This window comes from Boleophthalmus pectinirostris, unplaced genomic scaffold, assembly GCF_026225935.1.
Source record: "Boleophthalmus pectinirostris isolate CB_2022bp ecotype Guang Dong unplaced genomic scaffold, ASM2622593v1 HiC_scaffold_16, whole genome shotgun sequence".
NCBI classification, from domain to species: domain Eukaryota; kingdom Metazoa; phylum Chordata; class Actinopteri; order Gobiiformes; family Gobiidae; genus Boleophthalmus; species Boleophthalmus pectinirostris.
The window spans coordinates 15,056,766-15,200,944 of record NW_026571095.1 but is presented as its reverse complement, the minus strand read 5'-3'; the positions used below and the strand labels follow the sequence as shown (position 1 = coordinate 15,200,944).

General features: G+C 38.8%; 9 protein-coding genes across 10 annotated transcripts; 6 read left to right on the top strand and 3 right to left on the bottom strand.

Annotated features, from left to right (window-relative positions):
- Positions 1 to 44,536: 44,536 nt before the first annotated feature.
- On the top strand, positions 44,537 to 64,365 carry LOC110159134 (neurocan core protein-like). The gene is made up of 19 exons (XM_055151747.1): positions 44,537 to 44,567; positions 46,532 to 46,729; positions 46,806 to 46,988; positions 47,216 to 47,390; positions 47,673 to 47,800; positions 48,072 to 48,356; positions 48,729 to 48,863; positions 48,938 to 49,027; positions 49,103 to 49,260; positions 49,328 to 49,475; positions 50,751 to 51,731; positions 56,468 to 56,590; positions 58,798 to 58,911; positions 59,729 to 59,780; positions 61,493 to 61,599; positions 61,959 to 62,041; positions 62,119 to 62,263; positions 62,725 to 62,907; positions 63,418 to 64,365. The coding sequence occupies exons 2-19, from the start codon at positions 46,549 to 46,551 to the stop codon at positions 63,531 to 63,533; spliced, it is 3,387 nt and encodes a 1,128-aa protein (XP_055007722.1). The 5' UTR covers positions 44,537 to 44,567; positions 46,532 to 46,548; the 3' UTR covers positions 63,534 to 64,365.
- Positions 64,366 to 64,773: 408 nt separating this feature from the next.
- Positions 64,774 to 67,827, bottom strand: tm6sf2a (transmembrane 6 superfamily member 2a). The gene is made up of 10 exons (XM_020923096.2): positions 67,633 to 67,827; positions 67,321 to 67,424; positions 67,149 to 67,246; positions 66,925 to 67,028; positions 66,769 to 66,851; positions 66,563 to 66,687; positions 66,354 to 66,455; positions 65,932 to 66,024; positions 65,335 to 65,454; positions 64,774 to 65,256 (listed from the first exon to the last, which is right to left on the bottom strand). The coding sequence occupies exons 1-10, from the start codon at positions 67,722 to 67,724 to the stop codon at positions 65,047 to 65,049; spliced, it is 1,131 nt and encodes a 376-aa protein (XP_020778755.1). The 5' UTR covers positions 67,725 to 67,827; the 3' UTR covers positions 64,774 to 65,046.
- Positions 67,828 to 70,425: 2,598 nt separating this feature from the next.
- On the top strand, positions 70,426 to 71,165 carry LOC129408385 (small integral membrane protein 44). Its single transcript, XM_055151926.1, has 2 exons — positions 70,426 to 70,654; positions 70,873 to 71,165. The coding sequence occupies exons 1-2, from the start codon at positions 70,426 to 70,428 to the stop codon at positions 71,163 to 71,165; spliced, it is 522 nt and encodes a 173-aa protein (XP_055007901.1).
- Positions 71,166 to 73,626: 2,461 nt separating this feature from the next.
- LOC110159156 (myomegalin-like) lies at positions 73,627 to 104,762 on the top strand. The gene is given in 49 exon segments (XM_055151816.1): positions 73,627 to 73,759; positions 75,058 to 75,101; positions 75,188 to 75,255; positions 79,046 to 79,156; positions 82,884 to 82,960; positions 85,553 to 85,676; positions 85,743 to 85,900; positions 85,990 to 86,146; positions 86,284 to 86,337; positions 90,204 to 90,341; positions 90,467 to 90,586; positions 90,682 to 90,774; positions 90,857 to 91,081; positions 91,155 to 91,313; positions 91,395 to 91,496; positions 91,590 to 91,727; positions 91,806 to 91,985; positions 92,121 to 92,315; positions 92,393 to 92,569; positions 92,639 to 92,755; positions 92,831 to 92,917; positions 93,003 to 93,109; positions 93,209 to 93,351; positions 94,993 to 95,293; positions 95,424 to 95,640; positions 95,717 to 95,918; positions 95,987 to 96,103; positions 96,194 to 96,456; positions 96,529 to 96,743; positions 97,050 to 97,131; positions 97,133 to 97,168; positions 97,241 to 97,358; positions 97,444 to 97,495; positions 98,278 to 98,525; positions 98,591 to 98,674; positions 98,765 to 98,905; positions 98,972 to 99,193; positions 99,275 to 99,406; positions 99,484 to 99,600; positions 99,712 to 99,895; positions 99,983 to 100,104; positions 100,194 to 100,418; positions 100,515 to 100,616; positions 100,739 to 100,956; positions 101,038 to 101,181; positions 101,250 to 101,388; positions 101,460 to 101,506; positions 101,628 to 101,679; positions 102,517 to 104,762. Coding segments are annotated over 49 exon segments (6,723 nt in total). The 5' UTR covers positions 73,627 to 73,709; the 3' UTR covers positions 102,636 to 104,762.
- On the top strand, positions 87,848 to 90,043 carry LOC129408361 (uncharacterized). Its single transcript, XM_055151817.1, has one exon. It carries the CDS (start codon positions 88,445 to 88,447, stop codon positions 89,723 to 89,725), a length of 1,281 nt encoding a protein of 426 aa, XP_055007792.1. The 5' UTR covers positions 87,848 to 88,444; the 3' UTR covers positions 89,726 to 90,043.
- A 106-nt stretch (positions 104,763 to 104,868) lies between the features above and the next one.
- Positions 104,869 to 108,078, bottom strand: prkab2 (protein kinase, AMP-activated, beta 2 non-catalytic subunit). Its single transcript, XM_055151897.1, has 8 exons — positions 107,934 to 108,078; positions 107,160 to 107,339; positions 106,930 to 107,087; positions 106,767 to 106,860; positions 106,558 to 106,672; positions 106,293 to 106,426; positions 106,139 to 106,207; positions 104,869 to 106,066 (listed from the first exon to the last, which is right to left on the bottom strand). Exons 2-8 carry the CDS (start codon positions 107,313 to 107,315, stop codon positions 105,989 to 105,991), a joined length of 804 nt encoding a protein of 267 aa, XP_055007872.1. The 5' UTR covers positions 107,316 to 107,339; positions 107,934 to 108,078; the 3' UTR covers positions 104,869 to 105,988.
- Positions 108,079 to 108,230: 152 nt separating this feature from the next.
- On the bottom strand, positions 108,231 to 113,014 carry LOC110158225 (calcium-binding mitochondrial carrier protein SCaMC-1-like). 2 transcript variants are annotated; one of them, XM_020922673.2, is made up of 10 exons: positions 112,502 to 113,014; positions 112,247 to 112,373; positions 112,070 to 112,157; positions 111,878 to 111,989; positions 110,337 to 110,495; positions 110,117 to 110,269; positions 109,920 to 110,027; positions 109,647 to 109,814; positions 109,423 to 109,570; positions 108,231 to 109,081 (listed from the first exon to the last, which is right to left on the bottom strand). In XM_020922673.2, the coding sequence occupies exons 1-10, from the start codon at positions 112,670 to 112,672 to the stop codon at positions 108,900 to 108,902; spliced, it is 1,416 nt and encodes a 471-aa protein (XP_020778332.1). In that variant the 5' UTR covers positions 112,673 to 113,014; the 3' UTR covers positions 108,231 to 108,899. The 2 variants fall into 2 exon arrangements, with proteins under 2 accessions (XP_020778332.1, XP_055007871.1); XM_055151896.1 differs by lacking the exon at positions 112,502 to 113,014 and having other exon boundaries at positions 111,874 to 111,989; positions 112,247 to 112,298.
- Positions 113,015 to 113,210: 196 nt separating this feature from the next.
- LOC110158576 (EEIG family member 2-like) lies at positions 113,211 to 117,332 on the top strand. The gene is made up of 11 exons (XM_020923086.2): positions 113,211 to 113,651; positions 114,242 to 114,362; positions 114,486 to 114,515; positions 114,794 to 114,910; positions 115,695 to 115,741; positions 116,047 to 116,150; positions 116,215 to 116,310; positions 116,394 to 116,598; positions 116,667 to 116,803; positions 116,926 to 116,989; positions 117,068 to 117,332. Exons 1-11 carry the CDS (start codon positions 113,506 to 113,508, stop codon positions 117,108 to 117,110), a joined length of 1,110 nt encoding a protein of 369 aa, XP_020778745.1. The 5' UTR covers positions 113,211 to 113,505; the 3' UTR covers positions 117,111 to 117,332.
- A 171-nt stretch (positions 117,333 to 117,503) lies between these two features.
- Positions 117,504 to 121,758, top strand: prpf38b (pre-mRNA processing factor 38B). Its single transcript, XM_020922225.2, has 6 exons — positions 117,504 to 117,906; positions 118,546 to 118,614; positions 118,730 to 118,881; positions 118,954 to 119,014; positions 119,975 to 120,210; positions 120,517 to 121,758. The coding sequence occupies exons 1-6, from the start codon at positions 117,718 to 117,720 to the stop codon at positions 121,169 to 121,171; spliced, it is 1,362 nt and encodes a 453-aa protein (XP_020777884.1). The 5' UTR covers positions 117,504 to 117,717; the 3' UTR covers positions 121,172 to 121,758.
- Positions 121,759 to 144,179: the final 22,421 nt, after the last annotated feature.

Below are 144,179 nucleotides of genomic sequence, written 5' to 3'. Positions count from 1 at the left end.
TCTCTTCTTTCTATTTCTGAGTCAAAGCTGGTGTTTCAACCTGCTACAGCAGAATTTTTCCCATTCACCTGTTATTCTGGCAGTAATATCTCTATACGACTACTGTGGTATCATCATACACTGCCTCAGTATTTCCATTTTGTAGTAGCCATGCCCCCTTATTGTGCTCATACTTGTTGAACTGAAACTACGTAAAAACATATAACTTAGGAAACTGTCCAGTGAACACATTATCTAAAAATATACAGTTAATACTCTTGCTTTTGCAATTTCACAACTGAAACAACATTTTATGCAAACACTCAATACCCCTCTTTTAGATAAAACATAGTTGTTTTAATGCCATGAAGCTTAACACATAAAGCATGCCTAAATTGTACTCTGGAGCGGTGAGACAAGTTTTGGAACACCCATTTGCAGAAGACTGTCATCCATTCACATACATCCTTCCTTGACTCATGATGAGGTAATGTTCTTACAGGAACATCAAAACTACCTCATACTTTTGGGCCTGACAATTTACAGGCAAAACAAACTACTACACTAGAAGATCTGTGTTTAATCATTTTCCATATTATTACTGTCCTTACTATTTGATTTGGCTCATGGCTATCTCCCCTTTAGTCAAACAATAATAATCTTGACTCCACAGGACAACTACATTTCAGATAGGAGTGCACACAAACTGCACTCAGTGACTTGAGACTTGACAGTGAAAGAGTCACGACCATACAACACTGTGGCACACTTATGTTTCCTCACAGATTAGGGCATGTAAAAAGTACAATTAACAAAAAACACAAGCAAGAATTACACAGTAATAGAATATAGGTACACCAGATTGTTCTCCAAAATAAGTCATGCTGTCATTGTCAGTAAAATGTGGTACATCAGTTTGAAGAGAAACAAAGACAGCAAGAGTCTGAGCCCAATGTGTCAGTCAGAGGAGAAATGTCACAGAAAGCAGAGATGAGGAGGAAAGGCTCCTGACAACACAATCACACTTTCAGCAGGGGGGTCTGACTTTAGGCTGCCTGTCTGTCTGCTACTGTGAGCCAACTGCACATGATGGAGGAGTCACCAGCCTACAGACTAGTCCCTTTTTGAGTATCCCAGACTGAGCCAACAAAAGGTAGCAGTGCTCCTCAAACAGCCTAAACTTCATTAGCATCCGACTAGTCCCAGACGACCAGACCAAGAGACTGCTCAGTCACCCACACACACACATGTGCCAGACAATCCCTCCAGTGGCCTTGACCCATGAACTCTAGGTTCCTCTTTCACCTGCTACAACTGCATTCATGCTAGCAGTGCCGTCTCCCCAGCAGCCGACTGTTCTACATATGTTCTCTACACATTCCCACGCTCCAGGCTCAGACCTCCAGACTGGGAAATGATGACTCTATAAACACGACACTATTCATGTGGGACATTATGCATAAGAGCACTGTGACTCTGTCTGGATGTCTGAGTCTTCAGAGCACTTCAGTTTCAGGACACTATCAGAAGCAGTGGAGAGTTGTAAACCATGCATATTGAAATCTTCTGTTTATCACTAGTGATGGTACACAAAAAAATTAAAACAGATTTTAATGATTACCAGTTACAAACATGTAAACGATGTGCTAATACCAAGTCTAGATGATACATAAAAGGATGTAAAATCATGGATGTAAAGTTAAATGAACATGGAAATCACTGCACACATGAACAATTCAAGACCAACAATTAAAAAAGCTAGAATTTGTTAATCCTATCCCAAATATTTAATTTTTAACTTAACTGTAACTTTTAACTAAAATATTCAACTGTGCTATTCCACTATAATTTATCTCCATGCAAAGGTTTCTAGCCGGCACATGAAGGGTAAACTTGCAATCGTCACCTCTTTCCTCTTCCTGATTCTTGGACCTATTGCCATTGGCTCAGCTGCATATTCTCTTTTTCATTGGCTGATCTAATGTGGAGAAACAGTGATGTTGCAAACATGGCTTGAGTGTAGTTTAAGTGTAATGTTATTGTGAGAAATGAGCCAGAGCCTGTTTTTGGTGTGCTGCAGATTACATGGACCGTACTAGACAGTGCCAGAGCCAGGGCCCTGGTCTATGGAGCTGCACTTTACTGTCACACAGCATATGGCCACCCTAATCACTGTATGCAAATGTCCCAATGCACAGACACATGTTCACAAATGCAGACAAACTACCCCCCCCCCCCCCGGTCCCTCATTAATGGTTCCTTCTAAACCAGACACACTCCCCCCTTTTCAAATAATAACCTCTCCACCCCCCTCCCTCCAAAAAACAACCCCACAGTCTAGACCCCACAGCCCACTCAGCCCCCCCCCATACTTTCTATCTATCCCCATCCTTTTCACCCCAGCTCTCACGACCAGTACTCGGACCTATGATTTGCGTGACCGCCATTTTGCTGCTCACTGTAGAGCCAACTGTATGTCACAACAGCCTTATTGGAAAGTGAATGTATTTGGCAGTCATAACTCAACACCTCTAAATGCATTCATTAGGAGACCAAATCAACGCTGTTTAAAAACAAATAATAATAATAATAATAATCTGCTGAGTGGAAAAAAACACATAAATGTAACAATAATAACTCTTTATCTGCAAATATTTGTTCTCATTCTCAGCTTTAATTGTTTGATAATTATTTCCGAAGAATTCTTTCCAAAGAAACTAAATATGCCACTTGACAATTTGAATTGCATGGTTAATGTCTAGTACACAGATAACATTGTGCATAAAAATGGGACTATTAGAGTAGATCTGTCTGGACTTGGTGGGGCCTGTGTATCCCTTTTTAATTAAGCAAGTCACCGCTTTCGTTTGCTTAAAGCCTCATCTGCGTGTCAAGCATGCTGGTGAAACCATGCATGTGAAAGAAAGTACAATCTGATTTAGAGGTGTCACCATGTAATTTTCTGTACAGGACTACATTTGTACATACATCCAAACTAGTGGACCTTATGGTACAATATAGGGGGACTGCAATATGATCCCTGTAAACACCAATCAAGCCTGTTTACATGTACCTGATATCAAATGACACATATTAACAGAAACCAGCTCACTTTCGATCATGGTTTCGCCACGTGACAGTGCCACCTTTAAAGATGTAATTATCATCACAAACCTGTGACACTTGGAGGTTATGCTAATGTAATTAGTATCAAATTGCATACGACGGCTAACGGACGCACACATGGCAACACATGGCAATGACACCCGACATGTTTGGCACAAAGACAGACTGGCGGCCATTTTGTATAAATCGGTGCCCATCTGTAAAAGAAAACTGCATTCCCGTGACGACAGCAGCAGTTCCAGAGTGGGGCTCCATAGTGCATTTTCATGTAACTCAATGGAAAACAGCATTCAAGGCCAAGTTTGTCCTCAACCCATTCAAATTCACACAAACACTTGTTTCAATAATAGTACCACTGTCCATACTCCCTCCTCTAAACGTAGCAGTATTTAAATAGAAGTGATGGGGTTGTTTTGAATGCACATGAGTATAATACCTAAGGGTGCTAAAACTCAAAAAAGATACTTGCCATTATATCTCTTGAGTTGCACTGATGATTTTGTGTCCACATCTGCTGGTTCACTACTAACACTTAAAGAGTCATCAAATGAACAATGATTTCTGCTTACACAGACAGATACAGTCACCACAGCAAGACAGCAGAGAAGAAAATAAAGATAGTGATGTCTCTTTGTCAAATGTTAAAACTGGATTGGGAATAAACAATAGTTGAGCTTTGTATGAAGTGGGAGTCTAAAGCCAAACTTCCAGTGCAGTACTTAAACAGCCAGAGGCAGAAGGTGGGGGATATGTCAATCTTATGAAGAAAAAATCAACAGAAGAGAGCAGTTTCCCTCATGGCACTCTCAGTATTCGAGGATTATTTAGGGAGAAAACCACACACAGCTGTTGGGGTCTGGGAGGTCCAGAGCGATCTGGGGCAGCAGCTCAGAGGGGCCAGTCCTTCGGAGGTCCAGGCCCCAAGGCCACAGACAAACACTCGAGACTCCAGCCAGAGCCATGCCTGCTCCTGCTCATATTGATTTCTCCTGAAAGCTGGTAGCTCTAGAGGTATCTCATGCCTTCAGGGACCTTCTTCGTGCTTCCCAGCCCACTCACTAGCTGCCTGCTCGGGCTTCACTGGCTCTGGTAGACCCTTGGATGGAGGTATGGGCCACAGAGGAGAGGCAGAGCATGAGAGCCCATGGCGATGATGATGATGAGCCGCACCAGGTCTCCGAGTTCAGTCATCCACCAGCCTTTATCCACCATTCAAACCACCCACCCTCGTTTCCATCTGAAAAAAACAAAAAAAAAACAATGTTTTTCAAAATCTCACCTTTGGCATTCAGCCTCCCTCTGCTCCATGCAAATGCAAATGTAAACACTAACACTTTGATTAAAAATATGTGGGAAGAAAACACCAACTTGCTCTTTTGTAACCTGCCCCAAGGCGCACACGGCTACACAAAAACAAATGAAAATGCTCAGCCTATGGTTGGTAGAGTAAACATATTTATCAGGGGCATACATTAACATTTTGTCAAACAGTAGCACAGACCATGTATTGAACTGTGATCATATACATTAAAAGAATTAGGAACCCATTAGAACAACAGTAATTTTTGTACTATTATACAGTTGCTCAGCTGTTTGAATTACAAAAACAACTTAGGAGGTGTCTTTGAGCACCTTTAAACCCACTAGTGCAAATCCTCTAAGATTGTGCATTCACTTGAGTGTGCTGTTGTGAAAAATGAATAAATCAGAGTAAGGAGTCAGAAAGTGCCGGGTCAGTGGGAGCAGAGCTTGTTTGTGAGTGTATTCGCTGTTATGTGCATGTTCTGCACTGATAATGGGAGCATCTCGAGGAGCCCATGGCGTGGCCTGTGCCAAAGCCGGTACTGGGTGAGTGGGCGAGCTGGAGGAAGATTCTCACACAATGCCCCTTTGAGAGGGTTCAGACATGGGTGTTAACTCCCCATTCCTCCACACACAATGGGGCCCCCCACTAGAGCCAGTGCGGGGGACAATGTTAGTTCAGGGCAGCCCTCCATCCAGCAAAAGAATAGAGCTGCATTATCAAGATGGGAGGAGAGGCATGGCTGGGGGTGCACATGGGGAGACGAATAGGAGATAAAGAAATATGTTATAAGGACAGAGCAGGCAAGGGAGGGGCTGTGACCCATGGCTTTGGACTTGAGGAACAAAACAGACACAAACACAGCACACACAGGAACAGACAGCCAATAGGCCTAAACTATGAGCTCAGTGCTGAGGAATGCCCACCACACTCATTTATTATTATTCAAATGACAAGAAGCACATCAGTAACTGCACATTTTTAAAAGGTGTCAATGTGAGATAAAATGTTTTTCAGGCTCATCTCAAGTTCCAAATTTCACAAAGTTTAGTCTATTTTAATATTCCTGGGTGTATTATTTTTAGGGGACATTTATATTAGTCATTAGTTTTATTTTCTTTAAATGTGCAATCCATATAGTGCCAAAGTTGCCCTTTATAGGGTTGCCACAATACCAGCAACAATGAAAATGACTTTGGAATATAATTTTTTTTAAAACATAGTCATATTTTTATTTCTTTAGTTGATACTTTGCAGTTACATCATGCTGGGGGTGTTCTGGCTGTATGCCTATGGTAGAATGTTCAGAAGTTACCATGGTGACACAATGCACACATAACCCTAGCAATCACTGCCAAAAAACTTACAGAATGGATGTAAATAAACTGTTGGTTAATGCTAGCTAGTTTGTGACTGTTATGTTATTAGAGAAATACTTGTTTAACAGCACAAATCAGCTCAGCTGTTGTAGTGATTGTGTAAAAAAATAAAAAAATAAATAAATAAATAAAAGATCAAGTAGCAGAGCTTAAGACAGAGCAGTGCCCCGAATTAGCTTCAACTCCCAGGGAATGCTGATGACATCAACTGCAAAGTGTCAATATGTTATAATAGTTCTGATATAGATCGGGGTATACATTTTTTACAGTGCTATGTAGGACCTGTCAAAGTACTAGTTTTTCTTTTCCATATACAAACACTTATTTGTTGCATTCAATTTATTATTAAAACAATTAATCCAGTGGGCCAGTGTTTATAGTAATACAGGGGTAAAAGCCTTCACTTTAGTGAAACAAATATTTCTTTCCAGGCAAACAGTGGATAGTGATTTGAAATGTATAAAGGTGGTATGGCTGAGCATGCGGAGATGAGGCAGCACAGCAGTATGGAGGCAACGGAACATGGAGGAGGGAAGTGTTTATGGAGATCCAGTGTCTCTGGGAGCCTAATAGAATCCTGTGGTTGGACTGAGGGCTCATTGTGCCAGTGTAAAGGATTACACTGGTAAACTGGTAAAATGGGGAATGAGCCCAAACACTCGCACCTCCTGTGGAGAGCCAACCACACATCTTACAATGTGCACCCAGAGTCTTCTAGCTGCCCCATTTCATCAAAGATAAATACAGAGGTAGAAGGACAAAAGAAGTATAGCAAATATGGGAAGGGAGTTCATACATGCAAGTGCACGGCCATAAATGTGCCAGACCTGAGTAAAAGACGGAAACTAGGGAGGAGGTGGGGGCACGAGGCTTACACTCAATACCTGAGCATAATACGGACAAATGATGCCTGTCTTGCCTGTCTGTCTGCATCCTGAGTGACAGTTTACAATTGCAAAGGCAGCAGGTAGACTCGGCAGGATGCCATTTTGGCTTTACCTTTCACAATTTCCTAACCTATTTTAGTCTTTCAGCCAGCATTTCCGGCTCTCACCTGGCTCTAGCTATTTTTTTCTAATCTCCTCTTTTCTCATTGTTCATTCTTTTTATTCTTTTACCAGCTAATAAAATGTATACAACAGTAAACCCAGCTAGCACATTTTCTATGACGACAAATTCATCCCAATAATTGTTTTTTCTTTGGCTCTGTTAATTAAACTACTAGCCCTTTTGTTTTATAGGATTTGACCTCTTTAATGCCGTTGTTACATTTTCTTGATGTGTGATCACAAATGCTACAACGTTTTATTCTTTTTTAAGAACAACAAGCGACTAAAGCTTCCCTCTCGTTTGCTGGTGAAATCCAACCACAATGAGCACAATACATCATCTGCATTCTGTAACCTGCCATGGCTCTCTTCATCTCTGTTCCTTCAAAGGAGGCCGAGGCCGCATTCAAACAGCAGGATACACACTCGGCTAACAAACCTCATTACCGGCCAATAGACATCTTCTCAATGCTTACACTAGTTGTCACACATCCCCTCTCAATGCACACACTGGTGGCCACACTGACCACAACAAAGCATCTTTACAGAACTAATTAGAAGGGTCCCCTCTCTATTTAAAACTCATTTGAATAGGAAGGCGCCAATAATGAAGAGGGAGTGAGACTGAGACGGGACTGCCACATGAAGCAAGAGAATTAGCAGAAGGAGAGGAACAGCAATGGAGTCAGCTCAGGAGAAAGAGAAGAAAGGATGCTGCTAATAAACTTAAAGAGAGACAGCAGCGCAGTCTTTCAGGGTGGAATTAGAGAGAGCTGACTACGTAGGAAGGGGGACCTGAATAAGTGTGACACCGCTCTGTGGCTCACATGAGACAAGAGCTGCATCGATGTGATTGGTGTACTGGTAAGATGGTCGGGCAACAGCAATGTGCAAATCAACACTGAGATCAACATGCACAATTAATATTACATTTAAGTAGCAGCATGATAGTAGGCTTAATGATGTACCTGGTTATGAGACTTTAAGGTAAAATATCCTAAATAATCATCACATTCATCTTCTTATTTTTATTTGACTCTGCTGCAAGCTTAATCGAATCAAATTAAATTAGCAAATCAAAGGCTATTTTTAAGTACCACAATTTTCTCCATAAACAACTAAATATCCTGTCTTATTTTGCTTATCTGTACAAACATGTTCTGAAATGTAATTCTTTATCATTTTGTCAGTTCATATGTCAGTCTTTATGTCAATTCTTTGACATGTTGTCTGTAAATTTTGAACAGAATTTAATTATTAAAACATAAATTTTAAATCTAATCACAATCACAGTTTATTGGGAGGAAAACATTCAAATAGATATTTGTTTCCTTCAATCATTCAGCTGAAATTGTATTTTATTTAAATAGTTTGAAGCTGACCAGGAACAGGCAATAGCTAAACGGGATGGCTAGGGTTCAAGCTCAAGGCCAAGTTTGTCTACAGTTCTTTTAATAAACACATTATACTGTTATATGTTGTTTTATTGTTACCATCATCTCAAAAATATTAACTTATTTAAAAACCTCCATCTTTTCAGCACACAATAAATGTTGAGTTCAAGTTGAAGTTATGACCTAATTGTTGTCTCATCAAACTCAGTGGTCCTTGATGAGTGAGCATTCTGGGGGAGTAGCAGGTGTCCCCCCATGTCACAGAGCTTCCCAGACAGCTTGTTAATTTGCACTTTCTTACACGCACGTAATGTGTGCGTGCGTGCATGCATGCGTGTCTATATGTGTGTGTGTATATATTAGCGACAGGACTTGACCCTCGCGGGCTGCAGCAGTGTTTCGCGTCTTGCTGGGCGTGGGAAAAAGATGGGAGCCCTTTTCACAGCTGCCTTGGCTGAGGCCTGGTCTGCTGGGGGCCCCCTGAGCACACACCCGTCTCACCCCCCTCATCCTGCCCCCCCGCACACCCTCCCTCCTTATTCTTTCCCATTCAGACTCAAAACTACTGGCTTTCAATAGCGGGACCCCCTTCCCAGTCCTTCATAAATACATCTCATTATTCAAGCCCTGGTTTGCATTGGGATTCCAAAGAGATCTCCACTCGGCTCCTGAAGCTTGATGCCCCTCAGCCCTTTTTGGAACGCACAAGAGCAAATTCGACTCTGTAATCTCCCTATGTTAATATTTGTTTTAAAAAGATGTGAGCACGCTTACTTAACATAGATGGTTTCAATTATTTAACCAAGTTTTTAACTCCTATTTTCTGCAAAACCCAAACCTGTGTTGACAGAATTTCCTGATGAGTAAACTATGCTAACTCTGCATTACATCTGCTACCACCTATAGTATAGTGTACACACATACCTTCTTCAACCCTCAACCAGACCCCCCTCAAAACCCCAGCACCTAAGCCCATTCACCGCAATACATTACTGCCCAGATTTATCTCCCATCAGTCCATATAATACATGAGGTTATAATTTACATCCACTTTAGAAAACAGCAGCACAGACAGCTCCTTGCATATGCTAATATAAAGCTTGGGAAAATCTGGATGATTCAAAGAAGTCCATAGTGAATTTGAATAACTGAGCTCCAAGGTTGTGGAACCTTGAGGATGTGACCTTGCTAACACTGTGTACTTACAATGACAATGTGTAATTAAGGTACTATTTTAGAGTCAGTTGAAAAGATATTTACTTTGATTTTGCACTGGATTTAAATTGAGGAACATTTTATAATAGTTAATTTAAGTGGAAATTTAACACAAATAAATACTGAGCAACAGTTGATACTGAGGTACCATTAATGCACTAATAGAAATCTGATTTGCATGAACTGGCTGAGCAACAAAGATAAGAGAGTACATCTATAGTATTTCTGAAGTGATAAGTCATAAATATATTAAACGTACGGTAAAAGCTGCAAGACATAACCAGTGTTTCCCACAGGTTGATGTTAAAATTATGGTGGCATAAGAGATCCATATTTAAAGAATTTTATTTAATACAATATTTTGGTGCTTAAATGTCACTTATTGTCACTACTGATCAAAAAAGAACAGATTACACATTAAATACAACTAACATGTATATGTTAATGATAACACTACAAGCATAAAGCACCATTTGTTTTTATTTGCTCAGCGTATACCATTTCTGAAGTCATTAAAAAATAACAACTAATTTCTGAGTTAAATTAACCTGTAATCTGTACAAATACAGTGTACAATATTTACAACTGAATGGCATAGCTCTATATGTGTTCCTAAAACTGTTTAAGTGACTCATTCCCCTGACAGCTATGTCATAGATGCTATTTGCAAACACAACATTTAGAAACAATGTGTGACTGTTGGTGAAGGCATTAGGGGCTGAGAGGACAGAGCCACCCAAACGCTCTTTCCACATGAGCAGGTCCCAGCCTTAGGTGAGCCCTGAGTGCCTGCGTGGTGCTAACGGGATAAAGCAAGCGCGCCCAAGATTACATGGCTACCTCCCCTGCACCTAGCACACGTTCTACCTGACAAATAGGATCACAGTGTTTAAAGGGATAAAACGCTCAATGTATGAGAATGAAAGAGAGAGGTCTGTGTGAAGAGGAGGGGATTGGTTTGGGGGTTGTGGGGGGCTACTATGTAAAACAGATTAATACTTCAAAGGAGGAATGACGGAATTGAACATGGAGGTCCCACTTTGCTCTTGAATGTGTTGCTGTGGGCTAGTCTACATATTCAAGCTGCTGCGTGATATAAAACATGCTGGCATTTGCTATACGCTGTGTGCAAATAAAATGTCTATAAATGCCCTTTGAAAGCAACAATATGTGAATAAGACATTAAGCTGCTTCTCTTTATACCTTTTCTTGAAGATTTTACATAAACAATCTTTACGCCCACAGTCATGCATTGACACATTCTGGTAGATGGAGTATAATGTATATAGTGTACAAAACAATGCTTTAATACCTGTGGGTGGGCTCTTGTTTGGAGGAGGCTTGACTCTCCTGTACTTCAGCGTTGGTGAGGTCCACATGATCCCTTAAAAAAAAGAACAACAAATATATTAATGCAAAAACATATCTACATTTGAATAAATCACCAAAGCTTAATTTAAATAATTTTCAAGGTAGTCAAATAAAAAGAGAAAGGAAAGTGCATCAGGCTGACCTTGTAGCTACAGTTATTTGCCAAAATAGTTTTAAGTTATTATTTTAGGGACCACTCCTTATTTTTGTTCTTCAGTCCAAGGCTTAAACTGTTTGTGTACTGTAACTCTTAAATACAAATGCATAACAAATGCACTCGGGGTATTTCGAGTCAGACTACCAAATAATACTGCAGAAACACTCAGAGTTATTAGCATAAATATTATTGTTAAGTGTTTAGGGGAGAAACAGGACATAAATTCAAGATGGAGGACAGGCAGGTGAGCTGTATGATACTCTAGTAGTGAGCACACAGTCACACACCATTCAAGATGCTGTTTAACGGTTCACATCAAATATTGTCAGTCATGGTCTAAATAGAGCATGGGACTTCAGGGATATTCAATCATTTCTAAGGCTTGCTGATTCGGCTCCTGGAATAGATCAAAGTCAAAACTGGTGTCCTATTTTAGTTTTATCTATAGTTCCAATCTCAAAATAATTCACCTCAACATACAAATGTGAACACATGTACCATATCCAATTCGTATCTGGCAGCTCTGACAAATGTATGTTCACTGTAGTACATAAACTACAGCTATTCTTAAATATTTGTTTGGAACACTTTATGATTAAAATGAGGAAAATTCTTTAAATAAATGAATTAAATAAAGTAGCCTTTTCTTACTGTAACAGGCCAATGTGCATCCAGCTATACAACTACTGAAATAGCCTGTGTGCTAGATAAACATTTGGGTGAACAGGTTTTACATTTATCAGTTAATTTACATGGTGTTTGAGGCCACAATCATGCCGTTTTACTCAATACATCTCTCACTATGTCAACATAATTATTATTATTTTTAAAAGTTAATGGTCTAAAATCTTAAAAATATACAATCAGGAGTTTAGAGGTTTAAACACACAAAGACTATAACAATAATAATAACAGGCTTCGAAAATAATATAGTCTATTTAAGATTATTGTGTAATGGCACCATCTGTGCACATAAAAAGCGCGCTAGTACTGAAAAATATACTCCACAGAAAGCAACTGCCTATGTTGATGCCAACGCCGTCACGTGAGCCTTCAATTGGCCAATCAGAGAAGAGCTTTAACTATTTCTGGTCTACCCTCCAGATATGACAGTCAAACACCCACACAGTTGTGGCAAGTAGCCTACAGTCAAATCACTTTCTATAATAGCTCCTGTATTTCTTAAAGTTGTGCGGACTGAACATTTACTGGTCCTTCACAGGCCCCAGGATCACCATGATGCCAAAATCACAAATCCAAAACGCATCAACATTCACGCCCTCACGGCCACGCAGGGCTGATCTGAACCCGTCCACTGTCTACACAAACCCGGGACAGATGAAAGATGTTGGAGAACTACGTTCACATCGCTGTTGTTCAGGGCTAAAGCGGTGTTCTCCGTGCTCCTGCTCGGCATTTCTTCTGAGGTGGCATCTCTCAGCATCCATCCTTTCTGCTCCGCACAATCCCGGCATAGTCCTCTTCCGCCACGCCGAAAAGACCCCCTGTTCCCGAAGTGCTCGGCTACAGTTCGTACTTTCGGTTCTCTAGCTTTATGAAATTAAAACTCATACAGCTAGATAACCAAAGACACAAACTAAGCCATGGTCTCTTAAAGGGGCCGCCTCTCGGTTCGCGCTTACTCGAGAGGTTGAAGACAGGGAAGCAGCGAGGGAGAGCGCCTGCTGCCTGGTCACATTGCGCTTAGAGCTCCTTACGCACACGCACATACGCATACAGATGGAGAGATGGGGAGTGAACGAGGCTAAAAAAAACACACGCTACTTTAAAATTATTATTTTATATATTTCAGTGTTACCTTTTATTATAACCTATCCCCACATTCATCCATTATCAGATCAGATGATGCACATTTGCACATACAAGATCAAAATTCTATTTTACACCTGCACTTCAGAAAGAATAAATGGAAATGTCGCGTATAATAAAGATACTTGCATGTTTTCAATGCAGTCAACTAGACAAGTTTTATTATAAGGGTGTAAGACATCCTGAGATCGGTCACACTCCTTTCTTTTTTGTTTAACCACAGGGCACAGTGTTAAACTAGCATAAAAGTTTATCCAACAATGTGTTTACATAACACATACACAAGTATTTTAATACTGTAATAGTAAATGTAAATCTAAACAGAAAAGTTGGAGAAAGGCCAGATTGACAGATGCGTTTTTACGTAGTCAGAGTGGCCTTCATATGACATGAGATCATAATACGAGCCAAAAAAAAGAAAAGGGAACACCACAGAATGCTGCACAAGGGCAGCACAACAGCAATTTAGACTGTTCATTTACAAAGGGCCAACGTCTCACTTACTTGGACACCAGGGTCAACTCCACTTCACTAAAATCAAAGTCCACTAGAATCCTTCAAGTCCACATTCTTGGTTTTCACGAGTTTTGCCATTTATGAAAGTAATCAGCAAATTTATATAATAAGCCACGAAAGCCACAAAAAGTATATTCAAATTACACAGTCCTTTCCCTCACACACGCGAACTGCAACTGACAAGTGCAGTGCGTCCACGCGCTGAACCGACGGATGGGGAGAGATGGGAGGGGTGGGGGGAATAACTCCGCCTTAAAAGGAGAAAGAGCGCAAGAAGCGGGAATCTGGTGTCATATAGAAAGTTCATTGATAGCCTGCTTTGTGTTGGAAGTATGCCAATCGTTTGTCCTGTTGTGCATAAATTGTGCGTAAAAGCGACAGACCCAACCGCACCAAAACAATTTAATATAGACTAGCAGAAGTGATATGGCACAGTTACAAGAAATGTGTGCCTACATGCATGTGTATTTTGCTCAAGTGTATGCAATCTAATTAATTTTTCATATATCCGTGAAACTTACATAACAATTAAAACAATCAATACAAACACAATAATGTAGGGTGCTAGGAGATCCACGCAGCTGCGCAGGGTGCAGAATAGGCCTCACCACCACATCCTAATACTTACAATTTCCCCAATATGTAGCTTTATCCGAATGATGCTGTGATATGAGTGGTATCTGGGCCCACACGATGAGATAGAGAGTGTGATAACTACAGATAAAAAGCCGGTTGCAGAGACAAGCAACGAATAGAAACTTGTAATATCTCTGAAAGTTAGAAAGGATATTTAAAAGCTTGGTGTATCTGAGCGTGTGCAGGTAAACCAATAAAAGAGAAGGGGACCTGATGTGGATTTTCAAACGAAGCTTGCATCAGATAGGCCTTACATATCTGATTATTGCGCATGGGCAATCTGTTAGTATCAAGGAGGTGCAGGCTCCCTGTCAAGCTGCAACACAGGTCTGACTCTAGGCAGGATTCCCATTCTTCTCAGCATCATTTATAAACAGATGTAATCTGCGCTGGCCTCTACTGCTATCTGCCTGTAATTGAACTCACACCAAAGTGTTCTGTGCCATATTATAACATCTAAAACGGGTGGGAAAAAGTCCAAAAATATAATGACATCCAGCTCCTTTGTATTTGCTGATAAACTTATTTAGTGTTCCAAGAATGTTTCCTCATTATTAATGATGATTTACTCAGCATCCTAGTTAAACCCAAGAGGGACTATCATGTACCCTACGCAAAAAAAAAGAAAAAAAGAAAAGAAATAGTGTAGTGTATGCTTTATTTTAAACTAAACTTGATTCCTCCAAAGAGCTGTAAGCCCATGGGTAAATAAATAGAAACACTTTTCTGTGTGCAGCTAGTGCCCATGGTGGTGTGTGTTCACTTGGATTTTCCCACAAACAAGTGACAGAAAAATCTTACCCCCTCACAGCCGCTCCCACCCCTGGAAATAAAAGAAAGGGGGAAAAAAGAAGTCAACATCAAGTTCAACAACGTGCCAGAGTGAGATTTACATGACAATCGGGTCTGGGATCCTCCACGTCCCCCCAAGCCCGCTCAACGGAGTCTGGCGTCATCCCCGCTACACTTTCCCAGGCTCACAACAATATCTCCTGCTGAACTCTGCACTGCAGCGCTGCCTGGGGCCTCTGTCCTCCGCCTCCTCCTACCACCACTACACTGTTAAATGAATACTTCTTCGATGAGCACAACACTCATTAAATATTCCTCGAGCTGCATTAATTCACCGATGTCCAAATTTAGCTTGTCTGAATACATGACACACGTGGTCAGTGTACAACCTTGGCCCAGTAAGGCACACAAAAATTATCTGACACTACAGCTAGCGTAGTCGACATCAGCCAAGTCATTTTTTTCAACTGTATGCCATTATTGGCCATCAAGGAGTGGAGTTCACAATGATAGGCCCATGTAATAGGTTAGATAAATATTGTGGAATGCTATAAATCATGCAGTGTTTAAAGCCATGATTTAATTCAGATTTGGCTCTTAAATTAAATAAGTAGTTGGCCTAAGATGTTAAATAGGCTAGGCTAGATGTTGTTACTTCTACACTTCAGCGTCAGCGGGTTAGTGACCACGTGACTGAAGAGAATCGGCTACAGTGTGAATATTTGTGTCTTACCGGATGAAACCGAAACTACAGAACGCAGAGGAGACCGGGGAGGAAGAGGGGCATTCCGCCAAAAGCCTACCACATGTTAGATAGGCTAAGCTTCCTTATATTTGGTCAAATAGCAAATAGCATGAATGTAACCAAAGAAAACATATTTTGAAATAGGCCTAAATAAATGAAGAATGTAGTGGATAAAACTGACCCAGTGTACGACTAAAATGAATCATTGGCCTACTTTAACGGAAGATCCAGATCTGACCCCTGGTAAACTGAACATTAAAAAAACACGTCTTCTGATTAGATGAGGGCAAATCTCACACAGGCCTACCCTGACAGTATGCCTGTGTGGCCTATTTTCATAACTAAGATCAAAAGGAAGATATAGGCTAAGCATTTTCATTAAAGAAAAAAAGGAAAAATAAAATATATATTACCTTTACAAAAATTGTTCAATTTGAATAAAAATAGGTCCCATATCCACAGTGTGAGTTATCCTGGCGCTGGTGTTTAGTGGCACTGACACTGACTTTAACTATTTACAGGGCACTCATGCCCACACAGCAGTAGAGGAACGTGGGCATAGCCTACATTTCAACGATATACTACAGCTCGGCTGCTTTTAAAATGCAGTGTTTGAGAGATTTATAGGACCATTCACAGGATAAACAGCGACACTCTATGGCGAGACTGAGTCACACTGTACTGAGGAAATAACGCGATGTAAACTACACTGGCCTGAACACAAATTGCTTTTAGGTTTAATTTAAAAAACTATATCAGATCTGGAAAATAAAGGTGATCTAGCAGCATGTAGCCTAGCCTATTGACAGAGCTGCTGGCACACTACTGGACTATGTGTTTAGGCTGCACTAACTGACCAGGCCCAATATCTGTAAGTGAAAGAGACCTCTTGTAAAGGAGGTTAAAACATACTCTGTATTATTATTATTATTATTATTATTATTATTATTATTATTATTATTATTATTATTATTATTATCTCTATTGATTATACTTTTTTTGTTTGTTTGTTTTTTGTTTAATAATTACCATTGTATATTATAGCAGAGCTTAACTGAAATATACCTCATTTGTTTATATTCTTATGACAAAAGGGTTCCCCCCGGGTGGGAGTTTGTAACTAATGGTCAAAAGTATGCTAAATAAAGGTCTGGATAAAAAAAAAAAATGCCATTCTTAAAATGAAAGGTTTCAAAGCTGACTTATTGTTATAGCCTATATCTTACCATCAGCCTTATTCCTCATTCAATAATTATATTTCATATTTATTAGTCTTCTTTTAGCCTTTAGCTATTTTTAAAACAAGCTTACAGAATCAGTGAAACATCAATTCTAATAATAACCTTAATTATGGCCTTAAATACCATTGGCCTAGTAATAGCCTATATGTGACACCTTCAGATGTACTGCATGAATCATGACAAAGCATGTGTATTACCAGAACTAGGATCCAGTCTTTGGCAAAAGTGGCATAACCAGGGATGGGTGATATTATAGATACATTGTGGAGATCATCTCAACAGATGATGCTTTCCAATACACAAGAAATGTTCTAAAACCTGCATGTAGACTAATATGTTATGCACAAAAAGTGAATTAACTTTATGCCTAATTAACATGTGCAGAAAAATCACCTTACACCCTTGTTTGAAATCTCAAATGCACTTTCTTTTGATTATGAATTTACTTTATGATTGATTAGTTAGAATTTATTTGAATACAACTTACAATTTTCAAATTTCTATTTCTATTTATATCTCCCTAGTGATAATGAATATGTCAAATGGGTTTTGTTTGTGTAAAAATACTGCGGGCCTGTCAAGAATGTTAAAAGTTACAAAAAAACAAACAAAACAAAAAAAAAAAGATACAGCTGCACAGGGCCAATAAAATCGGATCAGCAAAATTGTAAGCAAAAGTAGCAAGCCTATAATGATTTGCGTTTGCTATAGATAATTTGCGATAAAATTAATGTCAGTGAAATCAGTCGGGTATTATTTATTTTCTACAAAGTGGTGCCTAAATTAATAGCACAAACCTCAAGTTGCTCTTCCAAAATATTTATTTTTAGAGCAAATACATAATTTACATTTTACTTTATCTACAGACATTTAAAAATTAGACAGATGATAAAATCACACATTCCAAAGTACTTGGATATCAGTATGACAAAGTTTTAGGTGAGCTAACTTTTTGGGAATTTGCTGCGCTTTGATCCTTTAATGCCAGCACGATATTAGGCCTAAACCTTTGTGTTCGTCATAGGACTTATGTTATCCAAAGTTTTTAAGAGTAAAAGCAAAATGAGGCAGGTTCTTACCAGCAGCAGCTGCACAGACTTCCTCTGCTGATCATGAAGCTCAAGAGTGAGCGATGCTGCTCCTCGTGCCTTCATTTGAGGCGGGTGGGTTTTATGCAAATGAGCGCTGACACCGACCACCGACCTGTGCGCCATGAATGAGTCTGGACAGCCACAGCCTGCGTTCCCACGAGCCGCATTCCTCCGGTCAAGTTCAAGCTCAATGCCTTTACGCATTAATATGCAAGGCGTGCCGCGTGGTTAATCCCAAAAAGGCAAGTGCTCCGCACCATGGGAGAGGCTATTTTATGTCCTAACAGAGCGGCCAAGAATTACATGGAAATACATAGATTTTCTGAGAAAAAGGCCTAATGTTTGCAGGACACTAGGAACCAACAACTGTGTGGCTGCTGGGAGTTGTTTGCGGTCCAAGGCTCCCATCTGCTACCAAGTGTAACATGGAAGACTTCTCAAGGCCAATTCCATTTCATTTGACATTACCAAAGCAGTTAGACTGAAGGTGGTTTTCAAATAGTTCTTTTAGACCTTCTATTACAGCACTTAATACTTAAGTAAAAGTTGTGTTACTCTTATCAAGGTATGAACGTGACAAAAACCTTTATGATGATAATATTAAAGTATTTGAAAAATAGCTCTTTCAGATTTGATTTAGTTTTTCTCATTTTGTGCTTTATTTATTGCTTTCTCCACACAGTTTAAAATTGCAAATAATTTTTGCTTTAATTTCTTGAACCATTATAATATGTGCTTCTTCTTGAGTAGTATAATAGTATAATGGTTTTCTTATTTGTGTGATTTGATTTGAGCTATACCGTGCTCTGCAGAACATGTTGATATGAAAAAGCCCTTCAAAGCAGCCTGTGTGCACCAAACTTGAGTTTATTTCCTGACTGAGTTGAGGGAAGTGCAAACAATATGGCCCAGCCATGGCAGACATTAACAAACATTTTCTTTATATATTTACATGTTTTAGAAACTATAGCATAACTAGCAATAACAGCATATGTCAATGGATTGTAGTATTTTAATAGACATGCATAATGTAAAAAAATAATCTAAAGGGCAGTCTTGAGCCTTGAGCATAAAACAGTGTTAAACTTAAGTGCATTTTAGCTGCTCTTCACACATAAGCCATGTGCATGTTTACTACAGATGAGTGTGCTTTGTGTCTGTCTGTGTTGGCCCTAGTGCCTGTGCATATGCTCAGCAGCTCAGAGGATTCCCACATGCGTGTGCCTTGTGCCTGTTTCGTGTGTCTAGCCATAGTATAATTGGCCGCCTCAGACTAAGACACCCCCCCTCCCAAAAATCCCACCTCCCCATGTTCCTGAGTTTCATGTCCCATAAAACACTGTCTGGTTCCGTGATCTCATGACCCCTGTGGGAATCAGACCCTCGCTTCAAATTTGGATGGATTTATATTTGTGTGATGACTGAAGAGAGAACTTAAACAGACACATATCAGTAGTATTTGATATCTACAAATAAACAAACAGCTCCTAACACTGTTATTGCAAACCAATTCATAGACATTCAGAATGTTTAAAAAAAATCAAGATCAAACAAACAAACAAAAATCAAATAACAGCACATAAAATATTCAGTTAGTGCTTAAAAATTTTACAAGAGAATACCCTTTTTTACTCCATTGTGGGTTGGGAAGCTGAATGACCCAATAAAAGCCCTATACTCTCAAGTGCAAAGCTAATAGATCAATAGGAGAGGAAATGTCCTGCCCACTTAGCTGGTTGTCCGGGTCAAAGGTCAGAGGTGGGTCGCGGAGCGTGCAGATGACCACAGGCTGCTGCTGACAAATTCATGGACTCATGGCCAGTGCATCAGATGACCTCTGGAGCCACAGGCCGGGCACCCCAGAAATTTCTATAGATTCCTCTGTATTGATCACTTGACCTGAGGAGACCAAAGGACAGATATTACACATGCACATACAGCTTCAGGTTATCAATGGTGGAAAGTAACTAAGTACAAAAGTTAGTACTGTTAATTTTTTTAAGTATCTGTAATGCAAAGTACATTTAACAGTGGATACTTTTTATTGCATTTGAGAGCAAGTATTTGTACATTCTACTTTACTGCATTTTTTTAACTGGACTGAAAGGTTTTTGCTTATAATTTGAGACTTGCTGAAATGGCTGAGTGGTCTATTTTTTTGTCATATGAGCAAACCAAAATATAGAAATAAAAACAGCTATACCATTTGTTTTAACAAACAAACTTTAACAACTTTACTTTACTTTTTTTTTGCTGCCCTGTATCTGTACTTATGCTTAAGTAACAAAATTTATTTCTTCCACCACTGTACGTGATTTTACTAAATCTGCAATTGTAAATCCTGTAGGATCCCACAGACCCTGTCTAGACTGGATATTTGATAATGCCACTTATGTGAAGGTTGAATGTATGTGATGATGAGGTGCGATGTAGGCTTCAGTCAGCCATGTAAGCCAGACATGCACTCAGTGTCTGTCTGTGCTGCACACAGTCACCCCCATGGAAACAGAGAAAATAATGCAGATGCAACAAGATAAATTAAACTATCAAATGATTGCATAGTTCTGATACGAGAGAGAGAGAGAGAGAGAGAGAGAGAGAGAGAGAGAGAGAGAAATACTAGATATAGACTGATGGGAAGAATACTTTGAAAATGTATTTAGTTACAGAATACTGAATATCCAAATTCAAATGTATTTTGTAACATATTCTGATACATGCTCCAATCAGAGCACTGTAATCTGAATACTAAGAACACTTTCATGCAAGTTACAATTAAATAATAAGGTAAAAACGCAACATGGGATTAAAAACTGCTTTATTTCAGAGAAGGAACAATCACATTTTCTTATATTACAAGAGCAATATTTTATGTTTTTTCACGAATTCTGTGCAGTTTGAAGTTTAAACTGAATGATCAAGTACCATGATATATTACTTTGAATTTAGAAAAGTAACTGTATTCTGAATACTATTTAATGTAACTGTACATTGTAAAGTAACTGTAGTGGAATACAGTTACTCAAAATTTGTATTCAGAATACATATTCTCAGTACATGTATTCAGTTACTTCCCAACACTGACTATAGACATAGATAAAAAAAGGAGTTGCCTTATGATTTCTTCCCACTTTGAGTTGTTTAATTGTAACCTTAACCTTGGTTACAATTTGTCATTACCTCCATATTTTTCCACCAATCATATGAATATTTTCACAGACAACAGCGAGCAAACATGAGCAATAGACACCCCCCACCACAGGAACATGGGACCACCGCAGGGCCATCATTTTTCAGCCTCTTATGGACCGCTGACAGTTCTGGAGAGGCCAGACTGGCAGGGCTGACTCCTCCGTACAGCCATGTTAATTATGGGCATCTGCTCGGACACCCCAGTCTAGGCCCACAGCCTCCTCCACTGTTGCCATAGGGACAGAGGAGGACCGTTGGGTTAGGGGCAGACACAGAGCCCCTTATTCTCAGGAGAGGTGACCAGACATGACCCCCCACAAGTAGGCCTTTTTGATTTGGGTGGGAAACATGGAGCAGACAGCTAGTAGAGACACAGCATTTGAGGTGACTGTAGATGCAGATGCTTAGAGTGTAAGATGGCAGAATCTGAAATGTATTTTGGGGCCACTGTCTTTGTTTTAATCCTCAAAAATTCATAATTTGTGGTAATGGACATTTATGGCTTTCTCTGTGCACACTGAGCTTTATATGTCTTTTGCATATATTATACAGTGTCTGTCTTCACAAACGCATTGTAATGTTTTCTCACACCGCCCATTTGATGTCTCTTTTGTCATTGGAATAATGGGAGATTGATGAATGAGGGAGACTGCTGCTCCATCTGAAGGAGACTCACTGTGTGCATAGGCGACCCCTTCTGGACAAGATCTGAATTCCCCCGAAATTTAGAATGGAACGCTTCAATATTAAACCAGATAAAGTAAAACAATGCAAGGTGTTCTCTGTGTTTTCTACCTAAATGCCAATCAGTGTTTTTGTCTGTTAAAAAGTAAAAAGAAAAATTATAATAATTTAAATGTGACTTATTTTGCTTTCTCAAATATTACTACGTCTACCAACGCTGTAAAAGCATTTAGGCTTTACATTTCTCGGTAGGACTTGGTTCTTCATTTTCTTGGTAGGTAGGACTATGTCTTTACTGGTTTCACCTGGAGAGTTCTTGCTCTACATGCTAGAGGGAGATATTTTCAAACAATTGACCAGTCACTAAAGTAGAAAGGGGAACATGCGTTACAATGCTATAGCAAAAAATAAATAAATAAATAAAATAAAATTCTCCAAACGGCAGCAGTCATGATATTTGGGAATGCTACGCATTCTAAGACAACACATGCTAAATGTGATGGCAGCAGCCCCTCTGGATCTCGCCCCAAAATTGCCTTGTATGTGACACTGCGTTTCACCACCAGATGGCGTTACAACAATGCTGTAATACCCAATTACTGACCGCACTGTTAATATTTCCACAAAAAAGGCCTATTTCTAATATCCGCATTTCTGACGGAAAGAATCTAGATACGAAATTGAGTTGCTTTTATTTATTTATGTTCTCTAAATATAGCAGTGATGGAGTTTAAGAGGCGGCTTACTTGGACTGAAACCATTAAAAGTCAAAGCGCTGCAGAGGGAAGACGCAGAGGGCAGAATGGCACGCCCTGATACAAGGGTGACAGTTCACCACAATCTCAGGGCTGCCCGGGTTTCAATTAGACCGAGACCTTTATCCAGTTCAGACAGCAGATGCTCTTAACGGTGTGCCCGCGTGCCGAGGTCAAACTAACTGAAGACAATAAATGTTGACGCTTTGCTTAATACTGTTATATCTCTCGCATTTCTTTAACGTATGTTCTCAATGGAAGTCAAAATGAAGCTGCTTGTATATTCTAAGGCTGACCACGCAAACGGATTTCAAAAGTAAATTTCAAAGCACTAATTAACAGTCTGTGTGATTGGCTCTTTCACATGATACACAACTGCCCAGGAGCACAATGTTGATGGTAAATGCACAAATACAACAACAGATAATGCTCTCTGTGGATTTTGACGGGATACGCGCCTACGCTCGTTTAGAGCGCAAAAAATAGGATGGATCCTATTTTCTGAAATCTTCACGCACAGGATGCTTCCGCGCGCGTATTTTTACTTGGTAATATGTAGTAACGCGCGTCACAAGCTTTTTAACCTGGATTGAAATGGTGGGTTTTTGTTTTTCTTCATACAAATTTGTTAAAATCACCGCGATTCAGAGCGGTGAAACGCCGAGGTGCGCCCGCGCTTAGACCGGATCCTGAGCGAAAGGACGACCAAAGTCCGCGCTCCACCGAGTAAACGCAGCTGAAACTCGGGTTCCAGGGGCGGTCCTAGATTCCAAGTTCTAGTCCAGGAGTCTGGTTTGGACCTGGTTTAGTCTAGCATCCTGGTTCAGCTGGGTTCAGTCCTGGAGACCTGGTTCAACTGGCAGCAGGGCTTGGTTTCCTGGTTAGATGGCACTGGTTTAGACCCACTGTTCAGTTCTGGTTTACACCTGGTTTAGTCCTGGTGGACCTTGCAGTTCACCTTCCACTGGTTTAGAAGTCCTGGTGACCGTTCAGGCTTCAGTCCTAGACCTGTTCAGTTCTGGTTTAGTCTGGTTTAACCTGGTTTAGTCCTGGTTTAGTCCTGGTTTAGTCTGGTTCAGTCCTGGTTCAGTCCATATACGGTGCAAAAGTTCAGCATCTTAACAGTTCTTTTGGTGAGAGTAAATTAAAAGTGCTGCAATAGTCGTGTAATGTTTTACATTTTATACAGTAATATTGTAATGTAACTAATGACTTTGAAATGACAGTGTCATAAATAACACATTACAGTTTTAAAGTGTCCAACAGTGCTTGTAAAGTTGTGCTAGAAGTCTTGAAAAATAAAAGCAGTACATGAACTGTGAAGACAATGAATGAACTTTGAACTAGCATGAAAAGTGTGACTTGCACACACTGTTTGCCTCCAAGACGTCAAGGACAGTGCAGTGAAGACTACTGTGTCTGAAAGAAAATATTCTGTGGCTACTCAACTTTTATACAAAAGATACAAGCCTGAAGGATTAAAAAAAAAAAAAAAAAAAAAATCACTCTTCTATTGATGAGAAGGAGTAGAGGATAGTGGACAACTTTGTTACCTGAGATGGTGAGAGGAACCACATCCATCTTCATCGTCTTATATTACGCGAGATGGACTAATACCTTTAGTTGTGTTTTGTTTTATTCACATGTTTGTATAACCATTAATTGGTAATCTGTCTACATCTCCAAAGCTCAAAATGCTCTGTTCCATCTCTTGAAGTCATGTGGTATTTTTCATGTTAATAGCTATACTTTTTACGTTTAGTTCGGAGATTGGCAATTCCAGGGCTGAAACTGTACAAATGATTCTAGAGAAGGTGTGTGGGGTGGAGCACTTACTGTATTATCACATGACCTCACATGTTGGAAGAGAGTGTTTTTGATTTGAGAGAAGAACTCTGTCTAAATATGCAGGATTAGTGTGTTAAAATGTGTGAATTAAACAAAACACTATGGCATGCTTTGTTCAGGAAACAACATTGTGACATACATCAGAAAATAGTATAAGATGGGCCCTTTAACAAAACTTAAACCATACTGACCTAAGATGTCATAAGACCTAAGGAGGACCAAAGCTGTTGTGACCCCCACCTCCATCAGGGGTCAGTGTGGACGTGGTGGAGAGGTACAGTTCTCATGTCTGGATGTGGACTTGAACAATAAACCATACTGGAACAAGAATGTTGACATTATGCATTTTAATTGCAGGTAACAGGTAAACAGGTATAGGCTATAGGTTGGACTTGGACCAAGGTTAACATTTCATTGGAAAATCTTTCTGAATAGAATCTATTTCAAGTCAGTGCCGTATTCTGCTGTTAAGATGGTTACTTTGTCTCATCCAATCTAAGCCTATATTGGAGAGAAATGTCCATGTCACAGTAACTAAGAATGCATGTTTTTGTTTTGTTTTGTGTATGCAATTAACACATTTTGCACAGATAATGTAATGCAATAATACAGTGGGATATTTCAGGCAAAGCTCTTAGTATATCCACTGAGGCAAACAAGAAATTAAAAGTTACATAGTGTACATTTAATAGTCTGCTAAGCCATTCTATGTACTTCTAGATATGCTCAAAATGTCAAAACTTAGAATAACCTAATACCTGAACTAAAATGAGCACAACAAAAGCTCCTTACAGTCCATTCTCTTATCATTATTGTAACTCATTTTCAGATAGATCTGGTGCTGGTTCACTTTTGAAATTTTAATGTAGATTGTGTCTTCATGTTGTTCAAATTGTTCTGCAGTTGCTTTGTTGAATTTGTTTTAACGTTTTCCTTTCTCGGTTGGGTTCATTTGTCAACTGGTCTCCCTGGTTATATAACATTGTCAAAGAGTGTGGAAAAACCAGTGGGATTCAGTGCAATGACATCTTGGACCTGTTTAAAACAAGGTCTGTAAACTACAAAAAGCAATTTCCAGACGAGTTAAAATTACTTTAATTGAGAACAGTTTACTTTATTTGTCAACTTAACAAGTAAAAATATCTACCAATGAAGTAAGTGTGTTTTCCTTTATTCATGCAACATTAGATTCTGTTCCTTATTTTAATTGCAAAATGTTGTTTTTTTTCTTCTGTCAGGTGCTTTTCTCCATGGAGATGTTGTTGCTTTGTCTGGAATGTTTCACAGTATTTTGAACCTTTCTATCTTCATGGAGACCAAACCAGACCAAGTTACAGGCCAGATCTGTGGAAAGGCAACCCACTCACAGTCAGAATTTTTTTCTTGGTATTTTGAGCTACCATCTTTAATTTAATAAATGTAAGGTAGAGCTGTTTAATGTCACACTATGGAACATTCTAGGCAGAGCAAAGACATATCCATTGAAACAAGGAGACGGATCCCAACCGAAAAGTTACAAGGTGCACCGTTAAGTGTAGAAAGATGTACTTTCATATTTTAAGTATAAAAAGTCCAGTTCCATTGGTAGCTAATTTCACTTGTCAAGTGAAATGTAATCAAATCATTTTTGCAGTGTACCAAAGCCTAAATTGTACCCAAATATAGAACCAACTCTTTCATCCCTAAAGTCATTGGCCTCCTTAACAGTGCCTAGAGGACTTGCTACTGCCACACCTTACCTTTACCTGCACTTTAACAGTAAATAGTTGTTCTTGTATTTTTATGTACTTCTGATTCTTGCTTGTTATTCTTATGTGAATGTTTTTAAGACGCTGGCTGCACCAGAATTTCCCTACGGAGATCAAATAAAGAAATCTAATCTAGTCTAATCTAATCTAATCATCCAGAAAGCTCAGGTCCTCTTTGTGGAACTGGTGGTGGAAACGAAACAAAGAAAAACAATTCAAAGTGCATCAAACTATTCCTCGGGGTACCTCTCAGTGTAGTGAAGTTTAGTGACACATTCACTTATGAGGCAAAGTGAGAGTGAAAGCAGAAGACAGCTGCAGTTTGCTGTGGTCACTGGAGCAGAGTCACAGGTTCAATTTAAAATGAAGGGGGAAAATGCCTCAGTCACAAAGTCATGTTGGTGATTTTTATTTTTCATAACAGTGGCAAAAAGGTGCAAACATGTTAACAGTCCAGGAAAAAAGATGAAAACATATTTACTACTTCTAATTCCAACTACCCCACTACTCAAGTTGCCATTACAGGTGAGACCCAATGTAATTCTTTTTTCTATTTGCACTGACCTGTAAAGAAATTCTTTGAAACCAGCTTTCATGACACAATAACAGCACTACTAACACTGATACTTAAAAGTCCCATTATGCAACATTGACTCTTGTGAGCTTTAAGCCATGTTATAAAGTTGTTCCCTTATCGAACATATAGCTGGAGGTGGGTTTTGTTTCATTTACAAATGCTTAATTAATCTTGCATTATTAGTCTGTCTACATCTATAAAGCTCAAAATGCTCTGTTTCACCTTGCGATGTCATGAAGTGGTACTTTTCAATTTAAAAGCTACCTTTTTACCTTTAGTTTAGTCGAGGCAATTCCTGGGCTGAAATCATACAAATGATTCTAATGAAGGTGTATGGAGTCTATAAACATAGTGGAGCAAGTCCTGTATCACCACATGACATCACAAGGTGGAACAGAATGTGAATGAAAATATGTAGCATTTTGTGTGTTAAACAGGTGTGAATGAAGCAAAACACAACTCCAGAAATGTTTGTGATGCGGAAATAAGATTATAACAGGAAATAGTGTAATATGTGCCCTTTAAACCTCAACCTACAATTGTGAACCATTACTTTACAATATTTAAAATATGAGTCAACAAAACAGAAACAAAGAAAAAAATATATAAAACTAAGAAAAACTTGGAATACATTTTACCTACAACAATGAAGAAACACACCACATATTCCATTTGATGTAAGTATTATTATCATTTCAGACTGAGTGATTTAACATTGGTTAGCCCATTTGTCCATTGCTGTGTTTCTTTGTAATGTCAGCAGATATGTCAGTGCTTTCTTTTAAATCTCCATGTAGTTAGAAGCGTGTGGTTTTCTGTGCCACCCACGTTGGATAAAAGAGAAGGACTGGAGCGGGCTGTGACACTAAGAGCTCATTAAAGGCTCTCTCCTCTCATGTCTCCTCTGAATGCATTTAGGATACAGCTTTTCACTTTGATGCCCCACACATAAACACAACCAAATGACTCTCCTGTTTCTGAAAATATATCAGAAATCGACCTATTGATGGTTCACAATTATCCACCACAGCGCACACACAGCTGCTCCTTCACACATGACCTGAATTTTAAATACCTGCTTAACTGAGCATGTAAAGGACATTTTCATACACTACCGGTCAAAAGTTTAGACACAGTGTTTTTCAGTGTTTTAATTTTATGTTTTGTACTTTCTGCATTGTTAGTACATAGTAAAGATATGAATTATGGAGCAAGATGTATTGTGTAGCAAAGAAAAAAAAAGAAGTTTGTAAGATCTGTGCCCCCAGATACAAGGTAAACATGTTCAAATCAATTATATCTTACTGATAACAACTGTAAGACATGGCCATTCCATAGGCTAGTACTGAGAAAACTAGTATGTGTACTCTATCAGCAGGTTTAGGCACTGGCAACCCATGTTCAGTTCTGATTGTAGCACTACATACAGTTGATTTAATAGTTTGATTTAATTAATATGTTTTATATTTTATGTTCAGATCTCAAGGTGCTTTGCTTTGGTTGCAGCACTGCAAACCTATGGAATTCTCTCAATGAGCTTCATGATGTACTCAGCTAAAATGGTTTTCACTTCACCGGTGTGCCATGTCAGGGTTCATTAGTGGAATGCCAAATGCACAAAGCAGTGATCAAAACAAAGGGTGTCTATTTCACTTTTTTGTTTACTACATGTTCATTCATAATTTTGATGCCTTCACTGAGAATTTCTAATGTAAATAGTCATAAAATAAAGAACATGATGTGAAAAAGTGTTCAAACCTTTAACTGGCAGTGTACATGTGGTTTTAGGTGGCAAGAGCAATCAATCAGTACATAGTGTTTATGTACGTTTGTGTGACATCTGATCACCCTTTTCTCCCACAACACTGCACTTAATCAGCATTTTTCCTTCTTCATGGAAGAAAAGTCAGCGTTTCCATCCAGCCCTTTTTAGCCTCAGACCAAAAGACAGTGAACACACTGTGCCTTTAATAATCTACACTAAGTGAAGTGGAGACTCCTGTGAAAAGACCCCATGAATTTCAGACACCCTAAATGGAAAAAAGGAGGCCAAAACATACATAAATGAGTAGGCCTGTGGTTAGACGTGGAGAGGTGTCCCGGTCTGTGTGGTTTTGCCCTGGTGCCCACTGCGTCTCCTGTACTTCCTCCTCCATCACTGCCCTGCTGCAGCCCAGATGGGCCCCTCTGGCTGGGAAGAAGTCAGACACAGCATGGCGGCTCAATAACTGCCTCATCAGCACGAGCAGTAGACTTTGTAAAGTTTAGTTCAGGCTATAACGTCTACAGGGAAATATTGTGTTTCCTCTCGTGCGGTGATGGTAAAGAACTGTTTGATCTACGAAAGCAGCAATAAATAAATTACAGCTATAAACTTATCTCAAGCAAACATGGAAGCACCAAATCTAGAGTATGTCTGAAGTAGGAAAACTGGTAGTTTTACAATGGCTTGTGCAATGTGATGCCTTAAAGATGCACTAAGTAACTTTTTGAGTTTAGGGTCCGCCACCTGCTTGTCTAAATCATGCTATTGCTTAATTTAGAGGAGGTTTTATCTGGACTCTGTTTTTGCTATCAAGACTTTTCGGCTCCCATCCAGAAGCCATTTTCAGTTGATGACCACTTCTGGACGAGTGAAGGATTATATCATGTCATTGCTTAATGTTTTTAAAAAAAGAGAGAGTGAGTGGTTTGGATAGAGACTTATCAGCTTAATGCTATTCCAGGAAACATTCAGGCAAAGCAATAATATCTCCATTGAGACAAGCAGGTGACAGACCCTCCACCAAAAAGTTATAGAGCACCTGTAATGGACAATATATAGTTTTTAAGTTTCTCTGACTGTGACTCTGTACTGTCTCAGGCAGTAGTGTATTATTGATCAAAGAAATAGTGATAATAACGTCAAACACTGCAGCATGGAAGAACTGCAGAACCACCAAAGCCCTGGCTCATTTGTCTCCTTTTGGATGTCCTAATGGCTTTGTAGAAGTCATTTTTCTGCCATGATGCTGGTCCCACTCCCCTGTGTAGTTTGCGTTCTCCATTGTGCGGAAATAGCTGTGTCCTGGTTGCAGAGTGATTGACAGTGTTTGTGTGTTTGGTGAGGCGTCTGACATTTGGAAAAAGTCACAGCTCACATTAGCTCAGGCTTCACAAATGTTTATGTCTTTGTGTATGTGCCATAGCCCCTCCTCTGAACACAAGGCACATAACTTCTTACTCCATATGCCCCTATCCACACATATTTACTTTTATCAGTGATGCATCTGAAACAAACAGCTCATTGATCAATTATTATTTACAAACAAAATCAAATTTCTCTCACCTCAAGTTAACAAAGTTGTGCTTCTCTCACTGATTTAGGAGAAATACATGTTTTTCAACATGCCATGATATTTTTTTCAATTATTTTTTCATCATGACCAGACATATGTCTTTGATACAGATATATATGTGTCACCTGTGAATCACGCCCATCTGAACACAGGAAAAATTCAAAGCTTATCCCAGCCAACTGCTGTGAGACAGTGTACAGTTGAGATATTTCTGGATTTGGAGCCTGTACACTACTGATGGTGAAGAGAAGATGGAGGATGAGAGGAGGTTGCCAGTTTTGCTGTTACAGTGGAGACCACAGGAAGATCATGTAGGTGAATTCAAAGGATTAAAGAGGGGAGAGAGAGTACATTCATATGAAAGGCCTAAGAGATGATCAGGTGGTGCCAAAGTAACTGGGCTGGAGGAATTTACACTTCATATTTATTGCTCACTGTGAGGAACCCAACAATGTTAATATAGAGATAATAATAGAATAAAAATACTGCTTAAGTCATTTACTGCCTAACAGACAGCCTGATTTAAACCATCGTCTCATATTTATTTCATGGTGCATCTGATCTCCTGGTGTCTATTTTCCATTGATATTAGAGCCATAATACAGCTCCCTATGGTTCTTTAGCTTTACGGTAAAACATCTCTTTACTCCTCATTGAGTTCAGTTCTGAAGGAATCACAGATGCCATAGAAATGAGTCCAATCCCCCACTGCTCTGTTTCTCTCATCACTCTGAAGGCCCCATCCCCACACGCCACTGAAAATGCATCTGTGAGTAAAGTAAGCATGCTATCTGAATAAACAGCATTACTACTATATTTCTGATTTTAAGTCTGTTCCCTTTTGTGCACCACCACTACGCAGCAATTTGCATATATTTTCTTCCTGTGTCTTAGCATTCCAAATGTGTGCAGTCAAGAAAAGCAACTCTCGATGGGATTAGATTGTAAATGCAACACTGTGCTCTGAAAAAGGCAGATTCAACTGTCTCTGTATACTAAACTGCCTATTTAAAGGTACAAAATTGACTATTGAGTTTTAAGCCATGTTATAATGCTGTTATCTCCACAAAACCATACTTGGAGTTATGTTTTGTTTTATTCACATATGTTTAAGTAACCCTTTTTAATAGTCTGTCTATAGTGGTAGTAGTAATAGTTTTCAAGTTAACTGCTCCTTTAGTTCAGTAGAGATTGGCAATTCCAGGGATGAAGTCATCGAAATAATTCTAGTGAAGATGTGTGGAGTTTAAAAATACAGTAGAGCTCTTCCTGTATTACCACATGACATCACAAGGCGGAACAAAACTTTCCCATACATTGTGAATGTATGGGAAGAAAAATGTGTGTGTCAAGGTGATTGCCCACGGACAATGAGTCATTCAAGTTTTATTTGTAGGCTATAACTTATTATACACTGTTATTTTTATTGGTGCACATTATTGACACAAGGCACTTAATGACTTGGTTAAATAGGTGTGCTGTAATCAGGGGCAAATGTCTTGCTGTGGTGAAGAGGTATGAAGCTCCACTGTTGTCTGAAAACTCAAATGAACTGTACTGTTCACTGTAAAATTATAAAATTATAAAATATTAGGTCATGATTTTTAAAAACACATAATATCAACAATAAAATATATCTGAGATTGATATGTCTTGGTAGAGGTCTTCAGGTTTCTCTTTGATGATTATTTTTGTATTTTTGTCAATACACTATTTTTTTTTTTCTTCTTCTTCTTTTTTTTTTATGCAAATTTTCTTGACAAGAACTTGACCAGATACTTTTGTTCCAGTCTCGATTTAATGAGTTATAGGTTGTTCATTTCGTGTTATGACCAGCATGTGCCTATAATACTGTGGGGGGGTAGCCTCAGACTGTCATTAATTCTAATTCACTTTGGATCAACAATGTAGGTTTATAGACGAATCGGATTATGGAGATATAAAGGACACCCCTCTCTGGCGCACCCCCACCTCACATCACTGGCCCTCGTCCCCCTCTATTGTAAACGGCGTAGCTGGAACCGTCTGCCTGTCATCGCTCGCCTCTTTGTTCGCTCTGCTCCTCATCTCTCAAAGCACAGGGAGGAAAGGGGGCGAGTCGAGCACCTTGCGCCCTGCGTCTCCGTGCGTCTCTTCCGATTCGCCACATAACTGTATCGAAGGATGAACGCCGCCGCTGCGTGAGGAGGAGAGAGGAGGAGAAGCAAGGAAGCAGCGTAAAGTGCGCTCAAACCCGGCCACTCGCCTCGTGTCTTTGCTCAAAGTATTTCACGCCTGTTTTTCTGGTGCGTTTGTGGCTCTGGCGTCCCTCTCCTCTGCACCCCTGCACCTTCTTACCGCCTATTTGGCTCACTCACATTCCTAAGGACAGGATCGTTAAACGGGCTGCACCTCGTGGCATCAAACAAGGTAGGCAAAGGTTCAAATAAATAAAATATGAACCGTTCTGTAATTTTGGTTTCTTCTGAGAATTATCCTGCACGAAATATGTGATTTAATGGTAGTTTCTTTTTCGTGTCCAGTGGTCAGTTTTCAGTCAACGCCGGTACAGTACAGCCATAAAAGCCAAACAGCTGAGACGCACACAAATCGCACTCGTTCGGGTTAGCGTGAATTATTTACAGGTCGAAGCTTTTAATATTGGTCTATTTTTACGAGCCGTGCCAACAGCATACATAAATCATCAGCTCACAAAGTAACCTTGTTAGTGTGTCCAGTGTCCACACATCTTTACATGTTGCCATATGCCATAAGTTTCATGCACAAATTCCCCTGGGGTTCTCTGTCATCCAGGTCAAGACTGTATTATAAAATCGTCATGAGGAAAACATCTGGACACATGGGATTTGCTTCTGAAAAATGTCCTGGTGCCTCATGTATTATTGTTTTCTATACTCCAAGGGAACGCACATAGTAGGGTTTTTGTCTGGGGATATTTTGACAGATGTTGAGAAAGCTGCGAAAAAAAATCATATGGAGAACATGTGCAGCCGAGTTAAATCAAAATGGGATTTGGGCATGAAATGAGAGGTATGCACTGTTGCGCTTGTCTCTTTCGAGAAACTGAAAAGAAATCATAGTTAGGAATGATTAATTACACTACGCAGGTGAATAACTCTTGGTGCATTGATGAGAGGTAAACAGACTGGCATTTACAAATCACACAGAACACTTTGGGTCACCTTGACAAATGAACCATATTGTCTGAGGAGATGGGAGCCTCTGCTGCTGTGAAAAAGAGACCCGCTTCTGTCGCTATTTAGTGCTGGGCTTTTCAGAAGTTTAAGTCCTTTTTTCTTTTCTGGCCTTGTTAGCGAGTCCACCCCCAACTGTGTGTCAGCTCCATAAAACAGGCTAAGGTTAACTAGGCAACACCTCGCACACATGAGAAACTGTGGAATGAATATAGTGGAAAAATTAGGTTAGGGGACCAGCAGAAAGTTTGCACCATGCATTTTTCATGCCACTCTGATGTTTGTCCAAGCTTCTGCAAGTCTGAGAAACGCACGTTGGTGTCCTCGTGCATGTAAATAGTGGTACGGGGATAGAGATGCTAAAATAGAGTAGGAGAGTTGGCTTGCTAGTGCTCTCAATCTGTCTCACTGTTGTCTATCATGGCTTTGAGCTGTCTGCAATCCTAGCAGTCAGTTTGTGTGTCAGGGGAAAGACTGGCCAAGAGTAATGCGAGACGTTTCAGACAGATGAAGCACTGCGGGGCTGGATTTAGTTGGGTAGTTTTCATTGTCTAGTGATGTTGTTATTTGGCCTTGAAAAAAAGTGAAACCACTGGGCAACACTAGACTCTGGAGTTATGGTCAATACATTATTTGATCACGTTAGTGTAAAGTAAAGGAGTAAACCATATCACATAATATTTAATAAACTTTCATAATGCCTTTACTGTGCTTATCTACTGTTGTTGTTTTTTTGTTTTTTTTTGGCTTGCTTTGGCTGAATCTTGTGGAGGGAAGTTTTTGCACTGGATAAATTGTCAATATATATGGCCTATGTTAAGGTTAGAAGAGATACTTCATTGAACTTGTAATTAAATTTCACTTGACCCATCCTTCAATGCCACTGGGGCAATCATTCAGGAGCAGTGGGCAGCCGCAGTGCAGCGCTCGGCCAAACCCAGAGCTGGAGCACCTCCAAAGAAAGGTCAGACTTGGAATCAAACCCAGGACCTCCCTGCTGTGAGACTACACAGTGCTTCTGCCTTGTTTGGATGGATGGAACTTACAAACAAAAAAATAGAAATGTTACCTTATAAGCTTGTTTAGAGATGCACAGGTGTTTCTTTTACATTTTCTATCCTCTCATGATAATTACTATATCAAATTATCGCTCAATAGTTTTAGGGGTTGATATTTATTGTAGGGGACTTTTTGTTAATTTTTTCTGGAGCTGTGGAGTATTGACAGTACTTACAAAGATTTTTCTCAATATGGGTTTGACTATGTTCTGCTCTCTGTGAAAGAGTCTTGTGATATATGTCACGTAGATGATTATAGAGCATATTCATTCTAATGCACTGTTAATAGCTAGCAGAATGGCACTATATAAATGCAAATCAGTCCCAGTTCTTACCTATAGTTCTTGGGTTTGCATTGAAAAGCTTCACCTAAAACACTGCCACCAGCATAGTGTTTTACCCTTAATGTTTTTCTGGAATAAATGTGTAGGGAATAACTGACTGCTGCAAACCTATAAGGGAGTTTTATTATTGTGGTTCAAAGACTGAGAAAAAGTTAGACGACTGTAGCTATACTTTAAACTTTAGGGTGTGTTTATATTCACAAAAGGGCAAAAGAAAAAATAACTCTGTCAACTGGAGAACTGGAAAGAATAATTTTTTTTTTTTCCTGGATGACTGAGAGATTACACAGACCTTCACAAAAGGGATAACAATAGAGTTGCAACTGTCCAAATTTTTCAGCACCGGACAGCTCCCAAATCTCCTATAATCTGGCCACTAACTTATATACGTCAAGTAAAGAGCACTTGTGGTAGTATTTGTGAATCTAGAAGTTGAGTTAAAACCAGAGCAGTCTCTCTCTCGTTCTCTCATTGCCTAAGTCACCAGCCAAACTCGGATTGGACAAATACAGCTATCCATCAAGTTCAGTGTTTAGATTGGGAGGGACTAAGGCGGATTTCTAAACCAATCAAAATGAGCGTACATGAGACCACGGCAAAACGGCGCTGCCACACAAAGAGGAAGGTCCCCCTCTTTGTCTTTGACCGGGGGACTCTTTAAGGTTGGTGACTGATTTGACACCAACCCTTGTTCCTGTTAAGTAGACGCCATTTTAGATGAAGGGTTCTTTTTACTCATTTCACTCATTTGTGCTGCATAATATATTGCAATCAAATCAGAATTGTGATTTGAGTTGGTGTAATTGTCAAAAGACTTAAGTAATGAAATAGCCAATGTAAACTTTAAAAAAAAAGTGTTGGTACTGGTAATTTAGGTCTCTATAGCATGTTCTGAAATTCATAAGATATGTTATTAGTTTTGATTTATAATTTGTATTAGTTTATCATTTCATATCTCAGTTGGGAGTTGTTTACAATATGCACTCTGAACATTTTTAATATATAGTCTATGGCAAGTCGCAATACTTATATAAATGTGCAGTTCAGTTTTCTTTCCAAAATCCTGCAGCCTTAGAATCTATATGCCTGTATCTAAGGTTGTGTTAATCTGAAGGACAAGTTACCTAGTTGATATTCAGCTTACTCAGCACATCATTAAAGATGAGGAATTCTAGGATAAAGTCCCGCCAGCACAGTTTTGTTTGCATCCATAATCCTATTTCATTTACAGATGCAAATTTTTCAGTGTCTATTTAGGGAGAATCGGTCACTCTGCGGCCGGCGTCATTGAGGAATGATTCAATGTTATGTCTTTAATATAGTTAAAGCTGTGGCTCCCAATGCACCTGAGCCATTATTGGCTTTGTTACTCAGAATAACCCCTCAACTCTCACCTCTGACCCCTGTTTTTTCACAGCTGATGTAGGGATCATTTAGACAATCCAGCAGCCTCAGTGTGCCATTTATATTTGACCTTTTGCCCTTGAATCAATACATCTTTCTCTAGCTGTATACTTAAACAAACAAATACAAGTGACCCTCAGCACTAAGCACAAAGGGGAGATTGAGTTTGCAAGCACATTTGAAAATAATGATGCTTATTAAAATTATCTAAACAATAAATCCCTATTTCCTGCAATAACAAAGAACATGTTAATAATCTTGAAATTGTGATGGTAAAATTGTTACCTTTTTGGCTATCTGGTGTCTTTTCTGTCTGTATTAAATTACCATGGACTGTATATATGAAAGGACATAGCTAACCCACTAACAGCCAAGTGAACATGGGGGTGCTTCCGGCTAACATTGAAATTAACATTGAAAAATGGTTGCCCCTTCCTCTGTAACTGCTGCAGTGAGGCTTGGCATTTTGGTCTTAAAATGGTCTTAATGGTCTTTGGTCTTAAAATGTTCATATTAACCTAGTCTACACGATCCAGGTGTTTATTTTGCTATTTTGTCCTTAAATAAATTCCTATTCCTAATATGCAACTTCAAATTCGCCCCTAAAGCTGCCAGCAGACTGCTGAACTGCAGCTGAACACTATGGGTGACGTCACACTCCCTTAGTCCACTTCTTTATACAGTCTATGATTTAAGTTCATGTAAAAAACAGAGGGAAAACATATAATTAACTGACCAATTAACTGAACCACTGACATAATATTAGGCTATGACTCTGCCGTAGCAGTATCTCAAATACAGCGATACAATAGGCCACAATTGTTAGCCAGCTATCCTCTCTCCCTGCAGCTTCTGTTTTTAGACATAAGAAGAAAATAATTTACAAAAATAGAATACAGAAAAGGATTTGTTTTCTTTCATTCTTTGCAAGTCACACAAACTCAGCCGCATGTGTTATTTGATCCTTTTGTGATGCCTTACAGAACTGAATAATGCCTGATTCTTAAGCTGCTTTGTGCTGCACAGCCCGGCTACTATTTCCTTCAAGATATCTGTTACAATCCTTTGCTCTTACCTGCACATTGTCACACTATCATATGGTAACAATAACAAATATCTTTTTTCTTAACATTGGCTTTTCATCATGTGAAAGGTTCACTCTTAGGAGCTAGTTTTTTTTTTGTTTTGTTTTTTTTTGCTTTCTTTTGGCTTACCTTTACTTTGCTCCTGGACTTTTCTGGTTTTGAAAATCACATCTATGTTTCATTTACCTGACCAGCCACAACCACATGCTTTAAAGATGCCTGGATTTGGAGCTGTATCCTGTCTCCCTGATTTCATAGGGCGTTATTGACAGTTGTAGTTGACAATCACAGAAATGCTCCTTTCACATCAAAAACACATACAAAATTTGAACAATCTAAATAAAGGAATTCAAAACAGAATCAACAATTGAAGCACCAAATTATTACTTATTTCAGGTAAAAGAAGTTATATATTTTGTTTTAAATGTTACGAGAATTTGAGAGGAGATGTCTTTCGCATGTCAGGGACACGTGATACAAATTAGTGGCTGTGGTTGGATCATTTCAAGTTTAGATGGAGGTTTTTCACTGTTTATGGTCCAATCCCAGTCTCTTCAGAATTTGAACAGAATGTAGAAGAGAGTGGCCGGTCAGGCAAGTGTTTTATATGCAACCTTCTTTTTACTTTAACATGTCTATCAAACGTCTAGACTGATTGATGACCTTGTATTCACAGGCTGCACACAAACCGTTTCGTATCACACTTAGCGAGGTTATGTAGCCGGTCTGAATAACCCCTGTTGTCCTGGTGCCCAGTGGAATCAATAGTGTCAGTGTGAGAAGAGAAAAGTGCAGTGTTTCTTGTGAGAGGCGGCATCTTTCCATCCTCTTCACATCTGATGGAGCGGCCAAAACTGTATGAGTCATGAGCCCCTCTGTGTGTGTAGTCACCACAAAACAGTGATCATATCTGCAGAGGGGAGTGCACACTGAAAGAACTACAATTGTGATTGTTTTGTTGTGTTATGACATAAACTAAAAAGAAACTGATGAATCCTCTGCTATGGTGATGCTGCTAAGTGTTTAAATTGTGATCTATGTTATAATGTTGTTTCCCCATCACAAACATACCTGGAGTTGTTTTGTTTAATTCACACAAGTATAACACTCAAACCCTGCATATTTAGGCCGAGTTCTTCTATCAAACACTCTGTTTCAGCTTATAATGTCATGTGATAATACAGCAAGTGTGCTTCTGTTTTTAAACTCCATACACTTTCTCCAGTCTCTGCTGAACTAAAGGTAAAAGGTAGCTCTTAACTTGAAAAGTACCGCTACATGAAATCACAGGGTGGATTTTGGGTATTTGGGTGTTTTATGTATTTTGAGCTTTGGAGAGACAGACTAATAATAAAATCACTCACACATGTGTGAATGAAACAAAACACAACTCCAGGTATGTTTTTGATGAGGTAACAACATTTTAACATGACTTAAAGCTCATCCAAAACAATTGTGTATAACATAGGACCTTTAAAATATGTTGACTGAGCACTGATCAGCTTGCGCTCAGCTGTGGTGGGCATGAGTTGGTATATATAATAAGCAATGAGTGAGGATGGGCTAAACAGACAGCATATGCTCACAGGTGAAGCTTTGGTGAGGTAAGGAGCCTCTAAGGTCCACTACAGCCACAGGTGGGCCACAGATGATCACACACTGCAAAAAAGCTTGGCCAAAATTTAAGATAAAACCTATTTAAATCTATCAGAAAAATCTATCAGAAAATTACTTAAAAGTAGTGAAATTATCTGTCCATGGAGAAGGACAATTTACTTGACAAGTTATCTTAAAATAAACTAATTCTAGAATTAAGATGATGATAATAAATCTGGAAATAAGATGAATAACCTGATATAAGTTTTAAAATCTTGGCCAGATCAGAGAAATTTGCAATGCATATGTTATTGATTAATACTTTTTTACTGTACAATTCAAGACATTTTTGATGCATTTCTCATAAGGATGCACTGTTATGATATTAGGATGAGTTATCAGTGCTGATATTGAAAATTTGGATGGATCGGATATCGATTCCAAGATATTGGTCCAGATGATATCTCATTTTGGTGTATAAATTGGTGTAGTCTGATGATTTACTGATCAGTGTTGACCCAAAACACCTCATGTTCTTGAACTTGTATTTTTTCAAAGCTGTTCTGTAGTTACTTTTACTAGCTTTAAATTTATGTAATATTTAACCATACGCCAATTGTGTTCAATGAAAATAAATAATAAATAATCTCTGCCCTGGTATCGGCTGATATCAGGTATTGACAACAGTATTGGAACAGAAGAAGTCATCACATCAAATGTATGGGTCATAGATATAGTAGCTGCCATCACATTTGTTAGGCTACAAATGACCATATACTTGAGCTATGACTGAACATTTCTGAATTGTATTTTCCTCACTTGGCCTAAAGCTGTTACACTGCCCTCTCACACATGGTTCTTTTCAATCACAGCAGGAGCCTGCACTTGTGACTTACCCACCATAGACCAAGGAGATTCAAGTCGCCTTCATGATGCGTTTAGTGTCCAATTGTAACGTGGGACATCCAACCTCATCCATTTGCACTCTTTACTTCTTTCACTGTGCCACAGATGTCCACAAAGAGCCGTGAATGTGTCCTATTGAAACAACACAGTGAAAATGTGTCAAATGGACAACGACATTGATGTCTAGTGAAGCATTTGAGGGACCTGTGGCTCTTTTCTCTTCAGACTTTGTGGGGGGCATACATGACGAGGCATGTCCTGAACAAAAGGTGCTGCTGGTTAGTATGCCACTGATGTTATGGGACGGTGACTGTAGAGTGGAGTACTGTAAAGACCCCCTGCTTAAACTTTGAAAGAGTCCTGTCCCATCCGCAGACAGTGTGTGTCCGCAAGCTGTATTCGGTATTCGGCTTGGGTCCTCTGTGGCAGCTGGGCCTCTTCCAGTCCCAGGATCAGCCCCTGCCTAAGACTGGGCAAACTCCTCAGTGTCATGACCCTCTCCAGGCCTTTAGAAATCTGTGCACTCGCACTCCCAGTCCAACGCCCCGACCCCAATCTGTCAGGGCCCATCAGAGGTCCTAACCCCTGTTTAGAGATGTGCGCTGGAGTAAGGCAGCACCCACATCACTACCCCGCTCTGCGGACTCACAGCTGAAGCACTTTGCAAATTGTTGTTCGGCCGAGTGTGTTTTTTATCCAAAAATGTTTTGTAAGGTTGAGGTCTAACTGAGCTTCCACATGCTCCACAAAGAAAGCCACCTTTATTCCTTTGATTTATAAAGGCTAGTTGCGTAATCTTTTTTTCAGTGTCAGAGATGCTGTTGGCATGAGCTGCTGTTACCTTGGTGAATGCTAAGAGGCTGTTTTCCTTGATAAATTATTTATTTTATTTAACAAAAAATCCAGACAGACCAGATAAAGTTTAATTACTGTGCCAAGGTCCTCCAACTTCCAAAGTTTTGTAACTATCTCTTAGTCCTTGGAAAGGAAATGATTTGTGGCCTGATTTAAATAGTCAGAATTCTTTTAAATCTGTCCAACGTGGAGCATCTTAAGACAAAGCGTGTGTTTTCTCTTCCTCCGCTTCATACCAGCACAGGGCCAATAAAACTCTGTCACAGGCATCTCACTATTGAGCCGAGAATGGCAGGACCTAAGCCAAATCCTCTGGCAAAGTCAGCAGCTCATTTCTGATGTGTGCAGGCGCTTCCTCACACTGTGCTATTGTGGAGGAAGGCTGCACAATCACCCACTGCACCAAAGTTTATGTCCATATGTCCAATGTAATAGGTTTACATTTAAGGGTCCTATATTATGCAAAACTGACTTTTGTGAGCATTAAGTCATGTTAGAATGTTACCTCCTCAAAAACATACCTGGAGTTGTGTTTTGTTTCATTTACACATGTCTGAATAACTCTTTATTATTAGTCTGTCTACATCTTTACACTTAGGTTTTCTTCTTCCCACTCCTTTTTGGGCATTTTTTTTTTGTTATTTCAACAAAAATGCATATTTTTTATGTAAACATTATGATATTTATTTCAAAATTGTTATATTAATTATATGTATTAAATAAAAGCTCAAAATACTTGATTCCACCTTGTGATGTCATGAAGCGGTAGTTTTCAAGTTAACAGCTTTTAATTTTAGTTCAGTAGAGTGTTGAAATGATCCAAGTGATTCTAGTGTATGCAGTGTAGTGTATGTAGTGTAAAGTGTATGGAGTGTAAAAACACATTAGACCACTTCCTGTATTACCACATGACATTACAAGGTGGAACAGAGTATTTGCTCTTTGTGTGAAGAACTCAAAGCCTAAATATGCAAAGTTTGTGTGTTGAACATATGTAAAACTAAATATAACTCCAAGTATGTTTTTGATAAGGAAACAACATTATAACAGAGATCAGACAATAGTGTAATTATGGGCTCTTTAACATTATGGACACTTACAGGTCATGCAAATAACAGATTATTTCTTTTAAGTGGAACCTCATAAATATGGATTTGCAAGTGAGAAATTTGCCCTGATAGACAGTTGTTGTAACTGAAAAAGAGCAAAGATGGGGACTTGAATAGTTTGAAGGAACATAAAAGAATGGATCAGAGCATCTTTTAAACTTTATGTCTTGGAAGAATCAACATTCATCCTGCAGGGAGAACAGTAGCTTAGTCGGTGTAAAGTTTGTCCACTGATCACAAGGTTGGCAGTGCAATTACAACTCCCATAGATAAATACTGTTGTTGTGTCCTTGGGCAAGACACTTAACCTACCTTGCTAAGAACACAGTGGGAGACCTGCTCAGAGACAATGCTGCATATTTGAAGTGAACAATGATTGCAATGAACCAATATCACAGAGAATATAAAAGTTCAACCTTAAAGCAACATGTGTCTGTTGTTAGAGAAAGAACAATAAATGATGAATCTGGTTGCTATGGAGAAGCATATCTGGTCGTATTGTTGTTATATTTTTATACTTACTGAGCCTAGCTTATAAGATCTTAAAAACAAATGTAAGCACACAGGAGTAGCTATTAGAAACAGAGGATCTAACATATTAGTATTTCATCATCTCGAGCCAGTACAAATCTAACCCATTGCTGAGTGTCAAAGAAAAACTGCTTTCTTCAGTCCTTTCTGAGCAATCCTCAAAATGTATAAAACAGAGAAACATACAAACCCAGAGCACATAAACAGTATTCTTTATATACTGAACAGCTGTTTCTACAAAGTCATGAGTTTGAGCTTTGTATCAATTGTCAAATAATTTTGTCATAGTGCAAAATTGGAGCAATCTAAGTTGAAAGTCACACGAAACGGGCCTATTTCACAGTATTACTCTTAGACACGATGTTCCAAAATTGACAACAGAGAAAATGCATGTGTTATTTTGAGAATGAGCAGACCAAAGCTTTCTTATCAAGTTCTGCATGCTGAATTGGTCCCAGTTGACTAAAGATGAAAAAACTTAACTCAGACTTTTTACATAAAGTTCATCAACATAAAGATCCAAAAGTTTATCTCATATCTCACAAAGTCTCCAGACATTTTTTTCAAAATATCTTCATTATTGATTTGCATCTGAAATATCTTATATTTAAAAATGCAGACTTTAATGCTGCAGATTAAGATTATTCTTGTATAGATTTGATAAAACCCAATGTTGTGATCCAAACATGTGGACTTGTGAGTGGCTTAAATGAACAGTCTACACAGTTTATTCTGACTAATGGGTGGATTTTGTGTAAAATGTTAACTGGTGATGGTACTCTTATCAGCATACTCTTGTGTCTTTAATCCATGACATATTGTTGTTACCTCCTCAAAAACATACTTGGAGTTGTGTTTTATTTCATTCACACATGTTTGAGTAATCCTGTATTTTTAGTCTGTCTACTTCTCCAAAGCTGAAAATGCTCTGGTCCACCTTGTGATATCATGTAGTGATAAATATTAAATTAACAGCTACCTTGTACCTTTAGTTCACTACATCTTGGCAGTGCAGGGCTGAGATTATCCAAATGATCTTAGTGAAGGTGTATGAGTTTAAAACTACATTGGTGTGCTTCTTGTATTACGACATGATATCACAAAGTTGAACAGTGTGTTTTCTCTTGGTTTGTGTGTTAAGCATGTGTGAACACAACGGTGTATGGGGGTATGTTTTGATGAAGAAGCAACATTATAACATGCAGTAAATCAGAAAATAGTGTAATATATGCCCTTTAATGTTAGCATCACAGCATTCTCTTGTCAGTTGACAGAAAGATGATACAGGGAAAGTGATTACAAAAGCTCCCATATTTATAATTCTTTGTGACTTCTGAAAATTATTATAGTGTCTTAGCGCTGAACACTGGAGAGGAAGTTTATTACTATAACAGATGGTGGTGGCCGTGGGAAAAATAAACATATTTGAGATAGAGTTAAAAGGCAAGGCAAGTTTATTTGTATAGCACAATTCATACACAAAGTAATTCAAGGTACTTTACAAAATAAGGAATGCATTAAAATCACAGTATAAACAAATCAAAACATAAATAATCATCATAAAATTAACATCAAAAGAGAAGAGTGCAGAATAAAAACCTTTCAGACCTTAATGTGCAATGTAATGCATAATGTTGCATGAGAAGTATAGGTGTAATGAAATGATTTTCAGTTTCAAGAAGTGCAAAATAAATGAATAAATATGATTCATCAATACAGACAGACATATGTATAATCTGAGTCTGTTCATATGGCCTGTCATGGTAATATATATTTATTATGTGTACATTTTGTTATTATTATTATATTATATATTTTTATATAATTATTTTGATGTGCATGTGAACACGAAAACATTTGAGCTGCAGAGGATTAAATAAGTAACTTTGTCTCTGCTCAGGCCTTTTAATGTTACTGTAAATTTAAATATTTGTTTACTGGGATTATCTTGTGTGTGTGTGTGTGTGTGTGTGTGTGTGTGTGTGTGTGTGTGTGTGTGTGTGTGTGTGTGTGTGTGTGTGTGTGTGTGCGTGTGTGTGTGTGTGTGCGTGTATGTGTGTGTTGTCTAATGCTCATAAATGTTACATATTTAACCGCATAAGTCTTTCCTGATACTCTTTTTATTTCTGTTGCATGCACTTGTATTTGTGTCGCAAACTGTAAATATAAAAGGACATAGCTGCTGTGAGCCTCGTCATTTTGTTATTTTGTTCTTAAAATGTTCATATTAACCCTCACTACATGATCCTGGTGTTTTTATTTTGCTATTTTGTCAAATTCACCCCTATAACTGCTGGCATCTTGAGCTTCATTTGAGTGGAGCCAAATGCTATGGGTGACGTCACATTCCATTAGTCCAGTTCTTTATACAGTCTATGATTTGTCTTGTAGTTTCCTAAATCTCTGCTGCTGTTTGTTTGGTTTTTTTTTGTGTTTTTTTAGGTCCAGGATGTGGCAGACCCCGTTTGCAGCAGGTCACCGCGTCCTTGTGTCTCTACTCCTGATCAGTTTCGACTCGGGTGAGTTTGAGACCAACTGTCATCTTTTTGCTTTGATTTTCCAAACAGAGCTCAAGTGTGAGTGAGTGTAAGTGTTATCAGTGAGAGGATGTTTGCTGACATGCTCACGGGGGCTGTGGTGGAACACCTCCAAACCCATTTAAGTTTGCTCAGCCATCTGCTCAGTTGCATGTTTTTGCATAAATTCCAACATTTCAAAAATATCAGCATCATAAACTGTATATTTTTATGCACAAGACCTCCTGTTGAAGGTCCCACCTGCAGCTGCACCAAGTCCTTTGGTTAACTACATTTCAGCATCACCATGGAGGGCACTGTATGAATGCAATACTGGCTTTCAGATGATGTCACAACATTCATTTGACCAATAATATTAAATACAGATTTATTTTTGATGTAATAGAATTGTTGGGTCTAGTTATTGTTGGAAATGATCAGATTCAATATTGTGAATTTACATTTTAGTTATTTTAACAAAAAATATGTCTCCAATATATGGAATACATCAAAAACTTGCAAGTAGTGGATAATAAATTAAAGAGGGGTATTATGCAAGATTTTATTATATTTTTTACCATGCTATAGCATTTTTCCCTCATCAAAAGCATGCCTGAAGAGGATTTAGATATCATCTATGCATGTTTGAGCATTTAGCAATCTCTCCGAGGTCCTATTTGTACCCTCCTTATGGTTAGCTGTAAGACTCTGTGCAATGGTCAGCCCACAAGCCTACGTCATCCATGTTCCCACAGGACCTCATATTCTCCATAAATATACAAAAACATGACACATAACTGTACACAACCACATAACAAACCTGATGCGACGGAGTGTAATTTCATTAATGGAATGCATTCTGATTGTGTTGTGATAGCATTCTGAAGAGGAAGTGAGTTAAGGGAGGGGAGACTCATCTAAAAAAGTGAAAATGATAAAACATGTTAATATGCTTTTTTCAAATAAAGCATTTTCAAAGCAATAAAAATGTAACAAAAGGCAGCATGGTGATCTGAAAATGTTATGTTTTAGCAAGTAATACTCCATACACCCTCTGTAAAGAAAAAAAAATGTTCTGAAATGTTATTAATATAGTATAAATTAAAAATCCCTTGACAATACTGAAACCTGTGTGTGAGCACCTCATTGATATTGACTGCTCAGGAGACGGTGGAGGGACATCAGTGTGAGATACAGAGTGTGAATGACAGCGAGTGTGCTTTCATGTCCCTTGCAGATTTCTGTTCCTTCTTTAGAGCCTTTTCTTCACTTCCATCTGTTAGCACCATGCTTTAGGCCGTACTTGTCATCCAAGAGTCCCCCAATTTCCAGCTCCAAACCCCACCGCTTTCATTGTTTGTGCCTCTGTAAACTGCCATTAGTGTTTTAGTGCAATGTTTTACTAGTGTTTACTCCATAATAGTATTTGGGGTTTTGTAATTATGTCTTATGATTTATGAAAATTCAGTGGATGCTTGCTGAACTCACATGTGTTCTCAAGAGGCTAGTGTTCAATCTAAATGCAGATGAAAGTTTCTACTGGGGATTTAGCAATACTTTTTTGTATTATAACAAAGTTGCTGTATCACTTTTTATATAGTATAGGACCTATATGGAATTACACATTGTCATTACATCAGAGTGTGCAGTCTGATCCTGAAAGTGGCAGTTTTGTTATTTATGGACATAAACCGTACTACATAATTACCCCCATTGCCCCTGTTTTTCTTTCTCTTTACAGTCATGGTACAAACTACTGGCATCTTTTTTACAATACATGTATTTTAAGTATTATTACATTCCTTTGGATGGTGGTTACAATCTACAAAGAACCACTTTTGGCTAATAAATCCTTGGGGTCTTGTTAAATGACTTGACTCCTCTTCTTCTCTTCTTTTTTTTTTTTTTTAACACTGAAACATTATTATACATTTTGTTACAAAATTTTTTTATTTACTCAGGTGCAGTATCCACAGTGGTAAACATGCGGAGGGTCACTCATCCCACGGTTACAGAGCCGCTGGCAGGAAAAGCTCTGCTGCCCTGTGTGCTCACTCTCCAGCCCAGCTCCAGCAGTGATACTCCCCACATCATATGGACTCGAGTCAGGCTAGCAGCAGGAGGCCAAGGCCCTCCTCTGGAGCAGACTGTTCTCTCAGCTAAAGGTATACACTAACAGTGCTTAACCATTCTTTTTTGTGTTTTGTTTAATGAAGTGTAATCTTTTTGGGGGGACTCAAGGTGATGTCATAAAGGTGAACAAGGCTTTCAGCGGCCGTGTCAGACTGCCAGGATACACTGCCAATCCTCTGAATGCTACCATGGAGATCTCCAATCTCCGCACTAACGACTCAGCCACTTACCACTGTCAGGTTGTCAAGGGAGACGCCTACGAGAGAGACAACGTGCCTCTGGTGGTCTCTGGTACGTTCAGCAGATGAAAAAAAGTCATTGTGAAATCAGGGCTGTTTCAAGATTATTGGCTTCATTTGTATTGCAATCAGTCCCTCAGATCATTTACTGAGACCGGCCTTATTCATATTTAGATGCATGTGTAATGCTTTGATTTTCTTAATCATAATCAGTAACAAATATCAGATGTGTTCAACTGTGAACTGAGAAATCTCACCAACTTCTGTGTGCCTGTGTAGGTGTGGTGTTCCACTACCAGGCTCCTGGTACACGTTATGCCTTTTCATTTTCCGAGGCACAACAAGCCTGCCTGGAGAACTCTGCTCATATTGCCAGTGCAGCCCAGCTGTGGGCAGCGTATTATGATGGCTTCTCCAACTGTGCACCAGGTTGGGTGGAGGATCAAACTGTCCGGTGAGAAGATTGTCCCTCTATGTGCTCTCTACTTGTTACATAAGCCCTATACCTCACAGCAAGACAAACATTATTGTTATTGTGAGTGTGTGTGTGTGTGTGTGTGTATATATATATATATATATATATATATATATATATATATACTGCAGTGTCTATAATCCTACCAAAATGCAATGATCTATGTGTTATGTTCCTTGCGGCATATTAAATCAGGTGGTTATTTGTTATGAAGAGTAAATAGGGTTGATTTCTCATGATGACTCCCTGATGTCTTCACAGTTACTCTGTCCAGTCGCCAGAGCTTGGTTGCTATGGACACGAGGAGTACTCGGCTGGAGTGAGGAACTATGGAAAGAGGGATTCAAAGGAGCTGTTTGATGTTTACTGTTTTGCAGAGAAATTTGATGGTGTGTACAACTTTAATAATAATATAAGAAATAAATTTAAATTTTGTAAGTAAAACTAGTAATGACAATAAAAATATTTATGTGCCTGCCTGTTTTCAAGGTTCACTATGCAGTTTAGCAACTTAGAATCCGTTGCAATAGCTCTTAGCTTCATACAAACTGAAATATTTCAAAGGAGTGCTGGTAAATTTTGAGATGTGCCAGAAAAACAGTTATACATAGGTTTTGAGTTCATTATATTAAATTCTAATGATTTGACCTTTTGCGGCAGGTGAGGTGTTCCACTCCTCTGTCCCTGGCCGCCTATCACTTTCCTCTGCCTCGGACCGCTGCGTGTCACTGGGGGGGCAGCTGGCCACAGTGGGGCAGTTGTACCTGGCATGGAGAGCAGGCTTAGACAGCTGTGCTCCAGGTTGGCTGTCCGATGGCAGTGTGCGGTACCCAGTCAGCTGGCCTCGGCCCAACTGTGGAGGGAGCCAACCAGGAGTGCGCACTGTGGCTCCCAATAGCACTATGGACAACAGCACAGCACTGTATGATGCATACTGCTATAGAGGTAAAAAAAAAAATAAAATAAATAAATACACATCCATATGGAACTTTCCATATTTCTGTCAATTTTATTTATTATTATTATTATTTTTTTTTACTAATGCATTGGCAGAGTGTTACAAAAAAGATGACAGACAATTCTACACATTTTTGATAATAGTTCAAATGTGATCTTATTTCTGAAACGAGACACATATTTGTCTTTATATTTGAAGTGACTTACTAGCATGCACGAGTAAAAAACAGCTCAATTAAAGTGTAGTACAAAGACAGACTAGACTATGTGACACTGAACAATTGGTGTTTCAGTTTTGTTTAGTCTAACACTTTGAGGTTTCTGCAAAATACAGTATTGTAAAGTTCAAATATGTTCCAGGTAAAGTAAAGGATTCGCGGTCCATTTCCCAGATCTACTCATCTCTGTGGAAGCCCTGGAGTTACCTCACAGGCGCCACTGAAGCTGGGACTCCAAGCCCTGCTGTGACCAAGCAGAACTTTGGCACTAGTCCAGGTGAGAAATGTCAACACTATATCAGAGTTTAAACATGATCAATGAATGCAAGCATTTTAATCTCTAATTTATAGGATCATTAAGCAACAGGGACATTTCTGCATCTAACTGGACTGGACTGGTTGAAATTGAGGATGAGGCAACACACAATGGTTCAGATGCATGTAAGAGTAATTATTTAATATAATTATGTACTGAATGCATGAGAGACATAATAACTTAATCCAATGTAATTATAGCTTCAGATCCCTGGTCAGAACAATCATCCGAGTCCTTTATTACCCTCCGAATGGTCCCGGGTCAGCCTTCTTTAGACTGGGGGGAGCTGCTGGAGCCAGGCCCAGAGTCAGAGGAGTTTCTCAGACCTCCAGTGAAGCCAACTCCTGCAGAGAAAAAGGTTAGCATCAGATGTGACCATCTGAATATAATGTAACTTATAATAACATGTCTTCTGATTTGTTCAGGTGATGTCAAAAATAGTGAACTCCATGTGGAAGCCTTGGAATTATTTGTTGGGAGGTGAGGAAGAGTCAGAAGTAACTAAAGAGCCAGCAGAGGAAAAGGAAACAAAAGAGATGGAGGATAAATCTAAAGAACCCACCGCATCAACTGGTAAGTTTATTCAGTGCGTTCATGTGGTGCTCTGGAACTTGGGAAAATGTTTTTCCGAGTTGAAAAATGCAAGGAACGCTACAAATCAGCAAAACAGCTCAGTAACCTGAGAAAAGAAGCAGCCCAACTTTTACACCTGTTTTTCAATTAATCCTTAACATTTGAGCTTTTTGACTGAACATTATTATGTTAAAGGGTCAGTTGTCCAACTCATAAGAGCAACAGATTTATGCAAGAAAGACCTGATACTACTGTTTAAAGTATTACTGCTGTAATGTGAAAACTAAGTAAAATAAAAATGTTAACCTGAAGCTTTTGAGAGGCCAACAACAAGAGACTTTATTGGTTTGCCCTATTAAAAGCTATGAGCCAACACAATGATTATTTTACTGGTGGCATCAAAACCCAGACTTTCTAAAATAAAAGCACATGGATGAAAACAAGTCAAAACCCCGACATCTCATTTCAGAACCCTCAGTTTGCGAGGACGACAAGAATGCAGCATTTACACTGCAATGGCAGTAATTAAATAGCTTTTTCTTAGTAACTTCTCTATAACTAACAGCCAGTAATTTTTGGTCAGTCATTTCCACTAACCAAGTGACACAATCAAAGTAAAATTAAAGGAACAATGCAATATTTTATATCAGTGAATATATGCCAAATAATGCCAGATTTATTACTAATAAAATGAATATGACCTTGACAGAGCTCTACAGCTGTGACTGGCAGCAGGTGTGACAGCTGAGGACCTCCCTGGAGGCTCTGACCCCAAACACGACCAATCAGCTACACAGTCTTGTCTTCTAGTCTTGTCTTCAGTCTTCTAGAGCAATAGAACAAATAGTAACCACGCACAGATAAAGTTATGCACTCTAATTTGGCTTATTTATTATTTTTTTATTATCATGTTTGCTTGCTTGTCTCCATGGAGTTTTGGAGATGTTATACTTAGCCTAGAATGCTCCACAGTTTTTCATTAATCTGAATTATCTGCACTATAACGTGACCGGTCATAGATACAGCTCAGATCTGTGGAGAGGTGACCCCGCTCACAGGAAGAAGACATGTTTTTGAGCATTGAAAACACATGTAATTGAATAACTGCCTGATAAATATACTGTGGGACATTCCAGGCAAAGCAAAAACATCTCCATGGAGTCAAGCAGGTAGAGTACCCTCCACCAGAAAAGTTACATAGTCCTCCTTTTGTCTGCTTGTTTCCTTTTTCAGAATGGCCTGACTCATCTTTTATTTATTCTGTGCCCCTTGCAGGTTTATTTTCTTGGGGAAGTTGGTTTGGTGGCCAGTCAAAGGAAGACCCCACACCATCAATTGAAGAAGCACCCACTCATTTGTCCAGCTCCACTGAACCCTCAACTCCAGGCAGCTCCAAACAACATACAGATGCCCCTATGTCCACTACGCCAAGTCCAGACCCCCAGACCACTCTCACCAGTGACTCCTGGACACACCCGGATACCACCCCACCAGCCAGCACCAAGAGAGATGAAACCACACGACACGGGAGGGGGCGGGGCAGGGGCAAGAAGCACAGGGGAGAAGACAAGGCGAAAGTAGAGGAAGAGGGCAGCGGAGAAGTCACGGGGGCAGAAGCGAAAGGCGAGATCCAAATGTCACGGCGACCGTCGGGGACCAGCAAACCCAGAGAGAGATCCAGAGAGAAGAACAGGGAGAGGGGGCACCGGAGAGGGCATTCTGGCAAAAACACAGCAACCACCACAGCCAGTCCATCGGAGCCCACTAACTGGTCTGAAAGCACACATGTGTCAATATTTCAAACCGGGAAACAAACAGAAATGATGTCCACTACCACAACAGAGACTGGATCTTCAAACTTCTCCTGGACTACGAACATTCACTCCCTGTCAGAGTCGTCACCAACATCTTTGTCATCATCAACATCACAAACCCAGACGCCCCCCTTTGAACAAGGACACCCCTCTCCTTCCGCTCCCTCCTCTTCCTCCTCTCCCTCCACTTCCTCCTCTTCCTCCTCCTCCACCTCACCCCTTTTCCAGAGCACATCTACTGACCCTTATAAGTCTCTTGAATGGGTCCCGGTGAATACTTTGGAGTCCCAGAGGTATCCTCCGCAAATGCCGCCCAGGCCCCATTATAAGGAAGACCCTGCCTGGTCTCATACCGTTGGATCGGGCGCCTTGTTACCTGGCAACATGGAGGAGGAGAGTCGGAGAGGAACGGACAGTGCCATTACGTTGAGTCCAACAACAGGTGAAGATTCAGCTTTTACATTATGATTAAATGGATAGTAATAATAGGGTACAAACTGTGTGGGTGTAACTGAATACATTTTTGTGCGTATATGCAAATTATAACTGCTATTTGCCCCATACAGTTAACTGATATATTTATTAATATTTGTTTTTTGTTTTTTTACGTAGGCACTCATGTTAAATATGTTACAGATTGGATGCAAAGCTATAGAGGCGTTTGTGGCATATTTTTAAAGTATGTTTCTTTATTCTCACCATGAGTGTGGGGGTGCACTTCACTGTCCCTGAACACAATCTGTTGATTAAGTCTGCAGTGTGGGCCACATAGGAATGAGCTCCAGGCTGGCCACCTGGTTTACTACTTATTTCTGCCCCGATAATGAGAACATACCCAGGAAGCATCCTATCTCACCGCAGTAGACTGTGCCTGAGGGAGCCCACCATATTTCTATGCTGATTTATTTTTGCAAAGCTTAGTGTCAATGGCAGCCATCTTTGAGCTGTGATGATGGAGAACAGCTGTAAACTGTATCAGCAGGAAGCCAAGGTTAATGGTATAGACCTGCACTGCTCAATTTATAGGTGGATTCCTATTGGCTGATGTATTGATTGACACCTTCTGAGTTACGGGCAGATAACATTGCAAGGTATGAATGCTCCACATTGGTGTACAGTGATCTGACATAAGATAAGGCCAGTCGTGCAGAATTTGATTGAATCTCGGTCTAAACTGAGACCAGGGTGCATTCATCCAGTCTAGTCCTGATGTAGACTTGGTTTGGTCCAGCTGGCTTAGGCCTGGTACAGACTAGGTTTAGATTCGGATTTAGTCCCAGTTAAGTCCTAATGCTGATGATTTCTTTGTACAAGTGTGAACATACCCTAACTTGCAACTAGACCAAACCATTTCCAAATGCAGGTTTGAAGCTTGCAAAAGACCCCACCATTTGAGGACCACAGAATTAGACACGAAACATGAAATCTAATTGTAACATACATCCTTTCACTTGTGTGCCGACAACATACCTGTAATATGTAGTCAGGTCTAGACTAAGTCCAAATCCAGAATAACGAGGTCTGAAGCTTTCAAAAGAACCTACCATTTGCGGACCACAGAATTAGACAGCAAAGATTGAATCCTTCCTTTAACTTCTTATATTATTTGTGCAGCCTACATACACTCCTATAATATGTAGACCAGTATTTCCTGGATCTGGCTGCTGCTGTTAGTGCCACTTGTGTCAAACCGTGGAGGGGCCAGTAGGACCTGTCTGCTCCTTCTACACTCTATTGATTTTTCCACACCACTTGCTTTAATGAATGACCAATTGCGCCTGGTTTATCTTTCACGTACACACACCTCGAGCCACTGTACTCAATCTGGCTGATCGTAATACTTCATGTGGTCTGGTTCGGACTGTGACCTTGACTGACGCAGAAGGCACTAGAGTACGCTCGCCCAGACTGACACGCATCCAATGAAATGCATGGCTGATTTTGGCGTCTGACTTCAGCACAATTCAAAATATGAAGCAAGGATTAGCTGTGGATATGTATTATAAGAGCTCAACCTCATATGCCCCTGAAAGCCTCACGAATGAAAACTCAGCACCTTTTATTTTTCTTTTGGTGCTTATGTATTTTTTATGGTTGCTCAATACAGCTGCCTGCGTAATGATAATTCAGATGTGTGTATAGCACAAGTTTGCCTTGAGGCTAATCATAGAGTGTATTGATTCTTGCTCATTGTACCATGTAAACAAAACACACCAACCTGCTGTGGCCCTCTCCAGCCGCCTCCTCTTTCTAAAGGCTGCCTCAGAGTCAGAGGACAAAGACATCCACAGCTGAGCGCCGCAGTCCAACCCAACCAGTGCTACTTTTTAGAACAACCTTAACTTGCCATAATGAGCGGCGGAGGGGAGAAACATGGTGATGTTTCAATTGATATGGAAATGCCTATTGGTAGAGCAGGGACCACACACACACCCATTTATGGGCTGAATAGTTCATTTCTATCAAGGGCGCCTAATGTCTGAAGTTCTCACACTGCCCACTACTCCCGGCCTAATCAGCCAAGGCCCACTTTTCCATATGGTAGTCATGACAACGGAGGCGGTGAGTGGATGCGAGGTTGAGTTTGTGTGGCTTCTGATCTGTCCAAAAGAAACCCAAGAGAAATGGATACGTACGTGTGCTGTAAATGCAGCTAAGGGTTAAGCAGCTGAGGGGGACTAAAGGTGACATTTACATTTAATCACATGGAAATGAGTTTGTGTCCTCTTATTGGGTGGTGTAGTTGTGATCCAGCAACAAAAGGATTTCCTTGTACTTGGTATTAGTTGAAATTGAACTGGAAAAACAGCCTGCTGTTAAATTCATGTAGAACTTAGAAACAGTTATTGACCTAAACATGAGCCGACACACATCAGAAGTTATTGAGAACAAATTGCTTCAAACACCTCACCTCAAGACGAGAAAAGAAAAGGTGAAAAGGAAATTTAAAGATTTAAGTTTAGTCTCAGAAATGTAAGAAAAATGTTTAATGTGATATTACATGTAATATTATGTAATTAAAAAAAAAATGTATTTTATGTGTAAAAACTGCCAAAATTTAGCATTTTTGGTATGTGTGTGTGTGTGTGTGTGTGTGTATATATATATATATATATATATATATATATATATATATATATATATATATATATATATATATATATATATATATATGCTGAGCCCCTGGTATTTCTCTAGTTTCTTGTGTTCCTTTTTCCTTATATTGCCATCGCTTGGTATTGCGATGTCCACCACCATGGTTCTGCTCTGTTGCTTATCCACCACCACTATGTCTGGTTGGTTCACCATCACCATCTTGTCAGTCTGTATCTGGAAGTCCCACAGGGTCTTGGTTCGGTCATTCTCCACAACCTTTGGAGGTGTTTCCCACCTCGATCCTGGGGTCTCCAGCCCGTACTCTGCACAGATGTTTCTGTACACTATGCCCGCCACTTGGTTATGTCGCTCCATGTCTGTTTTTCCTGCCAGCATCTTACACCCTGCAGTTATGTCCTGGACTGTCTCAGGATCCTCTTTGCACAGCCTACACCGTGGGTCTTGTCTGGTGTGGTAGATCTGTGCTTCTGTTGCTCAGGGCCTGCTCCTGTGCAGCCAGGATGTGTGCCTCTGTGCTGTCCTTCAGACCAGCCCTCTCAAGCCATTGGTAGGATTTCTTTATATCAGCCGCTTCAGTTATGTTTGAGTGGTACGTCCCATGTAGGGGCTTGTCCTGCCTTGATGGTCCTTCCAGCACCTCTTCCTTTAATCCCCACTGTCTGAGACATTCTTTGAGCACATCATCTGTCGGGGGCTTTTCCTTGAAGTACTCATGGAGCTTGGACGTTTCATCCTGGACATTGGTTTCCACAGTCACTAACCCTTGGCCTCCTTCCTTCCGGCTCGCGTTCAGTCTCAGGGTACTGGATTTGGAATGGAACCCTCCATGCATGGTCAGGAGCTTTCATATCTTAACATCTGTGGTCTGTATCTTCTCCTTTGGTCAGCTTATGATTTCTGCTGGGTATCTGATCACTGGCAGGATGTAGCTGTTTATTGCCTGTGCCTTGTTCTTGCCATTGAGCTGGCTTCTTAATCTTACCTCACTCTTTGGTATTTGGCTGTAGCTGCTTTCCTTGTTGCCTCTTCAAGGTTGCCATTTGCTTGTGGGATACCAAGGTACTTGTAACTGTCCTCAACGTCTGCTATTGTTCTCTCTGGGAGTGTGACCCCCTCTGTGTGGACTACCTTCCCTCTCTTTGTCACCATCTTACTACATTTCTCAAGCCCAAATGACATTCCAAAGTCTGTGCTGTAGATCCTGGTGGTGTGGATCAGTGAGTCAATATTTTGCTCGCTCTTAGTGAGATGTCATCCATGTAGAGGAGGTGACTGATGGTGGCCCCGTTTCTGAGTTGGTATCCGTAGCCTGTGCGGTCGATGATTTGGCTGAGGGGGTTCAGACCTATATATACCTCCTTGTGACATATAACTCCTTGGTATATGCCACATTTGATGGACATTGTGTAAGTGTATAATTCCAAGTCTGATTTATACATTTCTTTAACTCAAAACATTTTTAGTCAAATCTAGTTTACTCATATACTGTTACTGTGTGTGTGTGTGTGTGTGTATATATATATATATATATATATATATATATATATATATATATATATATATATATATATATATATATATATATATATATATATATAATATAAATCAGACTTGGAATTATATATAGAAAATACTTCTGTGCGTTTTTGAAGTTACAGTGTCCTATATAACTCTATGTTAGAGGTTGATTCAATTAAATATTAAAACATCTTTCAGTGCTGAGTGGACATGAAAGCTTATATCGTAAGATTAAGAGATCAAACTGACCAAAAAAAACCCCAAACAAAACAGAAAGAGTTTTGCCTACAGTATCTTGCCTTAAATATTGAATCATTTTAATCCTGCCTGTCCTGACAGACATTTTAATAGATAAACATGCAAAGTACTTTACTTTGTTTACTTTGTGTAATTATTTTTTTCATTAGTGAAATATGGAAATGATTTGACTGTGACAAGCATCAGATTTAAAACCTTCTCAATAGACCACCTGAGCACACTTCTAACTACCCTATGTCCTATTTTGCCTCCCCAAATGCCCCTGCCTCGCTCCATCTGTGCCAGTGAGTTCTGAGGTGGAGCCCTGCATGACAAACCCCTGTCTCCATGGAGGAAAGTGCCTTCCTCAGGGGACCGGGTACAGCTGCTACTGTCCACAAGGGTTCACTGGGGAAAACTGTGAGATCGGTGAGTGATGCCATCCTCACATCGCACACCATACAATCAACCCTTTGCTTTTATCTATTCATAAGAGGTGATTCATATGAGGTGATTCAAAAGCCATGCTGAAAGGTTGTAGGTCAAGATCCTCGCAGTGACAAGCTGAATGATTGTCGATGTGTGTTTAGGCTGGCAGACACTTGTCCAAAACACGACAGGTCCAACCCATTCATTTACTTCAGTGCAGGGGCCAGTGCCAGGTTTAATTTTGTTAATACACTTTTTGGTCTAAAGAAACTCCACTTTTATAGCAATGAAATATTCATGATTTTTCATTTTGAACTGAGTGCAAAAACTAACCTAATTTGTATTTTCATTCTCACTTCCCACCAGTCACCTGTACAACAACCTGATACATGAACCTGATTCTCTCTCTCTCCTTTATGAATACATTTAGTATGCACAGGATGTATTTGAAGGTTAACATTCACAGTAAGTGTGATTGGAGTGTACGACTGACAGCCAGCAGCTTCATGTGGGTCACTTTGCTTGAAGGCAGTTTATGGATTTGCAGAATTTGCAGTATTATCTCTCAAAGGGGCTACTTACACTCTGCATAATGCATGAAATGCACAACAAGATCAGACTGTTTTTAATCAAGCAACAAAGACTGGCTTCGTTTTTAGAGGAACTTTGTGGTGTGGGTTATTAACTATAGATTAGAAGGAAATGGGGAGCTTCAAGGTCATCCAAGGATTTGCTATATTTTGTATTTAAATCTTGTTGGTTTGTTGATTATTGATAAGCATCCATAGTGATGAAAATCAGCACTGTTGTCATAGCAGATTTAAACTAAGTATTATACATTTTGAATGATCTATAGTTCTCAAAATTTTCCCTGTAAGCCTGAAAGCTGAAATACATGAATATTCAAGTAATATCAAAATGTAATTATCTCATATGCATGCAATGTAAGTGAAATGTAAGTGTAAGAAAATGTTTGAATTCTTTCTAAATGTTTGAATTCTTTCTAACTTTTACCCAAAGATTCATTATGGGGAAAAGGAAACAATTTTGGGCTATTGTATTTCCAACCCAATGCATAATTTTCTATTTTGAATTTGTAAAAAATATTTCTGAGCCATTTTATTCCATGTTAATAGAACAACAGGGTGTGGAACCATGCACATTTTCAGCCTTCCCATCTATTTTTAATCAAACCAGTGTCTGTGTCACATTAAAGAGATGTTTTGATCAAAACGTTTTTGAGGACAGAATAATGTCTATATTTAGTTTCTCATCAGAGCCGCTAATTTCTGATTCTGGAACAAACTGGTATTTAGAATGGAACTGAAGACAGTATGGGCTCTGAACGTGTCAGACATTGTAACAGTAAAGGTTACATCTGTTTGAATGGTCTGTCACTTTTAAGACATCGATGCTTGTGACCTTTTCACTTTCCTCTTTTTGCCTAGAAATCATCCCCATCTGAAGAGACTCTGAGGCAAAGTTGAAACTTTTAAGTGGCTTTCTTGGAGCACTCCAACTGTGAGCGCTAATAGATTTCTGCTGACCTGGGGTAAAGCCCTTATTCTGGGTCTGAAAAATCCCCACAGCAAAGAAGAGAAGATTGCATGTCATCCACTCATGTCAATAAAGTTATACTGTATTGATTTTGAAGAAAAATGTCCCTTTCAGCTTTTTCCCAGACATACTGGAGTGTGTGTGGTAGAGCTGCAGGAGTTTTGTTGCCACTCCACGCTCCATTCCCCATGCAGATATATGAGTTTTCATGTTCTATGAAGGGTATATTGATATAGACTGAGGACGTACCTTCAGCAGTTAGGGCTCATCTATGAAAGAGAGACTGAGCTTCTGCAGTTCTGAGTTGTAGCCACATTAGCTAAAATCTGACTGCAGTACATCTTTTCTACTACAGTTATTCAGTGTAACAAATTTTCTAAAAGAAGAACAGATGCACAGTTATTATGATTAGTAGAGCAATTATGTTTCCCCCATTACTGTGACTAAAAGCATATTACTATTACTGTGTTATTACTTATTACTGTGTCATCACTACTATTGCTATGTGGTTAAAATAATCTAAAAAATAGCCAAGGTTTCTGTGCTCCAGTTTGAATGGCAGCAAACACCCACATCTCCTGGTTTCTCATTTTGTCCTGATAAGATTGGCAGGCTCACTGTCCTTACTGCTCCTGTCCTCTCGCACACAGATGTTGATGACTGCCAATCCGAGCCTTGTGAAAACGGAGGCACTTGTGTAGACAAGATCGATTCATTCCTCTGCCTCTGTCTTCCGAGCTACGGAGGGGATACTTGTGAGAAAGGTAAAATAAAATACTCTAATTTTAGACTACTATGATGCAGCAAAAAAGTGAGTGTATTATGTTATGCTGTGTGTGTTTGTAAAATGCACAGCCTGTTAGTGCACTGTTATGTCCTGTTACTCATGCAGTTCAGTTGAAAAGGCCATGATCTCCTCTCTTGATCAGGAGTTAGAGGACTGCCATCTAGTGGTAATGAGTGGAATGACAGTTGTTCATCTTTTGCTCCTCAACCCTCCAGATAATAATGAAGTACAAAAAATTAACTGTAAATGTTATTAAAAACCAGCTATATATCAAATATCAAATGTTGAATCCACCAACATGAATCCAGTCCCCTGTAGAATTTTTTTCGTTACGCATGGCAAGCAAATCCTATTACAATTTATGGTTGTAATGCACCTCAGGACTCTTGTGTTGAAAAGATATTACATTAATTTTGTTAGTGGAAGAGCAGCCTGTGTTTGTGTGTGCATACGTACGTGCGTGCATGTGTGTATGTATGTGTGCTTGTGTGTGTGGTGCACTGGACCAGAAGTAATGAGGATTAATGTCGATCTAACCTTTATGGTTATAAATGAATCTAAGGACTGGTCTCTCACTGTCATCAAAGAATAGTAACAGAGCAGAGAGAAGGTTACATCTGCTCTAACATTAATGTTTTTACCTTTTAATAAGTCAAAACATACCATTTAAAACAAGACTTTTTTTTTCTTTTGTCACCCCCTACAAACAACTACAAATCAACTCTTTCTTACCTTGCCACATATATGCATTTCAAATTCTGTCTGACTAACTCTTCACTTTATCCAATTTACAGACATTGAAGGTTGTGAGCATGGCTGGAGGAAGTTCCATGGCCACTGCTACAGGTAGAAATCATTAATAAAAAATAATCTTCACTCTAAAAATGAGCGAGTTGATAATAAATTTACAGTTGTGGACAAAATTGTTGGTACCCCTCTGGCAATGAAAGAAAAATCAAAAATCAACAATCATCACTGAAATAACTTGAAACTGATCAAGGCAATAATAAATAAAAAAAATACTGAGAATTGCCCAATGAAAATCAAACATTGTTTTTCACTTGTGGTTAAACAGATTTATTAGAAAAAACAAAATAATGAAACTGGCTTGGACAAAAATGATAGTATCCTTAACTTACTTTTTTATTGTCAATTAGACTTCTGCAATGATCAACAGGTATTTTGACCCACTCCACGTCAGCAAACTGCTCTAGTTGCCTTAGGTTTGAAGAGTGCCTTCTCCAGACAGCATGTTTCAGCTCCTTTCACAGATGTTCAGTAGGATTGAGATCTGGGCTCACAGAAGACCACTTGAGAACAGTCCAGTGTTTTGTTCTTAGCCTGTTCTTGTGTGTTTTTAGCTGTGATTATCATGTTGGAAGTCCCATGACCTATGACTGAGACCAAGCTTTCTGACACTAGGCAACACATTTCATTCCAAAATACATAGATGGTTTTCAGATTTCATTGTACCTTGCACAGATTCAAGACACCCTGTGCCAGATGCAGCTAAACAGCCCCAGAACCTAACAAAGCCTCCTCCATGCTTCACAGTAGGGACAGTGTTCTTTTCTTGGTCTGCTTCATTTTTGCATCTGTGAACATAGAGCTGATGTGTCTTGCCAAAGAGCTCCAGTTTTGTCTCATCTGTTCAAAGGACATTTTCCCAGAAGCTTTGTGTCTTGTTAATATGCATTGTGACAAATTCCAGTCTCACTTTTTTATGATTTGGTCTCAGCAGTGGTGTCCTCACATGAAGCCCACTTTGGCTCAAACAGTGACAGATGGTGCAGTCTGACACTGATGTACCTTGCCCTTCAAGTTCACATTTAATTTGTTTGGAGGTTGTTCTGAGCTCTTGGGTTACCATTTGTATGATCCATCTCTTTAATTTGTCATCAATTTTCTTCTTGCGGCCATGTCCAGGGAGGTTGGCTACAGTCCTGTGGACCTTAAACTTCTGAATAGCATGTGCAACTGTAATCACAGGAACATCAAACTGCTTGCAGATGGTCTTATTGTCTTTATCTTTAACCTTCTTGTCTATCATTTTCTTTCTAGTCTCCTGACACAGTTCTCTTCTTCACTTTCTCTGGTCCATCTTCAGTGTTGTATCCATCATGTCTTCAAACAGCACAATGACAACATGTCACCCTTTAAACAGGCAGACTGACTGAGGACAAGTTTGAAGACACCTGTGATGCAAATTAGAGGACACACCAAAGTTTAACATGTCCCTATTGTCCAATTACTCACAATCTTTTCTAGGGGTACCATCATTTTTGTCCAAGCCAGTTTTTTTTTTTTTATAATTCTGTTGAAAAACAATTCAAAAACAGTGTGTGATTTTCATTGGCTATATTTCAGGATTTTTTTAATTTATTATTGCTTTTCTCCATTTCAAGTTATTTCAGTGAAAATTGTTGATTTTTCTTTCATTACGAGAGGGGTATCAACAATTTTGTCCATGTCTGTATATAACCATAGGTGGCATACATTAGCATTGCACTGTTTTAAACCTGCCAAGCTATACAGTACTTTTATTTTTTTCTCCATAGGTACTTCACTCATAGGCACACATGGGAGGATGCAGAAAAAGACTGCAGAGAACACAGTGCTCACCTCACCAGCATCATATCTGCCACCGAGCAAGAGTTCATCAATGGTATGTTTCAGGACCTGTTTGGACAAATGGCAATGCAGTAGAAAGAAATGTGCAGAGAAATACAGAAATAGTTCACACTGAAACTATTCCTATGTTAAAATGTCCATAGTATGCTTTTTTTTTTTTTTTTTGAGCTAGATATGTTTTTGAGGAGGGAACAACATTATAACATGACTTAAAGCTCACAAGAGTCAATTTGGTGAAATTTAGGACCTTTAAGATATTAGTCAAACAAATTGTTAAATAGTGCTATTTGGTGATACTCAAATCAATTGCTAACAATTAGATTGAAGATCTGCAATCTATATATTCTATACAGAGCATTATGGGGCTCAACTATTTATTTTACATTTTGTCAGGTCTGGGCCATGACAATGCCTGGATTGGTCTAAATGATCGCACTGTTGAAGAAGATTTCCAGTGGACTGATACTAATGATTTGGTAAAAATTTGCTTAATTCTTACATAATGACATATTCCATGCACATTTAGCCACCTGTGTCTTTATTTCCTATGTAGGTGTATGAGAACTGGAGGGAGAGCCAGCCAGACAATTTCTTTGCAGGAGGGGAGGACTGTGTGGTGACCATTGCCCATGAGGACGGCAAGTGGAACGATGTACCCTGCAACTATAACCTGCCCTACATCTGCAAAAAAGGCACAGGTACAAACTAATTGTAAATTAGTAAATTGTAAATTGTGTCTGGGATTGTAACATTCTGCGCTGGACAAACATAAAGGCAGGACAGCAGGTTGGTGCTCAAAAGTAAACTTTGAATAATTTAAAGTAACTCAAGAAACAAACAAAAATGAACTGGTGCAGCCTCAGTCCAAGCTAACCTTTCCAGTTTCTCCTATAGGCAGGAGTTTGAATTTGGAGCTCCACTTTTCTCAGAGGCACCAACAGCCACCATGCACTGTACTTTAACACCAATACCACCATAAACAGAAACCACCATAGCATGTTTTGGCTGGCCAAATGACCCAGTTTTGTTGGATTATAGTATATTTTTACTTTGTATATTGGGAGCAAAGCTACAGTTCATTCATATTTTGTACAATGCTGCCATCTGCAGGCATCTTCTCAAATATCTGAACTGTGCTTTCAATTGTTTTGTTTTGTAGTTTTATGTGGGACCCCGCCTGCCGTTGAGCATGCACACTTAGTTGGCCGGAGAAAATCACACTATGACATTCACGCTGTGGTGCGTTACCAATGCGCCGAAGGCTTCTACCAACGCCACATCCCCACCGCTCGCTGTAGGGCTGATGGCACCTGGGAAAGGCCCAGAATTATCTGTGCAAAATGTGAGGAACCTCACTCAATTAGTATTATTTTTGTCTTTCTTCTTCTTTCTTAATTTTTTTGCTCCTTCCCTCTCATTTCTTTTTTTTCTCTTTTATTACTTACCTACTCATACACACACATGCACGCACGCACATACTCACACACACACACGCACACACACACTTACACTCCTATATAAGAAGAACAGAAGCCATTGTTATCGTCTTTTCACCCTCTTGAAACCTTAATGCATGCACTCCCTGTTCCCCCAGGTCAAAATGTTGTTTGTATTGTCACAATTGTTTATTGTAATATCACAATAAAAAATGGCATAGCTAAGAAACACGACCTTAAATGGGGTAGTTCCTGAACATCTACACAAAGACATACAGAGACAGACTGTCATTCTCTCAGAAGGTTTACATTGTTAATTTTAGTGCTAATTTTAGAGTCAGTTTTATTCTGTATCCCTACTACCTAAAAGGGATACATTTTGTTCTTAGTACTGATTTTCTCTTCCATCTCTTCAGCTCGACGATCACACCGATACAGACGTCACCATCATAACCAGCGCCATGATCACCACGGCCACAGGAGACATGGAGAGGGACACCGCGCTCGGGACGATGAACGCAGCTACTACTGAACCAAATAATACTTTGCTTGGTGCTATAAACAGCCCACACTCAGCAACCATCCACTACATTGTCATTAAGTTCCTGCATTTAACAGAGCTTCTCATCCTTTCATCACAAACTTCTAGAAGTCACTGATTTTAGATTTCTTTCAACTCGTTATAACAAAGGTCCACATGAACACTAACTTTCACATACTTTAATTAAGATCCTTACATTTGAATGCTACTCCCCTCCGACTGACAGGCTGACAGAGAGAGTGTGTGCAGATGAGCGAACTGCTGAGTCACTTTTTAGAAAAAAGATTTGCTTGTATTTCATCCTAGTTTACAAAGCACAGATGTAATTGATGCAAATAGCAGTCAGATCTTGCTAACACTTGGGTTTTCATGTGTCCTCTATATTTTGCTTTTCAACAGAGAAACATTTCTATTACTGACATGACTTTCTAATACTGCTATGTTTTGTGTACTATTTATTACAAATCATGTGCTAGTACACTCTTTTTTACAAGATGTAACTTCATTTTTCTATGAACAGTCCAATATACAGTTATAAATACATCATGATTCTCTTTCAGTGCTTCTCATTCTTATCTTGTAAATACTGTTGTGTTTATTGTCATTGGCTGCTCTCTTGCCCATAGATGGACCTTGTCCACCCTGATAGATGCCCATACTTGAGGATATCTCAAAATAATAGTCTGGATCAGATTATGTGATACTGTGCTGAGATAACCACTGGTTTGTAATTGAATGGCGGAAATCCCTCGTTCTTTGCACGGCTTTTACCAATGGGTAGAATGTTACTCTTTTGTCTATGTCCCTTTGATATTTGATCCATCATCCACTCTTTTGGTGTTCTTAAGACTTTTTGTCCTGCTGTTGTATTTCATTCTTAATAAAGTGTTAAAAAAATAACCCCCTCCTCAACTGATTTGTATGTCTACAATAATAATATTATCTATGAGTCTGATATAGAAGAGTCCTCCTTTTCACTATGTACTACAATGTACTGTGTTTTACAGCATACACTATGATAACCTCAAGCCCATCTGAAAGCCTGATGTGTCATTTCTGTGACAACTCACACAGATCCAGGGTTCAGTTCTTATCTCTCTGAGCTGAAGTTAACTGGGCCATTGACTGCCGTGATGACTTCACCCACAGACCACTGATAAAATATGAACACTGCTCCACGTACACTTAAATGTGAAATAATCAAACTCACTGCTACACAAAACCTGTCTGTTTTAATGCTTCAGATCGCTTTCAAATCCGTTACACTGATATTGTGTAATCAGACAGAGAGAAGTCTATCCTGAGCAGCTTGTAGTAGTCGTATTCTGAGTGAATAAGACAAGATCAACAGTATGTTTCACCTGAAAGCACAGCTTGCCGATCACACATCTTCATCAACAGTCTCCTATCAGGGTCCAATAGTCCAAAAGTTTATACAGGGAGTGCATGGTCTGTGCACACAACAATGCCACAGTATTCCAAAGTTCTGTGCTTCCTGTGTGGTCTACTTCTTCTTCTTGTCATTGCTGGTTTGTCCTTTGGGAACAGGTTTCATAAAATAAGCAGGGCTGGTGAGGCAGCGCAGGGCCAGGACAGAGGGCACAGCGGCGAGCAGCACATTCACAGAGATAACAGGCCACCATTTGTCTGTTGGGACACGGTACGTGAAGGGAGTACGGGAGTGGAGAGATGCTCCGATATGGCACCACTGAGCCTGAAAGAGAGGAGAGAGGAAGAGGAAGTTTTACTTTTTATGTTGCAGAAGGATGAGTTACAAAGTGTCATTCAATACCTGGGCCATGGCTCCAGCGAATAAGATAGTCCAGTCTAACATCCAGCCACAGCCAGGTGTGGTCAGCCCATAAATAAGAATGACCATCAACGGTACTGCGTAGAACAGGTACATCAGCATCTATAGCAGAATAATATAATAATAATTATGATGACCATAAATTGGGCTTAATTCGTTCAAAGCAAGTCTATGGTGGAACAGTGTGGAGTGGTGTTGACATTGCACATTAACTAGGGGTGTGCATTGTCTTGAGTCTCAGATATATCCCGATACTAAAACAATGGATGATATATTGCGATTTATCAATAATGACTTCTAATAATACAGTCAATTACACCTTCAAGAGAACACAATTGATGAAAGATAATTCATAAACTTCTTAAAATCAGGAGAACTGTGAATGTAATTAATGAATTTTTGTGAAAAATATTATTTAAAAAATCGATTCAGATCCATTTTGAATTGATTCGAGAATTGTGCAATGAAGTATCACGATATATCACTGAATAGATTTTTTCTTACACCCCTAACATTAACACAATTTTAATAATAACAAAACAAGGTTAAACTGTAAATATGCTTAGGAACAACACTCACCGTTATCCTGGGGAAGCCCACTGGATCTTTGAGATAAGGTTCATACTGGTAAATGTAGTTAAAACAAGCATCTAAAGGACAGTCCAGGACCACCTACAACATAGAATGAATAATTAAACATTATACATATACATATATATATTAACGTGCCCGGCCCTAATATATATAATATATATATATATATATATATATATATATATATATATATATATATATATATATATATATATATATATATATATATATATATATATATATATATATATATATATATATATATTAGGGCCGGGCACGTTAACGCGTTAACTTTGTGTTAACTAATTAATAATAATATTATATATATATATATTTTTTTTATATATATATTTTAATATATTTTTATTTTATATATATTTTATTTTATTTATTTTTTTTATACTTACAAACCCCCTAAAAACAGTGAAGGCCATAGCTCCCAGTAACAGAATAGACAGGATTAGGTCAACAGGCCGAGAGAGCAGACTTTTTTTCTGTTCTGCCACAATCTGGAAATAAAATGAGGTTTAATAGGTTAATAAGTGTTGCCTTTCAAATACAACTAGTCAGGTATACAAATATATATATTTATGTTAATATATTAACACAATTATGCCTTATCTGCAGTTACAATAGGCATCTCTCTAGGTCTGCTCAAGAGCACAGAGGCAGCCCAAAATGGCACCAGAAAGAAAGGGGTATTCTTCCAAAATGCAGGTCTGATGTTAGAGCCGTATTTACCTTGAAAGAGACAATTACACAAATTATAACTAATATAATTTTGCGAAACAATAATGTCATGTATTGAAAGCAATATCTCACCTATGACTACTCCTAGTATATGGACAACTTGATGGGCGATGGATGACCCTGTCCATAGCAGAGCTAGGCTACGATAAGATTTCCTGTTTTGAAATTAGAATTGCTGTGTGAATTTCTGAAAATTACAAAAACTGTAAAATATGAATAGCCACATACCCTTTAAACATGCGGTGAATAATAGTTATGAAGAGGATGAAGTGCACAATGCCTTCCCAGTAGGACATCATAACAGCATAAGCAGCACTCAGATGAGGTTCACCCTATGGGCCATAAGTAAAACAATATATAATGCAGAACAAGAGGACAAAAGTTAAATACATATATTATAATAAAAATAAATAGCCTATAGAACAGACAAATTAGAGGATAAAGGACTGTACCATTTTTAAGTAAAAAGCCATGAAGCCTGAGATGTATCCATCCTGCTCCAGGGCATTAGTGAGGCCCACCATGCAGATAAAAGCAAACTCTGCAAATACTGTTCAAAAACAGAAATATTTGGACAAAAATAATTTCCCTGTTTGACATATTGTGTTGCTTTGTGTGATCTACCATAGAACAAAGGGTCCACTTTGGTCTGATGTTGCACAATGAGAAGGAGGATAAGCAGAAGTGATCCCAGTACAACCATCCCCATTCCCAGGATTGGCAAGGGTCTGAGGAACAAAAGCTTAGTCAGTAAAATGTCCTTTGCCTAACTTGAAAACACACACAGAGTTTTAGGCTCTTGATAATCCATCTGTTTAAGTGAGGTTATCCTGGGACAGACCTTCTCAATCAGATTTCTTTTCTTTTTCTAAGCCCTGATGGATTTTGTAAAGCTGTGCCAGTGCAGGTAAGCAAATGAATGAACTGTAGACTTACTCTTGTAGCACTGTGATGTTGTTCATGATGTACAAGACCCCGGGAACAAGCAGAGACAACAGAAAAACACAAAACTCAGCAGGTGGCCTCATCCTTCAGTGTTGTGTGGCAAAGATTTTGATTTAAAATTATGTTGTGAGCTGTTTATTCCCAGCTAAACAGGAGACTGCCTCATACTGAAGACTACTCCAACTGAAAAGCCTGTAATCACAAGGTGTGCCTTTGATATGTGACGAAACAGGTCGCTATCTACTCTGTCTCAAAGTTCAAATCAGTGACAGGATTTTAAAGAGAGAGGACCACACATGTGGCATACACATTGATTGTATTATAAATACAGTTAATGTATTTGTGATCATTTAAATTTCTCTTAGTTATTAAACCCTCTTTCAAGTAGGCTTGTCACAATAACACATTTTGAAGTATGATATATTGGTGATGAAAATATAAACGATAAACGATAATATTGAATGCCATTATGCCACTGACAGAATAAAACCTAAAGCAGTAACTATTCTGTATTTGCAGTACTGTTAATGAACATGAGGTGCAATATGTAAATAAAACACTTAATGAGGCGTAGAAGTTATTTATTTAACCTCTACAGCCAAAATCGTCAGAAAAGTACAAAAAAATAACAAGTTTCATCTATTCAGCGATAAGTGAATATTCATATTCAGGTCTAGTTAGAATGTATACTGACAACTACTAGTTTACAACTGATTTATACATCTAAAAAAGTAGATAAACTGTTTTTGTTGTTTAATTAAACATTCATAATATTTTCATAGATGATGATTTGGGATAAATTGTGGAGCTGCTGTAGTTTGGACTTTTCTTGTTAAGCCATCTGTTCGGTTTCATTGTAAGATTAATTCTTTCTTTCATTTGCCAATCTTGATTAAATTCAGGATTATATTTGAGACAGAATAAAGAGTCCATGTAAAAATATTTTTCTTCCCCCTTTTACCTGTTTCATACATCCTTGGTCTGCTTGAACTAATCTGCTATGTTGTCATGTTTTGCACATACATGCAAGGTATGTATGGACATTATGTAACACAACATCTAATGCAACTTTATCCCACCTTTATCTTCTGTAATAAAGAGGATTATGTCTCTGCTGCCACAGAAACTTAGTGACCAGTGGAAAGCTGAGTGTGGTGAGGGGTGGGGAGAGGAATACTAGAAGAAGACCCATGAGCGCACAGAGACACAGTCGCACAGCTTTTTAAGGTGACACACTTTCTCTCTTTTTTTGTGTCCTCAGTCTGTTGCCACGATGCACCCTTTAATAATTGGGATTATGACTGTGAATACCTCCCTAACTTTCCTCTACTGGACCTTCCTCCTGGGTGATGCCTACTTCAAATGGGTGGTGGAGCCTGAGGACAAACCCAAGAAAGTGGTGACACCGGCAGCCTAGCAAAGGCACTATGGACCTGCCTGTCTCAATGTATCAGTGCTTTTAGGTTTTCCTCTGCATAGGACTAGATTGCATCTGATGTTTTGCATCTTATTGGAGGGAAGACTACTAAGAAAGAATATTGTCTTCTCTTTTTTTTTTTTTTTTTTTACTGAAAATTGCACTAACCCAAAATAAGGTAATCCCACTTTATTGTTATCAATGTAGTAAATATAATTTGTTGATTTTGGAGTAATGTCTTTATTGATGAAATGCAGACCTTACAACAGTTTAACAGTTTAACACCTTGAGTTAAAGTTTTAGCTTTTTAACAGAGCTCATCAGGCCCTTATGTGCTGACTCAGTGAGGTGTGACTCTGGTCCCAAATCCTGCCAAGGATTACACTCTGAAAACTACAGACACAGATAGACAAGCCACGCACACTCACCTCATCGCCATCACTTTACATCTGTCCTCACAACATGTCACCTGACACCTTCTACTTTGGGCTGCATCCTGTCTCCTGGTTTATTCTCTTTGCAAATGTATGCTTCATGCTCATGGAATGGCAGTTTCTCATTGCAGAGTTTCAAGTGATCTCTAAGAAAAAGATAGAACCCATAAGTGAGAAAACCCATGAAGCTTCTGGAGGTAACTGATGCCTGTAGACCAGCCCATTTCAGAGACGGTATGTATTCTGTTTGTCGTTATTCAAAAGTCAAAGTGCCTGTCTTGATCATGTCGTGTTTTTTTTTTTTTTTTTTTACATTGCAGAGTAATTAACTGATAAGTCACTTAAAGCTTCCAATGCAAGGTAAACAAATATCACCTATTTGTGATTGCCTTTAGTTATCAAGAAGGACATAAACTCAGATTTTGTCAGTGATAAATGTATTAGGGACTTATAGGAAGTTGTAGCTATCTCATACATGTATGATAGGTGTATGAGATGTATTTGATGCAGTATGGCAAAGCGATAGAGGACCTAAGCCTCTTTGCAGCATGAATGTCCCCCTCACCTCAGTCATGCCTCTAATCCCTACAGATGGAAAGCTGATATTGCTTTGTGATAGATTCAATCTTATTAACTCTGTCTGTCCTATATTCTACTACTATTTCTCTCTCTGAGCTACCTGAGCAACACAGAACAAAAGATTAACATTCTTGTTCTTTCATTCCTGGACCACTCTTGTGGTTGTGGAAGTTTTGCATTTGAGATATTTCAGAATAACTTGTTAAAAAATCTGATAAGCCAATCATCAAAATATAAAATCAGTTTAATAAACTGAATAAATCTTCTCCTCCCCTTCCTCTTTATGATTCCACCCTATGATCAGTAATCACAGAGTCATAAAGGACTGTACCATCTAAACCATACAACTTCAATATGGACCCAAGCGATGTGTCCCTGAATGCCCTGCTCGACCACCGGCATCTCCTGCAAATGCCAAAACACCGGGAAGATGCCTATTTTGTGGATTACATCCCCCCAGCGAGAGATAGCATTTCTCTGCCCCCCAACATAGTTTATATTGTAGTGGGAGTGGTCTTGGTCATAGTGGCCACATACGCCATAGTGGGGCATCTCATAAAAGATTTGATGCATGACTTAGCAGGTAACAGCAGTGGTGGTGCCTCTCTTTTGAAACTTTTTCCCAACCTTCAAACCAAAACTTTACCACTCCTTTTTCTCCTTTTGTTATAAACCGTGCACTTTGCTGTGTCTGATTTTCCTCCAATGTTTCTTTTCCTATAAGTGAAGTGAGAATTTTAACCAAAATACATTAAATTACCACAAAAAACACACTCTTACATTACTGTACCTATTTTCCAGACTGGCTCTTTGGTCCCAAACTGGTGGAGGATGACATAGAGATGGGACAGCTAGAAGAGGAGCGTCACATGAGCGTGTGCAGTAAGGCGACCAACCACAGCTCAGTGTGGATGGGGAGTAAAATGAATGGAGTCTTGCCAGGCTTTTGCTATGAAGATGGTGGTCTACAACGTCCCCCCACTCCTGGACTGCCCTTAAAGAGCGCCATGGCTTCATACCCTCCATCCAAACGCGCCTCCGCCCACAGTGTGTCATTTGCAGTCCCTTCGAGTCCCTTTGTGACCTCTCTCTGAATCCATCTGTCAGTACAATTCCCATGTATGACCTTGTATTTATACAATAATGGTGCAAATAAAATGCTTTCTACATGTGCAGTTTATATGTTTGATAACCCTCTAACTTTGCTGTAATGCCTCCTAAAAGAATACAATAATAATTTGCCTGTTTTGATGTTGGACTAATCTTCCCTTCAGTAAACAACTGAAAAACACCAGTGAGTCTTGTCTGCTGTTCTTAATCCATTTTACCTTTCTCTAATACCTGTTCATATTATCCACACTGACCTTGTTAGTAAATGGCCTGGATTATTACATATATCAGCCAATGGAATATCTGCTAAGTAAGAGATAAATAATATTGGTAATAATATTAGTTAAAAGTAGTTTTCTCTTTTTGACAGTTAAGACTGGGCGATATGACAAAGAGTGAATCACATCTTTTTTATTGTGTGTGTGTGTCTATATATATATATATATATATAATTTTCAAATGATATATAGTCTAAACTCTACTCCTAACCACATGCTTTTACTGCACAGCCAAGCTCCACACAAGTCTTTATCATTATTAATTATAATAAATTATAATTATTACTATATAATTATAAATTATGGGTTGTCAACAAGACCTGTGTTAAACTGGGGACCAAAATATAGTGGACAATAAATATGAATGACTTTGTGACCTAACAGTTTTTATGCTTTTGTCATCAAATGATGTTGCTCACAAGGTTTGAATGACCCCGAATGAACCCAGCAGCAGCTTATCTGGTTTCTATCTGCGTAGACTGCATGAGCACACAGGTAGAGCATTAAGTGAGTGCTAAAGGAAAATAATAAAATGTCAACAGCTGTAAATATTGTAATTTATTCTTAGCAAAAGGTTCACTTCTGAGTGCTATACCTGTAAGTATGTTTCTCTTCTTAAACTATGGATATGGTGATATGGATATGGTCATTATTGGTGATATTTTTCAAGTCTTTAAAATACAGATCTGCTTACAGAGGAGTCAGAGATATGTCGGAAACGCTTGGTGTACCAGTGAATAATCTGAAGGTTCATTTCAAAGAAGAGGATGGGACAGTGTTTTTTGAGAGCTACGTTCCCCCATCTCGAGACGCCATCCACATGCCCACGTATGTCCTGTACCTGCTCATAGCTGTGTTTATTGTGTTGTCTGTGCTTTATGCCATCATTGGACACCTCATCAAAGACCTCATCCATGACTGTGCAGGTTAGTGCATTTTAATGATCGAGCCTTCAATTCATTTTCAATGTCAACTAGTTTTTTTTATGCATCTAGATTGGCTGTTTGGGGCTCAGCCTGAGGAGATAGAGGTAAACTACTGTGAAGCTAAAGATAAGTTTATGGTGGACTGGTGTCCAGAGACATCACCTGAGCTGGAGGCCATGGCCAGAGCCGAGGAGAAGAATTCCTTTGACAAAGATTTCCTCCGAGCTCCAGCCATATGGATCATCTCAGATGTGGCAGAAGCACGATCAAGTAGAAGTTCCCCTCGTGTGGTGTTTGGGAAGAGTACCTAGACTGAGAGATGAAACATACCACAAATATAATGAAAATAATAAAATGGTTCATGGCTTTGTTGTACATCTATTGCACTTTCCTTTGATGGATTTAAATTTAATTTGAATGCCTTCAAATATGTCTTTGAAATAGTGTTCTAGCTGTATGCAAATCTGATTAAACAGCTCACGGTAGACAATTTCAAACGAGTGTGTTGTTTTATGGGGACATCTAGTGTCTGTTCAGGCACTTGCAGTAGCCACAGGCAAGAAGGCTGCTACTGCGGTGATACCAACTGACTGGAGGTTCACGTATAATGAACTTTTATTTATGTTCTAAATGAACGAAACGTGGAGAAAGCTATTACGTCCTAAATCCTGCCATATGTTTAGTGTATTGGACTAAAATGCACAATATTATCTGTGTTTTTTAAACCTTATAGAACACGTTTCCAGAGCAGATGCATGAGCCAACAGCGCTATTGCGCCCTCTACTGGTTAATGTGTGATCCTCACAACCACCCTGGGTCATGGAAGGCTACGATTTGCCATGGATGTATTATAAACTCACTTTGGCCTTTGTGCGGCGAAACTTTTCTGTTCACCACATGAGTCTCATCTCTCATCATCTAGTCACTCAGTTAGGCTGAAAATATTGGTTTAATCTCCTTAACTGACTACACATCTCTTTTGAACTGATGAGATTATCAGTAGATAACTACAGCTACAGACTACCCTTGAAAACTAAAACCACATCTTGAAAACACATCGAGCTAGCCTAATCACTGTGTTGCTCACCTCACTTAATGTTGGCTGGCTTAACCGCAGGGTGTCCCTCACGTGTAAAGGTTTTTACACCCTGCTTTTGTGCTGAGCTGAGGAGCGCAGTTTGAAGGCGCGCAGCCACACGCCCCCTCAGCGTCAGTGGGGCAAACGCTGTGTTCCCGGGAATCGCGCGGAGTGCAGACAAGATAAACGGACGGAGAAGTGGAAGGCTGTCGAGATGGATATTTTTTGACAAAAGGACGTATCTTATGGATTGGAGCTCAACATCCCCGGAGCCCGGACAGGCTGAGAGCCAGAGGTGAGATGCAGATGGTGTGTGCGGGACGCCGCAGCGGAAGAGGCGCTCTCATTGGATATTAGCTACAACAATGCAATGTCGCGGCATTTGCAGTACAGCTAATTTACTGTTTCTGCAGACAATAATAGATAATTATGTAGTATTCATTTGCATTTGGCCCTTGAATGTGTACTGTACTATCTGTTAAAGAAGCACATATGTATAGATAAGGCCTTATAGCTGGTGGACGGTACATTAGGGGGCTACTGTGTGCACTATTGATTCATGTATCGAGGTCATTTACTGACACGGTTTCCAAACTAGCTTAGAGCTATCTGAGCTATGCCCACTCCGTGTTTGTGTTGGAACTATATCTACACGTTTCTGTCCTACTATAAACTGGTCATGTTTCTGGCCTACATTGTGAAATAGGCTATTTCGCAGCATTATGAAAAAATTTAAAGAACATCGCCGTTGACACCAGCCAGTATCACACTGACCACACTGTAGGTTATTGCCACATACAGGCCTTTATCTGTGATACCAGGACAAAGAGGGGACAGGTTCAGACAAAAATTTGCAGTGTAAACTTGTTGTCCACCTGGTGTTTGAATGCAGACCTTGCAGCTGTTAGCTGTCATGCGAATATAACTGACAATGACCAATAACAAAAACAAAAAAAAAAAAATATATATATATATATATATATATATATATATATATATATTATATATATATATATATATACATATACATATATATATATATATATATATATATATATACACACACACACACACTCACAGTGTAAGGGGTTAAATGCATGGTTGGACTGCTTTCATTTTGGCTGGTCTAGAAATTACAGGGTCATGCTTTGATACAATACACAATACATGTCTCACAGACCTATAATAAATGTCACACAATATTTTGATATTTTTGCACACCGCTAATCTGAAATGCCATTGTGTAAATGCAACCATAATCAAAACCATTGGACTGCCTAAGAGCCATTTGTCTGATCTGCTTGCTACCATGATCTTTGACCCCTAGGGCTCATCCCATTCTCTCCTGCTGGGTTTCCCGAGGGATGTCAAATTGCCCAAAGATGGGCAAATGGGATCAATGGGTGTCTCAGCCTTTAGTAGCCCTTAATTTCCTTGAGACCTCTTTTCTGTTGAACCAATCAACAGAAACGATTAGCTACAGTGTTATGTCTAGGGACAAAAAATATAATGTATTTTTTTTACACAATTAACTTGAGTTAAAATCAGCAGTTTTTGTTGTTCAACTGATCATTTTTATGTACACCTTTATAGTGCTGTGGAGGAGAAATCACCCAACATCACCAGTCACATGTCAGGTATATTTCATTTTATGTAACACTTGCTATTATGAAAACACCACCAAACTGAAATCACTCTAATATTTTGTGCTTTTTCTGTGTAGAACTGTGTAGTGATGAAACAGACAATGGTCCTCCACTTCAGCCCCACACACTCAAGGAATTTGAACAGGTAACTACATTTTCACAAAATAATAAACTGCTTGTACATTGTTATTGTCTCCAATGCTATTCAGTGGTATATTAGTTATGGCTTTAATTCTAGTGTGTTATGGCTGGCTTGTACAAATGCTTCAATATAATGTAAATAAAGTATATAGTTCTTGAATATGTGTTTGAAGGGAATCGTTTTGCATCTGTGTAGCTAAATCCTGGCCTATTTTTATCATATAAAGCAATTCTATTTTCCAAGGTCATTGAAAACCATGTATTAGAAGAAATCATTATGTGATTTGTAAACTGGAACTATCGAATGTTAAATGCTGTTCAGATATATGTTTGTAAAGATGCTATAGTGTTTACCCCATGTGACATATTTTGCAGCTGAGCACATAGCTGACATTTCTGGAATTCTCAGGTAGTGAAGTTAAGCCCGTTTGCCAGCACATGTCAGATTCAAGGCCAAGTGTTTAGGCTTAGGTTTGCGTGCCATTCCTTTAAAAAGACTACACGCATTACAGTTATTTAAAAACACTTTGATTTCTCAGTGTGTTTTATACTACTTACTGTGCAATACCACAAGATAATTTGTACAAGATGATGACATGAACACGCTGGTATTGTGTGTTTTTTAATGTTTTTTTTGTATATTTAATTAATTGTTACTTTGCCACAACAGTTTCTATGCTGCTTCAGTGTATGGGCATCTACCATGAAAACAAATTTATCGCGCGGAGTAAATGTAGAGGTCATACTTTTTTGTAGGCGATGACATTACAAAAGTACATTATGTAACCTTTCTGATGTGGTGTCTTTGTTTGTTTCTATGGAGATGCTACTGATGGGCGTGGTATATTTCATAGTATGGCATTAAACATATTTTCTATTTGTTATATTACAGGTGTTTTTATAACAAGAAAACTATATAGGATATACTAAATACTTGTATATTGTATCTGACCTGTAACATGGCTTGGTGGTTGGCTAATGCTAGTGTCACAATACTAAAATTTAAAACTTCACTTTAGTACTAAACAATGGACTCGATACTCAATACCGATATCATAATGATTAAAAACAGACAGCAGAATTTGATTGTTAAATAATAATAATAATAATAATAATAATAATAATAATAATAATAGGATTATTCTCCCCAAAAATATTCAAAATATGCAGTAAATGAGTTTCAATTAATAAACAGCAGAATTAAAAATTTTGTTTGTATCTATAAAGAGTCACAGAAATTATGTATCCAACATTTTTAGCTCAAAACTAATCATAGTACAAATATTTAAAAAAAAAGTACCCACAATAACATTGATACTTGTGTATGAGTATCTAGCGTTGATACTTGTATCTGCTATTGATTAATATCAGATTTTTGAAACTTTTGACAACCCTACTTAATGCCATATTGTAGAACATTACAGACAAAGTAATAATATCTCAATGCAGACAAGCAGGTGACACTATCTGCATCTATAAAGTGACATGCAGAGATTTTCTTCTGCTAATGAACTGGAAGCATGCTGTGTGACATAGAGATACACCAATCTGACACTAGTATTCGATATTGGCACTGATATTGAAACATTTGCTGGATTGTGTAACTGCTTCCAAATATCGGTCGGTTCAGACGATACCCTGATTGGACAGATAAATGTATGTAATAAGACTCTTTACTGGTCATATAGTCTACCCAAAAAGTCTCATGATGTTTGAATTTTTATTTATACAAAACTCTTCTAAATGAGAGCTACATAACACATTTGTTCCAGTTTTGTCTTATTTTTGATTAAAGGAAATAAATGCAGTTATCTGTCTCTGGTATCAGCCAATATTGGGTATTGGCAATGTAGTGGACCAAACAGAAAGGCAAAGACAAAGTATAAAAATAAGTTTAAATTTAATAAAGTCAAAAAAGATATAATTTAACAAAGGCTCAAATTAGGCAAATTATTAACAAAAAAGCCAGGCCCAATTGGGGTAGCTCAAAATCAAACTGAACAGAACAAAACTAACCCCAACCAGACAAATGAACAGGGGTGTTTAAATACTTGAGGACCAACTAAAGCTAAACACAAGAGGGAGGAATTACACTAAGTAATTAAATAAACTACTAACTTAATCAAAGTAACAAAACGGCAAATAAATATAATACAGAAAATAATAAGTGATAATAAAGTGACCTCAACACAAACTAAACAAGCTAACTTAATAAAACTAACTAAATAGTGCTCCCCCCTTCTTGTTGAGTGATGATGGTCTCTCCCAAGGGTCCTCCGTCCGGTGCTCAAAAAAACCCCAAAAAGAACAAGTGTAAGTAAATTAGACTTATATTAACTAAAATGTATGCACTCAAATTAGAATATAAGTCTAAATAAAATGAATTATAATTATGTGTAATGTAATTAATTAATGTAAGTGAAATTAAATAATACTGACACTATAGATTGGTGGCAGAGGTATCCACCACTTGCAAAAGCTTAATGCTATAGCATCAGAATCGGTGTTGGACCTCAGAAAGCTGAATTGGTGCATCCCTAACTGCGTGACATAGTGATGAGTGTGAAAGAGTCATGTCTATTGTTAAGGTGTTTAAAACATATGCATGATGTCATTGTGAACAGACTCCACTTTGGCGTCTCTTCTATCTTTATCCTGAATAATTTAGCGGCAGGATGTAATGGGACACTTTAATGGGCACACTCACTCAGACCATTGACTGCAGATTATGTTAATATAACTTTATGTGGGTTGTGATTTTTTCATGTTTTTGGCCTAGAAAAAAGGTTTGTCTAGTTGATTGTAGTAGAGCTGAGACTGATATTGACTGCTCATATTTTTGTTGGTCTCCTCTCCACGGGATGTTGAGGGAATCACTGCTCGGTCAAGTCCTGGACACGTTTCTATTAATAGTACTGAGGCTCAATGATCCTAGAGCTCAAATTACAGCCAATTCTCCTCACCTGTCTCTCCCATCTTACTTCCTACCAGATTTCCACAAGATGTTTGTAACTGATTCAAAAATACTGACAATATTGATTTTTTTTATATTGCCAATGTGAACAACAATCAATTCAAGCAACATACAGAAGTATGTAATTGCTGCTAGCAAGGATAGATAAATGTACCCTTGAACTGAAATGCCATACAACCTTCAATCCTTCAAACCAGCAAGTTACCTTAGAAAAGGGTGAAGCTCAATATGTCTATAGAGGAGCCCCATGTCCTTCTTATCCCAGTGTTGTTTGTTTCATTTGCTTTATCAGTGGTGTGAGATTTGCTGTCACATCACAAGTGGCTGTGAGTCTGTGGCCACAGCCCCACCCCCATCTCTCCTCTGTTCCTCCGGCCTCTTCTCCTTTTCCACCCATCTCCCCAGGCAGTGTGGGATTCCTGGGATATCTCAAACTGTAAAATAACCCCCTGCCCCTGTCCCGCAGCAGTCCAGCACAACATGGAGGTGCAATGGCTGCACCTCTGACCGGCTGGGCTGCAGAGTGACCCTCTGCATCGGAAATGCCTCTTTAGAATATTGTGTGTGTGACTGTGTGAATGTTTTAGTTTTAGTGTGTGTGTGAGTAATGTCATTTTGTAAACATTATTTTCTTTTTGCTGATTTTGAGGACAATGGTGACAGGAGTCTTCCAAAGGCATGCAATGATGGTTGCAGTCCCTTAAAATGAAAGAGAACTTTCAAAAGAGACTTTTTGCACTATTTGACCTTTAAGGGACATGTTAGGCATAGTATATGCCCTATAACGGTCATGTCTAACGGTTACCGTACTTTATCACAGCATCTAAATGATCTGAAGAAGGAGAACTTCAGCCTCAAGCTCCGGATCTACTTCTTGGAGGAGAGAATCCAACAGAAGTATGAGGAGAGCAGTGAAGATGTCTACCGCTCAGTGAGTAGAAGTGACTTTAATCTGCATTTCAGTGTTCTGCTGTGCTCTTAGACAGGGTATACTTACAGAATTTGTGCTGGCTTCTTTAATAACATGAACAGAAGCTTTGGCAGATGATTGTTAACGCTAGTTACATAGACTAAAGCGAGAGACTGAAGGCTATACTGCTCTGTTGACCCAGCTTAACTAAAGCCTACTTTAAAATGTGGCTGTAGTCCCTGGGCAGGTTAATTGATTGTATTATCTAGGATCTCTCATATCAAGTTCAAGTTGTTTTTAGTTTAGCCAATGGTTTTCTTATCTCATGATATTTTGCATTATCTATTCACAAGCTTTTTCAACTCATCCAATCACCAGCAACGCCTTGATGCCTGGATATTTAAATGCTGACCTTTACTACCCGTAATCATGGCATAGTTCATGAGTCAAACAGCTCACAAACATTTAAAAGTGGAGTTTAGGTGTTAAGTCAATAATAATTGATAACTACAACTACCTGCTAGTAGGGTACCAGCTATACTTCTGGGTTTGCAATCGATAACATTGATTTATAATTAGAAACAAACAGCTCATAGTGTTCTGAATTTGACCATAAGAGCTGGTTTTATAACAATAAAACATACTGATCTTTTTTCTCAAAGGCCTCAAAGTATTTTTTATGCAATAAGATGTTGTTTTTCGTTTTGGTCAACGTTGACTTTGTTCCTCCTTCTTGTTTCAGATTGTTTATGTGCTATGTGTTATGTTATAAGGAGGAAATAGTTCATCATTGAAATATGGTGTTTATAGTTTTTCTCCCTTGGTTTGGCTCATTTCTTCAAACAGAAATTACATTCTTAAAACTATAAGATCATTTGGCCAAACAGTCTGATTGTTCTGCAGAACAGTACAGCTCACCAGCAAAAGCTCATATCTCTCCCAAAACTGTTCACACATGCTTCACAGCTACATTCTTTCCCATATAAAGAGTCATTGCTATCAAAATTGAAAATATCCTTCTCAATTGCTTTGGCTCTTTTGCATTCACTTAGTGCTTTTGTCAAAATAACCTTGATGGTCAAGCACAAAACCATGGATCACCTGCAAAAGCTCAGATCTGTCCCAAAACACTTTACCCATGTGTCAAAATGAAATTTCTTTCTCATATAAAGAGTCATTGCCCCCAAAATGCATCGTTCCTTTATGCTTAGATGTTTTGTCACTATGGCAGCAGTCTAACTAACACAATACACTTATGTATAAAACTGGGGGGGGGAAGGATTTCACAGTAAGAGCAACCTCCAAAGTTTGAGATCACACACACACTGCACTCACACCGCCAATGAAACTCTAAACATTTTATTCACACATTTAAAGTCACATAAAAAGAAAATGTTTACAGTGTTCTGTACATGTACAAAATATGAACACAAACAAAAATAAAGAAAAATTATATCTAGCCTACAGTGCTGTAAATAAAGCAAATAAAGTTTCTATAGTAACACTTTCGCTGGTCGCAGTCGTCAGAGGGAGGGAAGAAACTGCACAAATGTCTCAACCACCCCCTCCCCGTGATGTCCTCGCACGTTCAGTTGGATTGAAGAAAGGAGAGTACAGTGGTAGAAGTGAACCAGACCCTGATGAGCCGCTGAAATTCACACTGTCCCACATGATCACATAGTGTGATAGGAAGTTTTAATTTCACCTGGCTGACAATTACTGTCATGAATTTATCAAATGTTCCCAAAAAAATGATGATTCATGGTATCATGTTCCTGACTAATTTTGACAGTTGAACAGACTATTGTGCATATGATGACTAAAACTTTGAAATCATACTGACATGGTTTGGAGAGAGCAACCATTAGACTGAGAATCAACTAATCAGTTTAGATCAGCAAGATCTGTTTATTTGGAAAATGTGCTAAACATGGGCTCATTGTGTTAACTGTTGGCGACTTGTACAGAACCATGTGTAAAGATGCAGTGAGACACTTGAGACATGTATTAAGACATTTGCAATTTGATGAAATCAATGAGAAATGCCATTCTGTTGTGAACGACTGCAAGGTGGTTTGGAGATTTGTCCATGTTGTTTTGAGAATGTCATTTCTGTTTCAAGAAATAAGCCAAACCAACGGAGAAAAACTGTAACAGCACACACAAAAAATATACACAATAATCAAACTATAACTTAACTATATTAAAGTATTCATTTATACAGATTATGGTAATTGTATGATATTGTATGTAGGTCCAATATTAAATCTGAATCTGAATGTTTGGAGGTGGAGTGTGTCATGTCTGCCAGTTATTATAAGTGGTTCTGTTGCTGTGGGCCAACAGTCAAAGGGCTAGAATAGCGGGCCTTTATTTATAACAGATTTTTTAAAGGTACAGTAACTTTCAACTGTCTGTCATTTACCTGCAGTTCTGTTGTGTTGCAAATTTCTCAAGAGAAAAGAGATTATTCACTTACATTCCATGTTTTATGGTCGTGTATCTCATAGGCCTCAAAAAATTTAAGCACAATATATTGCTGCAGAGAAATACTGTGATAAATGAGAAAAGAACCTACTTTATGCCACTGACAGAATAACAATAATACAAGATAATTCCAATAAGCCAGTATCATTAAAAAATAAACAAATAAATAACAGAATGAGCCAATAATTAGCCATAGAAGTCACTGCTTTAACGTTTTACAGCTCAAATGGTATTGCATTAATGAAACAAAAATCCCCAAATCTCTCCACTTTTACAAAGAAATTGTACACATGATAAATACTGATGCCCATATATATCATTCCAGCTTTCATACATTAAATAATAATTCGATATAGTAACAAGATTTAATTTGAATGGTGTTGCAAATTTGACTAAAGTGTAAAATGATTGTATAAAACAAATTTTAGAAAAAAACATAATAAAATGTATGCCTCAATCTTTCACTCTCAGAAGATAAACAAATGTGAAGTAGGACCCGTGACCCATGGTGGCATGTCTGAGGTGTCCTGAATAGCTGATCTAAAAATATCTGCAGTGTCAAAAGTTCTGTACAGATGATACACAGCACTGTGCACCAGGGTCGAAGGGGCTTAGTGTTAGTAATGGAGAGCTTTAATGACAGTTCAACATGGTCATTGAAAGACAGGTACATTTGGTGCAGTGCGTTGAGTATAGTTGCATGAACTAGTCTTAACTTTTTCAACCTCGGAACCAAATGCTTTCAGTGCAGTGTAATCTGGGGCCCATTTACATGTTTAATGTATTAATTTGTGCAAGGAGGCACTCTCGGCCCTACCAGGAGACTAGCCTTTGTGGCAGGAGAATGCAGGTGAATAGAAAAATCTTCAAATGTAGAGATTTTAATTCATTATGTTTGCTTATAATGTCAAGAAAAAAAATTATTGGGCCAAATGCCACCCCCCGGGATGATTTCCTTTAGCTCCCGAAATGATTAGTAATTTAATATTTCAAACTAGGAAACACATGCAAATCCCATTAAAATCTGTGGATACTAGTTGCTTCGGTGACACTATAAAACATCTAGATAGATAGATAGATAGATAGATAGATAGGTAGATAAACAGACAGACAGACAGTCAGATAGATAGGTCAAAGTGTATTTGTTTTGCCCATTGTGCCTCACCTTTATGCTGTATTGTTCATTTGCTCTGTGTATGACTAAGAGAATGTCTGTTTTTGTGACAATTAATAATCTATTGTGTCCTTTTTATTATTCCAGAACATTGAGTTAAAGGTGGAAGTAGAGAGCTTGAAGCAGGAGCTCCAAGAGAAACAACAGCTTCTCGACAAAGCTCTGTAAGTCAAGAAATACCTGGAAATTCAACGTGAGGTGTAGTTTCATTGAGGAATTTCTGTACAGACCTGCTTTAACTGCAGTAACACCTCTAATTTTAGCTCATGTGTCACACAGCAGCTGATAAACAGAAAGACCCCAGAGAGACCACAGGCCTCAACTAATATTATATAATATCAATATATATTTTGATGTGTGGACAAATTAAACAATCAGTATTAGTCTTGTAACTATTTGTGTCACTCCAAAACATAAAAAGTTAATTTACATTATTATACATGCATGTTTTTAAACATATAATTGGCACAACGCAAGATTTTACAGTTTTGCACTGTTCACATCTTCTTAACGTGAGTTTATGATGCACATTGCATTACTCAGAGTGATTCAAAATAACTCAGTTATTTGAGCTGTGCATGTGTTGAACAGAGTTAAAAACATACATAGACTGTGTCCAGAACAGAGCTGATGGCGACAGAGTGGCGTGGGCCATTCTGGGAGCACTAATTCTGGGAAAACCAACTGTCCAAGAATAAAAACCTGATGCTCTTGCATTTGTTTTACAATGTCACCCTGACCTAAAATAGTACATTATATTTTAACACTGTTAAAATGCTTTCTGCAATTATTTGACCTCTGGCAAAAAATGTATTGTCACATTTTTAAATGTTTTTTTTTTACTTAATAGTGGTTGTGATTTATTTATGAATGGATGTTGAAAGTTAGCATTTCAAAGCATGTCTAATGACTAACTAATATAAATGCTACTATAAAGTTACATTTATGTCATTATATCCACTGTTAGGGTTACGGTACATCTTGATTATTTACAGTAATTAACGTCAAGATCAAACATCACTGAAACTTGTAATTTACTTTCATTCAAAAAAATTCTATAAGACTCAATTACATGACCAGCTTTACTAAATCAAACCTTCATAATGAAAAGGTCAATAAGACATAAGCTGCACACTACAAGTAACATGGAGGTTTGCTTTTGTGGGAATATATTAAGATGAACTAAATAACAAAAATTTCCATTGTTATTAGAGCCCGACCGATATGGATTTTGTTGTGGCCGATATGAAACCGATAAAATGGGAGTTGGAGCTGCCGATAGCCGATATAAACGCCGATATATTTAGTGATGTAAAAATTGACTGTAAATCTTGAATTGATTAAAAAACTTAGGTTTGGCTCTGGTGGATTCTAAATTGGGTTTATTTAGGCAACATTTATTGTTATTTTGACTCTTTACATCATATTTACATACAGTAGATTGGCCTAATGGCATTTTTGCATCACATTCTAGCTACTAGTGATGGGTATTCCAGTTTTTTTTTTTTTTTGGAGAACCGGCTCTTTTGGCTCGGCTCACTAAAGCAGCTGGCTCTTTCGGCTCCCAAGCGACTCTTGAGATTGTTTTGTTGCAAGCAGGACTAAACCAGAACTGAACCAGGACTGAAAAAGGACTAAAACAGGACTAAAACAGATTTAAGCCATGTGTAAAACAGGACTAAACCAGAACTGAACCAGGACTGAGTGTCGGGACTCGGTTTCTATCTCTCTCCTTCACTCGAGCCCAAGATTAGTTCTGGTTTATTCAATTTATGCTGAACTGCAGCCAAATATGCTTTTTTTTTTATCCTATGCACACGCAGATTTCTGAAAGTTTCGTTTTCAGCCGCTGCTACGGGTCTACATGCGGCATGAAGAGAAAAAAGTGGGAAAAAGAGAAAACACGGCTCCCAATAAGAAGCAGGCTCCCGTTGTTCGCTCTAAGAGCCGCTTCGATCGCGATCGACCCATAACTCCTAGCTAGTAAACTACCGCTATTAGCCTTTAGCCGTAAATGCTGCGCACCGCGGTAATTAATTATATGCATAAATGTGGATCATTCACACGTCTATTCACAGCTCATTTACATATCAATGCAGGTCCAGTAACAAATATACGGCCAATATAATCACTTTACAATAGACCAATAGAAAACAACCTGTTTATGTGTGAGAGCTACAGCAGCTAATCGCTAACAAAACCTAAACTAGCTTCAAAGTCGATGTATTTCCAACACTCACCGCTCATACAGGCTCCTCCTCACATCACAAGTCTGCACTAATAAATGTCCTTTTAATCCAGACTCAAATCGATTGTCCATAAAAAGAATATAATCTCAGTGTTGCACACGCTGCGGGTGTAAACAAACATACGTGAGTGAGGTGACGTGACTCTGGTGGTGTGTTCAGGGACAGTATGGACACAGACAAATTACACCGCAGATAAATACTGATGCGGAGCCACATATTAGGACATTTATCCGTCTGTAAATTGGATTAAATGAACATAATGTAGAGAGTCTAAGCTTTATAATGAGGTATAACATGCCCACGTGAAATATCGGCCCATATCAGCAAGCATATCGGCCAATAGCCGATATGTCTCCAGGTGCCCATATTGGCCGATAATATCGGCCAGCTGATATATAGGTCGGGCTCTAATTGTTATAATTCTTAAGTTATTACAGTTATATTGTGACTTGTTTATATAGTGTATCAGTAATATCAGCTTCTAAAATGAGATTTTTAATCTGACAGCAAAACAGCAGAGAGCTTGACAAATCACAATGAAGCAGAGCTGCAGAGACGGTGTCAGGAGAGACAGCAGGAAATTGACCAAATGCAGCAAGTTCTTGAGACCAAGATACAGCTCCTGCAGGAGGTAGGTCTGTCACTGTAAACATACACATACTCTGTCATTACAGTATTAAGTGTGTTTGTAATTTAGGAGGCCCAGTTAGCACGTAGTGAAGCAGACCGGATGGCCTCACTGGCTGGATCTCAGTCCCAGGCCTCACTCCTGTCTCTCGACACCCCCATGGACAACATCCCAGAAGAGGATAGGCAGCAGGACATCTGGCCCCCATCTAATACCAGCAAAGACAGGTATGCACAGACCCTGTAGTCAGATAAAGTATCATTAATATTGAGTACAGAATTCTAATACAGCATTCTGCTTGTGTAATGTTTTTTAGACTGATAGAAGAATTGACAAAAGAGATTCGATCCAAAGAGGCCCTCATCACAGAGTTGACCAGTGAGAAGAATTCTCTCTCACGCCAAGTGGAGGAGCTAGAGGGCCAGGTCCAGGAGCTGTCTTCCTTTCTGCTACAAAAAGATAAAGATGTTGATGTATGTCTGGTTTCAGATACTTGTATCTGCTAAGGTTTTAACTGAAATAAACACGTCCTCTCTTCATGTCTTTTCCTGCTAATCTCTTTCTTAATCTCTCTCTTTGTTAATAACAATCTGTGTTCTCTATCCCACAGTTCTATCAGGAAGAACTTGGCCGTGAGAGGCTACGCATTGAAGAAGAGATGCAGGTATGGAGAGTGTTTTTTAAGTGTTGCCATTTTAAGGCTGACCACTAAGTGTCACTACACTAAACACACAAGTTGACATCATACAGAGGAAGGCACCTCAGGAGATTCATTGTGCTATGCATTTATAAAGGTTTCATCTCATCACTTTGAATACCATGCTCTCAAAGCTGCTCAAATACCCCCAAGGACGCAGTCTCTAAGGTGTAGTTTAAAGGCAACAAATGGAGCATAGTGCTATTACCATGACACAGACTCACACCACCCACAATATATCACTTTCACATCAGCAATGTGAACATGCTTGTGTTACTCTGCTGTTTTTTATCTGTTTTAAGGCTTTGTACATCCATTCTAGTGTCTTTTTATTTTGTTGAGGTTTTGCCTTGTAAATCAGTTTTCCATTGGATATGCAAATGGTGGAATCAGGCTATGCATGTCTGCCCTAGATTCCCATTATAAGGAAGTTATGTGTAATAACCAAAAAAAACAAAAAAACAAAACAAAAAAAACACTAACATTATGGAGTAATAATGATCCCATGACTCATTAGTAGAATAGAGTGGCATTGTGTGAGCAGCTTTTGCTGTTGTATGTGGTTGTATAGGAGCACATTTTCAATAGACAGTGTATGTGAGTGAGCATTCAAATCTGTGAGGTCTGGTTTCAGCCTGTTGTCAGTGGGGTCAAGGTGACCTCTCTGAGTGCCTTGGGATCCCTTCCCTCATTTTAAATGCTTGTTTCTGACATTAGAGCACCAATGCTTTCCCAGACATCTCTGCATTTCTGTCCCTGAAACTTTTTAACAGTGCCCTCAGAAAAGCCATACTACCAGCAGTATGACCATCTGTTAATCTTCCCTTAACGTGAATAAGGTCTTGTTTTTCAGCTTTTAAGACATATAATTGCCATGGCAACAGGGTGGCCTCATAAAGTTATAGCCACAGCAGGCATAACATGGCACTATATGAATTGATCACAAGAGTTAGGGCTATATTCATGGAATTTGTAAGATTTCTAGTCTTGTGGTGGCTGCATACCTATTATCGGTCTTTTCATACAGTTTATTGGCTTTAGCTTCTTAATAACCGTTTAGGCAAACAGACATTGGCAGTGTATCTCGGCAAAAAGGTTTAGTCAATTCAGTTGTAAAGAACTAACTTATACTTCAGTTACTGTCATTGGTGGGTTTATTAAACCGTAATTTTACAGAGCGTCACTAATGTTGCTGTGCCACCGAGCATTTCCCCAGCTCACTCAGGCGGATACAGGAGCAAGAGAACATAAGAGACTAGCGGGGGGAGAAGCCCTTCATCCGGATTATTAGCATAGTCTATATTGAGAGGAAGCCAGTGTGCATCATAATATCTGTGTAGTTGTGATTGTAAAATGTAAAATGATGTCTTGATGAATTTATTCGTGCTTTCTGGAGTGGTCTATAGCGCGTCAGCCAGGCTCTTCCCCCTGTGCACATCTGAATGGTTGGCTCCATCGCTGCAGGTCTAGCCCTGTTCCCCGCACCACGAAGCTACTCGAGCTACATCTCGACTTTCGGTGTCTTTGCATCTGTTGTGGAATAATAAAGACATTAACAGGAATTGCTATTCGCTTCGTCACGAATGGTGCACTGCGGGTTGTTGCGGGGGACAGCACCTTGGCGATCGCCCGGTCCAAATAATCTGTGCGCCCAGTGTGTCCGTCACAACCGAGAGATGGTGCAGAGACGCAAACGGTGTGATGAAAAGATGCGCTTGTCCGTGGGGACCTGTCTGTAAACGTGGATTTATTTATTTATCACTGAAGGAAATGACATTGCGCGCCTTGTCGAGCGTGCGCCATGTTTCAGTGAACCTGCAAGAGCAAGACATAAGATTCCACATTTTAACGTTTTTATGTATTTAACATTTTTTCCCTTTCAAACTCATTTTGCCTTTACTACCTCAGTAGATTTTCGCCTATGCACATATTACACAAACACCGAGGGACTATGGACATTATTTATTATTTCTTAAGGATTTATTATTTTGTTAACGATTTCAGATTCTGGGCTATTATTATACGGTTCTCTGAACACAAATAATGTTTGATCTGAACAGAAAACATTTGTGGAATGCATGACCTAAAGATGAAGGAGACGTGTCGCATTTGTGGACGGGAACTGTGCGGGAATCAGCGCAGATGGATCTTCCACCCCACAGCAAAGCTCAACCTACAGGTGCTGCTCTCACATGCTCTGGGGACGGAGGTGATGCGCGACGGCAGAGGAGAGTTCGCTTGTTCAAAATGCACTTTCATGTTGGATCGAATGTACCGCTTTGATACAGTGATAGCACGAGTGGAAGCTCTATCCATTGAAAGGCTGCAACGACTTTTACAGGAAAAACACAGACTTAGGCAGTGCATTGGTGGGCTCTACCGTAAAACTAATTCAGGAGAGGCCACAGCTACTGTCGTTGCAGAAAATGATAATGATGGGATTGTCGACATTTCTGGACTTACTCATGCTAAGTACTGTGCACTACTGCAAGAGGATTTGGTTTACTCTTTTTATGAATCCTGGGCTGAAGATGGAGACTGTCATCATCACCAGCACTCACTGTGTCCGCCCAGCTCTGGTTCAGAGGTCACCACTGCAGGCTCACACCGCTGTTCATCCAGAAGGTGTCGAGGATGCTCTCATTTGCGTGTGGCAGATTCAGACTATGAAGCAGTCTGCAAAGTTCCCAGAAAAGTGGCCAGGAGCATTTCCTGTGGACCCTCCACTCGATATTCAGCCAGTGTTGTTGGAGGCAACATAACAGTAGGAGTTGAAGACCAAGAAAAAAAAGACAGGGAAGATACCGATGAACCAGCCTCGTCAGTAACTTTAGTGCCCGGCTCCCAAACTCTGTCTAGGACATCAGACAGTGATCGCACTCTGGCCGGACGGGCAAGCTCCAGCCCCTCTGTAACATCTTTAGAGCCAGTGGATGATGGCAGTCAGCCAACAGATGCACAGCTGAGCATCCCCCTAGACCAAGCAGATGAGCTGATATCTGACTGTCTCTTAGAGGAGCCCATGGAAACTGCGCACAGCCTCTCTCAGGCAATATCACTGCTGCACACCTATGCTGTCCATAGACCCGTCCATAGCCACAAAGGAAGCAAACTCCCTATTCTCATCAAGCAATGTCCTGGTTACAGAGACTTTCCAATCAGTTTAACAAATTCAGTTTTGGGGATGTTTCCTAGCACTCCTGAGGCAGATCGTGAACCCAACATGGCAACCCCAGATCTCCCAGTAATAAGGCTAAATGCGGGGGCTGACCTCGATGTTGATCTTAGTAGTGTGGGGGAGTCATTGGAGGAGGAGTACAAAGAATACCCTCAACCACCTCCTCATCAGGTATAACTCAAATGGAGGAATGTCTATAAAGCAAGATGTGGAAAAGAACCTTTTCTACCCCTACAGCATAGACATGAAGAACAACTCTTTTGTCTGTTGTAGTTTGTGTGCCTGCTGACTGAAATGGGTCACAAGCAGGGGGGCTGTAGATAAAGTGGCTTCACTGCCTCTGTGCCCTTGAGGCAAAGGGAGCCATGCCATATCTGACCATCTTTACTTTTACACAATAACACAAGCCTTTTAAGAGGAACAAGTAGGGGATGTTTGGAAACACTGCAATAGTTATGTTATTATTCATGTATGAACATTAACTACTCCAAGCTTTGAAAGCCAGCACAGGTGTAATCATTTGTTATCATCCGTTTCCTTATCTCTTTGAGTAAGGATGACACGTGGGGGTTTAGGGAGGATGAGTTAATGAAGCAGAAAGGAAATCAAACATATAAAGATGTTTATACTGTATTGTATTTTTCTCTCATTTCAGAGCCTTGTAGAGGAGCAGCAGAGTCAACTAAACCAGTATGAGTGTGCAGCTGGGCAGTGTGTCAGTGAACTGCAGAAGGCCCAACTCCAGGTTCAATCTTTGCAAGCTAAATTCCACGAGAGCGAGGCCAATAACATGGTATGAATTTGTCTTGATGTGTGGGTTAAATCTACATATAAAGCCTGTTTGAATATGTACATTCCAGTCAAACCATTCAAAGAGATTACATGATGTACAATATAATCTTTCTCATCTTTCTGTAGAAACTGCAGGAGAAGCTCAGTGAGATGGAGTGTGAGCTTCGTTCACTTCGTCAATCATCTCAAAGCCAGGAGCGAACTATTCAGGGCCTCAATGACTGCATCAACACCAAAGACAGTGAGGTTTGTCTATTTTTTTTTATATCGATCGATTGATATTGATATGAATGATATCAATATCATCACCTTCAATTTATTTAATCATGTCTGCCATGTAGGCTCAGGAGCTGTACCAGATGTTGGAAGGGCAGAATGCTACCCTTTGCAAATTGAGAGAATTGGTACAACACAATCAGTTGAGTCAGAGCAAGGTAAGTTTTTCCTCCAGTCATTCACAGAATGTCCTTGTTGAAACTAATAAGGTATAATCACCTTTGTTCTGTTCCTCTGCAGGCTCCAGAGGGTAGCACTGAGGCCCTGACAGTGGCCCAGCTGCAGGATGAGCTGGTGGCTGTGCAGAGCTCATTGTTTTCCCTTGGTCTTGAACTGGAGGCGAGTCAGAGGAGTTTGAGACAGAGCCAGAGGCGAGAGGCTGACCTAATCAAGTTCAAAGAGAGACTTGATTCAGATTTACAGGAAGCTGTGCAGCACAGGGAGGTCACAGAAAAACATAACCAGGTTAGTAGAGTACTTTGAGAAACAATTAACCATGCATTACAATCTTGTATGATTAACTTATTATTTGTTGCAGACTCTCCACTGCACCCTTCAAAAAACCTGCTCTGAGCTTCAAACTAAAGAAGCTGCTCTGAAAGAGACTGAGGCAGAGAAGCACCGTGTGGTGCTTGAGAAAGAAAGGACTATTGCACAGCTCAAACAGTTTCTGGGAGACAGAGAGAGGAAATTAAAGGTGAACAGTTTCTTCTTTCACTCAGATTAATTCATAAATATGCATAGAATGACACGTGTTCTCCAAAATGCTCCCAATCAGGAATACTCTGAGATGTTGGAGTCCATAGAAAGATGCAAACAGAGAGATGTTCTTGTGGAGAAACTGAGGGAACGAATTAAAGAAAGAGATAAAGCTCTTGAGGTAAATACCAAATATATTAAAAAAATCCTAAACTAATATGTACTTTAACTTTCGAGGTTATGTTAAAGCTATTCCATACTTCTTTTCTTTCAGCATTCTATTGATGAGAAGTTCCATTGTCTCGATGAGCATGAGAGCCAGGTGAGGAGCCTTCAGCTGGCTCTTCGGGAGAAGGAGCGTGACCTGGAGAGGCTCCGGTGCATCCTGTCCAATAATGAAGACACCATCACAGTATGTACATTGCTCTAGTTTAAAATGGTGAGCATGTCTGTAAACCACTTACAAACCTGTACTGTTTGTGTGTGTCAGAGTCTGGATTGTTTGGTGCGGAGTAAAGATTTGGAGCTGGAACAGGCAGCAGAGGCCTACAGGAACCTGCAATGGCTGAAGCAGCGCAGTGAGGAGAAGGACAGAAACACTCTGAGAGAAAGGGACTCCATCATTAGCCAGCTACAAGCCGCCCTACGGGCACACAGCAAGGAAACACAGGTACTAGACAACACTGTTTGTGTTGTCTGGGATGAGATGACTGAGGCCAATGTTGCTCCAGCGTGACACACACACACACACACACACACACACAGGATTGCTACATGACAACATATTTATATGTGTTTTTCACAGGATTTGACAACAGCTCTTGTTGCCAGAGGTCAAACTCCCCCCAGTGAGGTCATAGAGGAGTTAAAGGCTCGACTTTCTCTAAAAGAGAAGCTGTTCCAGGAGCTGCTCTCAGATCGCAGCTGCCAATCAAATGAACATCAGACTCAAGTTCAAGACTTGCTCAACACCATCAGCTCCAAAGACCAGTATCTGCAGGTTTGTCCTGTTAACAATGTAGAAAAGATTCTGTATTCTTTGTGATTCAGATAAAACACATTTTCCTGTTTTCATAGGACTATTCATACAGGATGTCATTGGTGATTACTGAGCGGACTGGTCAGTTGCATGAAATGGAGAAACAACTGTCATTAAGAGAACAGGAGCTGTGTAAACTTAAGCAAGACAAGGAGCTGGGAGGAGATGCAGAGAATCTTAAAAATCTGCTCAAAGAGAAGGATTCTCTTATCAAGGTTTGAATACTTATTTCACTAATAATGCCTTACTTCAAATGTAAATTATCTTGAGAACTCTTTTATCAGGAGCTAATTCAGAGCCAAGAGGATGCACTAGAATCATCTACAAAAGAAACAGAGGCCAAAACCTTAGCTCTGCAAGAGGAGCTGCAGCTTCTGCTCAAAAAGGAAAGAGCAGCTCAGGTATGTTGTGTATTTGTACTTTTTTACGTGGACATTGCAGTGTTTCATTAACACCTGGCTCTATTCTCTCTGCAGGAAGAACTCTCTGCTCTGCGATTATCTTTGGGACATCAGCAGACAGCTCAACAGGGATCTGCCATAAAATACTCCGGAGAATACCAGGTGTGATATATAATATAATGTAATGCTCAGATACGGCATGATTTGAAACAAATGATGTGATACATCTCTATGTTCATTTATATAGTGTGTGTTAGATCAGCTCTTGTCAGAGTACAACAGTCTAAATGATGCCTTGAGGACCGAGAAGAGGTTATATCAGAATCTGAGCCAAATTCATAACAGGACTGACAGGTAAAAGGGATGTGTTGCTGTTGTGTTTGTTGTGCTGTTTGTGATGATTGAATTTCTGTATGTATAGCTTTCATTATTGATTTTTTTTATTTTTACTAGCAGCGCTGACAAGATCCAGGCCTTGCACACTGAGTTGGATTCGGTCCAGGCACTGCGTGGACAGTTGGAGGAGGTTCTGGCACGGACTCGTAACATGGCCTTACTGTTGGAAAGAGCTACTAAAAGGCCAGCTGACCTAGGAGGTGGGGATGAACAGGGTCTACTGTGTAAGCCCTCAAAGGGTTCTGTCACTTATAATGTGTGAATACAACACAGCACTGCTGAGACTGAGATTGGCACTTGTTATGTAAGATGCAGCTGCCTGTAGGTGGTGATGGTCTTAACTGGTCAGATAAACATAGACAGTAGACAGTAAACATGGTGATTATACTACTGTCATTCTACTGGCAGCTTCATCAAACTGCACAAACACTGCTCTCATTAATAGTTTGTTTGATAACCCTCATGATAAGAAGTGCAACTCAACTTTACATAAATGTTATTTATTAACAATATTTATACATGTGGTGTGAACATTTTATAGTAAGTAAAAAACTGCCTGCCTATTGCTTTGCAGTGTTCTGTATTTGCCATTTTGTTTTTCACTAGTGTGATTCTCATGGCCTTATTGTGAGAAAGCTCATGCCTTTAAGTGAAATGTCTGTCCATTGTGTCGTGTGATCAGTACCATGCTGTTGTCTTTATGCCCCCCAAAAAGAAAACAAAAATCTGAATAGAAAGATTCCCATCTAGACCTGCACATCAGCATCCTTGTGCTTGTTAGATGTACATTAGTTAGTATGCCTGACCAGAATGTATCTGTTTCATCAGTCAACCATTAATTTCATCAAGCCAACTTGTCCCTTTGGTATTTATTACTCAAACTAACTCTTAACATTTACTCTCTGTAGGCATTGTTCTTGTTCTTTTTAATCTATAAGGTGGAATCCTTGATAATCTTTGTACAACAAATGCAACTACAATAAACATGCTGGGGTTGTGACCAAGGCCCTGTTTTTCATTACTTTACTTGTGTTTGAACATGAACCCCCTTCCTAGAGCCCAAATAATAAATACTGTACAATGTCACTGCATAAAAGCTAAGAACAAATATGTACACCATCTAACATACATGTATTATCAAGATCAGTGATTTTTTTTTATAATCTGTCCTCATGCATGAAACTGTGGCATGGTTTTCATGTTTGCATGGCTATTTTTCTTTCCAACACAAGAGGTACCAAATGAAAGCCCTTCACTATCCTTTTGCATAAAAACAGCAAAGCACAGAAAAGACTGTTCATTATATTCTGTTACAGTCAGAATACTCATACCTTATTTTTAAGGATGTTTACATTATTGCTCAGCCTTCAGACTATTTATATATTTCTCAAAAATAAATAAAACATTGTTACAATTAAACATTGTTTCAATCTATCCAGACATATATTATTTAAACTATGACAGAGAACATTATCCAGGGCTGTTATGTAACTATTTGCCTTTGAAATTCCTACTCATCATTTTGCCCTGCGTTGTAGTTTTTTCATATGTCCAGTTACTTAACTGACAGTTTACAGTAACTGTAGAACACTGTCTGAATGCAAAGTACACTGTCTCCACAGCAAACCTAAATACTATCACAAGGTTTGCTCTGGTCCAAATGTATTTGGCTTCTGTTAAGTGTATGACATAACATGCCCCTCTGTCCCATGACTTCAGTGTGAGACTGGGAGAGACGGAAAAATAAAACAGCCGAGGTGCAGCTCACAGATTCAAAACTTCTGCAATAGAACAACTAATAACTGAAAACTAATGATTGCTGTTTGTTTGGTTATTTTTAGAACTTGAAGAGAAAGACTTTGATGATGATTGCAGCAGTGAGGATTTTTCTGACAGCATAGAAGAGGAGGACTGTAAAATAACCGCACAGAGTTTTACATCTATTCAGGTACTTCAGTTATATATTATTCAGACTATCATTGTGTGTAAATATTTTTTTCAGATCATTCTTACAAATGACCTGTCCTTTTAGGCTTCTGAGATACAACAGCTTGAAGAAGAAAGGACAACACTCGAAGCTGAACTCGAAGAAATCCAGTCACAGCTGGAGCAGGATGGGTTTAGTTCATTTGCCCATATGAGGTATTTGTCCCTCCACACTATATTCCTTTGCTTTAGGAGGAGGTTCCCTGTGTCTCCTTTTAATGAAAAAGGAAAAAATGCAACAAAGCTTTTAGCTGTATATTTTATATTATTTTAAAAATATTTTCAGGAGCATTTTAAGAAAGCTGCAGCAGGAAAACTCTGCTCTTAAAGAGAGCCACAACCAGACCAACGTAGAGCAGTGTTTGAGTGACCAGGATACTGAAGATGAGCTGGAGACAGAGGAGGAAGAGGACAAGGAGAGTGACGAAGAGGAGGAATCTCCTTTTGCCAGTGTTCATCATCAAATGAGACCTAACACCTTGAATCTATCTTCCAACGTTGTCGTAAGTTACAACACATTACTTTAGTTCCTTGAATATTTATAATTCTAAAACATCATATTCCCGGTAACTATCTTAGGGGGTGGGGCCTCCTGCCTGCAGTAAGACCCCAGAGTGCTGGCACGACTTGGAGGAGGGTCTGAGGGAGCAGGCATCCCGTCTGCGCTCTGATCTGGCTTTGAGCTGTCAGGAGAACAGAGAGCTGCAGGAAAGACTGATGGTGTCTGAGGCCACGGTCCATGCTCAGGCTGAACAGCTGAAAGACTATAGAGATCTGTTGAGTGAGTGTTCATCACCCATGTGCTTTATGCACATCCAGTAATCAGCACTAAATGTGATTTTTCTACAGCAGAGACATCCGTCAAACAGGCCAGTAAGCACGTGCAGGTGGATCTCCAAGACCTAGGATATGAGACCTGTGGGCGTAGTGAGAACGAGGCAGAGCGTGAAGATGCTAGCAGTCCAGGTACAATACAACAAATATACATACATAATACATATTATAACAATTTTATCTCCTGTTCTTCATTTTGTCATCTTTATGCTTTCCCTTCAGAGTTTGATGACCTTGAAATGTGCACCACACTATCACAGCATCAAGATTATGAGGGTAAGGGCAGTGGTTGGTATGCTGGTAACACCAGTAACACAGGGTCATTTAAAACAAGAGGAGATCCCAGCTCTCTTCAACATCTGGTCCAAGATCTGCGTTGTCAGCTAACCCATTGTCACAAAGTGATTCGTGGGCTTCAAATGAGAGTACGCTCTTTGTCAGCCACCAGTGATTATGCTTCCAGTCTGGAGCGAACCCCACGAAAGGTATTTGTCCTTTTTCTAGATGTACTTTTATCATGAATGAAACTTTCATTATCACAGATCATATGTCTTTAGGTAAACTGGGCATTGGCTAAATCTCCTGAACCAAGTGGTGTGGAAGAGGATGAAGGGTGGATGTCTGATCCACAAGGAGTGCGCTCAGGGTCTAGCCGTAACAAAGCTCTTCAAGAACTCATGGAAAGAGTAGCGTCATTGGAGACACAATTGAGAAACTCCATTAAGGACAACAAGGAACAATCAGAAGACACAAAATGTGCCACATGGCCAGGGTAAATGCAGTGTGTGTATATATATATATATATATATATATATATATATATATATATATATATACATGTGTGTGTGTGTATATGTATATATATATATGTGTGTGTGTGTGTGTGCGTGTATATATATATATATATATATATATATATATATATATATATATATATATATATATATATATATATATACACACACACACACATATATATACATATACACACACACACACACACATATATATGTGTGTGTGTGTATATATATATATATATGTATGTATGTATAAAAATTTAATGCTTATGTTTTTGCAGGAAGTACAACTCTTTGATCCAGGCCCAAGCACGTGAGCTGTCCCATCTGAGGCAGAGGATTAGAGAAGGCCAAGGAGTCTGCCTATATTCTCACCCAACACCTGGGAGACACCACAAAGGTCCCTATATGATCACTTGTATGATGTTAAGAAATTACAATCTCCTAATTTGAATTTTTCCTTTACTAACAGACTTTTGAAGAGCTACTTCGTTCCAATGACATTGATTACTACATGGGTCAAAGTTTCAGAGAACAGCTCGCCCAAAGCACTGCTCTGACACAAAGACTTGTTGCAAAGATTAGCGGAAGTAAGAAAGAGCCTTCTGCAGTTGTCCTGCAGTTCATTTTATACAAGAATTATGTTTATACATTGATACTTTGTTGTGCTTTTAGGAGACTGTACCGAGAGCTGTGATGATAAGACAGCTACACTTCTTGCCTTAAGGTGAGTTTTAACAATTTTTTGGATTTTTTGTTATCACATCAAAAGCAACAGTCTAAAGTAAATACAGTGAAACCATTTGGAAAGTGTACTTTGTGTATTATTTACGGTAATCAGACCAAATATATACATGAATTATATAATCATTAAAGCAGTCCTTGCATTGGAGAAGTGCTTACTTATCATGTGACTGCTGACTGGCTTCCTGCGGTGCCCAGGAGACAGAGGGATTGCTGATAATCCATTCACAGGCCTCAGCTTGAATCCTTTTCTGTTAAGACTCTTGAGGTGAACGGTCTACTGCAGGTGCGCACCAGTTTGGCTTAAGAGGCTCAGGAGTTTGTGTAGGAATAGCCTCTGTCAGCCTGCTAACAAGACAACTATATTCAAATTTTATTAGAATTTGTACCTTTATTTTTGTGGATTTTTTGCTTTGGATTAAACAACACATGGCTCCTTTGTGGAAAATGATGATTTCAAAGAGCAGCCCAATCTACAGAGATTCTTTATGGTCTTTTTCAATAAATTCAAGTAGAGGCCAATTGAGGCAGGCAGCTCTGCTAAGATTTCTGTTGGAGAAAGATCGGGACTTTATGCTTCAAAATCTGAAACAGTAAGACGTGCTGGTTCAAAACTGGTTTCAGTAACTGCTTGCTAATTTTCTATTATTTGTATATAGTGTTATTTCATGCTCATATCTGTATCTTTAGAATTGGAACACATTTCAGTATTAATAAGTACTAAGTAATTATTTGTTTTATACTAAAGCAGCTTTTCCTATATAGGTTAAGTAAGGAGCTTCAGCAGAAAGATAAAATCATTGAGTCACTGCACTCCAAGCTCCAGCAGCGTGCAGATACTCCTTCTAGTTGTCATGCCCTTTCTGAAACCACCGACCAATCCGATCGGACATCACTGGTTTCAGATGAGTTTCAAGGCACTGAAGACTTGGAGATGGGCTCGGAGGCAGACAGGCAAGAATATCCGGAGGACCACAGTCTGCAGCCAGGACGATTCGTATCAGAACAGAGTGGTACAGAATCACATATATTTCTCTGAAATTTTCTTTTCGTTTACTTCACCATTCCCCTTTTGTAGTCTTCCTATCCCCTTATTCACATCGCCCCCTCAAGTCTTCCAGCAGCTGTCCCAACATGCTTTGCTCTGCTCGTTTTGCCAGAGGTATGGTCCGTGCACATGGCTTGACAGCAGTACCAAACGCATTCAACTCTGTATTGTCTGTCTCTCACCATCATTATCATTCTCCTTCAGCCCCATTGCCCCAGCCCTCCTTTCCCTCTCCCTATGGCTCTGATGTTTGGGGTAAGGATCTCTCCCCTGCCCCCCGACCCAGGGCCTTATCTGCCAGTGCTGTTCAGCCTGAGCTGGGCGTACTGTATGAGCAGAGCAGGGGTAAGGGACAAGGAGTGGAGTTGATAAAGTTATATAATTTATTTGATTTCACTTTTGTATGTACAGGTTCATTTTCATCTGGAGACCACAACCATCTAAACGTCCTCAACCACAGCCAGCTATCCCACCATGCCTTTCAACAGTACCAGTTAGGAATCCCGGAAGACTATTCACTAAAGTCGGACTCTGGTTTAGTAACAGCAGGGCCTTTATGGGACATAGAGAGTAAGGCTCCACCAACTCTGAATTACTCTGGATTAACAGAACATCCTAGTAACAGTCTTGCAGGTAACAGCTGTTCTTTATTGTATTGAGATGCTTGCTAACTCCAATTATATTACAGTGCTCTTAAATACCTATTTTTTTCAGGAATGCACCTGATAGAGGAGCACTTACAGGAAGTAAAATGTTTACGACAGCGTTTAGAAGAATCTATTCGAACAAATGAGAGACTGCGTCAGCAACTGGAGGAGAGGCTGGCAAACACTGGGCGTGAAGGAGGTACAGTTGATATATTTACTAGTTCATTATAAAGTATGATTATTAGTAAGTAATGTATACATGTTACTTGGCGTTAGGAGCACCTACAAACATCTACATTCAAGGACTTGACACAGTTACACAACTGTCCAATGAGATTAGAGTCCTTAAAGAGGAGAATTTGGGCCTACAGTCACGTCTTCAGGCAAGCACAGGTAATGCAACTAAAACCAAGGAAAGGTCTCCACATGAAGTGTGTTGAGGAGGTTTCTTTTTAGTTTAATTAGAGGATAAATTTGACATCTTTTTACTTGGTATGTTCTTAGGTGAAGAGGTGTCACAGTTGCGGGATGCAGTATTCACAGCACGTGCTCGCCTTAAACAAGTAGAATTGGAGGCAGAGCAGTGGAAAGAGGAGCTGAGGCGTCTGCAGATTTATAATCAAGAACAGGGACAACAGCTCAGTGCATTAAAACAGGAGCGACAGATGACCCAGGAGCAAACCAACAGGTTTGTCTGTATGAACTAGATAACATATTTACAGAATGGAAATGTTCTTTACCTTAAATTGTCTCTGACTTTGTTCACTATTTTCAGACTTCAGCATGATGTGTCTCTTCTGCAGCAGCAACTGTGTGAAAGCAGGGACCTCATCCACTCACTGCAGGGCGAACTGCAGGTGTATGACCAAGTTTGTGCTAGAACAAGGACAAGCAAAGGTTATTTTTGTTTCTGTTCTGTTGGCTTAAAACAAAAAACATAAATGGCGCCTCCTGGTGGAAATTTGTAAAATTCTGATTGTGTACAGGTTTCTTGTCTGAGCTTCCCATCCTGCCCGTGGAGCTTGCTGAGCTCCTAGGGGAAGTGAGGAGTCTCCGGGCTCAGCTGCAGAACAGCATCCAGGAGAACAGCACCCTCAAACAGTTGGAGCTGCACAAACAACTGGAGCAGAAGCTGGGCTCGCCTCGAACCCTGTGTACCCTCACTGCCAGTCCACAGAGAGAAAACTTCTACAAACGCCAGCTTGTGCATGGTGAGACACAATACCAATGCAAACAGTATAAGACTAACTGTTTGTGGTGCTTCAGAATGTAGTGCACTGCTCTGAGTGTGTATGTGTGCTTCACAGACCCTGCTCCGTCTCCACCGGTCAGGGACATTGGCCTGTTTAACTGTGGCTCCCCCGGTCCGCCTTACTCAGATCTGGATGACTGCCATAGCACTGCGAATGGTGTGACTCTTAATTGCACTGCATGTAGCTTGACTAATACATTGTTAAGTACTCAACAATTAACAAAAATACAATAAATAACTGCTATAAATGTGTCTAACTACCTGTAATTCTTTGACCAGCAGACACATTTGACCCTCATGCTGAACTGGAGGGAGAGGCCCCTGATGGATCCTTTGCAAATCGCAATGGCCGTCATGTCATCGGCCATGTGGATGACTTCAGTGCTCTGCTACAGCAGATTCTGGAGGGCAGCAGTCTTGTCCAACAAATAGACACTATGCTACAAACATACCAGGCCTCATCACTGAAAGAAGATTATACACAGGGCTGTAAAAATGTAAGACACAATACTATTTTCAATGTTATAAAAAAATAAATAAACTAAGTTATGAATAATGTTAAACCATATCCTCTGCAGGTCCTGGATGACACTTGCATTAAAATGTTATTTGCCAACACTAAAACTCTGAGGCAAATCTCTGAGGAGGCCATGTCTCTGCTGAAGATGTTTTGGAGAGCGGCTCTGCCCAGCACTGATGCCTCAATACAGAGCCTTAAGAAGGTCAATTAAATGTAATAGAGTGTTAGCACTGTGTTACAAATGTAGAGTTAACAGCTGTGTCCATGCAGGAGCAGTGCCTTCAGGAGGAGATTCTGACGCTGAAACTGCGTGTTTCGGAGCAAGAAGAGGTGCTTAAAGGAACAATTCAAAGACTGAGAAGCACCAGCCGTACAAAGGAGAACATGGAGCACTTCATCGTCAGTCAGTGTAAGTTCACTCTTACTCATGCAAATATAGATCAATATCTGTATGAAATCATGCAACATGATTTTTTATAGTGTCAAGAACTCGAGATGTGCTGAAGAAAGCCAGGACAAATTTGGAGGTAAATACTAACAGATTTGATGTTCTTTTCATGGTTGTGTAGTTCTGAATGTTTTCTGGTGTAGCTCTGTGAACCCATGTCTGTCCTTCCTCACTATAAATTGTCTTTCTTAAATACCCAGAAGAACGAGTTGAGACTGTCCTCTCTTAGCTCCTCCTCCTCTCCTTACACTGGTAACTGTCTTGCATCTTGTGTCTTGTGAGTGTGGTGATTGTTCCATTGGCTGCTGTTTCTCATTCATAAAGCGTAAAACAATCTGTGTTGTCCTTTCACTTCTTATAAACATTTGCCTTTTCTAACCATGCTGGATTCACTGCTTTACCATGTCACATATTTGTTTTGTTAGCAGGAACTTTCAGCATATATTTTGTAATATCTTAGTTTTGTTACTTACTATACTATAGTAAAAATCTGTTATAAAGTCTACAATAAATCAACAACAATAATGATTTCACTTTGTAACAAATAAATGCCTCCTATGGGAATCAGATAGTGTTGTTTACACTCCCTGTGTTTTAAAGCTGTGTCTCTTTATAACACTGGCCCCTCTTGCTGAGATAAACTGTCCATTCATAGTTTCCATGACTATATATGCTATGTTCTTTTCCCAAGGTGTCAAAATGTAATGAGTTCAGAATAGATTGTATTATGTTCATTCACAATGCAAATTGGTAGTGCTGCTTGTATCCAAAATATCTTTTATTTTTCACTCATCTTTAGTTTTGCATCTTGTAACATTAATACACACCAAACCTTATTTGATCATTTTGCTGCTTAACACTGTACTATAGCGTGTGTAGAATCCCTCAGTCGTCAAGGTAGAATCCATGGTAATGTAGAAATTCACCAGCTTCTAACCAGAACTGAAGAAGCAGCTTGGATGAGCTGCGAAACGTTTTTTACCTAAACAAACGTTTTTCTGTTTGACAAACTGATTTTCTCCTTTGCAATGTACTATAACAATTTAAACCTTCACATTTTTTAATATTTTGACATTTTATATTTTTCAGCTGAAGTGCCAGGAGAGTCTGCCAGAGAATGGTCTTCTGATTACAGTGTCATGACCTCCAGTGGTGCAGCCAATCAACGCTTTGCAACAAGGAAACGTACCAGCCAATGCCTGCTTTAGACCTAAACCAGCCTCAACTCTATCACCTCTAAGCAAAAAACAGCCATGACTTCCTCCCTGGTTTTCCCCTCACCAGCCAATACTTCACAAAAACAGTAAAATAATTTCAGCCTCAAAAGAGCTTCTACCCTCCCTTGGTCCCTTACAGACAATACACCCTATAGTCTGCAAGCCTTACCTTGCTGAGTCAGCCATGTCTTTGAGTGATCAGTGAGCAGTTTGCCTTGCCATGAGTGTTACAAAAGAAAGTTTTTGACATGTGTCTCGATGGTTTCAGAGACGTGCATCCTTCGCAAGGAGCTGGATTAAGTTGCTTCTAAAGTGTTTCTGAGTTCATTGATAAAATATATCTTTCTATGTTTTCTCATCCAAACCATCCAGCATTTACCATCCAAAGTATATAGAGGTATCTATATGAGAGCGAGCCAGCCAGCCTGAAGGGAATATATGTTTGTGCATGTTTACCAGTGGCTTGAGAAAGGAATCCACACACCTCAACAGCAAAAACAATACGATGTGTGTTAAAAATTACCACTCAAAGACAAGAAAAGCTGACAGTCACAGAAAAGCAAGTGGCTTTTCATGATAATGACATTTTTTGCAAATTCAATGCAATGACATCACAATGTATTACTACACAGTGGAGGAATGTATGTCCATGATCACTGCTTATTGGTTATATACTTGAGAAAATGTCCTTATTTGAGGAGAAATATGAAAGATTTGAACCAAAATCAGATGTATTGAGTAGCTAATTATCCAAGTGTGTCTCTGTATTAGCTTGCCATGCACATAACAGAAATTGCATTATATACAATAACTTCAAATGTTAGCTTGAAATCTGGAAAACAAAATTGCAGGCTGAAACTAAGGCATAAAATTTGTATTCTAGGTCCATGAAAGGAGTACTGATATGAGTATGTGCAATAATTATGTTTGAATGATTTATTATGCTGCAACACAATTGTTTATTTTACTAGAGTTTGCCTTTAATTAACTCTAGGTTAGAGTCCATTACTGTTAGACCATACAATACTTTTGCGAGTGCATTTTGTTAATGAAAAACATTTCACAGGGGCTTGCCAGTAGTTGCCAAAGTTTGAGCTTTGAACTTCTTTCTGACATGCCATATCCAAGCGAATGACAAAGCCTATGAATGACCCGAAACGGTAACTGTTAGACATGAGTCGTTAAAAGCCTCCTTTTTGGACCAATGTTGTAAAGAGACATTCAGGACCACAGGGCAAAGTTTTATGGGTAGGTGTTTTGCCAAGTAACTTTTTATTGTGTCATTTCTCTTGGTTCAGATTTTAAGCATTCCTGTGGAAGTGGCAATGTAGATGGGTTCCCAGAAGACACAAGCTTTGGCAGACTACTGGTGGGGTCACTGTTCTGATGTATTAAAGGGAAACCTGTTTTAGTTTTTTCTGATCTCATTTTTGTTGTAACCGTGTGTGTGTGTGCGTGTGCATGTGTGTGTGAATGCATTGTTTTACATTGAGACAACATTTGCTTTTTGGCAAATTTGATATCCTGGGTAGCCGTGCAATAGCTTAATTTGATTTTGAATATAGTTTTATGACTTTGCTACATCTGTGTGATTTATATGCAGTGTGTGGTACACTGATTAAGTGTGTGTTTAAACTATCTTTATGTTACACTGCACAGTATATTATCCACCCTATGAAAGCTCTGATTGATGTTGCTTTGCTTGCCTTTCTGCTTTTAGCGGGAGCTGCTTTACTTGGCTTTGAGGTGAAATTGCCTTGAAATTGTGCTTGTAACTCTAAGAGCTGCCAAGTCAGGTTTTGTTTGCGCTCAAATTCTTACAGGTAATGACTGTTGTCTAGTATTTCAAAGACAGCGTTGGATTTTCTAAATACCAAAATATTGTTAAAGCAAATGAAATAGAAACAAATATGAGGATTTGAGCCCTTTGTTAGAGCGTAAACAAACCCTTTTGATATTTCTAGGGACTTTGTACTGCAGTATACGTACTACTAGTTATGAGTTGCGTTTGTATATACAGCTTCTATGTGATGGAAACTGAGTTTTTGCATTATTAACTAGAATCTGAGGCAGGATTTATCTCTTGCTTCTAATGAACGTGTGTTGTGATGACAACAATTGCTGAAATAAAGAAATATATAAAACATTTAAATCTATACTTGTATACTTATTTTATTTGTATAAATTATATATATATTTGCAGCAGAAAATTAACAAAAACTACTGGAAGAAACAATGTGTACACTTTATTTGCAAACAAGTAAAACCTTGTTCAGCATTTCATAGTGGTTTAGCAAAGCTTTTTAACATTCATAAACACTTGTAAAATTCAAGTTTTGGTTATGGCACGTGTCCACTTGGCCTACTAAATCTAAACTCTTAAAAAATGCGATGAAATATATGGGTACCATTGACTTTAAAATACATCTTAAACAAAATGTGAAAATTTTACTTTGGATATAAATACAGCAGGAGTGAGGACAATAAATGTAACATGACAAATCCACATCTTTACAAATCTCTGCCATGACTATTGACCATAACATACACAAAACATTAAACACACCACATTCACATGTGAATCAAGCAAGTGCAAAAAATCAAGATCATATCGGACACTTGACCACATTATAAAAAAAATACACACCAGTACTGAAGAGTAAATACAATGCACTCAATAAAATGCAGATCCATCTCAAAGGGACAGTCTGAAGTCCATCTATGCTTTAGTTTTCAACTGTTTCAACTGATCAAAGCACATATTTCAGACTCCTGTTACATGAATGTGCATCAAGTGCTACATCAAGTGCTCCAGAAGAAAGACATGAGACTCTACCTGTGTTCCAACTCAAAATGACCATTTGATGCCGAATATTACTTTTTACTATCAATACTTCTAGGATTTTGATGATTGTTTGTTTCAGCAGGCACAAAGTTAAAACTGATTTGTTTGGCAGTTAGCACATGCAGAAAAAGCACTTCACCACAACATATTTTTGAAGGCCAGTTGCTGCAGAACCATATTGTAAAACACATGCAAGTAATTTCCAGACAAAATATCAATCCAAGTACACAGTGTTTTGTAACTGTACACTCTCTCTACTGTATGTAGTATGAACTGTTAAAAAGACACATAATGGTTTTCCCTCCTTCAAATTTGCAACACACTACTACCAGTTTCTGAGCCCTTTTTGATTGCATGGGCAATCTTTTTAAAATGCCACTGCCACATTGTAAACATGTTTTTTCTTTGCAGAATGAGAAGAAAAAACATCTCATCTTTTCTAAATGAGAAAACTACAACAGACAGGGCAGACAGAGAAATTACGTTTGAGGTGATGGTGTTAAATTGGTTTGTAAAGCAAAGATGTAACATATTTCTTCTTGTATCTGTGTGTGGCACTGAGCACCATCACTCCATCCTACAAGGACAGACAATAATATATTTCAATTGTGAGAAAAAAAAAATCAGTTACCATATTGTCAGACATTACCTTTATCGAGAGAGCATATAGATGGTTTAACATGACATGATTGGGTTCAGGCAACAAAGCAGGGTCGCACTGTCAAGAAAAGGAACAGGGAAAAAAAATCTATTTGGTGAATTATTTGAATCTGAATAATTACATAAAATGAAGAGAAACATACAGATACATTGGTATCCTTGTTTAGTATAACTTGTAGGAGATGTGGTGGGAGTATAGGTGGAGATTTAAAATGCTCTTCTGGTCTAAATATGTACTGGTCCTGCCCATAGGGTCCAGGAGGAGAGCTTGATAAATCTAAAAAAAATAAAATAAAAAGATAAAGTCATAGTTCTGCCATGTTTAGTATTTTACAGTTACAGCATTCATTATTTACATGAAAATGAACAATACAATATGTATATATATAAATGTCATCAAGAGCTGACCTGAAGTGTCAGAGCACTCCAGAGAATCCACCTGTAGAGCATCAAACACCTCAAAGTCAGACTTTTTGACCTGAATAAGATTGTTTATAGTTCCCATTTGGCTTGTCACAACAGGCTGCAAGGAAAAAAGAGCAAATACCATCACAAGCTGTCACCGGGCCTTGTGGAGTGTGATTTCTATAAAATCTGAAAATACCAAAAAATAATACCTCTAATGGATCATGGACCCACTGGCCATCAACAAAAAATTTATACTGGTGCTCTCCTTCAGGTAAGTCAAGGATTGCTACAAAGTCATTATGGCTTCAAAAACAGATACCAGGTCAGTGATTCAGTTCAGGAGAAACTAATGTTAAGTAGTGAAAAATCTACCTTTTATTCAGCGGTATCTTTGTACTCCAGTTGTTGAACGAACCAGCAATGTAAACCTCTTTCCCTCCCCCAGCCCAGCGGATGACAGTGGGTCGAGCCTGTGGCCCAGTCTTTACAAGGTCATCCAGATCGGGAGCAAACTCCTTCTCACCCAGAACCTAATGATAAAAATACAGACTTAAAACAGCTACACTTGTAGATCTGTTCTTTGCTTTTAAACTTCTTTTTACTTTGGTCTCTGGACCATGGGTGTTAAAGATGTTGGGGTCATCAGTACTGTCCACCATCTTGTTGCTGGGCTCGTGGTCTTTGTGGCCAGTGCTGTCTGAATGCTGGGCCTTGGCTCCATGGCGATCTCCAGTCACTCTGTCACTGGTGTTGCCCATAGTGCCACACTATTTATAGTGCAGCTGAATAGAAAAGACATGCACAGACTATGGTTAAACAGTAAGCAAAATACAGAACCAGAACGCTATATTAATTTGTACAACTGCAGAATAGTTAAGCATTATAGACAACAAGAGTGACATAAGAAACTGTTTATGTTACACATGACTAGAACAAGAGAACAAGAATATAAAATATTAAAAGAAAAAACAGAATTGATTTATACTATTTATGTCACATGTTTTATTACACACTTCAAAACAAATTCTTTCTTTAGGAACTACTCGAGTAGTCTCGACAAGATAAAAATATAGTAATATTAATGGTAATAAACTCTATGGTGTATCATCGTTATCCTAAACAGATTTTCTTGAATACAACTCCCAGTTAGTAAATTTAAAATGCAAACATTTCAGGGACTACATTAGTTCACTCCTCGGTGCTTTGGCAGAGCTCACGCGCAGGGAGTATTGACAGGGAGTATTTTTAGCTCGCAATAACGCTGAAAAATTAGCTTGCGTTACGATTGTCTATGGTTATAACTTATAGTTAGTGGAGATTTATTGTTAGCTAACGAATAAAGCATAGCCGCATATCTTTGCCATCGCCAGACTTACCAAATCCAGTGGTTTGTATAGTTTTATTTGTTTATAGCCAAAGGTCAACTTCTTTCACGCAAAGACTGTACATGCGCCAACAGCTCAGACTCAGTGTCCACAGTACGGAAAGCCAGAAGATCAAACGGAGCGGCTGCGCGTTATTGCATAATGTGCCCCCTATACAAAATTATGGCCTCAAATAACTAGCATTGGCATAATATAAAGCATAAGATGTATAATACATATAGTATAAATATATTCTTATAAACATATATTCTATGCTAATACTTTTTTAGCACTCACATTAACATAAACTTTATCCAACACACATCATTTTATTTGATTAGATTCACATCAGTCAATGAATGTATGGATCTGATTAAATTATATTAATTACTCAAATTATCTACTTTTTTCAACAATCCGTCATCTATCCACTAGATGGGGATATTTCACAGTGAAAGGGCAAATGCTCAGTCAGCACCATATAGGATTAAAAAACGTTGCATTTATCATCGAGGCACCATCCAGTGTTTCAAAATAACTTACAAATTCACATTACATAATTCCAAGTGTGAAATCTTTTCATGCACGCAAATCAGCTTTTTGTTTTCTGTTTTTGTAAATATTGAAACACACAAATCATATCATAGAAAATCAAAACACATGTTGCTATGCATGTGCATTTACAGTCAGGCATGTCCTGAAATTTTTAGATCATAGCTTAAGAAAAGTATATTTGTGCACTCAGTAGTCAGTAGAGTGTTTTACATGCAGTCCACACAGTGCATAAAATGTTGCTTTGGAATAGCATATTTAGTAGTCAGCAAACTACTAGCAAAATTGTATCAATGAATTTTGAATCTTCATCAATAAATCATGCGTACTATCCACATTGTGTATAAATAAGAGTCATGCAATAAATTACATCTGCTTTCTTCAATTTAGTCAAAAAATGTTGACATACTGACAGAAAAAAAAAAATCATTTGGAAATCCCCAGGCCAGTCTTCATATACTCATAAACCACATAACTTATACTAACAGCAGGTATAACTTTCATAAAGTTTGGTAGAATCCCACGGTAGAGTCCAAAAAAACCATCTTTGGCGACAATTTTCTTCAAAAGTGTATTCATTGATGGCTGGTCTGATGCATTTAGAGATGCTAGAGAAAAGGTAAAAAAGGCACAAGTTGACTTAACTTCAGTGCCCACTATTATTGTATTATACTTTTGTATAATACAAAAGTATATTAGTATATATTAATTAATTATATTAATTAACATATATGATCAAAAGTATTGTATTATACCCACTTTTAGTTGTATTGTTTTTACACAGATCAAGTGTTAGCACACTAAACAAACACTAAAATATCACTTCAATACAAAGGTCATGTGTTTATGTTTTTAAAGTCAGAGCCCTCAGATTGGAAATTGTTATCGTAATCATATTCAGCCCTATTAAGTAAAAACTTTTTTTTTTGAAAAGTTAAAATGATCTTACCTTGTGCCTGCATCCGTGTGCGCACAAGTGCAAGTGGATAGCTAGCCAACTGACCACAGGTACTTGAGATAGTGCCACAACCCAACAACACCAGAACACCAGGATTAGCAGAGTCTTTGTGGTAAGACAACCAAGTATTCTTTAAACTCTGAGGAATAGAAAACATGTTTCAGCTATGAAGCAGATTAGAATCTTTAAAGAAAAAATATATATATTTTAAAAACCTCATAAACAGCCAAATCGATTCCAGCATAAGGGATGATCCCCAGAAGGTTGGGAATATAGCCTTTGTAAAAAGCCTTAATTCCCTCATTTTTCAATATCTTCTTGGCACAATCTATCATTCCTGAGTACTGCCCTGTTTTTCTTAATGTCAGTCGAGTTTTTAGTACCTATTGTGTGCAGACAAAACAACAAATAATAAAACATTCATAATTGTCCTTGTGGAGAAGTAAAGTTTGTTTAAAATGTGTATTGCATAACTGTTGTTAACTTGCCTCCATGGGGTAGATGGCAGTCTGCGCTGTAGCTCCAGCCAGTGATCCAGCCATGAACCTACAGTGTGTCTGTATTTTTTGACCCTCGGTTGTCAATAATTTTTTATACTGCAAAGAGAAATAAACATCTTTGTCCAAAATTGTATTCAGTGACTGAAAGATAATGCTGAATATATGAATAATACATATGGTCTTACTTGTTCATACGCCATAAATTTGATTGCAGTCTCTGGCGCAATCTTTAAAACATTTATTCCATTTCCTCTCCACAATGACATTAGACCACCTTCAGTAATCATTTGCCTTAAACCACCAACCAAGCCAATTTTGTTGGATTTGGAGGCATGAACCTACATTTAAAAGAATTTGCCAATTTAATTTGTATTTAGTACACTTGAATAACATCCAGTAACCTACCTGCATGAAAACTTTTATTCGGTCTAGGGGGGCTGTACCAGTTCGAGAGACAGCTCCCGCAATGGCACCTGCCACCAGCTGCTTCCACCAGCCACCTGAGCTCTTCTCTTCTTCTGTGAACTCATCTGGGATAGCAAGACTTTCTCCGAGGTCCAAAACCTAAAGGGCAATATATATTTTATATTATTGTATGTGACTTTAACCTTTGTGTGTACTCTGTACACCTCTGATTTCCAGTACAGCTCAGGGTTCTGCCACCTGCAGAAGTTCTCTGACTCTGCAGTGATAGGGTGTATCAGAGATGGACAGGAGCTTGAGTACAGGACACTGATTACATATTTTGTGGAGTGGTCCCAGGCAAAACATCTGCTCCTGAATGGTCACAAGACTAAGGAACTGGTGACTAACTTTAGGAGAAAGAGGATACCAGTGGAGCCCATCACAATCCAGTGCCATGACATGGAAATAGTGGACTACTGCAAGTACCTTGGACTCCATGTAAACAGCAGGCTGGACTGGAGGGACATATGTAATGCTGTGTACAAGAAGGGCATGAGTAGACTCTCCTTCCTGAGAAAGCTCAGGTCTTTCAATTTGTGCAGCAAGTTACTGGAGATCTTCCACCAGTGTGTGGTGGCCAGCAACCTGTATTTTGCTGTGGTCTGCTTGGGAAGAGGCACCAGTAAAAGGTACATTGGGGAGATTGACAAACTGATCTGCAAAGCTGGACATGTGATCGGCTGTGAGCTGGAGACATATGGGACAGGAGAACACTGGACAAACTGCTCTCCATCATGGACACTTCTGCTCACCCACTGCACCAAACTATAGAGGGACAGAGGAGCTCATTCTCCATCAGGATCCTACAGCTCCGCTCAAACAGTGAGAGATACAGGACTACATTCATACCATACTCATACAGATACATACTCATAAAGATGTACAACAACTCACCCATGTAACAGATAACCCTGTGTCCTGTCAATCGTATCATCTTTGCACCATTTCCTTATGACCTCTTGTATACAACTGTGATATACTGTATTTATATTATGATATTTGTGTTTTACTTACTGTACATACATTTATACATTATATGATTTATGTCTTACTGAGACCAATCTCTTGCAATTTTTTTATTTCTACTTTTATTATTAAAATTTGTATAATTTCCAATTTATTGTAATATAATGTGATGTGTGAGCTACTGTGTCCAAGCAATTTCTCTTGTGGATCAATAAAGTCTAAGTCTAAGTCAAAGTGTGTTATGCATATATGCTGTAGTTTCAGTGTAATGTCCTTTGGGGAACTGCTGTAAAAGTAGCTATGGCAGATGTTACTCAAACCATTAAATGCATACTACAGTTGTAGTAATTGTTTGCAAGCTGAAGCTTATGACCTAATTATCAAAGTGCAGAAAGATTCCTGTATGCAAATTAAGGACAATCAGGCAAATTAACAAAGCTGAACACAAGACAGCTCTCCCTCACTCCTTCTGCTGTTACCATCACTATGTCATGAGCAGTGAGCAGCTTACATACAGAGGAGTGTTTCCAATAGCGAATAATATCTTCCAGGTTGTGGGCAGGACAAAACAGGAAGTGCTCCCTCCACTCATTCCAGTCCACCATCATGGTGCCATCAATGTCCATGCTAAGGAGACAAAAAAAAATAGATTATTCAATTTAACACACTAATACTAATTTTTAGGTGAGCGAGTTTGTCGTTTCAACCTTTGAAGGATTTTCATGGCATCCTCTTTACTGACATGAATGCCCAGCTCTGCAAGGGCCAGTTGGATCTCTGAAGCATCAATGCGTCCTGGCAAAGTATAAGCAAAGGTCCTTTAGTAGATGTTTTTGACATTTTCAGAATTATTATTCTGAACTGTAGTGAAAGGAAAACCATACCGTCATTGTTTTTGTCCAAACTCTTGAAAGTGAGCAACAGCTTCTTCTCATGCTCTTTCAGATATTTAGAGAACTCACTGAAGTCGAGACTCCCATCTTTGTTTTGGTCACCTGATGAGACAATTTTCTGCAGAGAAGGGAAACACCCGGTTCAAAAAATTCAAGTAAGGTTATGCTACAACACATTTTTAAGGAAATTCCTATTAGCCCATGGCGTGAAACTCAGAAACTATAGACAACCCTCCCTCTAGTTACCTGCGCTGCTCCGTGGCGGAAAATGCCCATCGCTTTGAGTCCTTCGCGTAATTCGGCGACATCCACTTTGCCATCTTTATTAGTATCAAGTCTCTCAAACAGATCCTGGTATGACCTCTTACTGCCGGCATCCAGGCAGCGGGCAGTCGGTAGTAAAAACGTCCGAAACATGATACAGCTTTGCAAAACAAGCGAGCTCACATAAATCCCAGATTTTACAAGATTATACACACATCATGGATAGCACCCGCAAACCATTTTGGCAGTCGATGTTTCATGCAAATTTCATGCGAAAACGCGCAATATAGACATATTTCTGCGTGTCCCGTGCACAGGCGTGATCCGACAGGAGTAGGGAACTGCAGAGATGATGGGCGGGGCTAAATTGCCTACGTGTACATAGCCTATAGTTTTTTTGTTTTGTTTTGTTTTTATTTAAATTTAGCAATTTATAGCCTACACTAAATGTTTTTAAGAAAGAAATAATAAGATTTATTTTTAAGAAATGTGCCAATAGCGTGTGGTGGTGTAACGTATCCTATGATGTTACCAGAGAAAAATCTCATCATCAAGGAAGCGTCAGCAGGCTACAAAGATTAGATTAGAAACACAAGGCAATGTTTCTAAGGAAATGCCACAAATGACCACTAGAGAGAGACATTTTAAACATTGTTCAGAAACAGCGGCTTACGCAGAGACAGGACCTAACGTGACAATCTGTACACAGCGGGAAAGCATTGAAAAAGAATTCCGGGCTCACAAGTCCAATATTTGGACGTTATTTATTTATTTGCTATTGGCCAAAGAGGGACATGTGTTTAATTGTGTGTGTCCAGTCAATGCTTCCCCAAAGGACCGTTACAGTACAGTAGTGATAGACTTGGCCGACTGGGCGGGTAAAAAAAAGTTTGAAGTTGAGTAAGTACGACACACGAGTGACACAGCTGAGGCGAGAGAGAGAGAGAGCGGGCAGAGCTCAGTCACGTCTCCACGGTCGAGGAACTATGTCTTTTATTCTCCTAAAGAAGAAGAGATTTAAATTTAAAGTTGACTTTGACCTGGAAGAATTATCCTCTGTCCCCTTTGTAAATGGGGTAATATTTTGTAAAGTTAGGCTACTGGAGGGAGGGTTTTCCGAAGAGTCTTCCCGGTATGTTTTTCTATTTATCATTTGTCACTGCGGGAAAATGACTATTTGATCAATTCATGTGACTTTACAATCGACGCCCCTGACCTCACTATTTGTCAGACCAGTGGTAGCAGTCTATGAATTGTAATCAATAGCCATATATTTGGTTATGTTATAACCTGTCTGTTTTGCGTACATTTTATTGGGCAAGGGTGATCTTTTGCAGTTATTGTAGGCATCCTGCTTTTTGGTTGAAATAAACATAGTTTGAGAGACAGGCACCTAATGAATCTTAACAATGTGAGGATTTCGGCGCTTTATAAGCCTCAATTCAAACATTTATATTATTGTTAATAATTGGCTTAGAGCTTATAATTAACGCTGCACTTGGGTGATCCACTTGGAAAAAGGTCGTTGGGAAAACACGTGCGAGCCAAACTCAACTGCTATGGCAACAGTGCGTGTGTAAACATGGCTCTTTCTTACGATCCTCCCCCTTTACTTGTTACAGCGTCAGTCATTGAGTTTAATATGTATGCTGTAATGCTTTATTATGGCAGAGATCACACATTCACGCGTTTTTAATTAACACTAATTTCATGATTTCTTAGGGAGACTGTTCAAGCAAACTGTGTTCGCTGGGGTACGAGATTCTCCTTTGTTTGTAAGATGAGCGCCAATGCAATAACTGGTATACTGGACCCTTGTTTTTGTCGGGTATCTGTGCGCAAGGTACAAACATTTTATGTCTTTATAATAAAAACTTACCAACAAATAATCAAAAGTAAAGGTGATATTTTTTGAAAATGTTACTGTAGTAATAAGAAAATGTGACAAAAGTATCTGTATTTTTAGGAAGTGAAAGGGGGGAAAAGTTTCACAAAGGTAAACACATTACATTTGTAGTTCGTAGTTTATTTATTTGCACATTTTATTTAACATTTCCCGGACATAATTTATCTTTCAATGCTTTTCTCTGTTATTTGTTTTAATTTTAATTTCCAGCTTCTGTTAATGTTTGAAAAATTGATAAAGAATAACTTATGTTACAGATGTTTTGCTTTTTCAGGACCTTATGTGTAACTCAGAACATTCATTTTATTCATGATTATTCATATATTTTTTTAACATCTTATGTTTGTTTCATTATGTATCATTTACAGCTTGGCTTTGCTGACTTGAATTTGTCTGAGTTTGCTGGCTCTGGTAGTTGTATACGACGATGTCTTCTTGAAGGCTATGATACAAAGCATACCAGACAGGACAATTCAATACTAAAGGTATACTATTGTATTATTAAAGGAAAGCAAAAGATTAAACTATACTCTCATGTATTGATTGGTGGATATGTTGGGAAGATAATTGCACACATAATTGCACGCGTCATAATCACTGGCTAATGCCCTTAAAGCTTCAACATAGGTCAAAATTTTGTTTGGGCCTAAAGGGAAAAAAAAAAAAAAAATCTTATCTTTACACTTGAGTGTGTAGAGGACACTGCTGTGCATTGGCTATTTTCTCAAGCCAAAGGTGAGAGAACAAATAGTAGGTTTTGGGCTGGTCATTATTATGTTGAAAGGTAAAGGAACACGTATGTAATGAAGTAATCATTAAATAATCATTGGTTATTTGGGCATCCATTTGAAAATTTGTGAAATTTGGTTAAATAGGTTCAAATTCAGAAGTAGGAAACTATATATTTTGTTCCCCTTAAGGACTGGGGCTATAGATGTCTAAAAGATCATTGCAAGCAAAAAGTATAAAGATAAGGTTCCTACATGGATCACGTCACACACATTCATTGAATTTATAGTTTCATATCAATATCAGCCCTTTAATATTGATCTCAAAATATTGGAAAATCTATCAACCATCGATTGGTTGCCAAAAAATCAGTATCACTTTCTACCATGCAAACACCCATATCGATCAATCTAGATTATGTTCATAACCATTTAGTCCAACTTATTTGCCATTAATGAACAAGAATAATATGTAATGAGAAACATGACTGTTCATATTATGTCCAAACACTAAAATGCAATTTGGTTCCTGTCATTGCAGGTTGTAATCAATACACAGCTCATATCTGGAGATCCTTGTTTTAAAGCGTAAGCGCCTGCAACCATCATCAATATATAAATGTATTTACTGCATAGGAATATGTAATAACAAATAACAGGTGTGACAAAGCCTAAATGTTTTAGGAAAAGTACATATTTAATTGCAATTTACATTATATGTCTATGAGCTAGTTTAAATATCCAATGGAAGATTAACTGTAAAAGAACAGTGAAATTTTAACTGCTAAACTAACACAAGGAGTCATATATATGTAGAAGTCTCAACATACATATTCAGTGTGTGTTTTTAAGTAAATGTAAATAAGGCCATTGTTTTTTCATGTTTCCTATAGTCCTCCATCTACAGCTATGACACTAAGGATTCCACAGACTGAAGCAGGGTGCCTACTTGAGGACAGACATGGTGGAGACCAGCAAACATCACTGTCTTTAAGAGGTAAACACATTCAATAGAAAAAACAAACAAAAAACGTTTATAATCATTGTTTTTCAAACTATAGGAAGTCCTGTGAAATCAGTTTCTGTCCCAGAAGGACTTTTAGCTTATGGTCACTCCAGAACCCCAAGCCATGCAAGTCAGCATTCAAAAATGTCAGGTATATGATAAAAAGACATTTTGCTTAGATAGTGAAGTTTATTTTAATATGTTTAGTAGCTACTTACTAACTTTTCCATATAGGCTGCAGTTCAAATCATTCCAGTTTAATAGAACTTAATCACAAGAGAGATCCCTCTGGTGATTCAGCCTCTACAGGCATTGGGAGCATCCATGAAATCAGTGAGCAGCATTTTCACAAAGGTGACTGGGAGAGACCTCCCCTCCCTGTAGTCATTACCAGCTTTAAAGATCATGAACATCTCTCATCTCCTCAAAAAATCTCAAGGTAACAATCAATTTGTTCATGGAACTGAATAAAACGTCTGCCAGTATGCTAATACAATTTCTCTTTAGGCAACCTTTAAAACAAAACTCAGTTGAGAACCAGTTGAAGCGAGTTGACGCCACAAGAGTGAATGCAGATGACGTAATAGAGACAATCTTGCAGAGCCAGGATTTTAGTCATGACTTGTTGGACTCCAGTACAGAAGGTGTGTAAACTGCATACATTACTGTATGAGGCTATATGAAGTAAGGAACAGACCTAACAATAGAGTATTTACTGACACATTTATCTATGGTCGTCCACTTAACCTTTGCTTTGTTTCTGTAGAAGAAGGTTTAAGTCTGTTTGTTGGACCTGGTGGCAGCACTGCCTTGGGAAGCCAATATACCAGGTGGGTGTATTAACTTATTTGTCAATGTCACATTAAACTACAGCCATGTGACTCACTCCCATGTTGTCATTATTTCAGGGTTGGAGTTGGGACCTTTGAACAGGTTGTGATCCAGCACTAGAGACTGCCCTTGGTACCACATGGAACAATGAGATTTGCGCTCTTATTTTGGAACCACAAGAGTCCCCTGGTGTGCAATCTAAGGTGTTGCAATAATCATTTAGTACACTACACTCATTGACTGTATACCTACACTACACCTTATCTGGTTATGTCGAATTTCTTTTTTATACATGAACTGTTTTAATTTTTGTATGTTATTAAAATAATTTCTGCTGTGCAATTCATACATGTTAAATTTAGAAAACGCCCAACTGATATGTAAAACATTTATACAGTCAGCGGTCTTATGCTAACTACTTCTGGATTCAGATCATAGACTTATATGATTCAGGTGGACGTCTGCTATTTTATTTTATTTTATTTTTAATAAAATGACGTAGAAGGTGCCACTTCCGGCTGTACTTCCTGTTTTACTGAGAACACAAGCTGTAACGACGGCGGGAAGTTTTCATCGTTAACATTAAAAAAGCTGGACAAACTGCAACACATCTAATGGGATTTCGATAATAATATCACCCTTGAAATCAATGGAAGTGTAATTGTTAAGTCTCCGGCTGCGAACTAAGGTGCTTTCGGCGCGGGACCGTTCGTGGGACTCAAGAGTCATGGCTAACCAGGCCGTGAGCAAAACTGCACCAGGAAAACATGGAAATGTATTGCCCTTGTGGGGTAACGAAAAGACTATGAACCTAAACCCTATGATTCTTACCAATGTGCTGTCTTCGCCCTATTTCAAAGTCCAACTTTATGAACTGAAGACATACCATGAAGTTGTGGATGAAATTTATTTCAAGGTAGCTAACAAGCTGTTGCTAACCCGCATGCTATGGTACATCCGTGATTAGGTAACGTCATTTGTGGCTTCCCGCTTCAGTATATGGCTGTATCTGAAAGTACATTCGGCATTATTCAAGACTAATTTAAATATAAAACTGGGAAATCTACAATGTGTCTTATTGAATGGGACTTGTACTTGGCATGGAAGCATAATTATCTGCTGTTAGCCATTAAGCTAAAACAATGCAAGTGAAGGCTAACTGGTGAGTAATGTACCAGGAGTCTCCAATCGTATTTCCGTTTAGACTCTTTGACGTCGCATGACTATGAAGATAACTCTGAGCCTTGGGGACTACATCGGTCAGCAGCAAGCAGTTTTGCGTTAATATTACCCATATTCAATTCAATCTTTATTAAGAACACATATCTGGGTCATAATAAGTATTTAAAAAAAATATAATGATAACATTTGGCATATATAACACGTTGTCTTACATTTCCCTGTATTTGCAACTCAGTTATTTTCAATTCTTTAGTAACAGTTGCCCATAAATTTGAGAGCCAGTATTTGACAACTTGTCTGCACCTCCTATATTTAAGTTAACTTTATTGAGTTTTACATTACCATTAATATTTTTTTGTCTATGTACATATAGGTAACTCATGTTGAACCTTGGGAAAAGGGAAGCAGAAAGACTGCAGGCCAAACTGGAATGTGCGGAGGGGTAAGTACGAAGTACGTCCTCTTGTAATACCTTCATAGTCATCCCATTATTGTTATGTATTGGACAAGCAGTTATTTATTGGACTGTTAAAATGTTCAGATTTCTGTGATTCCAGGTACGTGGAGTTGGAACTGGAGGGATTGTGTCAACAGCTTTCTGCCTTTTATATAAACTATTTACCCTCAAACTCACTCGGAAACAGCTGATGGGTCTCATCACCCACACAGACTCCCCTTACATCAGAGCACTTGGCTTCATGTACATTCGGTATGATTTCTTTATTATGATGTTCATGTTGTTCAACACAAACATGTTAAATATGAAACACTTTTTGGACAGGTATACTCAGCCCCCAGCTGATTTGATTGAGTGGTATGATGGCTTCTTGGATGATGAGGAGGTATGTCTGCTCGGGTAATAATTCCTTTTTATTCTCTTCCTATATTATTTAGAGAACCGCTGGCCATTTAAGCATATACCCCTTGTGATGCTCATGGCTGATTTTTCACCTTTGCCTTCATTTGGCTTAATTGTCCCAAAGGTTTCCTTAAATTTAAGCAGTTCAGTTACTTTTCGCTGTGCCTCTGCTCTTTTTAAGGGTAAGTACAATGATGAGCTGTAGTTTAGTGTGATTACAAGCATGCTATTTTTTCTTATTTACTGAATTTTAAGGACTTGTTGCACACATCAGATTTTCCAACTAATCTAATTTTCTAATGAAAACATGAAGTCTGTCTGACAAAGCTGTTGTGTGTATGAATCTGTCAATTTTTCAATCAAATTGGTATTATTGGGCTGTGCAACCAGGCCTCTTTAATGTTTGTTCCTTTATTTTAGACAATTGATTGATATTCTACCCACATGGTTAATTCCCGTGTTTTTTTCCTTAGATGTCCATTGTGCAGCAGGTGAATTGGATATTGTATCTCAGCACTGTTGGTTTGTGTGTGTGAGTGCAAGATGCTGTTCTATTTTATTTATAAATATAATTCCTTGTTTGCACTTGTGCAAATGCGTATCTGCATACACAGGGCATTTTTATAATTAGCATATTATTTTTTTCTTGTCCAATTTAAAAAAAAAAACAAAAACATTGGATTGGCTCCCTTGGCACAGACATTATGGACATTTACTAAAATAATCAACAGTGATGTCCTTTTGAAGCTTGAGTCCACAACTTGCAAATTATAGTACAGTTCATATTTTAGTGTTTTATGTTTAATGTGTAATTTATGATATTAAGCTACATGAACAGAGGTGAAGGTTCAGTACGTGGGACATCACAAATTGTATAAATTTGCTCAAACACATGTTCAGGTATTTTTCATTAAGTAACTAGTTTTTCTATATTTAACTTCAGGAACTTGATGTGAAGGCAGGAGGTGGCTGTGTCATGACCATTGGGGAGATGCTCCGCTCCTTCTTGACCAAATTGGAGTGGTTTTCAACTTTGTTCCCACGTATCCCTGTGCCTGTGCAGAAGGCAATTGACCAGCAAATGAAAAGTAGGCCTCGTAAGGTTACTCCGAAGGAGGTCACAGAGGAGGAAGCTACTGAAGCAGAACCTGGAAGACCGGGGGAACGCCATCGTTCTAGGTAAGTTACGTAGATGTACTAACTTGTATGCATTTTGTCTACTAGCTACACATTCTTGTCACACTATGTGAACTGTCCTGAGTCTGGTACAGTTCAGATTATGTATTGGTTTATGCTGGAGTTAGTTTTACTTAAAAGGCTTCCAATGAAAAGTTTAAAAATGTATTTATCAAATTATGACTTTGTCCACCTATTCAATAAAAAAAATTGTAAATTCCAATGTGGTACAATTGCAATTTTCCATAATTTTAGTTGATCAAATAATGAACAATAAAATATAAAAATTGTTTGTTATCCTTTTGTCAGATCCTCCCGTCGATCACAGAGTCCAAGAAGATCACCTAAGCGCTCAAGGAGCAGGAGCCATCATCGAGACAGAGATCGTCGTGGCCCAAGCTTTGACCGTGAGTTAGAACGAGAGCGGGATCGCCAAAGGAAGGAGCGGGACAGGGACAGAGGAGAGCGAGACAGGCGGCGCTCACGAAGCCCAGACAAACCCCAAGAGCGGCGCGAGCGCAGAAAAAGTCGTAGCAGCAGCCGGGACAGGCGCATTGAGAGAAGAGACAAAGAGAGGGATGGCGGGGATGACAGGAGTAGACGGAAAGACAGGGATTACCACAAAGACAGGGGCTCAGAGAGAGAGCGGTCCCGGGACAGGAAAAACAGGGAGGACAAGGAAGACAGGAGACATAAAGATGATAGGGAGCGCCATAGAGACGAAAGGAAGGGCAGGAGATCCACCAGAAGTCGGAGCAGGGAAAAGAAACACAAAAGTGCTGATGAAAAAAGTCGCAAACGTGAACGGAGCCACAGCCGAGAGAGAGAACGAGACAGGGACAGAGACGGAGAGTCACGGTCTCACAAACGCAGCCGCAGCAAAGAAAGGTCCCATCACCAGCGCGAGTCTAGCAATGACTACAATAAACACAGTGAACGCAGAAGGAGTCAGAGCATAGATTGAACTGTTTCTGAACAACATTTGTGTTTGTTTTTGCTCTATTCTATCAGCCATTGTAATTTTAGCTCACCAGACATCTGGAAATGTCTTGATCTAGTATATTGTTGCCTTTTTATTTTGTCCTTTCATCCTTCTACAAATTAATTTTGTTTTGAAAAGTGGAAATTTCCTTTTTTAGATTTTATTGTTATTCTTACAGAAAGACATTAGTTTGTTGTACATAATATTTGAGGGCTGTTTACACAAGCATGGTCTGAGTTGTATTTCCTGCTGTAATTTTGTATTTATGAAGCTCTTTGCTGTTAAAAATCCCCACACTAAGTTGCAATGCAAGTTGTTTAAATTTAAAAGACATTTGTGTGCTGTTTTTTAACCTTTGTTTTAATTTGGCATGATCTGAGTGAACATTGTAGCATAGCCAATATTTATAATGCACCACAATTCAGTCCATTGCTGTGTGTTGACAGCCTGAGAATGTTTTTTCAAAAGACAAACTGCAATGGTTAGGTTCTACACAAAACACAAAATTCGCTTTGTGGTGTGTTTGCCCATTTTGTTTTTCTAATAAAAACAGCTGACAAAAAAAGGAACTTGTGACATTATTTTCTGTCATGAATTTGGGGATTTTTCCTATAACATTTGATGTGTACACGCTCTGGATACTTAGTAAATTGTAAGAAATTCTCTTTCTGGTTTTATAAAAGTTAAAGTACATAAATTAAAGATGAGTGCAACATTCTTTAATTTTATAGTTTAATTAAATTGGTATTTTCCATATTCAATGCAAGATTACAAAACAACATACACGTTTACTGATATATTGCCATGTTTATATATTATCTCTAAGTTTAAACAAAGTTTACAAATATGAAAAACAACATATCTACTGAAACCCCAGACAAGCTCTCTATCGTACAGTCTTAATTTAATCAATAACGATTAGGTAACTGATTAGACTACATAGATTTTTACATGCACTACAGACATTTGCACAGCTTGAATTTTGTCAAGTGTAATGTTAAAAAAAATCTAACTGATAAGAGCAACTGGTGAGAACACATTTCTACCATTTTGTAGGCCTAAAACACTGAGAAATCATCACATTCTAGTTTGGAGTTCTGGTACAGTAAAAAAACTCTGGACTCAAATCCAAGAGGAAAACGGTTTCTCTCCAGAGCAATCATTTCCAATCATTTTTTCAGAATCATCTCAGCTCTTCCAGGAAACAACAAACGCAGAGGGTGCGGTTTAATGATCAGCCATCTTGAATTCTGTGGGATAGAGACAGTTAGCTAACTTAACTAACTTAATCATAACTCAAGTCAATAACTGGAAAGCAAAATAATTGTATTGTACCATTCCAGCCGATGTCTGTGAGATCTCTGCGCCTGCGGGTGTCCTTATTTGCTGAAAGAGAACAGTACAGTGTCATTAAGTGCACATACATATCAGTCACTTAAAGTTTTTCCCTCATATCTGGCTGTGACCAACAGGCAAGTAGGAATATGGTTTGTTACAGTGGGTGAAATACTGATTGATTAAACTATCTGATGGGCAGTAGGCTCCATTCACACTACATTTACATTTGAGTTGTTAGCAGAGGGCCCAGATGTTGGAAGACATGGAGCTAAATGAAGAGATTAATAGTTTTGTTAAAGCATGAGAATTTAAAAAAAAAAAAGAAAAAAAAAGTACATTCAAAATAGTTTTATTAGGGAAAAAAGTCAATAATTCCAACATTTATACAATTAGATTGCTTTCATATTTCAACATTTTAGCCAAATAGAACAAATGCAAGAAACACCTATACTTAATCAAAGTAAGGAGCATCAACAAGAGATTTCCTTATGGATTATGGTTATTCTAGCACAGAAACCAAACTTGTCTTCACTTGTCGCCTTGAAAAACAAGTTGTTTTAGCATTCTCATATCCAGTGTTCTCATCCCATAATCCAACATCTTGAAAACTGTTGAGGAAAAAAAATATTTACAATTGATTCATCTCACTTTAATGGCTCTTTTGTCTGTATTTTAATTGCAAATATAAAAATGTAAACACTACGTCCTGGTCTAGTCCCTATGTTAATTTAAATGTTATAATACAGTAAAACAAAAATGAAAAACTCACCACTGAGCTTAGTTCAGCCAATTGTCAGCCTTGTAGACAGCAGATAAACACAACCTCCTTCAAAAATTGGAAAACATACAGGCTGATCATACCCAATATGGCTGTTGCATATGTAGAAGGGTCATCATAAATTCCAGTTAGAATTATATGATTGTATCATTGCATTAGCTGGACTGCTTTTTGAGTTCAGCAAAACTGGGTTTCAGAGGTTTGTGAAATTGTTAATGTGATGTTTGTATTTTGTTTAAAGTGTGCTGTAGTGTAGTGTGAATATAGATTAGAAAAACTGATGAAATACATAGAAAGACTGGGGGAACCATTGTTTTTCTTCTACGTTTCCATACCATGCCTAGTTACTGTTGCTAATTGTTTAATCACTCTGTTGGGCAGCTCTCTCTTTGATGTGCGTTACTAAAAGTAAATATTTTTGTTATTAAATTGTTACTAACTTACAGATCATCATATATTACAGATATTTGTTTAACTTTATGCCACTTTCTGCTGTTTGGACTGCTCAACTACCTAAATTAGTTGTTTTATTTTGCCAATAGGAATATAACCTGAAGTCTCTGAAACCTATAAAGAGAAATGTTTTGCACTGTGCTCCAAGCAACCGTTATTCTTACTAAGTTAATGTAGACATCACTACACATATGAATTTTTTTTACATATGTAACTGTGATGTGTTTTCAAAGTAAAAGTGTTCTCATGTTACAAAAGATGCCTTAGGATTTGATCACTTTTTGAGAGTTCTAGTGTTAAGGTTCAGTCATACTCTTAGTAAGAATGGAAGTTACAATTAATCTGCATTAAAAAAAAAACTAAAAAAAAACTTTGTTCACACCAACCCTACTAGGCAATAGGCTTGTTTAAAATGACAAGTCGTGGACAAAATTGTTGGTACCCCTCTGGTAATGAAAGAAAAATCAACAGTTTTCACTGAAATAACTTGAAACTAAGAAAAGCAATAATAAATAAAAAATTTCTGAAAAATAGCCAATGAAAATCAGACACTGTTTTTGATTTGTTTTTCAACAGAATTATTAAAAAAATAATAATAATAATAATGATACTGGCTTGGACAAAAATGATGGTACTCCTAGAAAAGATTGTGAGTAATTGGACAATAGGGACATGTTAAACTGAGGTGTGTCCTCTAATCTGCATCACAGGTGTCTTCAAACTTGTCCTCAGTCAGTCTGCCTGTTTAAAGGGTGACATGTTGTCATTGTGCTGTTTGAAGACATAATGGAGACAACACTGAAAATGGACCAGAGAAAGTGAAGAAGAGAACTGTGTCAGGAGACTAGAAAGAAGATGATAGACAAGAAGATTAAAGATAAAGACAGTAAGACCATCTCCAAGCAGTTTGATGTTCCTGTGATTACAGTTGCACATGCTATTCAGAAGTTTAAGGTCCACAGGACTGTAGCCAACCTCCCTGGACATGGCCGCAAGAGGAAAATTGATGACAAATTAAAGAGATGGATCATACAAATGGTAACCAAAGAGCTCAGAACAACCTCCAAACAAATTAAATGTGAACTTGGAGGGCAAGGTACATCAGTGTCAGACTGCACCATCTGTCACTGTTTGAGCCAAAGTGGGCTTCATGTGAGGACACCACTGCTGAGACCAAATCATAAAAAAGTGAGACTGGAATTTGTCACAATGCATATTAACAAGACACAAAGCTTCTGGGAAAATGTCCTTTGAACAGATGAGACAAAACTGGAGCTCTTTGGCAAGACACATCAGCTCTATGTTCACAGATGCAAAAATGAAGCAGACCAAGAAAAGAACACTGTCCCTACTGTGAAGCATGGAGGAGGCTTTGTTAGGTTCTGGAGCTGTTTAGCTGCATCTGGCACAGGGTGTCTTTAATCATTGTATTTTGGAATGAAATGTGTTGCCTAGTGTCAGAAAGCTTGGTCTCAGTCATAGGTCATGGGACTTCCAACAGGAAAATGACCCAAAACACACAGCTAAAAACACACAAGAACAGGCTAAGAACAAAAACATTGGACTGTTCTGAAGTGGTCTTCTGTGAGCCCAGATCTCAATCCTATTGAACATCTGTGAAAGGAGCTGAAAGATGCTGTCTGGAGAAGGCACCCTTCAAACTTGAGACAACTAGAGCAGTTTGCTGACGTGGAGTGGGTCAAAATACCAGTTGATCAGTGCAGAAGTCTCATTGACAGTTACAGAAATTGTTTGTTTGCAGAGTTTGCCTCAAAAGGTTGTGCAATAAAATAGTAAGTTAAGGGTACAATCATTTTTGTCCAAGCCAGTTTCATTATTTTGTTTTTTCAAATAATTCTTTTTAACCACAGGTGAAAAACAATGTTTGATTTTCATTGGGCAATTTTCAGTAAATTTTTATTTATTATTGCTTTTATCAGTTTCAAGTTATTTCAGTGATGACTGTCGATTTTTCTTTCATTGCCAGAGGGGTACCAACAATTTTGTACATAGCTGTATGTTGATTTCTAAGTCATGTAGCCAAACCAGTAAACATGAAAACACTTTAAGTTAGTATAATTTAGTATTTAGTCAATCACAATAACACAGTAACATCAATAACAAAACATGAGGGATTAGATAGTGGATGCCTGCCTTTATAAGTCTTATTTGTATGCTATATTTTCCTCTAAGTGAATTGTTTATCGACCCTGAGCATGACTTGGCACAAAAAAAATAAAAATAAATAATAATAATAAGTTTACCTGTACTTCCACTGATGCTGGATGGACGACTGTTACCAGCACTGTTCCTGGCCTCCACTGAAGCAGTAAAATTTGAACTGCAGGGTAGAGGCAGCTCAAAGAAGGTTCTTGTGGTCGAAGATGAGACATCAATTCTGAGATCATTGTCTCCCATCAAGTTTCCATTTAGCCTCACAAGGTAATCTGTGCTATTGCATTTACTTTCAGACCAGCTCAAAGACAGAACTTGACGGTCACCCTGCACTGGCAATAATTGTACAGCAAGGTTTTCTGGAGGACAGGGAACTGTGGAGAAAACAGGAAATCTTTTGTAAATCTGTAAATATACCATATTTACAAAGCTAACTAGGTATCTTGATGAGTATTTTTTTATTTGATGAAAACAGTAAAAATCTGACAATTTGGCAATATATTTTTCTATGACTATGGTAAAATTATCCAGATAAAATGGGAAAGGAGAAATTCAATTTGTCAATTGGACAAAAGTTTTTTGATCGAAGATGTTTCGCTCCTCATCCAAGCTGCTTCTTCAGTTCTGGTCAGATTGCTGATGGACACTGCTTTCTATATGCCTGAAGGGAGGGACTAACTACACTACTCTGAACCTAATGCACCTACTTGTTTAAAGTTTCTGTTAGTTAGCTAGGCCTATTGAAGTCACTGTGCCTGAGTCAAATTAGCATAATTTGCCTGATGGGTGCTTTCACACCTCTGAGTCCAACCCACCTCTAAGACTATTTACAGGCTAATGTAGGTATAGAATGCTTCATATTTGAATTTATTCATACAGAGCTTATTCAGCAGTTACTTGTTGGATTAATAACACAATTGGATTCTATAGTAAGTAAACTGTTTTTGATACAAATAAAATCTCTTTTCAGCTCCTACAATGGTATTGATTAATATCAGGTATCACCAAAAGTATAGATATATGTAGTTAAAGTGAAAAAGCTGGCTCAGTGCATCCCTAACTATAACTGATACAGAATCTGGTACCTGCACCCAAAGAAACTGGATCACTGTAGGAGCTGTTGCAAGTCCCATTTGAGGCCAGTACAGTGAAATTGTAAATGTCTCCACATTGAAGGCCCTTAAATGTACAGTTAGGGTATTTGCTGTAGCAATACAACATGCTGCCACTGTCATTCACAGCAGAAGCATAATAGTTTACTGCGTTACTTTTCTCATTCCATGTAAGCAATGCAGAGGAGTCCAGACAGTCATATGTTACTGAGACATTATCCGGTTTACATGGACCTACAAAAAATAATTCTTGAATTAGAGGTAGTATTTGCTGAATTATCATCACATCATAACCAATGTGCAAATAATAAAATAATGTAAAAACATACAAAATTTAAATTACCAGTGTACACTGTAACATTTGGACTGGCAAGGCTGGAGCAGTTCCTGTGACTGGCGATCACAAACACTGAGTACTGCTGGTCACAGTGGAGAGGTGACAAAGTGCAGTTATTGAACATAGTGTTGCAAGTGTGTGTGTGTTTATTATCTCCAACTGCAACAACATGATACATGTCAGCAACTGGAGAAACAGTCCAGGACACCAACACCTCTCCACAAGAGTCTTCTACAACTGGAGCATTGGGTCTACAAGGCTCTGCAAAGAGAAGATTTATTTGGCTTTTAGAATTGGTATATACTCTACAGACAAGCTACAGACAAAGGATTTCTCACTTGATGTAACAGATACATTCTGACTGGGCTGGCTATGGCAGGAGCCTCTGACGGAGGTGACTTGGACAACAAATACATTTCCACAGGTCACACTGCTGAAAGTGGAGGTAGTGTCTGTGGTGTTGCGGGTTTCATTAGAACCTCCATTTTGAGCAGTGACTGAAACTAGGTAGTACTGCACTTGTGCTGATGGACTCCAGGAAACTGCCATATAGTCTGATGTACAGTCAATGACAGCACTCACATTTTCAGGTGGACAGGGTGCTGGAAAAGAAATGTTCGGGAGATTACAATATATTCTGATTTCTCAATCTGGAACTTTCTTGTTTGTTGTCTTACCAGAATCTTGAACCATAGCCTGACTTGGTGCACTAGAGCATGCGCTGTTCCTTGCTACCCCCTTAATGGTGTATATAGTGCCACATGCAAGATTTGTGAGGTTACAGGTTAGGCCATTGGTCACACATGAAACACTGTTTGTAGTGCTTTGGCCTGTCACTGTGTAGTTCTCTGCCCCACTGCTAGCAGTCCAGGACACTACTGCTGTGTCTGTGGCACAGTCCATCTCTGCCCCGATGATTGTAGGAACACATGGTGCTATCAATGACAAACACTGCATTAATACATGCAAAAAAAATCTTAACTTTTTGGTAAGGCTCATACTGCCTTTTGCTTTTCTATCTAATCATCTATCTAATCATACATGACAGTTTGTAAATGTTATTATTTACAGACTGCAATAAGTATCGGAAGCATGTAAACCAGGTAAACAAACACTTCCATCTGATTAAAATAAACTATACATTTGGAGATAAATTTTGACAGTTTGCAATGCTTGCATGCACTATATACGCATATATAGGCCAATATAAGTGGCCATACAAACTACATTTTTAGAAATAATATTTAAAAAAAATAAAATGAAACAATAAAATGAACAATAAATACAGAACAAAACAAATTCACAATTTACAAATTAAAATGGATTATAGTCTACTACACACAATATTGTAGAAAATGATTTGCATGTGTCTTACCTGTTATTTGAGTCAGTGGACCTGTAGAGGTTATGGAGCACTGTGCGTTTGAAGCAGTGACAGATACAGAGAAGTTCTGTCCACAGGCCAGCCCTGCAATAGCGCATGAAGAGGACTGTGAGGTGCAGCTGTCTGAAAGACCCGAGCTAGACGTCAAAGTGGCATTGTAGTCGTCTGCTCCAGCACTAGGCTGCCATTTCACTGTGACATTGCCAGAAGCACAGTCAAGGGCCGTAGACACTCCAGTAAGTGGACACGGCCCTGGAAATAAAAGTTGAATCCCTTTATCAACCACTGAACGATAAACTATAATATAATTACGCATGCGCATGACTTACGTGTGTTCAGGTTTGGATGTGTTGGTGCGATAACGCTACACTGGTTGTTCGTGGCAGTGAGGTTGAGGCTGTAAACTTGTCCACAGCTTAGACCTGATACAACACAGCTGTTCTGCTGTGTAGTGCACAAGGTCTTGGGATTTCCATCAACCAGAGATGAGACAGAAAAGTTTGCTCCAGTATTAGCAGTCCAGGATACTGTCGCTCCCCCGTCCAAGCTGCAATTCACCTGTACGCTGATGTTCTGAGGAGAACAAGGCGCTGGAAAAGGGTGGTAATATTTAAATGATCAAAACGTAACATGTAATTATGAGTGTGGTGGAATGGTCACCATTTATCTTACCTGAAATGAAAGAAATAACTGTACTCTTTGAGCTGTTATACTGCGCCCCTTTTGCAATAACCCAGGCGTTGTAGACCAAATCACAATCCAGCCCGGAGATCACACAGGACGTATCCATGCTCGCTGCATCACAGTACTTGCTGATGCCCTGTGTGTTGTTTACGTATGCGACATAACCAACTGCGAAATAGCTCTGATCCCAAGAAATTGTTGCTTCAAGTTGTTCACATTCCACATTGGCTTGAATGTTGGAGGGTGGACATGGCTCTGAATAAAAAAATTAATCACATTAATTAATCACATCACATTATTGTGTAAAATGGAGGTAATTTATACATTGAAGTGAGTGGCTCACCTGTGGTGATCTGCACTGTGCCAGAGGGGACGCCCTGGCTCTCACAAGCCTGGTTATGCGCTAACACGGTCACATTGTAGCGCTTACTGCACTGCAGACCGCTCACAGTACACTGAGTGCTCTGGTTGGTACACTCTAAGGGAGTTCCCTGGCCACTCAGTGCTTCCACTGAGTAAGAAGTGGCCCCTTTGGCAGTATTCCATTGCACCAGAACATTACCGACAGTGTAGCTCACATTTACCCCATTGGGTTCACAGGGTTCTAAAGAGACATTATGTTACAGGTAAGGGTATGTGTTTGTTAAATGTTACATTTTGCCCAAGTTTCTTAATACCTGTGTAAAAGTTTGATGCCATGTGGCTAGTGGTGTTGCAGCTCCCCCCCACAGCTGTTACACACATGCTGTATACCTCTCCACAGTGCAGATGGCTGAACTGACAGCTGCTACTGTTGCTTTCACAGGTAACATTGTGGTTCAATGACTTGAGTACAGTAACATATGATAGGGCACCATTACTTGGTTGCCAGGATGCGTTGGCAGCTTTGGTCTCGCAATTCACAGTCACATTGATGTTAGACGGCTGACAAGGCTCTATAAAAACATTTTGTTTTTAATTTCATGAAATTAAATCAATACTGATTAAAGATTGATTGTGGAGCTACCAGTTTTCTACCACAGTTATCTCTTTTATCTCACCTGCTGTTACCGAAGTTGTATTGCTGGGGGAGCTGTTGTTCGGGTTCCCCTTGGCCACAACGTAGACAGTGTAAACTGTACCACACTCCAGTGACCCTGTGGCCTCACAAGAGTTCTCTGTGCTATTCGCTTCACAAGATGTGCTGTGGTTGTTTTGGTTTTGTAAAAAAGCTGTGTAACCCACAGCATTGTGACTCAAATCCCAGGAAACAATTGCAGTCTGTTGGTCACACTGCATATTTGCCCGGACATTGGTGGGTGGGCAAGGTTCTGGATTAAAAAAAATAAAAAATCAAGCTCTTTAAGAATGCTCCAGACATAGCTATGTTAGAAAATGCTCAATACAGACCTGTAGTAAGTTGTATTGGTTCAGAGGTCACACCCAAGCTGCAGGCTTTGTTATGAGCTGTTACACTGATGTTGTAGGTCTGACCACAGAGCAGCCCATTCAGTGCACACTGAGTACTACTGCTAGTGTTACAAATAATTGGTGCACTATGGTCTGCCACTGCTTCAACTGAATATGAGGTAGCGCCTTTGGCAGCAGCCCATGTCACCTGGGCACCACCCACAGAGTAGGATGTGGTAAGATTAACAGGAACACAAGGCTCTGGACAAAGAGGGAGACTTCAGTTTGGCCTTACAGTGACACATGCATGTTTATACAATCTGTAATTGGTTCAGCACACAAATGAAATCCTAACATTATACACTATAATATGCTGCCTATATATTGTTACAAGTAAATAATTTACCTGTAACAAATGTTGTAGAATTGCTGGCTGCCCCAGTGCAGCCTGCATACACTGCCTGCACACTGACTGTGTACTCTTGCCCACAGAGCAGCTCCTGTAGGTCACAGGTGGTGAATGTGTTTGTGCAGGAAGAGCTGCTGCCATCACTGGACTGGGCCTGGACACTGAAGCTCTCCACTAAACCAATACTGTCCCAGGTAACCACAGCCTCCTTTGTTCTACAGTCAAGTTTGGCAAATACAGCAGTAGGGGCACATGGTGCTGAAGGCAAGAGTCATTCCAGTTAAAAGTAGTTTAATGTATTACAGTGACTTGAGGCTTTTACGATATACCTGTGGTTTTGTCCATTGTGCTGTTTTCGCTGATACAGACATTAGTATGAGCCACTGCTGTAAAGGTGTAGTCTGTGCCACAGTTCAAATCGCTGAAATTGCAGCTGGTGTCTTGTGTTTGGCAGGTGAATATGCTTGAATCTGACTTGGCTGTTACAGTGTTGTTCTGGTTGGTGTTAAGTTGTGTCCAATTTACTGTGACAGCATTAGCACTACAGTTCAGCTCAACAGTCATGTTGCCTGGTTTACAAGGAGCTAGAGTTGTGTGAAATAAAAGAAAGACAAGAATTTAAAAGCTTTGTTTCATATTTTTGGAGCTTTACACAATGCACTTACCTGACTGCACTTTGTAGTCATAACCAGCTATAACTGTGCAGTTGATACTGGAGGCAGAAACAAACACTTCATACACTTGACCACATTCTAAATCAGAGATGGAGCAGTGGTTGGACTGTGAGGTGCAAGAAGCATTGTGGCCATCAGTGGCGATTGCCCAGGCAGTGTAGTTTTCAGGCTCTGGCATCTCTTTCCAAGTAACCTTCATGACATTGGTGCTACAGTTCACTACTGCTCTAACATTTTCAGGAAGACATGGTGCTACAAAAGACAGGATAAACAAGGTCAACAAGCATGTTCGGTCAGGCCTGTCATGATAACTATTAGATCAATTTAAATTCAAGATTATTTTTGGAAGTTGCTATTTATCACATTACTTTTTCTTTGTACTATTGGGAAACCTTTTGTAATAACTTGTGTGACTCATTAAAGATAAATTAAGTACTAATACCATTTTAATGCAGCTCAGATAAAAATTTTTTCAATGAAATCGTACATTTAAAATGTATATATTTGGATTGTTGTTAGGGTGTTTTAGGGTCATTGTTTGTTGCTTATATTTTCTTAAGGAATAAATAACACTTCCAAATGTGTTCTTGTGACTAGTCCATTTTAGGTAAACATAACTAAACCAAATACATATCTTACCAGATTTAATCACCAGGTTGCCACTTTTGGTTGTGTTGCAAGTGTCTTTGGAGGCCACTAGTGTAGCAGAATAAAACCGCCCGCAGTGGAGCTTTAGCTCACAGGTGGTGTTGTTGGAGGTGCAGCTGGCTTGGTGACCATGCTCCCCTGTCACCAGCACAGTGTGGGATGAGGCACCTTGGCCCTCAGACCACGAGAATGTGACATTGTTGCTACCACAGTCAACGTGTGCAGTAAAAGTGGTTGGTTCACAAGGTGCTGATGAGAGGATCCAGATTTTTTATTATTTAGCAAATAAATAATTGGCACATCTCTAACACAACTTACCTGTGCTTATTTGGACAGGTGTACTATAACCTCCAAGGCAATTTCCATCAATTGCTGCTACACTAAAGTTGTAAGTCTCTCCGCACTGCAGATCATTCATTGTGTAAGTATTTTTTGAGGCATTGAACACATCAGAAGCTGCATTACTCCCAATTAATTCTCTTTTTATGGAGTATTTTGTCCCAGGCACACTACTTTGATTCCATGTTAGGTTCACTGCGTTAGTGCTGCAATCTATGTTACCATCCAAATTAGTAGATGGGCACACAACTGAAAAATAAATAAATAAATAAAAATGAGTGTCACTTGCTTCAAGATGTGATATCTATATCCTTTTGCACAAAGGGATTTTACCTGCTCTTAGTTCGCCTACAGAGATTGGTGCACTGTTACAGCCTCTGTCCACAGTTACTACTGACACTGAGTAGTTACCTCCACAGGGGATATCAGTAATATCACAAGAGTCCGACGAGCTTGACTCGCAAGTATAAGACTGTCCGTTATCATTGGTCGCTGTTGCCACAACCTTTTCTGCACCTGGCACATTGCTCCAATTCACTGTGCTGCTTAGACACCCTGAAGACACTGATGCTGAGGTGGGAGCGCATAAACCTAAGGAAAATTCATGCAGTCATTTATTTTGATTTGAAACTTAAAAAATATATATTTTAGGATATTTCTTATGTGATCAAGTACCTGCTTTGAAGGTGTGCACATCACTTGTGAGTCCAGTGCATAATGCCGAGTGTGAGGTGACAGTGATGTTATAGCTTTCTCCACACTGCAAATTTTGCAGCATGCAGCTGGTGGAGACATTGTGACAGTAACTGACTGATGCCTGGTCTGTTGCAGTGACAGTATAATTAACAGATAAGGAGGTTTGTGTCCAAGTCACCTCTGCTGAATCATGGTCACAAACCAAGACAGCGTTTACATTTTCAGGGGCACATGGGACTGGAAATGGCAAAATATGTGGTGTTAATATACAAACATAATTATTTGCAACAAGACAGCCTTCATGACAACCTACCTGTTTCAAAAGTATTACTAATGCTATTCCCACTGTTGCATTGTGGCCCATTGGCCCTAACTTTTATCTGAAGATTTAACCCACAGGGTATGTTCTGAAATTCACAGCTGGTGTTTGTGGTGTTACAGCTGTCTGTATAGCCTCCTACAACTTCAGCATAGAAACCAGTGCTGCCTCCAGACTCAGACCAGCTGAGGGAGGCACTGCTGTTGCTACACGTGTACTGTAGTGATGTGATAGATGGAGGACATGGGTCTGAAAACAGAAACATAGTGTAGATTCAGATCATTTCATTCAGCTAGGAGCTTCAGCTACCAACATAATTCTGATCTGAACTAAACTAAACTGAATTAAAGACTTGTATGGATTGTTTAGTGACCGATTAAGGGTTTTGCATATTGTTTGTGCTCGTGGTGAAGCCAGTGGTTGGTTCACTGTCACACTCATTTCCTTTTTCATTACCACCTTTCAATGTTTCGAAATAATTATAACATGATAGAAGGGATTATTACCTGAATTCATGCTAATGGCTGTAGATGGTATAGAACAGTTTCCGGAGTTGTAGATGACTGTGACGGAGTATGTCTTTCCACATGGAAGAGAGGAGATGCTGCAGAAGTTTACGGTGCTGCTGGTGCAATTGGTCTGTTCTCCACTCTGACTATCCTTAATGACTGCTGTGTATGACCCCGTGGCCTGATGGTCATGCCACTTTATTATATCTTGGTTGCTTGTACAATTTCTCTCTACCAGCACATTTGATGGAGGACAGGGTGCTGCAACAGAAAAGTGTTCATTTTGTGATTGTGTTCTTATAATGTGTGAATGATAAAGATACTTCACTCTATGAAATTATTTGTTGGACTAGATGCTTTACAACAGACATGTCAAACTCAGGCCCAGGGGCCAAATTTTTTAATTATATTTGGCCCGTGAGATCATATTAGATATGTATTAGAGCTGGCCTGCTGGCTGCAGATAGCTTATAGAGACATTATTTATTTAAAATTGTGTTATTATTTAATATTAACCTTGTTCTGGAGTCAATGTTTAAGCAAAATTATTATTAAACATGTATGTTAATAAGTTTAAAATTACATATGTCAAAAGAAGAGAAAACATGCAGATGTTGTTGAAATTTTTCAATAAATATTTTTGTTAGGCCCAGGACTTAGTCACAGTTTTTAATTTTGGCCCTCTATGAATTTAGATTTGACACCCCTGCTGTAAAAGAATGTATGAGGTTACAGTTTGTGTCACAATGGAAGATGCCTAAAGTGAGTAACCTAATTGTGGTGTTGACTAATATTTTGTCATAGTTTTTGACATAGTTTTAGTCATTTTATTACACAAACGTATTGAAAAAAATAAGTACTCAATGATGGCATGCGTGACTCACCTGTTTGAAAACTGGCACTGGCACTGGCTGAGCTGTTGCATCTGATATTGGTTCCAATAACGTTAACATTGAATGTTTCGCCACATGCCAGGTTTTCCATATCACATTCTGAGTCCAGTGAGTTGCACATGTATTGTATCCCTTTGGAGTCCTCTGCAGTGACTATGTAATACACCACTCCTTTGCTTGGGGACCAGTTCACAGTGGCAGTGTCTGGACTACAGTCATTTGAAACTGATCCAATGGTGGGTGGGCACGGGGCTGTAAACAGAGGTGTCAGTATTGGATAATTTACATTATCATTTCACATGGCACATCATCATAATTCCATGGAAATGGAAAGTTAAAATTATATTTCCTAATGTTTTATGCCTACTGTGAAAGATTATTGCCAAAGGAACAACATTCCCATGGAATCAAGCAGAAGCAGACTCTCCTCCAGGCCAAATAAGAGATGCAAGCCCACATAGAGTTTTAGTTATACTGTGGCTTTAAATAATAGAAGCACATATACACACCAGTCTCAGCCACTTCTCCTAACACATCCTGTGTTGTGCACTGCTCATTGGCTGCAGCGACTGTCACACTGAGATGTTCCCCACATGGGACCCCCTCCAATTCACAGCTGGTGTTTTGAGTGGTGCAGTTATAATTGCCGTTGTTTCCCAGGATCTTAACTATGTAGGACTGAGCTCCAGCAGCAGCATCCCAGGTGGTTGTCAGAGTATCTGAAGTGCATTCTGTTGAGGTTTTTATGTTCTGTGGCAAACATGGAGCTAGGCATAGGGGGGAAAGTATTTCAATTTATTAGTGCATATTATTTCAAAATGGTTTCAACTACTGTATATTTCGTCCATATAGTGAGTATTGATAATAAGAGGATAATGTTTATATTGGCTTTATTATAAATAAATAAATATGTAACCACCATAACACTGCTTTGGGTTTATTAATTTAAAGCTTAAAAAGTATATTAACATGTATATTACTATTAATGTAATATCATTGGTCTAAAATATATTATATTATATAATTTAAAAAAATATTTTACTCACCAATTTTGGTCATGTCTGGAACAGTAACCTCACTGTTGCAGTCTGTGGAGATTGCCTGGACTGTGAAGTTGTAAGTCTCCCCACAACCCACATTGGTGTAGTAACACATGTTGTTTCTAGTTCTGCACTCTTGAACATTGCCGTTTAGGTTTATAGCTAAAGCTTTATAGTATAAAGTATTGTTGGTTGGCAACCATTTGTAGATAATTCCATTGCTGGAACAGTCATACTCAATGCGTGGATTAGCTGGAGCACAGGGCACTGTAAACAAATAAAAAGTTAAAGAAAGGGTGAGTTTGAGAGACATATTAGCAGTTATGTGAATTAGATATTAAATCATTATTTGTCATGTTGGACTGTTGAACTTTGTGTCTCCTTCCTCTCTTCAGACAGATACTGATACTTAACCTTTGAGATAATAATAAAAATAGACAATAGTGTTTTGAGAGCTTCAGGCTGACCGGTGTTGTGTGGCAGATTTGGCCAGTGAGAAAAGAGAAGCAAGCTCCCTTGGGACATAGAGTCACTTGAGCTTATGAAGTAATATTTGACACTGAACATAGTGTGTGAGTAAGTATGATAAGATATTATATATATATATATATATATATATATATATATATATATATATATATATATATATATATATATATATATATATATATATATATATATATATATATATATATATATATATATATATATACACACACACATATATTTGCCATATCACCAAAAGAATGCAAAATGTCCAAATAGTGACTTGTGACATGAGGTAGTTTTTTTTTTTTTTTTTAATTCTAGCACAGAGGTTCCTAAAGTGGGGCATTAGAAGAAAATTGAGTTTTAAATCAACTTTACATAAGATATTTCTTTATATTTCTTTATATATATTGTATATTTCTTATATTTATATTTATAATATATTTATACTTATATTTCTTATATTTCTTTATATATATTGTATGTATGTATGTATGTATTAAGACCATGGGAATACATTGCATTAACATATGCTTCTAATCTAAGACATTACTTTTTTTTTTACATGTAGTGTAAGAGTATTTAGTATTTAGTATTGTATTATCAGAGCATTAATATCGATGGGAGGCTGTGGCAACGCAGACTTTGGGAATGACTCCTCACAGCATTGCATTGTAAAGTTGAGGCTTGAAAGTTACACACACCTGGATAATCGAAGCAATAAGACAACTCTCAATGAAGGCAAACTAAGGGACCCTAAAAAGACCCTAAAAATCCTACTATAGATAGTTCTGTGCATGACAGTGCTGTAATTGTGTAGTAGTGTTAAGGTAAAGTTTTACCTGTATCAAACGTTTTGATGAGGATGGAGGTGCTGTGGCAGTCGTCTGATATGGTTGTGACGTGGATACTGTACTTCTCTCCACATTTGACTGCAGTAATGACACAGCTGGTGGACGCTGATGTGCAGTTCAGGCTTTCTCCACTGCCATCGGTAACTGTGGCTATGTAGGAGTTGGCCCCAAACACTGTGTTCCATGTCACTGTAACTCTGGCTGTGGTGCAGTTGTACTGATATGTGAATGTTGTGACAGGATCTATGGCTGCATAAAGAGAGTGGGAGACAATCAGATAGATGTTTATCACTATGATCATTAATTACATTGTCATTATTTGCATTTTGTATAAATCATACTATATGTAACTTTATCATAACAATAACATTTTACATAAGCATTTACTTACTTGAAGTTATATATGACAACTCGTTGGGCTCTCCAGGATCTGAAAATGAATCGAGGGATGAGACCCCCACAGTGTAGTTTGAACATGGTTCTAAATTAATTATAGAGATTGATGTGTCGGTTGTCTTATAGACTACTGGGTTGTGGCTGGGATCAGTATCAGTGACAGTCACTTGGTACATTATAACTCCTATCCGAGGTGTCCATGTCACTGTGGCTGTGCTCTTTCCTGTGGTTGTAATGTTCACATCATTTGGGGGTGGGATCACTGTGGGCAGAAGACATGATGTTTAACTGTTCTACTACTAGAATGCATATGTATTAGTTGACCTTTAATCTAAATTCACAGATTAGATTGAAATTCTTCACATGGTACATAAAATGTCCATACTGTATACTGCTGAGAACAAAAGATTGGTTTATGCAGAACTAAAAGGTACCTGAGCCAGGAGAGCATAATAATATATCTACTATCCTAGACTTTTTGGGGTCATTTAATATAAATGTAGCTTTTCCTGGTTATCCAACTCAAAGTATCTGAGTTATTCATCCAGCTTTCGATACATATTTCGATACTATGGCTTTAAGTGTCTGCTGATACCCAACCTCAGCAGATACCAGTGCAGAGTATTTTTAAAATTATGACATTTTCTGGGCCAACTACGACCAGTTAATAGTCTTATTACATCAGTTATTATGTCCACCAGGATATCGATTGAACTGATATTTGGAAACAGATATCTGATCCAGGTAATTTTTCTAGTTCCGCACTGATATCTGATACCTGTGTCAGATCAGTGCATCTCTAATCTGATCTTCTTTATCATACGCTATTCCAGTGCAATATAGCTTTTGTTTTAGTTAGCTGTATAAGAAATCACTTTATCACATTGTTTATCTAAAATCAAAGATACTCATATATACAGTACATACATTTTTTTGAATTGTAAACTTACATGTTGTGAGGGTCTTGGTTGAACCTTTGGCACCATACCCAGCACTGTTGGAGGCTATAATGTAGCAGTTGTATGTGGTAGAGGGGTCAAGCTGCGTCACTTCTCCATATAAACTGGAGAAAGTCTTCGAAGTCTTATTTGAAGAAAACAATTGTTCAACATGCACAGTGTAGTTTTCCGCTCCAATGACTCTGTCCCATTGAAATGTGATGGACGAACTGGAGACAGCTGTAGCAGACGTGATCTTAACAATGTCAGGCACTGTGGAAGATCACATGTCAGTAAAAATATTCACAGGTTTCCCTCAAGAAAACATTGGATAGATGAAGACTTAAGTGTATGATAGCAAATTTGCAATATCCCAAGTAAGCAATATTTCAGATTCCATTTGTCAGAAATGCACACTGTTAATTAAGATTTGACATGACCAGACTAATCATTTAGCTCAAACTCCAGTTACAACCTGTAGATGTTGTGTGTCTCACACATCATACTTTTTTTTTTTTTTTTTTTTTTTTTAAATCACAACATTCAACCATACTTAGTGCAGATATCTGTAGATGTTATCTGTACCTGTCATGCCAGTGGAATTGCAAGTACTCATCTTAGTGAAGTACTTGAACACTGTGAGTGTAATTTCATAATGATGTCCTGGTCTCAAACCATAGACACGCTTTGTGGTGGTGGGAGCGTTCACAGACGCAGTCACTGCTGCAATAGTGGTAGAGTTAATGACTTTGAGCACCAGCTGATAAGAGGTGACATCAGAGACAGCATCCCAGGCTATGGTCATTGTTGATGCTGATGAAGAGGTCACTGAATTTATGGTGCATCCTGAAAAACAGGCAATTCAAATGTAATGAGGATTATAATGTTCAAGACCTGATTGGCTTTCTCCAACACATTGACAATAAAAATCATGACACAAAAATGAAAGATTTATATTTATTTTGAATGCTAATACACCAAGGTAACAAAATATACACTCACCGGCAGCACTGTGTATCTATAAAAACAGATCAAATAAAGATTAGATAAAAAAGATTAATTAATGCATCAAATACAAAATTATGCAAAATGTAACAAACTCTTTGTTTTACCTGCATAACAGACAATATGGTGGCTGTTAAGTAAAGCATCCACATCTTTGTAGGAATCATTATAACTTCTTCAGTGTAGTATAGTATTCATCCATTAGTTGTGTCCCAAAATGTTCTTCTGAGATCTCCACAAGTTGAGAGCTATACATCAACTTTATGAGAACCAATCAGAATGGTCTAAAGGAGGACAGGTGGATGCCTGTGGGCCCCTGTCATCAAGACAAGGAAACAAAAATGTGGTTTGTTAGCTGTAGGTGGGGGCGCTGCCACCCCTTTCTCATCCTGATATTGTTCACTTCCTCTTGGCTAGCAAAATGTTATTCCTGAACTCAGAATACTTGCATCATAGTCTTCACAATCTTACAATTCAAAAAGTAGTATTGTATGTATCAGTAATAAGCCACTTGTTCAGAAGAATATTGATTCTAATGGTCATTTATAAGATGTGCTAGGGCTAAGGTAATGTGATCTGTTTTGCTCCAGAGACAAGTGAAGTCCCCTTCTACATTATTCCTGCACTGATGTCATTTCTCGAAGTTTCTTACAATGTCAGCCTTACACAATGAGTGAATGTAACTTTTAAACTACTAAAATGATGAGTTGGGTGAAATGGTGTGTATGGAAAATGCCGTGTGTGAAAGGTTCTATTACTAATATTACTATGGCAGGTATTATGTCAAAACTAATGGAGAAAAAATGTTTGTGTTGTATAAAAATAAAATAAAATAAAAAAAAAACTATATATATATATATAATTATATATATAATTATTATTATTATTTTATTTTTATTTTTTTTATGTGTGTGTCTTTCTCACCTTCCACGGTGGTTGGTCTCTCTCATTCAGCGTGGGTACTGGGAGCCTGAGAGTTCTGCGCAGTATCTTTGCTGTTCCCAGTACTGCACTTTTCTGGACTGAGATGTCCGTTGTTTTTCCCGGTATCTGTTGTAGCCACTCTTCCAGTTTGGGGGTTACAGCCCCGAGTGTCCGATCACCACAGGCACCACTGATGCCTTTACTTTCCAGGCTTTCTCCAGCTCTTCCTTGAGGCCCTGGTATTTCTCTAGTTTCTCGTGTTCCTTTTTCCTGATATTACCATCGCTTGGTATTGTAATGTCCACCACCCTGGCTCTGCTCTGTTTCTTATCCACCACCACTACGTCTGGTTGGTTCACCATCACCATCTTGTCAGTCTATATCTGGAAGTCCCACAGGATCTTGGCTCGGTCATTCTCCACAACCTTTGGAGGTGTTTCCCACCTTGATCCTGGGGTTTCCAGCCCGTACTCTGCACAGATGTTTCTGTACACTATGCCCGCCACTTGGTTATGTCGCTCCATGTATGCTTTCCCTGCCAGCATCTTACACCCTGCAGTTATGTGCTGGACTGTCTCAGGGGCCACTTAGCACAGTCTACACCGTGGGTCTTGTCTGGTGCAGTAGATCTGGGCCTCTATTGCTCGTGTGCCCAGGGCCTGCTCCTGAGCAGCCAGGATCAGTGCCTCTGTGCTGTCCTTCAGACCAGCCCTCTCAAGCCATTGGTCGGATTGCTTGATATCAGCCGCTTCAGTTATGTTCCGGTGGTACGCCCCATGTAGGGGTTTGTCCTGCCATGATGGTCCCTCCAGCACCTCTTCCTCTGGACCCCACTGTCTGAGACATTCTCTGAGCACCTCATCTGTCGGGGCCTTGTCCTTGATGTACTCAAGGAGCTTGGATGTTTCATCCTGGACAATGGTTCCCACACTCACTAGTCCTCGGCCCCCTTCCTTACGGCTTGCGTACACTCTCAGGGTACTGGATTTGGGATGGAACCCTCCATGCATGGTCAGGAGCTTTCGTGTCTTAACATCTGTGGTCTGTATCTCCTACTTTGGCCAGCTTATGATTCCTGCTGGGTATCTGATCACTGGCAGGGTGTGTGTGTATATATATACATATATATATAGGGCAATAAAAAGAAATACGGCTAATAAAACAGGATGATTGCTTATTTTGAAAACCTTTTAGTTAACTGCATGACAGAAAGGTCTTCCTGATTATTATTACCAATCCAATAATGAAGAAACTAGCAAATAATTAATGCTGCCATTACAGTATTTAATACGATAATGCCTTTTGCACATACGATAATGCCTTTTGCACACAATTAAATATTCCTTCATTATACACACATTATTGTGTATAATACTTGGTAACCTTACATCCTACATAGTTAGAAACATGGACTGCTGTGTCAAATGTGTACTGTGAACAGACAATGGATTAAGAGATTATTTTAAGAACAATTTTTGTCTATTTTTTTTTTCTTAAATATTCTTCTTTGACAGATAATTTGGACATTTTATTACTTTTGAACACTTTTATGCTGGTTGAACTCCTGTGAACTTGGATTTAACAGTCTTTTTTTTAATTTGATTTTTGTTTTGGGGCTCTCATGGCGTGGACAGTATAATCTTGCAGTAACTGTGAGTGAAAAGTAATTTAATATTGCTCTTAACAATAGCCTGAGCTGTGTGCATGTGTCCTATAGACCTCACACAAGGGGGGAAATGCTCATTAGTGGGCTCTGTAAATGTTTGAAAATGTAACAGACTTTAATGTTTGCTTGCTGTGTTTTTTTTGTTTTTGTTTGTTTGTTTGTTTGTTTTTTGGTGTCAGAACAAGAGGAACTGCCCTTGACTAAAAGTCTTACCGAAATGATGTTTATATGTGCTTATGTGTTGGTCTTATTCTGTACAAACCAGCAAGTTTCTTCCATTTAGCTAAATATTGCTACCTTTAGTGTACTTGCAAGCATAACGCATAACAACTTGGTACAGTTGTATAAATTCATCTACAATTATAGTTAGCCAATCTCATAAAATCTGTCTTGAAAAAAATCCCAAGACTTCCAAAAGTCAATAATAATTCAAGTAACAAGCCATCATGGATAAACTATTTCTAATGATGGTATTAAAACTACACCAGAAGGAAGGAAGGATGTGCTCTATCCACTCCAAGTTTATTTATTTGTTTTTCAGTAAACTGATGTAAATGTTTATCTTTGCTAAATTCATTCCACTATTTTAAAGAAAGAACTTCAGTGGATGCTGAAAACCCAGAGCTCATCCGCTCTGTGTCTTCTGTTGCAGCAGAAAGATTTGACCATTTCTTAGGGAATTTATGGTCATAGTCAGTGATTGTACAGACTCACATTTCTTCTGCACCTCCATGTTAAAAAAAATAAATAAATCCCTTCTAAAATATGCTAGTTTACACTTGTTCACACACAGCTCCTCTTTTGCCTCTGTTTTAGCCCCACCTCCGAAACTCAAATATGCTAGTATGTTTCTCTTTCTCCCCTGGGACTTCTGTTCCAACTCTCGATAATAATCACAAAGGATTCACCTAGCCATCACAAGCTATAAAATTTGTGAAACGTTTGTCCAGTATAATTCTAAATGCCCCAAGTCCTTATCCTATAACCTTTGCTGACTACTTTTTTCCTACACAGAAACAACTGTAGCAGCAGTAGGGATGGGATGAGATCATTTCTACAAGATGAGATACAAGATTGGGCCCAGGGAAATGAGAGTTTAAGATAATTCCTAATATCTGAATTTCACGATTCAATTTCTATTTTGACCTCATACTTTTTTATTGATGTGATTTAATATTTTTGTTTTCATTTTCTGTACTCCTTTTTTGTTCAGTCCATATGTGAACACTTGGGGAAAAAATAACACAAAGATTTTTTTTTTTCTCATGTGTACACAATCTTGTGGCAATTTTGTCTCACGAGATCTTGTACCATCCCTAAGCAGCAGATTTGCAGATCCATTGTTTGCACACATCATAATGTTATATATGTGACAAGAGGAAAATAGAAAAGAAAGAGTTCTGTGAATAAATTCTCTTACATTGTTTTAAAGGGGATGTTTGTTTTGCTGGTCTTCTCCATAGAAAAAAATAAGACAACAGAGTAGCTTGGTCTTGGACATTTTAAAATATTATAGCAGCCCAATAACATTTCTATTAACA

Coding starts and splice junctions, on each gene's coding strand:
- tm6sf2a (XM_020923096.2), bottom strand. CDS start 67,724: ATGAGGCCACCTGCTGAGTTTTGTGTTTTTCTGTTGTCTCTGCTTGTT. Junction 67,247..67,320: donor AGTGGACCCTTTGTTCTATG/GTAGATCACACA, acceptor GTTTTTGAACAG/TATTTGCAGAGTTTGCTTTT. Junction 66,025..66,353: donor TCACTGTTTTTAGGGGGTTT/GTAAGTATAAAA, acceptor TCTATGTTGTAG/GTGGTCCTGGACTGTCCTTT.
- LOC129408361 (XM_055151817.1), top strand. CDS start 88,445: ATGCATGACCTAAAGATGAAGGAGACGTGTCGCATTTGTGGACGGGAA.
- prkab2 (XM_055151897.1), bottom strand. CDS start 107,315: ATGGGCAACACCAGTGACAGAGTGACTGGAGATCGCCATGGAGCCAAG. Junction 106,208..106,292: donor ACAAGGATACCAATGTATCT/GTATGTTTCTCT, acceptor TTTTCTTGACAG/TGCGACCCTGCTTTGTTGCC. Junction 106,067..106,138: donor TATATGCTCTCTCGATAAAG/GTAATGTCTGAC, acceptor CTGTCCTTGTAG/GATGGAGTGATGGTGCTCAG.
- LOC110158576 (XM_020923086.2), top strand. CDS start 113,506: ATGTCTTTTATTCTCCTAAAGAAGAAGAGATTTAAATTTAAAGTTGAC. Junction 113,652..114,241: donor TTTTCCGAAGAGTCTTCCCG/GTATGTTTTTCT, acceptor ATGATTTCTTAG/GGAGACTGTTCAAGCAAACT. Junction 116,599..116,666: donor TCTCCTCAAAAAATCTCAAG/GTAACAATCAAT, acceptor ATTTCTCTTTAG/GCAACCTTTAAAACAAAACT.
- prpf38b (XM_020922225.2), top strand. CDS start 117,718: ATGGCTAACCAGGCCGTGAGCAAAACTGCACCAGGAAAACATGGAAAT. Junction 118,615..118,729: donor AAACTGGAATGTGCGGAGGG/GTAAGTACGAAG, acceptor CTGTGATTCCAG/GTACGTGGAGTTGGAACTGG. Junction 119,015..119,974: donor GCTTCTTGGATGATGAGGAG/GTATGTCTGCTC, acceptor ATTTAACTTCAG/GAACTTGATGTGAAGGCAGG.
- LOC110159134 (XM_055151747.1), top strand. CDS start 46,549: ATGCGGAGGGTCACTCATCCCACGGTTACAGAGCCGCTGGCAGGAAAA. Junction 46,989..47,215: donor CGTGCCTCTGGTGGTCTCTG/GTACGTTCAGCA, acceptor GTGCCTGTGTAG/GTGTGGTGTTCCACTACCAG. Junction 61,600..61,958: donor CGAGCAAGAGTTCATCAATG/GTATGTTTCAGG, acceptor ACATTTTGTCAG/GTCTGGGCCATGACAATGCC.
- LOC110158225 (XM_020922673.2), bottom strand. CDS start 112,672: ATGTTTCGGACGTTTTTACTACCGACTGCCCGCTGCCTGGATGCCGGC. Junction 111,990..112,069: donor GCCATGAAAATCCTTCAAAG/GTTGAAACGACA, acceptor TTGTCTCCTTAG/CATGGACATTGATGGCACCA. Junction 110,028..110,116: donor AATTTATGGCGTATGAACAA/GTAAGACCATAT, acceptor TTCTCTTTGCAG/TATAAAAAATTATTGACAAC.
- LOC129408385 (XM_055151926.1), top strand. CDS start 70,426: ATGGACCCAAGCGATGTGTCCCTGAATGCCCTGCTCGACCACCGGCAT. Junction 70,655..70,872: donor TTTGATGCATGACTTAGCAG/GTAACAGCAGTG, acceptor CCTATTTTCCAG/ACTGGCTCTTTGGTCCCAAA.